Below are 141,169 nucleotides of genomic sequence, written 5' to 3'. Positions count from 1 at the left end.
CTGAGTGAGCTAAAGTTACAGCTCAGCCAAGGAGGACGCCATACATCTTGTGCTGCCACACGCACAAGACATTGCTGTGAAGCATTTTGAGCACCAAATTAATCTAGACCCATAAATCAAACTACTTTTGAATGTATTTTTCTTTTTCTTTTTTAAATATGCACTATGGTTTGACTATGAATGTTTAATGACACATTACTATGAATATTTGTAAAAGAAAAAAAAACAAAAAACTTGAATCATGTTCTTTTTGTATATTGATTTAAATTGTACAGTATAATGTGACCCGAGTGCAGATAGAGGTCAAGGATAATGAATGAATGAATTAATGTATAATGTGTTCTCTGCAATAGTTTGTATGTTGTAAATGTGTGTCAATAATGATTAATCGCACAACAGCTAGAAGGGAAAATGTTCCTTTTTCACTCACCACCACATGGAAGGGGCTCTTAGGGATGTTCTGTCCCCCAAAGCGGATGGTAATAACATATTTCCCAGGTTCAGGGGCTGTGTAGTAAATGTCAAAGGTCCCATCACGATTTTCCACCACATCCATGTCCAGCTCCATCCCTTGTGGGGTCTGCACCTTGCAGGTCACCTTGCCTTTCCCAGCAGCCTTGGCATCCACTGTGATAACTGTATCCTCTGAGGTCTGCAGCTTCTGGAGGCTTGCTGTTAAGGACAGGGAGGGAATAAGAATTAAAGGTGAGAAGAGCTGCATAAATGCATGAAGATTTCCAAGCAATGTGTGGCAAATATAAAAACAAAGCCTCTGCTACTCACACACGCCATGTCCTCCAATAGACACTGGAAAGAAAAAAATGCAGATTTTGAATATAAATATATATGCAACAACTGTAATATATTGTTTTTATTCATTAGAATGTTATGAATCCATCTACAACTGTTTGCGAACCTGTGACGCGACATTTGCTGGCATCCCCTGTGGGCAGGGACTGGATTCGGTATGGGGAATAAGGGATCTCATCTCCTCCATATTTAATAGTGATGGTGTAGGGGCCTGTAGAGTCAGGGACATAGGAGACAGTGTAGGTGCCGTCCCTGTTGTCCTGGATGGTTGCATTCTTTGGCTTGCCCTCTGGGTCCTGTCAATAGACAATATTAAGTTATTTGAAACGGTGACTTATGGTTAAAAAGACACTGTGCGAAAGGTAGCTGAACCCACCAGAATCTGCACAGTCAGCAGTCCCTCTCCAGCATCACGAGCATCGATGGTGAACTCAACTGGCAGGCTTGCAGACACACCTTTTGTGTCTAGACCAGGGCCACTGGCGCGTACCTTGCTGGCGTCATGCCCAGGCTGAGACATTACCTTGAATGGACTGTGGAGGAAAGAGAGAATATCAAGTGTAATTACTGAGCCCAGTGCTACAAAAGAAAGAAATGGGAACAGAAAATTTGCTGAATTACACTTTTCTTTTTTAAATCCAGCCAGCCAGAGCGGAACTTTAATTAAGACATATCTGCACATACTGCCTGGCTTGGTGGAGTTTTTTTCTTAATACTGTACCTGTGTGGGACTTCCTGCTCTGCATATTTAACAGCTACAGTGTAAGGGCCATCCTGGGCAGGGGTGTAGTGAACTGTGTGAGTACCATCGCCATTGTTCTTCACACCAACCGGCTCCACAGTACCTAGAAATAAGACATTTTGGAATCATATGCCGCCAACTTGCTGGTATTTGTCAGCTTTGAGCTTTCAAGTCAAACAGCATGTCCTCACCTGTTGGACCATAGAGTTTGACATCCAGAGGGGCCTGTCCAGCCTGGGTGCAGTCTGCTGTGAAAGTCTGAGGAACATGGGCTCTCACTCCACTGCCCAGACCTGGACCGGAGCACTTCACCTTGCTGGGGTCCACAGGGTCCTTCACTGGTACGCGGAAGGGACTGCCGGGGATGGGCTGACCGCCGTAGTTGATGTTGACGTCATAGTCTCCAGGAGTGAAGGGGATGTACTCCACACTGCAGCTGCCATCTTTATTGTCCTTGCAGGATATTTTTGCCTCTGAGGCTCCCTCAATGGTCAGGCCCAGGCCTCCTGTACCAGCACCCCTGAGAGAGAAGCCAACACTTTATTTTATTAACTTTGTCAAGGAGGTTTTGTTTGTAGTGCGGTGTGTCAGCAGGATTATGGAAAAAGTACTGGCTCAAGTATCATGAAACTTGGTGGAGGGGTGTAGCATGGGCCAAGGAAGAACTTGTTTAATTTGGGAGCAGATCTGAATCAGGGGCAGATACTTTGAGAGGGCATTTGTGCTCCATTCATGTGCGGAATAACTGGGAAAATTAGTTCCCAATCATATTTCATAGCTCTCCTGACCTGTTTCCTTAGTGGAAACAGCTTTTAGTGTGTTGTTTAAACACAATAGGGCATTTTTCTTGTTGCATTGGAATAATCTGAAAAATTAGTTTTCCAATCATATTTCATGTTTCACAAGATCTGTTTCCTTTTCTGGCTATCAATGTATTGTGTGAGGAATACAATACAAATACAGTGAAATAAAAATAACATATGACCTCCCAATTCAGGAAATGGGACAGCCAAGGATCATGTGAAATCACCATTGGCCTTGGCAGAGGTCTGCTCTCTCTGAGTGCCACTGTAGTTGCATGTTTCAGTCATATTCCCACTAATGCCCCCTTTAAATGTCGGCCAACAGTACCTGGTCTCAACAGTGAAGCAGTTGGGCTTGTTGGTAATCCCTCCCTCCAGACCTGGACCAAAGGCACGGACTCGGGTTGGATCACATCCCTCCACCACAGACACTCTGAAGGGACTCTTGGGCACTGGCGCTTCATCATACTGCACCTCAATCAGATGCATTCCTGCAAACAAACAGATACATCAGTTCAGTGGCTGATGCCATACCTCTCTGCCTGAATGTTCTCAAAGCAAGCAAATATTTTCGGTTATTGCCGCTTGCTTTTAATTATGAGCCAGACAAATTCCCTTTTAGGGAGATAAACATCTGTTTATTTATAAAAGACACCATCTAGAGCGCAGACGCGCTGGTGAACGTACAAGGCATTACATCTGTTCCCTATTCATTATTCTGTTACAACATTTTTCTGACAGAGCCCTCTCAGTAGGCCTATATGCCAGATTCCCAGCAGCACTGCTATGATATTAGAGCATGTCTGGTGGTGGAGAAGTGCTCTGTGATCTCTTTGCTTTGTGTTATAGGTCTCTATTAATATCCCCTGTCATTCCTCTGCCGTATAGCTGTGTGCAGGCAGCCTTCAGCACACATACCTGCCTGGTTAAGAGCTTCTGTTCCCGAGCACACTATTTATAAAACAGAGCCTGTCTGCCTCTCTGCCTCCCTGCTCTCTGCCCCTCACATCATTGCTTCACTGAATCATTCTGTATTTATACCCCTCTCTTTCTCGTTCTTTCTTTTCCCACTCTCCTGCTTTATTCCCAAATGGCGCCCCACACAAGCACCTGTTAGTGATTTCTCCGTCTGTCTGTGTGCTCTCTTTGAGTCAGCCTGCCTCTGTTAAATCCTCTATCTATCTGCAGCAGGTTGGGTTTGTTAATGGTACAAATTTGACATAGATATTGCTTCAATCACTGTCGTTCTGTGCCTCTTCACTGCATGATCCCTTAAATACACAAATGAGCACTGTAAAATTAAATAAGGTTTTATTTTTCTCTCCTACCATCCTCGAATGCTGTGTACTCCACTCTGTAGGTGCCATCTCCCTTGTCAGTGATGTAGGTTTCTGTAGAGGTGCCGGAGGGGCTGATAATGTGAACCTTCACATGATTTCCTCCAACCTTGTTGAGGGCGCGAGCATCAACAATGAAGTGGGTTGTCACCTCTCTGAGGACCCCTAGAAACAGAGAAAGCCCTTCAGGTGATTTGTTGAAGATGAGAAACAAAACCCAGTTAACTCAGTCATTTTAAGACTTGACATTATAAATCCTTATACTTTTTCTGTTTTTGAACTAAGCAAAATAGTACTTTCTCAGGCTGCAACTAACAAAACAATAGAGCCCAGGTTGACGTCTCTGTTTTAAAGTATGTAAAAATACTCTGATAAGATTCATATTTGGTTTGAACATAAAAAGTAAAACAAAAAACTCTGAGAAGGCGCTGGGGCTCCCTCTTTGTGAAATTCTGGGTCGGGACTCACAGCCCACAGCCGCTGCTGGTGCTAAGTTGACCGGTGAAAGAGTAGTGCAAGCCGGCTGTAGCTCGCGATCTGCAGATGGCAGATTCAATATTTTAAACTCAAATTGAGCTTGCCTGGTATTGTTTTGAATCTCATATTATAGGGAAGTACACAGAGATCTCCCCCTTTAGAGAATTGTGATAACACCTCTCTAGTGACAAACTCAGTATAGTCACAGTCAGATGTTTGAGGGGTTATAAACATAAGAAAAACACATTTTTGAGTGGAGGGGGACTTTAAGCTCAGTTTCTTGGTCTCCTTACCTCTGGGCTCCACTCCAGGCCCATACACATGCACCCCGCTGGTGTCCACAGAGGGCTCCACCTGCAGGACCTTGGGAAACTGGGGAATCATCTGGCCACCATACTTGATCGTGATGGTGTGTGCACCATGGAAGGGTGGGATGTATGTAACAGAGAAGGTCCCCTCTGCAGTTTTCTGGATGTGAACTTCAGCCTTGGCCCCAGTCTCTGACACAATCTCAATGGTGAGCTCAGCATCGCCTGCTCGGGTGCAGTCCACAGTGAAGGTTGCTGGTTCGCCCGCCTTGGCCTTCTCCAGGCCCGGCCCGCTAGCCGTCACCTTGCTGGGGTCCAAGGCTGGGCGCACTGCAGCTTTGAAGGGAGAGCCGGGGATGTGCTTTTCAGCAAACAAGATGTTGATGTCGTACTCCCCATGCTCAGTGGGCAGGTAGAACACTGAGCATGTGCCGTCACCATTGTCCTGACACTCAATCTTCGCCTCGCAGGGACCCTCCACAGTCAGGCCCAGCCCTCCTGCACCAGCTCCCTTTGTGTCAATAGTGAATGGAGCTGGTTTACCCACAATGCCTCCCTTCAGGCCTGGGCCAAAAGCTCGCACCTGTGATGTAAAAGTCAGGCTTGTTTTTGAGATGTGGTATACAAAACATTAAATATTTCTATGTTGTATTTCATGAAATATGAATAAAGTAGAACTACATGCAGTTTTCATGAACTTTTACCTTTGAAGGATCAGCAGGCATCACTGCTTCAACCCCAAAGGGGCTTCCCATCACCGGGTTGCCATCATAGCTGACATCAACCTTGTACTGCCCCTCCTCTGGGGGAATATACTTCACACTGTGAGTGCCTTTGGCTTTGTCTGATTCCAGTTTGCAAGGGATTGGTCGCCCAGAGGGTGAGGTCATCTTCACACCCACATTGCCCTGGCCACCAGCGCCCTTTGTGTTAACAGTGAACTCCTGGTCCTTTCCAACCTCCACTTCTGCAAGGAAGATTAGCATAAAACACTTAAACCTTTGCAATGAAATATTTTTACATGGTAAATGTAAAAGTGTAGTTAAGTAACTTACTGGTATCCAATCCCTCCACTTTCACCTTTCCAATATCCAAAGCTGGTGCGACTGTGATGTGGAAGGGGCTCTTGGGAATGGGATCTCCTCCATGAGTGACTGAAATCGTCATGTTACCCTGAAAGAATGAATATTGATTTATTTAATTGTGAAATATCTCTGTATTATGTTCTTATGTTAATGGGCCAAACTGAGGCCTACTGTACCTGTTGAAGAGCCGTGTACTTGACAGTGTAGGAGTAATCGTGGTTATCGATGATCTCAAAGTCACGAACCGCCTCTCCTGGGCCTGATGCTGTGAAATGCACCTCAGGCTTGGCCTTGCCAGCTCCCTTTGTGTAGATAGTGAAGTGGGTTGGAGTGCCCACCTCCACTCCTGAAACACGCACACAAATCACAACATTACTATGACAATAGTGTATTGAAGTTGGTGTTTTTCAAATGCAAACACTTGGCCTGTCCTCGACCAAAGAAGTTATTAGTCGACTAATGCCTCAAGTTGTTGACTCGGTAGTCAATTAATTGATTTAATCAACAGATCTGTAAATCTGACTCTCTAGAAGAAAAAGAATCAGACCAAAGCACCATGTTTAATCTTGTTTGTACCAGAGATATGCTCATAGGTTTCTTAGATACAAGTCATACAGCATGAAAAAACATTTTAAAAAAGACTATTTGGCGACAAAAATCTTGGTCAGCTAAGACCACAATTACCAATTAGTCGAATAATCGTCTAAAACCCTTTTTCCACCCAGTTAGCACTCGTTCTTGAAATGGTTCAAAAACTATTACATCCATTATTTTCCAACCTGCAGAATATGATATGAAATATGACATCTCCACTTTTGTTTGAACATCAGGTAAAGAAAAACAATTTTTTACTTTTACTTTTCAGGTTCCGAACCAATTTATGTTTTTGGTCTAAATGCGGAACAGTTCAAAATAAGGTGCTTAAACCAGAACTGAACCATTTCTGAAAATACCTATACATTTTTTTGTTGTTTGTTGTTTGGGTTTTGGTGTTAATGGATCTCACCTGTCTTGTTGAGTCCGGGGCCCTCTGCTCTCACTTTACCAGCATCGTGGGAAGGATCCACTTTGACTTTGAATGGACTGACGGGAATTTCCTGTCAAAGCCAATCATAAAATAATGATAAGATTATGGGATATTGAATAAAATTTTAAAAATCAATTTTTTTACATAACTCATTAGTCACTCGTGCACTGGAAACTGTATTCCTACCTGGTCAGCAAACAGCACCATGATGGTATATCGGCCGGCACCCGGGGGAGTGTACTTGACAGTGAAGGTGTCATTGTCATTCTTGATGATGTCAAAGTCGATGTCTGCCTCGGCAGGACCAACCACCCCTGGGGCACACTTGATTCCAATGCTGATGTCCCCTAATGGTGCATAGCAATGAGTGCAGTTCAAGAAGGTCATTCAAAAGTAGATGATCTGAATAAATAGAAGCTGTCGCTCCACTGCCAAGAGCTTCATTTTAAGTACATTTCAAATGACTTTCTTCAATTTTTTCAGCTAAATTGCACAGCTTTACTCATTCTGTTATTCTGTGCTTTGTATTTTTCAACATCCACTTAATGCAGCACTGATTTCATTAAGAGTCAACTAAACTCAGAAGTGTTTTTGTAACCACCCACAACATCTCCTGGTACATGCTCACCTTGACCGGCTTCACTGCAGTCAACTGTGAAGTATGTCGGCTCGTTAGCCTTGAGCCCCGTCTTCTCCACTCCAGGCCCATAGACCTTAACTCTGTCTGGATGACAACCCTCTCCAACCAGCACCTAATACATTCAAAGAGTACTTGAGGTGAAATCAGTTGCTTCAAGTACAACTGCTGCAGTCCTCTCACTTTTTCCATAATTGCTGAAGGACCATTATATTAAATTGAATTTTAAGTGCAGAAAGTGTGTTCACGTGTGTGAAAGTGACCATGTGTCATACCCTGAAAGGGCTGTTCGGCACGTTGACATCCCCCCATGTGATGATGATGGTGTGTTTAATGGACTTGACAGGGGTGTACACACAGAGAAACGTGCCGTCCCCCTTGTCAGTGATCTTGATGTTGATGGTGCAGCCTTCAGCGTCCTTAGTGGGTACAAAAGTATGTCAGCTCTGGTCTGTACATGCAATATAAATGATGTGTTCTTATAAATAAACAACAACGTTTTCACAAACTGCTGCTCTGCATACCTGTGCATAAATCTTGAGTTGACCCTTCCCAGCCATGCGGGCGTCGATGGTGAATTCAGTCGGTTTGTTCACAACGACGCCAGTTGGCTGCAGGCCTGGACCAAATGCTTTCACCTGCAACATTTTGTTGTTTTAATGTATCTTGCTTGAATAAAATTGGGTCATTATAGCAAATTGCTTTATGGTATATAATTCAGTGACTGGGAATTACCTTCTCAGGGAAGACATCATTGGCTGCAGGGAGGATGTGGGCCATGAAGGGGCTGTCCTTGATGTCCTCGTCATCACAAATGACATGGACGGCATAGTCACCGGCTTCAGTGGGCCAATAGCGCACATCACAGGAGCCATCACCCTTATCATCACACTCAATTTTAGCTTGCGATGGGCCTTCGATGGAGAAGCCTAAAAAACAAAAGTATAAAAACATTAACATTCAGAACACATTTTAAGAAATAAACTTTTCTTCTATAAGAGCACATATCACTTGACTCACCCAGAGTTCCAACTTCTGTGCCGATGGCTTCAACCACAAAGTCAGCAGATTTTCCCACCATGCCAGTCTTTAGACCAGGCCCCCAGGCCCTCACCTTCTGAAAACCTGCCTCCTCACCCACCTCCACTTCGAAGGGGCTACGGCACACAGAATTCCACAATTTTAGCAAGTGCAGATGTGAATGTGCATTGTTAATGAGTAGCTAAAGGCAGCAATAGAACCCTACCTGCGTGGGATGGGCTGGCCTCCCCAGGTGATGCTGACTGTGTATTTACCAGGCTTAAGGGGGTAATATTCACATTCATACACACCGTTTCCTGCATCTCGCACTTTCACTTGCTCCTCTGCTCCAGCTGAAAATAAATAATACAGTCAATATGGATTCTTATCAACAGACACTTCATGCATTTTGTTTATTATATCCCTGTGCGAATGCTACTCTTCAGACACCCAAACAAAGTGAATAATTCTAAAAATGTACGAGGAGGAGTGGTGCAGAGAGGAGAGAGCTGTCTGACTCACTTGGTCCTTTGACTGAGACGCTCAGCGATCCACTGCCAGCTCCCTTGGTGAAAACTTTGAAGTCTGCAACCTCCTTTACTCTCACGCCTTTAGGCTGAAGGCCTCTGCCTGTAGCTCTGCAGGCATTTGGGTTCACGGCTGAAAGGAACAACAACAAGTGTGAAAAAGGGAAATATTTAGCAAAGCAGACGGAGCTGAGAGTAGCCAGCAGTTTGACAGCAATGTTAGTAGCAAAGACATTCAAATATCCAATTCAATTGGGATTCCTTAAAGCTTGACAGAACCTGCAAATGAGAATGATGCTTTTTGCAGCACATACAACACAAAGTGCATAATGTTGAATGGAATATTGACACATTTGAGAGCATCGAGGGAGCGTCTGTCAACATTTCAGTCAGTCACACCGAAATGTTGACTGCAGGCTTAAACCGAATGCCGGCTGATGCAAATTTAGATGTGATAAAAACAAACATGTCAACAGCACAAGCAAAGATATTTAACAGAGAAGAACAAAGTAGACAGAAATGCAAAGTGGGACAATCTGTAAACTATTTGTACAACATTGCATCTCATCTCCCTCAGAACATAACAAAACCATCAAGCTACAGGACGAAAGAAAATGGAGCAGGCGACCAAGCACGGCATTGAGCCGCGGCACCCTAAATCTTAGAGAAAGCACAGAGGGGCATCGGCAGGGTGCAGCACAGGAAAGGTTTGGGGGGATCTGGCTGAGCAATGGGCACAGGCTCCTCCCAGCCAACCATACTAACTTGGGCGGCCAGCTTTTGGGGGGGTAGCCCCCTTCCCACCCTTCACTCCAGGAGGGGTGCGCACTGACTGAGGGACTATCTGCAGTGGAGCTCCTATGGGAGGAGCAACTGGTGGAGCTAGAAATGACAGATAGGCAGGGTTATGGTCTATATTGGGTGGCTGTTCCCAGGGAAAATAGAATGACTGTTGATTGTGATGGATAGACCACCCTGACACTAACAGCATAATAAGAAATTTGATTTGTCTGACAGTAATTTACAACCCAGACAGATGGCTCACCCTCTGCGATGTTGACAGTGTGCGGGCTCTTGGGGATCTCCTGGCCTGCAAACAGTATGTGGATGGTGTGAGGCCCTTCCATCATAGGACGATAGGTGCAACGGAAAACATTGTCTCCCTTATTCTCCAGGATGAGCTCCACTGTGTCCTTTTTGCCCTGAGGATCGACGATTACCACACTGACGTCGCCATTACCAGCACCTGAGTGTGACAGGAAAATGACCAATTATTGCAGGTCAGAGTAGATGCTGTAGTTTCAGTCTCTCTGAGAAAATCCTCATGAGTCTTTTGACTTTGGTTAAAAACAAACTTTAAAAGCCTTTCATCAGATCACATTCCTGTTGTCTGTGTGTGTACATGGCACTGTGTAATGTGAATTTCCCACACTCACCAGCTGTGTAGATGTCAAAGTAGGTGGGTTTGTTTGCCACATTGCCTGTAGCATCCAGGCCAGGTCCTCTGGCATGGACTTTGCTGGGGTCACCCATATCCTTTGCTACATTCACCGTGTAGGGGCTTTTGTCAATGTCTTGACCGGCAAACAGCACTTTCACCTGAAAAGAAAAAAGCAAAACAAAGTTTAAAGACACCTTTGAGTAAGGTAGTTTTCTGTGTTGTGTGGAGTGATGTGTGGACTTGGTCTTACCTTGTGAACGCCCTCGACTTTAGGGAGATAGGTGACAGTGTAGGTTCTGTTTTTGTCCTTGTTAGGTTTAACCTTAGCCTGGAAAATAACATGAAAATGTAAGAGAGGGTTAGACTATCCGGTTATAATCTCATTTGGCTTGCAGGCTGTTTGCTAAGATCTGGATATAACTTGCCTCCTCTTTGTGTCCCTCAGGATCCTCCACATAAACCAGGACCTCACCGCTGCCAGCCTCCAGAGTCTCCACAGTGAACACAGCTGGTTGCAGCACCTTGTTGCCATGAGGCTCAATACCTGTAATATAAATACAGAAACAAAGGGTGTGGTGATTCTTCTACTCTTCACATAAACTGGTGTGAACTTTTACAGTCGTCCATGGCTACTTATTGGCTACCCACCAGGCCCGTAGGCTTTGGCCTTGTTTGGGAAAAGCTGTTTGGGCTTGAGAGGGGCTCCGGGCTTCAGCTTTGCCTTGGGGAACTGAGACAGGTAGGTCATCACTGAGTGCTCATCTACATCTGGGTCCACGATCTCCTCAGGGGCAATAACCTAAAGCACGGGAAGACAACAAGCAAAAGAGAGGTTAAAAATGTGTTTGAATAACTGGGTGGGTTTTAATTGAAAATTATAGCCACAAAACGGATAAAGTTCAGTTTTAAGAAGGGTATGGTTGAGTCTTTATACGGCCTTCTCTTTATTAAGCATAGCGCAATGGGATTTATTAAGGATTAAATTTATATTATTTATTTATTCACCCCACCTCTGACTTCTTTCTCCCTCCCAGCACTTGTTTGCCTGTCTATCACACTGTGGCACAAAGCCATTCTCCACGCTGGTTATATTTAACCCCAGGACAGCAGGGTTAAGGATTGTTGCCCTCAATAAGCCAGCCAGGGGGGATTTATCCTGAGCCAGACCTTTCCCACATCTCCTTAACAACGCCAGCACACTGTACTCCAGCCCCCGAGCCTGCAGAACCATGACATACACCCCCTGGCTATCTCACCAATGCTAAGCCTCATGGAGAACAGCTAACCCCGTGCCTTGGACAAACATGTAAACAACCTGCATAGTGCACATTACAATACGGAGACTCAGAGTCTTACAAACGGGACTGGAAATATTGCACTCTGGCTCTGTTCACATTGTTATTCTGATGAGCGCAGGCATATTTACACCTCTGTTTCAGTGGCTGGCTCAGAAGGTGTTCAGAAATCTCCCACCTCCACAAAATCACAAATCTACTAAATAAAACTCCTACAAACGCACTTACTGAGAGCTACAATAAAGTAAATGGAAATATTAGAAGTGAGGTGGGTAATAAATATTTCATGAGACCCTCCAGCACGATCTCCCTGGAAAAACACTGGGCTCAATATTATATACTGTACTGCCTTTTTCAGTTCAGTCTTTCCTCACAGGTGTACGTACATGCGGTGCGGCATGTTTGTAAAAGCGGCTTGGTGCTTGCCTTTAATTGCTTGGAAATTATGGTGCTCGCTGAATATCTATCCGCTGAGTATAAACTGTGTTGCCAATCAAAAGTAGAGAAGACATCTGCTTCTCTTTTATTGTCCTGTGAGAACAACTCCACCCAGCAGACACCCAGCTGAGCTAAAGCAAACTAAAAAAACACTTTGCGACTTACATCTATCAATAACATTTCTTACCTGAGGCACACCCAACCAGTCGTCAGCCTGTTGCATGGCTTCTCTGGCATTCTGCACAGGCTTGTTTGGGTCCCACTCTGCCCAGTCAGGACACAAACCTAACAGAAAGCAAACAGGATGATTAGACATTTCTGCACAGACAAATGCAGTCACTGCTGTCTCTATAATAAGGCCACTTGGGCTGTCACTACTATCTGTCTAACACCTCCAACTACAACATCGCATGACCTTACCCACACAGCTCTGCTCCTGTGAAAACCACTATGTGTGACAATAAAGGTCCCCTCGACTGTTGAAACGTTCGAGACGCTCTGGTACTTTCACTGTGGCTAAAGCTAGCCTCCTCCCTGCTGCTAATGCCTAAATTGGATTAGTGTTGGTGATGGCTACTCACTCAAAAGGCCCATACAGGCACATCGCAGAATACTATTATCCAATTAATGTAGACACGGACCCACATTATTAACAGGGTTGAGTTTATATGCATCTGCAAGGGAGCAGAGCGCAGAAAAATACTTGTCAGTTGGGAGGCAGCAGGGTGGGCCTTCCATAATGTTACGGTGGGAAATCAGTGCTCTTCAAAGTGAGTCAGCTCTGGAGTAAACCCATAGCCATATATTTGATAATGCAACATCACAGCAATACCAAAGGAGGAGGTTGTATGCTCTAGTTGTATAAGAAAATACTGGATATATTAGCAGAAATTGGCACTTAGGTATAATTTCTTCCTTGTCGGGCCAGTTAACTTTTATTTGTCCATTGATACCTGAATTAAAAGCAGCAAAAACAGAGCGAGTTTCGTCAGTTACCCTGCTGTTTGGTATTAGCTGATGAAACAACAGAACCTTGTATGGTCAGTGCTGCAGCACAGTGTTTGAAAGATGCATCTCCGCAGATCAATGGCTCATATAAACACAGTTAAACACACTGCTCTGCACTCCTCTTCCACCTTTTTCTCTGTGAAGCACAGCGAGAAAGAGGACTCTCTAATGTTCGGTGCTGGAAGTAGAAGCCTGAACTGGCAGTGACTCAAACTGTGGCCTCGTGGTCCTTGGATCTGTGGCTTAGGCACCTCCCTGTGACAGATAACTCTGCATTTTGATGCGGAGCCAAGCATCCCCCTTGACAGAAGAGGAGGAATGGTGCCCAAATTTGGGGGTGTTGTGTAGCAGCAAGGCTATAAACACTAAAGCCTGAGCTTGGGCCTTGGGGCTCGAAACAGTAAGAGTGAAAGCTTCAGTCATTGTGGGACAGCTGGCAGGGACGTCCCGCAGCCATCAGCAACCCCTCTTCAACCCACTGACACTACCTGCTCTCCAGAGACAGATTACACTGTCTGACATCTGATTCTCGTGTGTGTGTTGCACAATGTGCGAGAACGTACACAGCCCCCATTTCTAAATGAGGAGCAAAGGAGACAGAATCTTCTGAGAAGGTGATACTGTTACACGTACACTGACTGACACATGCCTGACCTCAACCTCCATAGCAACCAAGGAAAACCTCGACATACAACAAGCCTTTTAGCAGGCACAGCACGTCTTCTGACTCAGCACTTACTCCGCCCCGGCCTAGAGACTCAGCTAAAGCCAGTGCACATGTCTTACCAGGCGCACAGTTGTCGACCAGAGCTCCCAGGGCTTTGCCGTCCTGCCAGTCACGGTTGAAGTTGCGGATGGGCAGCTGGGGCACCTTGTTCTGTATCCAGCCCAACAGGCGCTGTTTGGGGGTCATCTTCTTTGTCTCCTCGTCATCCTCGTCGTCCCACATGGGCATGGAGATAGAGTAGTGGAGGATGAGAGTCCAGATAAGACCCAGGATCAGCTTTAGATTCCCATCAACAATGGCTTTGCTATCTGCATTTGGACAGAAGAGACAAAAGTTTTCATGAGGATTTATAACTTCCAAAAAAGTTCACATACACTATTTGTTGGTACACTTGTATTTTCGTTGGTAATTGTTTATGGGCTCTTCTGGGATGATTTGTGCACTCTACTAGTAAATTAGTTTATATTCTCTATATTGCAATCACTGATTAAGGCACCCCAAAGCTAAACCATATGACCTAAGATCTATACATAAGTGTATTATATCAAAACAGTATTCCTTGCTGTTCTGCAGAGTTGACCAGAAATATAAACAATGATGATTGACTGCTGAGGAGACAAGAATCTAATGCTCCTCGCTGCTTCCCCCCGAGCCCCTTTCTCTCAGACAGCTGTCTGGCTGAGGACCCCTGACAATCTGTCATCCAGTCACAATGGCACTCTGAAGACAGTGACAGCTGAGGATATGTGGAAGTGGATCCCTCTCTGCATAAACACCACTTGGATTTCAATTACGTCCAAAACTTGTATCGCTGGAGTGTGATAAATCAAAACGGTGGCGAGATTAGATTCATTGACAGCAGCCACGCAGCTCATTTCCAGAAGTTCTCTGAGGAAAAGTTTGTCAAATAAGCCATTTCAAATCCTCCTTAATTTAGAAATCTAGCCATTTAAGTCAAAGAACCTCTGAGGAGCGCTTGATTTGAATGTTTTATCGACTAATCTTGTTTGATACACTCCACTTAATTCAGTTAGGCTTTAATAACGAAGGGAATTTGATGCCAGTTGTTTATCACAGGACTGTTTTATTGAGACTATTTATCTTTTCACAGATGAGTGCCTCCTATCAGAGGGTAATGTTTGATGTGTCACCGTTTGACTGGTGCAGGCAGGTGGCCCGGCGTGGCACAGTGTAGTTTTGATCCTGCCGTGTCCGGATTTAAGGGCAACTGTGTGCTCAAAGAGACATCCATCAAATGGTGTCTAGTTACACACTGTGACACATGTGCAACTAAGCCTGTGGGGATTTTTTTAGTGTCTCTGGGTCACTGTAATGAGACTGAGACATTATCTTAAGCGGGCTGCATCGACCCACTAAAGCTGCATGGAGGAAGACGGTGCCAGGAAGTAAAATACCAGGACTTCTATTATCACGCCCTGTTTCTGTCAAAACAGTCTGACCTGCTGTGTGTCTTCCCAGCTGGGACTCAGTGCCAGATACACACCAACAATTTAAGTCCAAAACACACTATCCTGGACACACAAACTCTGCAGGTTTTGAGGTTATATCTGTTATAGCGACCTTTGCCCCCCTGTGATCACCAGGTCCTCTGAGATTTGAGCACACACACACTCAGGGGCACACACTGGCCTTCACTGTCCGCCGGCCAAAGCCTCAGCCATGCCGGGAATTTCACTCAACTGTGTGGCAGGATCATTAGTCACCAAAACAGAAAAATACTCTGTCAAAGTTTTAATAACTTTCCTCCTGTATGAATTGTGGCTTTGCCTACAGGTGTATAATTAAACCATAACTCATCATCTTACAACACCTGTGCTTTTTTCATACTGGGCCACTAGTTTCTCCTCAGTTGTTAAATATTTCTAAGAGGTGGCATTCTGGTGAAGTAAAAGTCCTCTTCTGTGGATGTGACACATATCCACAACAATTTCTTGTAACTTCAGCGATCTGTACCACTGTCTGATCTCTAAATCCCTCCTGAGTTAATCCTCACCTCACAGGAGTTGCTGATGGCTCGGGGCTGTCAGCGAGGAGCCCCAGTGAGTCGTTCTGACCCCTGACCTGACGGAGATGAGTGTGTGTTTGTGTATAGAAGGGTGTGTGTGACTGCTGTCCACATGTATAAATCCTGTCATTCTCATTAGCACAGGCCTAGTGAATTTCCAGCCCATATTGTGCCACATTGCTGCAGCTTAAGCATACTATTAAGCCACGAGTGCTTGGCCCTGACACAAGTTAATGACCTCAGTGGCACCTCTGAAGTAACTTTCCAATAAGCTGCTGACCCCAGTGCATCTTTCCAGAGGCCTGTGAAAGGCATGTCACACTGCTGGCTAGCACCTGGGCTTCTGAGCTACAGAATATGTACGTGTCTGTGAAGATATGATGGATTTAAAAATATCAGAAGATGTGAAATGGTTCTTCTTTTACATATCAAAGCTGCATCTTATTAGGCTCATACTGTCACACTCATCTCCTAAAGTTTCCCTCTTTATGACTTGTTCCTATCTAATAATAGCCCGGTTACTTTTTTATATATGTGCATTTTACATTGTTTCCATTGACTCACCGATTGAGACCAGTTTAATATGCTCCCTGTCCAGGAACTCTAGTGCCACAGACACATTCTCCAGTTTCATCTGACGGAAGTTGGGTCTGGTGTGGTGCTTTCTGTACATTTTCTTCTGGCTCAAAACTTCCAGCAGCGAAATCAGCTTCAGCCCGTCAGTAAAATCCCTCTGCAGGTCGGTGACGGTCTTGTTGACGCACTTGAGGTGCTCGTTGCACCACCTGGTGAAGGTGTTCTGCTGGATCTTCTTCCATGGCGCGTCCTCGGCCAGGTCCTTCTCCGTGGCTGGCATCTCGTCGTCCTCCTCTTCCCCAAAGTCGGTGGCCTGGTAGTACTGTGGAGGCAGCTGGTCCTCGCCGTAGTTATTGCTCATCATGGTGGCTTTTTCCGTGTCCACTTTTATACCTCGGTGACACTTATGTGTTGAATTGTGCGCTCGGCAGCGCAGAAAACTTTAGCAGGTCGTTGGCAAGCGCGCTCTCGCGGAGGAAAGTTCAAACTTGAGGGAGTTTGAAAAGCAGCCTGGAGATTTTTCGGATGCACTTGCGAAGAAACCACTTATGTCAGGACAGTGATGGATTAAAATATCCGATTTACAATGTGCAAGCAGCTGGTCGTCCGCTTTTTTTTAATTGGCACCCTCTTGACAAGTCGTTCCTCTTTACTATGGCCCCGAGAAGAATGTCCCTTTTTGAAAAATGGAGATTCGTTGCAGGTGAGCTGGAGCAGCACTGTTAGAGTTGTCTCTGTTAAACTTGACTGTTGCGAGAGGAAAGAGTTGGGTATATAAAGGACCCCGGGCCACGTCACTCAGCCTCTGTGATCATAGTCTATTTGCTAATCCATAAGGATAACAGGAGTCGGGGTCGCTCTACGAGGAGGATGGGCCAGTGATTGGTCAGACCCCAGGAAGCGCAACAGTTGCGGCATGCTCCTTATTTTTAGTCGCTCCTATTTGGGCGGCTGGGGGCTGGGGCTTCATGATTGTTGCGAATGTGTGTCATGCTCAGGATCCAAGTGGCTGAACAATTGTGCTAAAAAAAGAAAGTGAGAGGTGAAGTGAGACCCCCTGTCCCAGTAAGTTGTCTTTAACTGTCAAAAAAGGTTGATTTTTCACAGTAAATTCTATCACAGAGGCCTTGGAGATAAGCATTTTAAATCATGAGGTCACCCTGGTGAAGATGAAGCAAGTGCATTACGTGTGTTTCACTGCCATCTGTCACCCCTGGGTGAAATGCATGTCTGTGTAGGCAAACAAAGGTCAACACAAGCTCAGGGAAGGTCATGGAAAGATGCTTGATATGAGAGAAAATCAGTTTATTCGTAATTTTAATAAACAAAATCGTCATAATTTAATTTATTCTAGAAAATGCATTCAGTTGTGTCATCTACAACAACTGAGTTATTGCCTTTCAACTCACTAAATTCAGAATTTATAGCCCAATTAAATGTCTATCCAAACCACATAAGAGTCTTTTTTTTCACTGAACAAGAGACAAAGTGACTTCTGAAATTGACTGAAAGCAAATTAGTGTCATCTCCAACTTTGTCAACATGACAGCATTCATTGATTGGAGCTGAGGCTTTGAACAGAAATACACTGAGACAGCTGACACATGCACATAGTGAAATTGATCGTTTATATATACAAAACGAGTCATTTCCAATAAACAGTGTGTTTGCTGCAGGTTCAGGAGGCTGTCGTGGTGTTGTGACTCAGCAGTCAGTGACATGGCGGTGACACCAGATGCCAGCACGATCCCTGATGAAGTAGTGGGAGGTAGGAATAACTGTGACACATGCAGGAGGCATTCACAGGATACTCAGTCTGGACACAGCCAGGGGTCCCCGTGTTGATCTCCCACCGTGTAATGAGATACTCTAGAAATAAGGAATTAAACCTTGATACCAGTATTTATAAATCATGTTGGGGTTTTTTATGGAGTTGTAAGACAGAACTGACAGTAATTCAATAATACAATTTATTATCTCTCTATAAAATGTATTGTTCAAACATTGTCATATTGACAGATCATGGATCATCGTTTGTAACAGTGGTGGAAGAAATAGCCACAATTTTACTAAAGTAAAGCAGCAATATGGCAAGGAAAAAATATTTCAGTACAAGTCATGTATTAGAAAATGTACTTAAGTACAAGTACACAGGCACTATCAGTGTTTATTTTGAAATATTGGATTATTATTACAGATGTATTATTATGTTTGAAGCATTTTTATGTTGTAGAAAGGCAAGTAAAGCTATTTTTACCACTCTTATCATTAATATTTATATTTATTTATTTGTTAAAATTGTGTATCTAAAACCATGATTTTCGGTAGTTGTTTATTACAGCAGTGAAATATGTGTTTAAAAAAGTACAACTGAACTGCAGCTGGGAAATTTATAAAGTAAAATAATATGAAGTTAGTAAAAGTCAAAAATCTACTCGAATATATATATAGTAGTATATATTATTTTAGTAATTACCTCTGTCATTTTTTATTATTATGAAAACATACTATATATTAATTTAATAATAATTAAGTATTCATTGGGCCTGTTTTGGGTAAAAGCTAAAACACTATGTAAGGGCAGGTGTTGTGCTGTGTGCAAATACTCACATGTCTAATTACTGCAGAAATGCCTGTAAGAAGAAGAACTTCAGAAGTAGTGAAATCAATGTTCTGTTAAATAAACTTGAGAAGAAAATAAACAAGATTTTCCAAAGTGTCTACAAATTATGTACTCTAAAACACATACTAATCTAAATTTGATTATATATTGTTGTTGATGTTCCTCAGATTTAAAACTTGTGTTTCCTTGAGTTGCACAAAGAATGTGTGGACTGTGAAAACAAAATGTTTTTCCTTATCTTGGTTTAAATTGCTCCTGGCCACTTGTAAAATGTTCTTTCACTTACGACAAGAGCAAACAAAAAACACTTGTGAATCCCAGAGATCAATAGGTAATAACAAAATAAAAACACATCAGGGATATGAACAAAAATAAGCAGAAATGTCGCTACCAGCATGAAGCCCGCCATTAATAGCAAGTATAAAGTTTATATGAACTAAACCAAAACCCAAATCACAGCTTCAGTGTTGACCTGGACACTGTCCACTTGACATGATACCTCCAGAGACTGCCCATGGCTGCTCTCACATTCAGCTTTCCACCTTTATTTAATCAGCTTTTTCCTAGTTAGTCTGTCAGGTGAATATATTAAATATTTAAGAAGGGATTTGGGGCGAATTTGCCTGACAGATTAGCCAAAGGCCATGCCCCGGCTGATGAGGTTTCACTGCTGATCTGGATCTGACATTCTGACCGTTAAGACACTTTTCATTTCTTTATTCATAAATCTGACACAGAATCAGACAGAAACTTGACTCTGAATCAGTTGGGAATATTTGGAAACTAATTAAGTTGAACCTCAAGTGGCAGAAGGTTGCTCAGTGAGGGTTAACTAACTGTAACTCATGACTTGGTCTGCACGCTACTTTTAGATAATTAGACACACTTGAACCCAGTCAACCACGAGTCGTGGCTATGGAGTAATGAGTGTGGTTTACGGGCCTCATCAACAACGTCGTCACACCGCTTCCTGCCATCTGTAAGGAATCCGTGTGTGTGAGCTCATGTCACGTCTCTGGAGTGAAGGTTATTAATATCCATACAACCCGTGTCATGTAATCCCAGCAGAGACGCTTCTCACTCAGGTTGTGACTTCATGAATGGGACTCCATGATACCTTAAACGCTGCAGACGGTGAGGCCACTTTCCAAGAAAAGAAAAGCTCTCAGACATCATGTGGGGCGGGTATATTTATTTTCTCAAGTCATTTACAGTACAAAATAGACCTCCAGGTAACAAAATAGCCACGACTATATTGAAAACAACAATGATGTCAATATTTAAAGCAACAAGCAGAGAAACACGGCGCAATATCAAAGCTTGTGATGATAATATTCATGAAATAATCTGAAATAATGCTCTGGATCAGACAACATTCATATGTACCATTGCAGTCAATGGAAATTTCTATTGCAAACTTTTTTTAAAGACAGTGACAACATCTGCAGTCCAGTGGCACATCGTGTCCTTAGTGTTTTCATATGCAGAAATAACATTGGTCAGGCATTGCTCGTAAAGGTTCTGTTTAATGACAAATGTTTCAGAAAAGTTTATATATTTCTGAATTTTACAAGTCATATTGCTCTTTTTAGCAACTAAGGTCAAATGCAATCTAAATGCATGCAATGACTACGCCACCTTTGAACAAAGAGGTACTGAAAATGATCCGCAAGTCTGAATAACGGCACCATAAATAAACATTTACACAGCTTATAATTCGGCTATCAAATATACGATGCTCTTTCAAAATAGAATAAACTTTCTACAAAGCTAGTACAAATGGATTTAAGAAAGATCTCCCCCATAGTACTGTATGTCCTAAATATTTACATGAATTACAAAGTAACTGGATCAACAAAAATTATATATTGTGCTTCTATATGTTTTCTAGCATGCTTTTTTTCAGTTCTAAAATATTTTTCACAAAAAAACGTTTCACAAATGTAAACAATCATCAGAGTCCTTTCACATATACATATATTTGTTTTATATAATGAACTCTAACAAACTTTTTTCTGGCTCCTTCCTATTTATATACATATTTTAGAACAAAATCAATTTCTAAAATGTCCTCACAACAAACCAACGCCTCGTTTCCAAACAGCTCTGTGACATTCATTCCTATGAGGACCTACAGGAGACTCCACAATGTGTTTGTAAAAATCCTCCTTTTTTATCTATTTATTTTTGGTCTGGAATTTAAATTTTGCTGCAGATTTCTAATAGACTGTATTCATTTTATTCTAACTTCCTATTGAATTAGCCAATCAGCTAACAGACTATTTTATTCAATTCAGTTGCATGACTTTGTTTATAGTCAAATGGCATAATTATATAATAAAACTAGTTTAATAAGTTTAACACATTGAGAATTTGCGTATTTTTTTTTTTTTTTTGCTAAAATATACTGTTAGCATAGGCTACACCACATAAGTCAAAGTTATCCCTTGTATAATCTTAACATTCTGCACAATTGCCTTGTCCTAAGGGCCTTTTTTTCATCATTGACCCCAACCACAAGGTGTATAAACAACAGTAAGTGAGACAAAAACTTTTCAACCAATTTTTATCTTGAAAAAAGATAGAGATTTTTTTCCTGCTGTTCAACATAGTGGCGGGTGAATTTTGACCCTTAAGACAACGCAAGGGTTAAACAATTCAAAAGTCCATAATCATGGTGGAGTTTATATCCATTCATAAAGATATCTTATTTCTTTGTGTTGATCACACAATACGCAATTACTGACACAAAACAAAGCTATTTGGAAACGAGGCATGCTCTTTCACTTCAATAGTTGAATCTAAAGTTTGACAGGTTTGTCATCTAAGACATTTATAAGATCTGTAGTTTGTTACATAAAGAGTGTAAACAGGAAACAAGTAAACAAGGAAAGCTGGTAGTCAACATTCTCCCACCGAGTACCTGGAACAACCCGCGATCACCATAAATCTAAATAACAATACTCTAACATTTAAATCCTGCAGGAGGGGAACAAAAGTTTATTTTCCCACATCAAAATGTTGGAAAACATCATAATATAGCTCCTACAATTTGCTCCAAAAGTTGCAGAAATATATTTACGAACACAAAATAAAACTTACAGCAAACCGTCTAGTAACAATGCAGCTGTGGGTGTTAAGATCTGAGGGTTTTTTTTAAAGTGAGGTGTGGGCAGGTGGAGACTTCCTGGTGTCCTGATAATTAAAGAGGAAGGTGGGAGTTGATTTCAGAGTCAGAGACACAAGACAATGGAGAGGCAGGCGGAAGTGACAGAGCCCCGAGCTGAAGCACAGAAACTGAATACTGAAGAAGAGCTGCTTCCTCCCACGAAGGGTTAAACATCAGACTTTAACTGAGAGCTTAGAGCAACAGGTATTAGTGTTAGATTCCCACTGGAATAGCATATTATTGGTATTTAAAATGGACAAAAAACTATGTGACATAGGAAAGTTGTGTGGGGCAGAGATAATGTAAGGAAAGGATGATAATTAATGGAGATTTTGTGACATTTAATCTAGTGGTATAGTATGCAGAATTTATTGCATTCAGTATTTGAGGAGAAGCAACAATTAATTAATACTCAACTCATTCAAAAACAATGCAAACTGCTCTTTTTGTTAATATATTAAGAGCTTATGTACATTTCAGGGATTTCAGTGCATTAAATGTCCAGACTCCGTGTTATGATCAGATAGTACTATGAACAATATTTAAACAAATAAATAAATAATGGTTAAATAAACTGAATTTGGTGCACATTAATAATCAAAACCTTCATTTTTTTTAAAAACACATTGTTAGCTAAAGGAGAGAAAATAATATTCACAGACACAGAGGAGCAGTGACACAACACTAGCATACATTTAGTGGAGTGAGATCAGTCCTCATGTGGGCTCAACTCATCACCATCTCTCATCTCCAGTGAGACTGAGCGCTTCGTTCTCAGTGCACGTAGTACCTTCTCATTAGCGACAACAATCTACGACACAGTTGTCAGCTCTATCACATCTAGAGGATTCCAGTTCAGTCTATAGACATGGCAGGAGAGAACGAGGGCTGGTCTGAAGCAGACGTCTGTCCCTGTGCAGTTGTTGCCCATCCAGTCAACATCGGACGAGAGCTCTCAACAAGCTAGTCATCATTAGAAGCACTGCTGTGGCTGCAGTGAGAGTCAAAATGGAGTTCCAACCTACCTCACTCCCCTGAAGGAAGACAGGAAGAGAGTGGAGTTAAGAGTCAGAAGAGGCGATCTGTCAGCCACAGACAGAAACTGTGTTGGGCTTTTAGAGGCATAGCTTATTTTAGGAAATATGCTGAAGAATTGGTGAAGAGAGTGACATTAGAAGATATTCACACTTTGTATGTCTGTATATTAAATATGGAACTGGAGCTCAGAAGCAATTAGCTCAGCTGCCCAAATTTAAAAATATATGTACACAGATTATTATTGTGTACATACTAAAAATATCAATTTGTGGTTTTAGGGCAGTAACCAAGCAGGGGGTGAAAAATGAAGCCAAAGTGGCCGAAGTACCAAAAGATGCAGTTCTGCGAACGGCCACTCGAGGCTGGCTCCAAAAGTGAGTAAATCCCCAAAGACCCCAATATTAAAATGACCACATTTACCGCAAAAATAAACAAATTTACAGCCTAGTACAAAAAAGCTTTTGGTCTGTAGAGCTAATTTCCACATACGTGACAATTTTATGGGGGTATTTTTACACAATTTTCCACAGTGTATTCAGAAAGTTTTTAGACACCTTATGCTAAAATCGTTTTAATAATTTATCCTCCTTATCAATCTACACTCAATACACCATAATGACAAAGCGGAAAAAGAATTTTAGACATTTTTGCTTATTTATTAAAAAGGAAAAACTTAAATATTACAGTATAAAGACATGTTGCTATGACAAAGGGTCTGAAAATGTATGTCAATGTGATATTTCTATTGTTTTTCCTTTTTAATACATTTGCAAAAATATCACAAATTCTGCTTCTGCTTTGTAAAATGTAAATAATTGCAACGATTTTAGCATAAGGCTGCAACATAATAAAAAAATGAAAGTGAAAGTATTACTCACCCTTTTAAATTATATTAAGACTTAATATATTACTAAGTGCATAGCCACTTTGAATGACAGGTAGTTGCCATCACACGGTGGCCCACCTCAGCTCAGCCACACTCCACATCTTTACCCGTTTTTGCATTACTTGGGAATTACTTGGAGTCAGGCACTGCAAAAATGGCAACAGCCAGAGCCACCAAACTGTTGCTTGATGTCAAGTAAACTATGTCAATGTTCTATACAGTCTACAGTTGTAATGCTGTTACTTTTATTGAGGAACAACAGTGTATCTGTCTCCCCAGTTCCTAAATGCTGCTTCTGCTAGTTGTGGTGATGACAAAGACTCTGAGAAGTTGGCCAACAATAACGCCTAGCTAATTACACATCTCAACTCCCCCAAAGACCACAAATTGTTGTTTTTACATTTGAGTTCTGTGTACAGATAAAACCAACACTACAATATGTTAATTGCTGAGCTCTGGGAGAATTATTTTTGCATTCAGGACATAGCAACACATCTCCTGGCTGAAGCTTCATATTTAGAGAGACAGACATTACAGTGGTATCCATCTTCTTGTCTCGCTGTTTGCAAGAAAACATATTCACTAAAATGTTTTAACTATTCCTGTAAACGACATATTCAGTGCAATTTCAGTAAATATTCTGTTTTTTGCCAAACTGCCCACCCGTCCCATGTCCACCTTCAATAAAAGTTTACTATCAAGATCTACCTTCATTCTGTTCTTCAGTTTAGACCCTCCCATAACACTCTTAATATACATGATTGCTTAAGATTCATTTAAAGGGTCAGTTCACCCAAATAACACAAAACATATTTTCTCTCTTACCTCTTGCAGTATTGAGCCATACAGATGTGCAGGTTTTGAAATATTTCTGCCGTAACCCCAACACAAGGCAGCTGAATTGAATCACAAACTGTGTCATAATTATCCCAGAGCAAGATAATTCATCGTATGCACTGTCTACAGTTTCCATTGAACTACTCTCTTCTGAAGACATAGTCCCAATGAAAACCTTTACAGTGTGCATTAAGAAAATGATTCTCACAGATATCAGGGTAAGAAAATAAAACCAAATCTGCACAACTAAATACATTATGGTAGAAACTATGTTTTTATATTATTTGGGTGAACTGACTATTTAATGTGTAAGAACCATACGTAGTATCAGACAGAGATAAGCTCCTCCCATACCTTGCCCTCTGGGACGCCAGCTCCGACAACCAGCACCAGACCACAGCCAAAATTACAATCATTCCTATGAAGGGGATGGAGAGAACAGGGTGCTCAGACGGATGGATGAATCTCTGAGGAGGGAATAAAAACAAACACAAGGACCATGGGAATGAAGGGGATGAATGAATGGATGGATTGAATTATCCAAATAATAAAAACACAGATAAAAAAGGGTGTGACAACGACATGAATGGACCACCACCACAAATCACTAAATTAAAAGTATGACATGGTCTATGGCTGTGACATCAAGGGGGAAGGGTTGTGATGGCGTGATTTACATTTCCTGTTAAATAAACAATGCATAACTTTAAGGTGGCATACACATCAACTCAATGCGAGTATGTGTGAGCAGTGCTGTGCGGCATTTATCAGCTGCGTGTGATGTTATGGTGACAGAGAAAAGAAGACATACAGCATGAATGTGGTGGTATTTTTGTCTCTCTATCCTCATTTTATAGTTTAAATGTTTTTTTATGTTTTGCTAAATTTGTCATCGTACAGGCTGAGAGGTCATGGACATTCAGAGAACAAGGACAGCATCAGAGACAGGCACGGGTAGACAGTTTGACACAACGCAGAGACATCTCATCACGGCTGTTGTCGACAAAACACAAGTTTTAGTCTGTTTGTTGCTAACTTCATAAAACATAAAGGACCACATTACAGTACTTTACATTGCTTCCAACCAAATTACAGAGCAAAATTATGCTTTTTGTTGTTGTTTTTTTTTACTGTAAAATGCATATTCACTTTGCTTTCAGGGAGACATTGGTATCGATTCCTTTTAAAACTGTATGAAAATCAACTTGCAGAATACTCAGTCTGTACAGATTGTTCTAAAGTTGGTTCACTCAAGCGTCACACTGTGCTGCATTTACAAACTTGTCAAAAAGTCAAACCGAATGACAAACAATACTAAATAAAATAAAAACATCTTGACAAAGATATTGAATTTGGTACTTTGTGGTTCTTCCGTGAAGAAGGCTCAATGAATGGGTTTTGAGCACTTGTTAAAGAATTTTAAAACATGACATGTAACGCATTGACATGGAGGAAAAATTGTTTTCATTCATTATTTAAGAAAAATATATGAGAGATAATCATTAATTCAGAAAAAAATAGCAGATTTTTTTCCCATTAAAACTTCTCAGAATTATAAGATAATTAATTGAAATTAATTCATATGATTTATATTTTCTCAAGTGAATGAATTAAGCATCTGTACATGAAAACCATCCATGCTTTCAAACACTTATTGTGCAATAACCGTGTAATTGTTACTAAAGTAACACAGGGAATGCTGATAATTGTTTCAATCACCTATAGACACGCTTCATTTCACTGCAAGTTGACTTTCACAAACCACCTTTTTAAACTGAATAGAAACCAGTCTTAAGGTCGGAAAAAACGTGCCAAAAAAATAAAGGTCCTTCCATTACTTTCCAGTGATAAAACAGGCATTCTTAGGTCGATGCCTGAATGCCTTTTATGCAGATTTTGTGTTTTTGTCCAACAACAGTATAAAAGCATTTCTGTCACAGAGGTTAGAACACAGACACAGTGGGGGGTGAAAAAAGGTTCCCGGCCCAAAGCACACAATAAGTACTGATATGTGCTGACAGGCCAGGTCAGTTCATATCAAAACATACATTGCTACAATATGAGACACATAAAAAGTGAGCTCAACAGACACAGGGTACAGTTGGTGTGATGTGAGGCGTGTTGTAAGTTAGTTGACAGCGTGGGTGCAAAGAAAAATAATTATTTAATCGTGGAGTAATCATGCTTGGAAATTCTCAAAACTTTTTGTTGCAAAAGTTCACATTCATTTAATATAAATAATTAGGGAGACAACACAACCTGCTCTGGAGATGCTTTAGGACTGCAAAACTAACCAACAACTTGAATTAATCACTTTGCTGTACATCATTTAAATTAGTTCCCTACTTCTGATACCAACTGTATATTTTTGCATTATTCATGTCTGTCCCTCACCTGAGCCCCCCCTGACAGCTTCTCCAGCTCTGCCTTGCAGCGCTGCAGCTCCTCCTCCAGCTCTGCTCTCTCCCTCTGACTGCTGTCATACAGTACCTGCAGCCCCTGCAGCTCCATCTTCAGACCGTCACACTGGAGGACACAGAGGTCAAACTGTCAGTCTTTTCATTTCAGCAGTGGATTGCATTTACAGAAAGTGTCAGTGTATTTCATTTTAATCGTTGCACCAAAACTCAAAAAACAGAATCTGCTAATAATAGAAATGCACAATATGGAGTAATAATGACCTGCTTCTGATGGCCAATACCAGTATGAAAATTGAATTGTGTGTTTTAAAAATAAGTTAATTGCTGTTTATGCACACCTGATGGAAATAAAGGCTTTGAAATCTAACTGATTACTATCACTACTACTATCACTATTGTTGGAGCATTTTGCACAAAAGTTCAAATAAAATTATTTGAGGTAATCTGTCAATCAGACACATCAGTCAATGTCACGCAAAAACCTTTGGGTCAGATAAGTGACGTCAATGCAGAAGTGCCTCTAAAAGTCAGAAACTCAAGTCTGTTCTGATGTAAGTCAGTAGGAATATGACCCTACTTCTCATCTGATTTATTACCTCAGTAAAAATTCACATAATGACTTTCTCAATCACTTGTTTCAGGTCTTATTCAGGACATCATGATGTTCATTTTGTAAATGATGGTCCCATTTTGAGTAAAATAGAAGATAAAGCAGGGTGTGCTGTACCGCTGGGCCGCCTTATGACTGACAGTCTGATACCGCTGGTCTGTTCTGGTGTTAGGACTTCGACTCTTTCACAGTGTGTTTTCAACATTTTTCTTTGCTAAAAATGTCTTGTTCAGGGATGGGAGTTGTTCATTTTAAATAATGATTGTCCCCTGCTAACCTAGCTAGCTGGCTCACACCTCTATACGCAGATGACACAACCTCATCCTTTCTGCATATGCGCTGGTTGCAAAAAAACAAGACGGCAAGGGCCAAAAGGTCACTCGAGTCCTCAAACCAATATGTGTTGTCACAGTGACCACGTCCACTATCGTAATACAGTTTGTGATAAATGCATTAAATACATTAAACCGCAGACAAATGTTATCAGGGGATAATTTATCAGGTATAAATGTATTATTGGAATAGTAAATATCCAATTACTGGCTGATGCTTTATCGGTACCAATATATATATATCATGCATCCCTAGGTTATAATGATTGACCCAAATCTGACCATGTTTTATTCAGTTTTGATCAACTCCCAGGGCATTTCTTGGACACTAAGGCATTGTACCTCTCTCTGAACCTGTGAGGCCTTCTCCTCTGCCTGCTTGAGCTGCTCCCTCAAGGAGAAGATCTCCCCGATGCCGCCGTTCCAGCCGCTTGGTGTGACGGATTTCCCATCAAATGAAATATTCTTCTGGATTGAGGCGTCCACCAGGCGACAGTTCCCTGACTGCGCCATGGTCATGTAACTCTCTGTCATGACCTCATCCGAGCCGGTCTCCATCTCCTTCCCCTCTGTGCCCTCGACATCTTCCTCTTTCAGTGACAGGTACACACTGGAGCTGGACGAAAAGGAGTGACAATGTAAAATATAGTTTAAGTTAAGTAGCTGAGAGCTTAAAAATGGGCTCAAAAGGGCTGATAACCTCCATGATCACAGGCTTAGCATAAAATTGTTTTCTTTGCTGTTTTATGAGATAACCACACAGCTTGTTGAGCATTAGTGTTTCATATAATATGCAGAAATCATGTCAAACACAAAGTCTGATTACTGATGGAGACACTGGTTTTTCATTATTGCCGCCATATGTAACTAGCCAGCCTTGTAATAGGACACAGCTAAAGATTATTTTCATTCCAACTAATCAAATGATTAGGTTTTTATCATTATCAGTTAATTGTTTAGCCCATAAAATGTCAGAAAATAATGAAAAAGACGCATCACAATATAATTGCTTGTATTGTCTGACCAATAGTCCAAAACCAAAACTTAATATTTTTAAACTAAATTTAAAAAGATGCAAAAAGAGAAAGGCTGAGCTGGAACCGGAGAATGTTTGGCATATTTGCTTGATAAATTCAATTTGATAAATCATCACTTGAAATTATCGCACCATAAGCTCCATTTAGTAGCAGAGTCTCAGATAATCAAAACCTTTTCCTGATTTTAATCTGTTACTTTGTTGTTTTTTTCTCCTTGTTGTATTATCTTTTCTGTCTCTTTTATCTCCCTTTATCCCTGTTCTTCCTCCTGTAAAGCTTTGTGTTTTTTCTGTTTTGAATAGTGCTGTAAATGAAAAGTCATCTTTTGCTTTTCTGTGCATCACATCTTCCTGAGCAGATGGAATATACCCAGTACCCCATCTGCTGAGAAATATCATGTGGTGTGTTCAGAACAGCTACTAAATAAATCTTGTGGGAGATTGTTTTTAAAGGGATAGTTTAGTTTTTTTTAAGTGGGGTTGTATGAGGTAATTATCCTGAGTCAGTGTATTACCTACAGTAGAACTATGGATAAGTACCTCTAACAACCCCACTATCCCTTTAAGTTCAGCAATTAACTTTGTTGTTGATTAATTTTCTGTTAATGTACTGATCAGTTAATAAACTAATGGTTTCGACCCTTAAGTGTAATCCCTCGTCTGAGGTTACAGTTTTACTGCCGTAATTAAACAGGTGGCCAGTCTTTAACTAAATGAGACATGACGTGAATGGCTGTGACGAGGGGTAGTATTCCAGAGGGTACCCCCTCCAGCTGATCCAGTAAGCACAGCTGATGAGTGAGCAGCCATTGACCTCTCACCATGTCCTCTGTCTCTGCAGCAGCTGCAGCCTCTCAGAGAGACGTCTGTTGTCCTCCTTCAGGGTCTGACACTCCTCCCTCAGCATACGGCACTCCTCCTTCAGCAGGTCCACGTCACCTGATGCAACAAGGAAGATCAGACATGAAGATATTCAAGAGGAAGCAGGTCAGTTGAGCTCATCTTTAAGGGGGCAGTGTGAGCACCACAAGCTAAGTGCCTTATTATATTTGAGAGAAGGCAGACACCTCTACGGCTGATGCCTCCAACACTCGCACCAAAACAAATTACATTAATGAATAGCACTACAGGTAAGATTTAAAACATTAAAAGAGAAGTGTATTTTTGATTTGAGGATGAACTGTCCCTTTAATGTTTCTATTTGAGTCTTTATTATTGCAACATGTATAGAATAATATACAGTATTTAAGGAATAGTTTGGATGCACGTTTTCTTGTTAGATGAGAAGTTTGATATCACTCTTATGTATAAAAATAAAGCTACGACTAGCATCTTGTTTGCGTAACTTAGCTTAGCATAAAGACGAGAAACAGAGGGAAACAGGTAGCCTGAATCTGTCCAAAATCCCCCTAATAGCACCTCCAAAGTTCACTTACTATGTCACTATGTCTTGTTTGTTTAATTTGTACAATCTGCTGGCTTATACAAGGTTATGTGCTGCACTGTTTCTTGGTTGGATCTCCAGAAATACTCCCATGACACACTTGTCAAACCACACTGAGCAAGAGCCAGCAAGAAAGCCCAAGTGTGTCTCCTACAATGAGAAACTAGTCCTTTAAAATTAATTCCTGCTGTGAGTTAGAATGCGCTTGCATATGAAATACATTTTGGATGATGTTTTTTATAAAACAACCCAACAATGAAATAATATGAACTCCCTCAGTCCCACCCGAGGCTCAGCTGCAGAGCCCAGCGATGATATCATGTGTCCCTCCCCCTCATGACTTCATGTCCCTGGTATCCTAAAAGCACACACACATCTGCACACACACATCTGCACACACACACAAACACCACTCCCTTTGCAACACTCTAGCAATCACATTTGTAATATGTAATATTTATTAAACCCCACAAATGATTTATGTGCTTGACTTCGGGACGCCAACATGATGTGAGCATGGAATAAGAACATCCATAACATCATGCTTTGTTTTCATATCGGTCACAAAGACTGATCATGGGCTATTTGTGCAAGTAGTCCTCTGGATAAATTCCACAGTGCACGCAGAGACGGTTGTCTCACTGATGGCTGTTTACACAAGGTGTAAAAATGAGGTGTGAAATCAAGACTTATTGCATTTTAACTTTGATGTACTATAAGTAAAACAATGTTGTAAGGGGGGAGAAGGTATGTGTGCAAGCTACCAAAACAAGTTCTGTCTTTGATCCGTGCTCTCTGGCATCCATTTACACTCGTCATCTTTGTGTTTTCTGTCTACACTTAATCTCTCCTGTCCCTGCTCCTCCTGCCTCACCCTCTCTCCTCTCCGCCTCCCTGCGCTGGCTCTTCATGCTGATCTCGGCTCTCAGCGTGGTGATCTCCAGCTCGTACTCCTGGGTCTCATCGCTGAGACGCTGCAGCTCGGCCCGTCGGCGACACAGTTCCTCCTGCAGCGAGGCGATGTCGTTCTCCCTCTCTGCTGCCGCCTCCTCTGCTGCCTGTTGCAGCAGGAGCACCTCCTCCTGAGCAACACGCAGCTCCTCCTGGGCCTCGGCCAGCTCGCTCTCCTTCTCCTCCTCCAGGCTGTCCATCTCCTCCTGCACAGAACGCAGCTGGGCTACGGGGAGAGGAGGAGGAGAATGATTTTTTTATTATGGGGGATGTGTGGGTGAAACTGCAGCATCATTATAGGTCTGTGTGTGTGTGTGTGTGTGTGTGTGTGTGTGTGTGTGTGTCTTACCTGAGGTTTTGCAACAGTGAGCCTGCATGTGTTTGTGTGTGTGGGAGGCGTGCTCCTGCATGTAACTGTGTGTGTGCGTGCATTTGTGTGTGTGTGTGTGTGTGTGTGTGTGTGTGTGGGAACTGTTCGAAAGAGGAGCTGATGTAACTGACGGTAACAGACCTTCTTTCTCAGGGTCAGATTCAGTTTGATCATTAGTTCAGTGTTTTCAGGAATGGGAAAGCTTCTCCACCTCTCACAAAAACATCAATAAGAGCAATGATAACCATTAAAACCAGCAGTAACTCAATTAAAAGTCAAGATATCATTTTGTTTGCGTCATAAAATAGTTTGGCATTCCCTCAACTGACTGAAAATAACTTGCAGCTTTAGAAACCTGCTCCTCTTGCTGTCTCTGTCTCTTTTTGTGTCATAATTGCATTTGAGTTTCCTTTCTTTCTCTTTTTCTTCATTTAATTTTGCTCCTTCCTGTACTCCGAGCTATTTCATCCTAGTTTTTTTGTACTCCGTTGGTTCTGAGAAATGAGCAAAAATCTAATCTTTCTGAAGAATAATTGTGTCTCTGTATGAATGATTTCTTTATGTGAATTATAATTTTAAAAAGAAAAAAGACAATGCCTACAGATCAATAAACCAAATGATTGGAGGCATTAAAAGTATTCCAGTCAATCACATCCCAACATACTTATGTAGCACTTTCTGTCTAAGACTATTCATTAGAGAGCTATTGGGACAATAGAAATCCATATAGGGGCATACAACACGGAGGTGATATTGACTGATGCTAACAAACTGTTCTTCTTCTCCACATTGACTTTAACTATCGACAAACCTGAGAAATGTAAATATGCCACATCTGATTTGTATTTTCGCTTTCTTTCATAGTTGTTGTTTGGGTTTACGGAGTGTTTTTTTGTTTTGTTGTTATGTTCCTACCTTGTAGATTCTGGATCTGTCGTGTGAAGGCTTCAGCCTGATGGGCAGTGGCCAGACGCTCATCCTCCAGCAGACCTGGTTGAGAGGTGAAGTGAGGAGAGGAGTGGAGAGGAGTGGGGAGTAGGTAGAGAGATAAGAGGGAAATGTCAGTTCAGCAGGCCAATAGAAAGATGACAGCTTGATAAGCTGCTCAACCTTGAGGCATGACTGAACGACACAAGCAGTTCTGTGTGTCAGTCTGTGTGCTAAATACAAAGTCAGCCGGACCTTCACTTGTAGTATGAGATTTGCCTCGATATCAACTATATAAAAATCCATTTTATTAAACAGTCTTCTCTCCCTGGATCATTTTTAAGTAAAGCAGTACAAAACAAAGCTGATTATTTTGGTTGGTGTTTTCACAGCCTTCACTTTGCTGCTATTTTTGTCTCTCTGTTTCTTTTTGGTCCCTATTAGTTTATCGCGCCAAGTCATTTCTCGAGCATACGTCAGCCAGATTCACAACGGCTGTGAGTTAAATGAATCCAGATCACAAAAAAATAAGTATATGTTCCTATTTACCCATACTGGCATCCAGCATATATCTATGTATTTACATATATTTATGTCTTTTGTCTTATGTCTTTTTTACAATTTGGCATGGCTCTAAGGATGGAAATGTTAGTCAATCCAAGACTTTGATTCAAACTGCAATATACAGTACCAGCCAAAAGTTTGGACAAACATTCTCATTCGCCGTTTTTTAAAAATTATTATTTATATCATCAAAGCGATGTTGGAACACAAATGGAAATATGTAGTTAACAAAAAAAGTGTTAAACAAACCAGAATATGTGTTAGATTTTAGATTCTTCAGAGTAGCCATTTTTTGATGTCTCAAACACATAAAGAAGGCAAGACATTCCACTAATTAACTCTTAATGAGACACACCTGTTTACTGACACCTCATGAGGCTAACTGAGAGAATGCTAGAAGTGTGCGAAGCCGTCATCAAAGCAAAAACATATTGTTTTTTTATAACACATTTTTTAAAATACATAATTCCACATGTGTTCCTTCATAGTTTTGATGTCTCAATTATTAATCTACCTTGTTGAAAATAATAAAAATGAATCCCGATTGTTCAGGATGAAGTCTACTGACTTTGATAATTGTCAGATTTTCCCTCCAGTGCCATCATCAGGTTACACTCCAGTTTATGGCCAAATACCTGCAAAACTAATAACATTTACATAAGCCTCAGCTGTACTTGTACTTGTATTTAGCACTAATTAGCAAATATGCTGATATAACCATTATAACTGCCTAAAGGCCCTTTCAGTCACAATGCGACAATGGCACCACTGTTCTCTGAAACCTATTATGTCCTATGGCTTGTGCAGTGCACAATGCCTTTCGCTGCGTCGAGAGGATGAGAAAATAGAGAAAAAATTATATTGTGTGTGTCGGATTACCCTGAACGGTACAACACAAGTTGGCTCGTATTGAGACCTTGGGAGGAAATCCCTTTCTTGGAAACATGTTTTCAACCAAGTAGGCATATCACGTGTGTTTAAACGGGTAACTTAGGGAGGCAAAAAGTTTTGCCTATAAGCTGATAAACATAGCTTTCATATGTTACAAAGTGTTCCCCCTCAACAGCTCTACAGACCCATAAAAAAGGTAGGTAAAAGGGTAGAATTTTCATACAGAATATTTTATGTATTTTCATTGCTGGCGACAACAAAATTATGTAGTCCAGCTAGAAGGTTTGCAAACTCCCCCTTTTTTCTGTCCACTGCGACTTCCCAGAACATGTCGTCAGAAGTGTGGTAAACCCAGCGACGATCGCAGCTGAAAGGGCTTTAACATCAACACGTTAGCATTGTCATTGTGATCATGCTGTCATGCTGACTTTAGCATTTAGCCTCAGTACGGCCTCACAGAGTTGCTACCAAGGCCGAGACTCTTCGGCTTGTTTTGGGATCCTTTAATCAGCAAGATCCTGCTTTAGATTTTTCCACTGCTGGCATTAAATGTACCCCCGTTTTAATGATACATAACTTGGCAGCGTGTATTAATAATCACCTATAGACCCCCTGATCTTTACCTTCATCTCATCTTACGTCATTCTCTGAGCCTGTACACTCAGGACCCCCACCGCTCCAACCCCCCCAAACAGCTGCCAGCAGCCCGAGCAGCTGACAGTTGACCAATAGTGATTTCTCGTTGTGGTCTGGGACACCCAGTCTGGAAGCTTCCCTCAGCATGCACACAGTTGTCTAAGGAATGCCTCTACTGCTGCCAAACAAACAACTGAGCCCACCACGCCATGTCTTTTAGTGTGACACGCAGTCACATATACACACACTCATAAATGCACACACACACACACTGAGCTCACTGCAGCCTCATACCCAAGGTCTTACTCACTGCTCGTGTCCCTGAACGTTAAGCTCATCATTTCTAAGGTATGATGTGATGCTCCATTTAGCGCCTATGAAGAACTGACCGTGTCAGTGACCGCATATAAACATTTACGCTTCTACATGTTCAACTAGATTGTGATGAACAGGAAGTGTCTCGGGTGGAAAGTTAAGCTGTTCGGGTAGAGGACTGGCTTTTTTCTTTTTTTTTTACAGTGGTGGTGTGTGAAGAATTGAGTAAATTCAAACCATCACTGAGATGCAAAGTTCAAGGTTTGTTTTTCATTTTACAGCAATAAATGAATTCATAACCATGACATCTTACTTTAAAATGAAGAGAGGGAGGAATCCAGATGGAAGACAGGCCATAAATGTTAGTATTTATGTATCTTTTTTATACTTGTTTTTCTCATTGATAACTCGTTTAAGATTAAGGGAAATTTAAATCTGGATCTTAATCCCACACGGTCACTTCACAGTAGAGTTGGGCCCAACTGGCCAGCCTGGACCCTCCTTTTTGGAGTATGTATGTTCTTCCCATGTCAGCATGTTTTCTCGGGCTCTAAGGCTTCCTTCCATAGTCAAAGGCATACAGGTTAGGTTAATTGTTGACATTGTGTCTCTGTCTTGGTGTGTGAGCCTGGTGATAGTCTGGCATCCTGTCCAGGGTGTACCCTGGCTCTCACCCAATGTCAGCTCGGATCAGCTCAAGCCCCCCGCAACCCTGGAAAGGATTACCGGTGATGGATCATGACTGAATGGATGGGTGACCCCTGTATCCACCCTTTGGTCAGCTTGCCACTGACTTTCCTGGCATATTTATGCACACCCCAGTTTGTGTTTAATTCAGCCTGTGCTGTGCTACCCACAAAATTGCATTGAATTCTCACTCTACAATTAGGTTAAGGTTAAGGTTAAGAGAGCTTCCAGTTGTGTCTAATTTCAATAAACCTGCCATGCTGTTCACTGCAAGATCTACAGGGATATCCATGTATTTGAAATTATTAATTTTTACGTTTTTAGAAAAGCTTTAGTGTATTTAGCTTCTTCCCCAATAACTGTGATTTTTAGAAACTGTCCACCCCCAAAAACCTTCAGTTATTTGTACAAGCAGCTTATTACGACCTATATTTAAGTTTATTGTTGGGTGGTGACCTCTAGTGGCCGTAGTATTAATGACAGAGGCAAAGCAGGATGTTTGGAGGCGTAGTATAAAGAGCAGCAAAAGTCCGTTAAAGGCGGGACAAAAACAGGACTGTGACCCAGGAGGCCGCTGTTAGTGTCCTGTTTGAAACTAAATGTCAATGTTAAATTATTTTTTACTTAACATAACAAATATAATGACCTCACGTGCGTATTTACTTACTTGTGTATGGAAGTGAAGTAACGTAACAAATGTTCTGATTTTAACCCAAACCATGATCTTCCCCTAAACCTAACCAAGTAGTTATACATTAAACACATGTTCAAAATTGCAACTGTTATTCTTATATGGACATCTTGATCTCCTGCCACAGGTAGGAGCGCTTAATGATCGCCCTTCTGGGTCATATTAAAGGATAGGTACAATCAACCTATGTGGTCGTATGTGCTGGAGGACTTGTTGGATTTTTATCAAAGTTTGCATTTCACAAATGTTGAGTAAAGTGTTATGATTAAAGTAATAGTCATGACGGTAAAAAAATCCAGAGAATAAGACCCAGGATGACAATTTGCAGAATTTCCCTCTAAAAGCCAGAAAGCAATTGGTTTCATACATCTTGCTTTCAGGTCAGTTGGCTGTTAGTAAAATATGAATAAAAGATTGTGATAGAGGTAGATGAATGATTAAAGGCATTTAATAATGAATAAATAGTATAAAAACACAGTCTTATCCGAGGCTGGAGGTCTCACCTTGCAGCTCATGGAAGCTCTCCTGGTGTTTGTTGGATGTCTCTCTGGCATCGTCCAGCTCCAGCAGCAGCTGCAGCACCTGGGCCCTCAGCTCCTCCAGCTCCTGCTCCTCTGTCAGTGGCTCCTGCTCCTTCTTCCTCTTCTCCTCCCCTTCTCCTTCCTCCTCCTTCAGCTTCTTCTCTTCCCCCTCCTCCTCCTGATCTCTCTCCTGGTCCATCTCCTCCTTCTCGTTGTTCTCCTCCAGCACGCCTCTCTCCTTTGCTGTTATCTCGTTGTTCATGGTGGGGCTGCTCTCTGCTTTCAGATCGCACGGGTCATCTGATGGAAAGATGACAGCGATATTAGAAAGGGATGCCTGATGGGGGAAAGAGAGGGAGACAGGAGGAAAGATTTACAGGTGACAAAGCTCTCTGTCATCATCCTAATTTAAGTCATTCTTCACACGCAGCACAGATTGCATCTCTTGAATCAACAGCACCATCTTGTGATTACAGTGGCTTTGAGTCCTTTGTACACCAAACCCTTTTATGATTCCACTCATGTACCTTAATTTAGCACACTAATTTGAATACACAAAATTACTGACAAAGCTCTTATGTCATTAGAGCTGATATTCTGAAAGAAAGGAAACAAGAAATCCATTTATATCAAGAAGATTGCTTTAGATTATTTGCCTGAACATATCAAACTGTATTGTATGTAAAAGTTTTGATAATTTGTAGTTGTGAAATGAGACATTGTTAATATATAACACATGTTGATGGCAACTGATTATTGATTTAAGACACATGTGTTTTACATTCCCCTATCTGCACACTGAATTTAAATTTCTGGCCAGTAGGTGGAGTGAGTTAGCCGACACAATGCAGAGAGAGAAAAGGGGAGGTGGGCCTGTTTGCTGAAGCAATCACTATGACTCACCACTCAGCAATGCACCTCCAAGTCCATAATAACACAAGCTACCACTCATAGTAACAGAGATGTGACAAACACACATCCCTCTCTTGTATTACAACGTGTCACATTACATGGTTGTCTGCCGTTTTGCTTTTTTTGTGTTGGTTTTTCTCATCCGTGTAGACAGCTTGGACGGAGCTGTTGTTAATGTGGGCCTGTAAAGCCCAATGAGACATTGTATATAGTAATAAACTTGATTTGACATCATCGCAGCTGTTGCTTGCTAGAGCTGCAAAGATGAATGCAAAGCAGGTCAGAAATCTAGAAGGGAGTGCATCATTTACAGCAAAACAACATGACGGTAAATTCCCATTTGACTCTTTTCCCATTAGTCAGATGAGATTTGCCGCCGGGCAGGAAAGGCCGAGAGCTAAATGGAGATTATATTCGCACTTTTAGTTTGTTCTCAGGTGCGGTTTAAGGTTAAAATGATCACTTGTGCCTCAGTGACTGTCTCATCCCTGGAAATTGTGATTACATCACACACTGGCCTGCAATCAGTTCTCTCTCATTTCTCAACAGCTTGCCCGCTGGGGTCAAGTCCAATCTCAAAAATAAATTGATGTGTAGCATCACACATTCATGTTGGAGTGGTCTCCGAGTGCCTCAAAATTGCTGTTTGTACTCAGTGTGAGGATAGGAGAGGAGCATGGTGTTTGCAGAGAGACGAGAATAGAGAGATGTGACGACAAAAAGGTGCAGCAGGGGACACAGTAAAGCATTAACTACAGATCTACCTAATTAAGAGTGATGCTCACTGGTGTAATCTTGGCTCAGGGGAAGCTTCCATCTCTTGTGGTAATTATTTCTCTGCCTTGTTGTTCCCCGCACAACATGGAACTATTTCCATCAGAACCAAGCACTTGCAAGTATTTTTTTAATCATATCTGTATGACATTAGCAGCAGGCAGTATCCTTCCTGTCTCATAATAATGTTAATTTAAACAATGCAGCCCCTGAGAGGCATGTGAGAGGTTTCATGAGCACTGGGCTATTTTGTCATTAAACTTTGATGCTGCCGTAATGAGTTAGTCATAAAGAAGAGAGCTGGAGCCGTGTGGCAGGGAGAGAGCTGGAGCTACTTGTATAGCCAGAGGCAGCAAAGGCCATCAGGAGACAAAAGGCTCCCAAATGAATATCATTCACATCCAAATCCTTCAGGATGTTAAGCTCAGGGTGAGATCCATCAGAAAGCTCTAGCTAAAGTAACGTTGTATTTTAGTTCTCTGGTTTTGTAGACAGCCTTCAAACTGTCCTCCAATGGGCACAAACTACTTCTGATCACAAACAGTAATGTGACACTGTAATCAGAGAACATGGCAAGAGTTAAGTATTGTACACATTAACCACAGTTTCTGTTCTGTTGCTGGGCTTTGACAAATTATTGGACAACTGTTGGAGGTACCATGTGCAGTTTACAGGTATTAACCTCTTTGTATCACCAATGTGTGATCAGACTGTAATCTGACTTAAAATCTGATTAAATCTGATTATTATCCAACTTTCTAAATTGCCTATAACAGCCTGTGGACTGATTTCTATCGGGATTACTGGAAAAATCCAAAGAATGTGACACTTTTGCACACTCCTGAGTGAACTGCTTCTTTTCAGCTCTGCTACAGCGCCAACAGTCAGCTACACTAGCTATCATTAGCTTAGAAATGGAGTCCACTTTAGTCAACAAACAACCAGCACACAACAGTGTCTAATATCAGCAGCTAGTCACCAACTCATGATATGAAGCAACCCACATTAGACATCAAGCAGCATAAGATACAGCTAGCTAGCTTGCTCGCTAAAATACTGTATCATCATATCATATCACCCAGTAGGCTATAACTATTCACTGCTTTTTACTAGCCAAAAGAAATGCAAGACAGAACAGCCAATTGCTATCTGCAACCAAAGCTAAGGTTAGCGAGCTAGCTGTAAGCGAGCCTTGCAGAATGGTTTTGGCATTAGTTGCTTCATAATGATAACTGATAAAGTAATTTGCAAATGGCAAACTAGTACAAAAGGAGCCAGTTGTCCAAATAAAATGAGGGACAGATTAAGGCCGTCAGAATATCAGAGTTTCACTACAACTAAAATTTTTTGGCACTAAAAATACAAGCGTATGAAGGTGAAGAGAGAGTCTGTAAACACAACAATTATATTTAATGGACAGTGAAGAGCTTACCATATATTAAGTGCAAGCAATCGCAAACAAATGTAAGCAACATTGACCACAGTTATTAATGGCCACTATTCATTTTTAATTTTCTGGAAATTCCACATAGTGCCTTTAATACTTGACAGACATAATGGTCAAGTCCTCTTTCTTTAACTCTTTTATTATGGTACCTCTCAACATATTATTCTGAACCTATCAACTCTATAAAACCTCCATACAGAGCCATCCCGATTATCTGTCCAGTGTTCCCATTAGTCTGCCTTCTTAGCTATTCCCAACAGTTTGTTAATCATTTCAGTCCTTAAGGAAGCTTTATCACCTCACCTTGTGAGTGAATGTCAAACACATTGTGCGGCAGAATCAGCTGCAGTGACACCTGTGATCACTCCACCGCATACTTGGCACAGTGCTGGTCTTTAGTCACGCAGGGATTGCATTAGACATGGACGCTGCTTGCATACAAGAGCAGGGACGGGCAGGAGAGTCATCTCAGGAGCAGTGTTACAGCTCCGGGGAGAGGATGGCTTTATCTAGCCACAGCACATTCCTTCATAATCACATTGCAGCAAAACACATTTGAGTATGTCACTGCAAACATTGTGCCACTTTAGAAAGCAGACAACAAGCAAGGCTGAGTGTTTTTTTGTCAGCATCTCGGAATAGCTGTCTGAGATTAAATTTAAGCATTAATGTGGCAACACTAGCCCTTTGTTTTGCTTCTGATTTGGTGCTCAGTGATGGAGTGAGGTGTGTAATGAAATTTGCACTTTACAAAATTGAGGAGGAGAGTGAGGATTTTAGCAAACAGAGGGGTGCTAGCAGAGGCGTGGAAGTGGGACAGAGCTGCTTTTACCTGGCGCCACAGGCAAGCTTTTCTCCATAAAACACTCTGCAGTTAGATTTATAGTTCAGGGTATTAAATATGCAGCAAAAACCGAAACTCAATTACAGCATGATAGAGTGGATAGCAATGTACTGAACAAGATAAGTCTACAAAAGGAGTTGTCAATTTACCTCAACGCGTTTTTGTAGTCTTCATTTTTCATACAGCTTTATATAATCAGGTGACTGTGTCTTCATTCTCTCCCCCTGACTGCTGGTTAAATATCTAATTTCATTGTATTGAGAGGAACATCTGGACTCAAATCAGCTGTGAAAAGAAATGACGGCTCACTGAAACAGGAGCTGGGGGGCTGTCTACAGGTGGAGTGTGATGGGTGCCATGTGCTGAACCAAGCTTGAAAATGGGATTGAGGAGACAGGTGGTGCTGGCGGGGTTTTTGTCCGTGTGTTTGAATTTTGTGACTCTCTGTATAAAGTGCATAAATGTATGCACAAGTATGCTCTACTGTGTGGACATAAAGGTTTGTGAATCATATGCTGTATGATCTCATAGGCCCACTTCTGATGAGCCTATATACACATACATGATCACTCAAAGCTATGTTTAAGCTGCATGTGCTCGGAATGTGTATGTATGTCATAGATCTCTGCAGCTGTGTAGGAAGCCATGCATAATGCACACCACCCCCTCCTACCCCAGCTTTGAAGCCAGCCCAGCACTGATGTTGTAGCTTTTCCCTTTGCACTGGCACACTTCCTCAGCAACACATAATTCGGGACAGGGAGGGGGGAGCCGAAAAAGACGGAGAGAGACCATGCACGAGCAAAAGAGGGAAGGAGGAGAAGACAATAAGAGAGATGCAAGGAAGGAGTTGTGATCTGGCCTGAGGGCACTGGAGCTGCTTACTTCCTCATGAAACTAGAAGGAGTCAGGTGAAGCTATTAACTAGTTCATCTCTATGGTGACCTCTGCACAGCACAACAACCCAGGGCTTCACCATATGGAAAGTCACTGTGGTAATCGAGCTGTTTTGTCAACACTTTTGCTTAACATGCAAATCTTTCTCTTTGCAATTTTTTTTTCCCCACAGAGAAGTGACTTTATCAGGTGTCCCTTCATAACACCCACATACTGAGGCCAGCATCACATGAGACTTTCTGTCTCCAAACTGCATGCGACTCAACAGCTACAGGGGTGGAAATCTCATGAGGTTAATGTGAGCTTATCTCGTTCTCTCTCCCCCTCTCTCTCTGTACTTTGAGCCGGAAAACTCCAGGGAGAGTGAGGAACAACAGCAGCAGGAGAAGACAAGAAAAGAAACAGGAACCACAAGCACCAAAGAGTTGGCCTGACTTAATGAGCCGCTCTGTTATTTAAATGGAATATCCATGTTTGCCCTTTCAAAGGGAAATATAAGAAAGTGGGTCAACAGAATAGAGATGCATTGTGGAATGAGCTTTAATTTGGCCTCATTAGATGAGCGTGCACAAAAACTATGTCATTGCATACATACTGTAGGCGAATGATTCAGGAAAGATGCTTTTTTAATGGTACTATGTATGGTGCTGGAGTGATTGTTGTGTTGCCATTTCATTAGGGGATATGAATAGTGACAGAACAAACCATGAAAACAAACGATGCAGTAACAATACATTTGATCACAAATCAGTGCCTCCCACCTGGAAGCAATCTCTGTGGAAGGTTTAACATCTCTTAAAGCACAGAGAGGAAAGAGGGAGTACTACAGTTCATCATTTAGCTGCCAAGTCCAAAAAGGATAAAGACCCAAAGGGAGAGAGAGAGCGTGCTAATGATAGGTTGCATTTCTGCGAGGGAGAAGAAAAGTTTTTTCTTTAAATCCATAGAATAAGCTGCAGGAAGGAGCCGCACAAGAGTTCACAAACCTTTTCTATTCACCCGAAAGTTTTATGCATTTTCCATTATGCAGCCAAGAGAGAATGAAAAAACATGTGGCACATTATTTTGTCAGGGACCTTGAAAGCCTTTCTCAAAACTAAAGTCGGATGGGGGGAAATGGGGATAGGGAAGAAGCTGGGATGCCTGAGGGTGGAAAAGCACGCAGGATTTGTTTTCTTTTGACTAGCCTTATTAAACACTGATGTGAGAATTTCACATTGTTGTTTTTCTCACAGGTCTCTCCAACTCCCAGATCAACAAAGTTTGTCTACGGCAGCAACTTTGCTGTTTATTAGTTCCGGGGAGCTGAGAGAAATCCTGTTTGTGCACCCTTTGGGAGTATCGGTGCTGAATTTCACAACGTGAGGGTACAACATTGGAGAGGAGCGGAGGGAAATGCAGGAGAGGACGGGAGAGAAATGCTGTGTGGGCTGAGGCGCTGGCAGGTGCAAAGGTTTGTGTGTCTATGCAGGCGCGTGCACGTGTGTGTGTTGGAGGATGCGTGGGCGCTGAAGAGAGCAGAGGATTGCGATTGAAAGAGGGGGAAGAGAGATTGAGTGGGAAAGCAGAGAGAAGGATGGAGAGCGATACGGTCGGCGACTCGTGCAAGTGGGTGGGAGGAACAATATGGTGGCTGATGGTTGGAAGATACACAGACAGCTTGCAAATGTCAAGTCGGCCTCTGATGGTGTTTTATTGATCAGTGGTAGAGTGTGTTTGCGTGAAAGCTTCTGTATCCCCTGTTGGTAGATGTGGCAGGTGATTTTAAAAGCATCTCCTCTAGTGCAGTGTGGAATTATTTCCCAGCAGGATTGAAAAAGCTTTCAAAATAAAAGCCTCGGAGCTACTACTTATATTAATACTTACAAATCATCTTTTTCTAGGACTGATGTCTGGCCAGCATTTACCTCAGCCAGGACAGAATAAAAGCACTTTAATCCACTTAGACCCTGAGTGTATGTAATTCAAAAAGACACAAGTTAATACTAACCATCGCTCAATCCACTTTTCTCTTGCTATATGTCTATTCTTATTATGATCAGGATTCACGCTACATTAAACAAGACACTTGCCATCACAAGATGTTGAATTTTCCGTCTTTCAAAGCATGCCTTGGGCTGATGAAAGGAAAAAGGTCTCCAGAGTTAAGATAACAGGAACGAGCTTGTTAGGGAGGAAGACTTTTCTCCTGAGACAGCATCCAATGTTATGATGGTCAATAAGCGGGCATCAGCATGACAAAAAGTAATAAAGGAAATTACTCACTGAGCACTTCGAACAAAGTGGTTTAATAAGTCTACAGCTGACTGAAGAGCAGGGAGGCTTTGGGAGATAATCCGCCAAATACATCATGTTATGAAAGTTTAATTTTAGGGCAGTACTACACAGGAAAAGGAAGCCACATTCTGACAACCTGGCCGCTGGTCAAAGGGCTGTTGACCTGTGGTTCTCTCTGAGCCCCTCTCCACCAATAAACATCCTCCTAGCGGTGTCCCACACAGAGTGGCTCTGTCTGCACGCCCATTCAAAACATGAAGAAAACACACTCTTCTTCCTTGTTGGAACACACAAGAAAACATTCCACGCATTCTTCCCTGGACACAGTTATCTGAAGATGCATTGTGCCAAATGTCATACAGCAACATGAAGTTAGCAAACAAGTTTCACAGCAGCTGTTTATTAGTACTATGCTATAATACTATTAAATACAAAGCAAGTCTACCACAACAATAAATGTGTGAGCTGAAAACAACCTGAGCATAAAGTGTAAATAAGAAGCTGAACTATAATAACACCAAGCTCTGCATGACTCCACATTGCATCAATTCTCAATCAGAATAACATATGCAGCACATCTAACACAGCCTCGACTAATGACTACATTATTTCCTGCTTCTGGTTCCCAGCCGTCTATTATTACCTGGCAGCATGTCGCCTCCATCAAATGTCCACAGATGCCATAGCTGACAGTAATGCCCACTCGTCAGTCAGTCTGTCAGCTCGAGCACGGCTCCTAATAAATACAAGCTCCCACAATAATCTCCCCACCTCCTCCCACCTGACCACCTCTCTCGAGCTCCTCCGCCTCCTCAGTTCACCACCCCATCCCTCACTTTAGGAGTAAACACTCTTTCTCAGCAGAGACAAACATCGACCCCTCTGTCTTTTCCTGCTTATCATATCTGATCTGTAGTGCAGGGGCTAAAAATAGCCACAGGGTCGTAGATAAACATACACAGCGACAAAACAGCTACACAGACCTGTAGAGTCCAAAGCCTCCTCGATGAGTGGAGGTAAACGCAGTCCATCCATAGCCCCCTGAAGCTGCAGCAAAGAGGGAGAGACAGAGAAAGAGAGTGGGCGAGAGAGGGTCAGAGGCTCCACACGCCCACCTCAGCTGCAGGGAGAGACAGCGACACAGAGAGAGAGAGAGAGAGAGAGAGAGAGAGAGAGAGAGAAACACACGGAAAGTACTGAGCACAGCGTCAAGTACTCGCACACTCACGCAGGCTTCAATGCAATAATCACACACACACACACACACAAACAGGCTGTACCTCGGGAGAATTTGGGAGGATCCGGGGAGCTGAAGGCTGAGCTCTGGAGCGTGGGAGAGATGCCGAGAGGGAAGAGGGGAGGAGCAGAGTGGAGGGAAAGATGCTGTTTTCCAGACGGCAAGCTCTCCGTCTCCCTGCGCAGACCTCACACACACACACACACACACACACACAGTCACTCTCTCTCTCTCTCCTTGCCTGGTTTACACTCTATTTTTGCACTCTTCTTCAACTCCTTCCCTCTTTGCAGACCCCATTTCCCCTTTTTCTCCAACTAGAACTAATGCACAGTCATTGATTCTAATCTAAAGCAACGTGCAGGGTTGTGAGGAGCTACAGTTGAGTGGACTTCACTTCCACATCATATTTCTGAAACACAAACTAAAGCAAGTTTTTTTTTTAAAACAAGAAAAAACAAACTTCACAACTGCTCACATCAGATCTTACACGCATCACAAAGTACTTCCCTGTGCTCTGCTCTGAGAACAATAGCAGAGTAAAAAGGACCTCAACTGGGGGGAATGTGTCGTCCCCTCTAGATGCACAAAATTTGCTCAGTCAGCTTTTTCCATTAAAGCAACAAGAAATGGAAACCCCTTCCACTCCATGCAGAAAAATAAACTCAGTTAAAGGACAATTAAGAATGCAAACATCAATTTTAACTTAAGAACCATAATTAATTCATCAAAAAAACATAAATGTTTCTACTAAATACCACATGCATCTTCTGTTTACATAGTGAACAGTACTTCATAATTGCTTATTATGTATTGTTTGTATTGTTGTTCATCTACCTGGGAACTGGAGATTAGGGCTGGACGATATGGACCAAAAGTCATATGCCGATATATTTATGCTGAATATCGATATACAATATATATCCCGATATTTTTATCGCATAGTGTGAGCAAATGTTCAGTCAAAGTCAAAGCCAAATATGACATGTCACAAGTAGTTTTATTGAAACCGTTTATTTAAGTGAACATAAATATTGTATAACAACAGGAGAACCTTTTTTAAAAACCAAAGCTCCATAAAGTGCAAATTTGAATAAAAATATCTTAAATAAAAATAGCCTATGGAATAGAATAGGCCAATCTTTTTCTGAAATATATATATTTATATGACAAAAGAATAATGAACATTACAAAATAACTAAATATGACAAACTAAGGGCAGCATTTATATAGAAAGCAGCTTGCCTGGAGCAAGGATCACAGCGCAAACTATATCGCTATATGCAATATGTTCTCCATATCACATTTAAAAATATATTTATATATTTTTATATCGATATATCGCCCAGCCCTACTGGAGATCAAAATTAGCTCTTACAATAGCTATATCTTGAATCAGATTTCCAGTTTTGAAATGTATGTTTATTATTTATGATCCGTGTCAAGTAAACTTAATTTCTTTAATGACCTAATGTAACCTGAGAATAATGCATATTGTGTACTAAATCTTTATACAAGTACTGTTGCAAGAGCTCATCACTCAGCAAATGTGTTAATATATGAATATTAATGCATGTAATTTGGGTACGGTACAACCTTTCATCTTGTGTCCTGTTTCTTTTTGCATGAGTAAATGTGTTCTTGTCATTGTGTTATGTTTATGTGTGGAGGCCAGCAATAGCAGATGATGTATCTCCATCAGCTAATGGAGAGGTTAATAAATACAAACATAAATGCATAACCATCATTACACCTACACAGCCTGACTAAGAGACACCATAGATGTGTACATACAAAAACAACCCGCTATTAGGTTTCTAAATAGTTTTCAAAAATCTAAATTCATATGGGAATCTTGGAGCTTCCTTTTGATATCATGGTAGACGTGATCAAGTGTTAAATAATTTGAGAGCTCAATCCACCAGTGTGAAAGAACTGGCAAAGTAGCAAATCTCCACTGAATGGCAATGCATTTAGCTGCCAAATGCAAAATCTATATATATTTTTTCATGCAGATTCCAATTGGCTTGTCTAGTTTCTTATAAACAAAGTCTGGGATTAAAAATACACGACAACAAACATCAAACAGGTTTCCAAAAGGAGCTCTGAGGATCACAGCAGCAAAACATATGCAAACTTGCTCTTGCAGCGTTCACCATTCATGCATGTTTTCCTGCACACACACACACACACACACACACACACTTTTACGCACACATGAACATGCTTCCTCAAACACTCGGCCACAGCCCCTGAGCCAAATGAATTTACCTATAATGAGGTCCAGACAGGCTGTTGCAGTGGAGGCTGACAGTTGCAGATTACTGATCATTTCCCCTCCATTGTTCGTTTCCTCGCTTCGCTGAGTCTCTTTCTCTCTTTGTTAACTGCTAATGAACAGTAAACTACACTATATTATGAACAGCATCTGAAACACACACACACACACTACATTTTTATCACAACCCTCCATACACACACACACACACACTTCCTCTTTCTATCTCTGTCTGTCTCTCACCGCTTGCTTGCTCTCTTTCTTCAGCTGCTGTCACATCTGGCAACTTCTGTGAAGTACATAAGCAGCCAGAAATGTGAGGTGTGCCGTGAAACAGTCTGAAAATATATCAGGATAAAGAGAGAGAGAGAGAGAGAGGAAAGGAGGGCCAGGCCTAACCGTCCGCTGGCCCAGTAGGAGGATATTCCTATCAGAGCACTGTCAGAGAGCAGGAAGTGCACACAGATGTACACACACACACACACACACACACACACCCTCATATGAAACCTGAAAGAGGAAATGTCAAAAAAGAAGAGAAAAACAGAAGTTAGTGGTACGGAAATAGGAAGGACCAGAGAGTCTGGGTGTCTACATGTGGTTGTTTGTACCTGTGATAAACTGCAAGTGATGTCTCAGGGACAGACAACAAGTAACAAGGGATAAAAGGTACCAGATGGAAAAGATTGATGTCCACTTAAATGCACTTCCTTCACCTCCATGTGGCTCTGTGCAGCTTTCCTCAGGCAGCTATAATCCCCAGACAAGGAGAGAATGGAGGCATCGTTCAACTTGAAGTCATCCCACAGTGTCCTTAACACACACAATAACAGCTGCACACACACACACACACACACACACACACACACAGGCAGGGAGAGCTGTGAAGAGAGTTGGCTGACAAGGTGTTGATAATGAGCTGACAATGTCTGGCTTCAATCCACCCGTGTCACTCTAGTGTGGCAGCATCCTGGTTGCTGAGCAAAGCTGGCACAGAAGGAATGCAGATACCAGATTAAACCCTCGTCAAACACTAAAATAATTCTCACTTTTTGTTTCAAACTGCATGCTGAACCAGATGGACGGGATGGAGAGCTTTTTGCCAAAGTACACTTAGATGATTGTTAAATGCTGGGCTGTTGAAAGATACATTTTCAGCTCAATCAGTCCACTAATTTTGTGGCAGTCCCCGCCCTTACTATAGCTTTGTTTTTGCAAAAATATCTGCAAATACCAAATAGACCAATGTCTGATCATCTACAGTGGGAGTGTGTTAGAGATGAGCTGTTTGTTGAGCTGTCCCACAGTGTGAGGTCATACACAGAGAATCCTTTCAGTCATACTGTGGTCTTTGTTTTCTCCAGAGCAGAAATGTCATATGTGGCGCACACTGCTACAGTATACTCAGGAATGTAAGCCTGTAATTGATGTTACACAAATGGACACAGACAGACGCAAACATACAAAGGGCCAACAGTTTCCTAAAGAATCTGCATGGTTGTGGTTTTACATTCAACATTCTCCATTCATGTAATCTTGAGTGGAATGATGGTTACAAGTGTTTGTAGTGTTTGAAGAAGGATTTGCACAAAAATGTGAAATTGATTACTTCTGGAGTTAAATGTGTCTGAGCCAGGGCATGATGAGGTCAGCCCGCTGGTGGGTACTCACTTAGGATTAAATTGAATTACTTCATCAACTATTAGCATGATTATTGCTCAATTTTGTACAGACATTCCTATTTCTTAGGAAAAAAATCCTCCTCAGTGATTCTCTGATAGTTTGTCACAAACAAGTTGACCTTTTTCTGTTTTCTAAGTGAAACGTCTCTATAACGATTGAATTGGTTGCCATAAAATCAGTGGTAGAATGTAACCAAGTACATTTACTCAAATATATTAGCATTTGGTTGAATTGTGTGCATGTGTGGTTGTGGGAGTGGGTGCACATGTGTGAGTAAGTAAGTGTATATGTGGTGAATATAGCATAGCTTGTCTACCTGCACTCTTCAATTAATTTGTAATCGATTTGTTTGATTTTTTTGCGTTTTTTGTTGTTGTTGTTGTTTTTAACTGTAATTATGTGTATTGTGAAGCACATTGAGTCTGCCTTGTGCATGAAATGCGCTCTATAAATAAAGTTGAATTGAATTGAATTGAATTATATATATATATATATATATATATATATATATATATATATATATATATATATATACCTGTTCTTTACTAACATGTTTATTAATATTCTACTTCCTAGCTTTCGATATTAGTTACTTCGAAGATTATTACTTACACACCATCAGGATGAGAGTCAACACCCCCCTAGTCTGAGGTCAGGGTTCTCACGGAGCATGAGATGGACAGGCGGTTTGGTGTCAGCAGTGATGCAGGCGCCGTACTGGACTGTTGTGGTGAAGAGGGAGCTGAGCCAGAAGGCAAAGCTCTCGATTTAACAGTCCATCTCCGATCATCACCTGTGGTCATGAGCTTTGGGTAGTGACCAGAAGAATAAGCTTTCTTTGTAGGGAAGCTGGGCTCAGCCTCAGAGGATGAGGAGGGCTGTCGGGGTAGAGCTGCTTGTCCTTCGTGTGAAAAGGAGCCAGTTGAGGGGGTTCAGGCCTCTGATCAGCATGCCTCCTGGGCGCCTCCCGTTAGAGGTGCTCGGGGTAGCAAATTAGTCTGCTGCCCCCGCAACCGAACCCTAGAAAAGCAAATTGAAATGGATGGATGGATTTTTACTCACCTTTCCTGTTCAGTGAAGCCATGTCTCTCCACATTTGGTGATTGTGGATTTAAGTACCCTACATATGGGTGATGATACTTGCAGATTTTTTTCTTGCAATGGAGTGTTTTCACAGTACATCATTAGTACAAATTAGTCCAGTACTTTTATTATAAGCAAAGCTCTGCAAAACTAATAGCATTGCCATTAGCCTTAGCTGTTTCTTTGGGCTAAGTGCTAAATACCAGACGTTAACATAATAGCATAGCATTTAGCTTAAAACATTGCTCCACCGAAGTTACTAGTTGTACAAAAAATGGTGTCGAAAATTAGCATTTCGCTACATACACTTATCACCGTGCATCCAGTCTTTGTGTAGCTAGAAGCAAGTTGTAAGCTACATTTTTTAAAGAGTAGCTAGACTGCCTGCAGACCTATGCTGCAGACTCATTTGTCCATAAATAAATCAATAAAAATACTATCTTTAATCTGCAATCACTTAGAAAACAGTTTGAGAAGGTGAGCATGCCCAGTAGTTAACCGGAGGATTGAAGAAAACTTGATTGACACGCCCACTGACACGTAAAGCATCTCATTGGCTGCTGTCGTTACCCATCACCTGCATTAAGTCATCAAGTTTGCCTGCGTAACAATACACGTCAAGCTTCACTCTCCACAATTGAAAGCAAAAGTTGTAATAAAGCACACTCCGGTTTGTGCAGGTGGCCTACCGCAGTCTGCAGGATGAGGGTTAAAGAAAAGAGACCTGAGCCTAAAAACAGAAACAGACTAATATCTGACTTCATATACTGCAAGCAGAATTTAAACAACATAATTCATATTAATGGACAAAGCAAAAAGAAAACATTGTTCCTCCAATAGCCAAATGCTCAGCGCTCAAAGCAAAAGCACCATATGTCGTTAAATCTCTGTTCAATCAGTTTTAATGATTATAATGTTTAACTGCATGTCTAGTGGTCAAATGGCATCAAGATCCACTACAGCCATTCAGCTAACATAATTTGCTTGTGGATGCACCAGAGGGACCAACAGGCTGTATAATTACTCTCCGGTGACAGTGTATCATTGTCACTGTCAGCTGGCCTTGTAATGGAGCCTCAGAGCTGTAAAAGACAGTGATTCACCCCACAATCCTTTTTACGCCACCGGGCTGCCAGCCTTTAACTCCGAGCATCGCTGTGGCGCTCTGTGGTTGCCTAGCAACTAAAGGAAACTGGAGGTGCCTTTGAATTAGGGCATTTTAAGAGGTGATTTATATGAAGACCTTGATGATAAATGTTGCCATAAATCTCCGCCAGGCCGTTTCTATGTATTCGTCATTGCAGGTTCTAATTCTGGTCACAGACGCCGCAGCGTCACAGCTGCAGAGCCTGCTCCTGTTGAGGTATGAGGCTGCGGCTCTGTGCTCAGATGCAGGGTACATTTTTTATGTTATAGTGCAAAAGCAGAGGAAGGGAACATGGCCTGTTTCCATGACACCATAAACAGGAAATGGGAAGGGCCCAGTGCTGCCAGAAGAGTCTAAATCAGCATGGAAGTTGCCAGAGAGGTCAGAACTTTCCCATGATATGAGTTCATGCACTGAGGGCTCAAAACACTCACATAGGCTATGCATTTACACTCACCGGCCACTTTATTAGGTGAAGTGTGTACCTCTTAAAGTGGCGATGCTTCAAGGTTGGACGTGTTGTGCATTCAGAGATGGTCTTCTGCATACCCTGGCTGTAACTTTCTATCATCTCAAACCATTCTCGCCATTTTCCTCTGACCTCTGGCATCAACAAGGCATTTTGGCATTTCTCTTTTTCGGACCATTCCTTGTAAACCCTGGAGGTAGTTGTGTGTGAAATCCCAGAAGATCAGCAGTTTCTGAAATACTCAGACTACCATCTGGTAGAAACGGTGGTAAAAGTATTCAGATCCTTTACTGAAGTAAAAGTACTAATACCACATTGCATTCCAAACTTACTTAAGTAAAAGTACAGAAGTATCAGCATCAAAATGTACTTAAAGTATCGAAAGCAAAAGTAACCATTATGCAGAATGGACCCACTCTGATTATTATTTATATTCCAAATATATTATTAGATTATTTATATTGATGCATTTATGTTAGCATCGTTGTATTTTTGTAAAGATAGAGCTCATTTTAACTACTTAGATATTTATATCCTTTAAAAAAATCTAATCTAATCTTATTAAACTGATCATGATTTAAATGTTAAATCTGAAAAGTAAGTAAAGCTAAATGTAGTGAAGTAAAAAGTACAATATTTGCCTCAAAATGTAGTGGAGTAGAAGTATAAGGTTACATTAAATGGAAACACTTGTGTAAAATACCAGTACCTCACAATTGTACTTATGTACAGTACTTGAGTAAATGTACAACCACGTTGTTTCCCATTATGATGCTCTGTTTGAACTTCAGCAGGTAGCTTCACCATGTCTACATGCATAAATACGTAGTGTTGCTGCCATGTGATTGGCAGATTAGATATCTGCATTAACAAGCAGTTGAACAGGTGTACCTAATGAAGTGGCTGGTGAGTGTATTTATAAACACACACACACACAAAATGCACAAAATTTAAATCAGCCACGCTAATTCTATCCACACACTTCCCACTCTCTCTTTTGTCTTTCGGGTAGTGAAAAAAAAGTGTCCCTCTCACTCCCCCTCAGTGGAAGAGATGCAGGAGTGAAGCTGCGGCTCCTTTTGGTGGCCTCCTCTGTGCAGGTCCCATCCCCTACGGTCACCATGCCAACCTGTGTGAGGAGGAGGCTTATAGCCGCGGAGCCCAAAGAGACTTGATGAGGTCCTGGGATAATTAGCAGCTCATTATGGAGCCCAGTGAATAGACCAGCGAGCTCCAGGAGCCATAAGAGAGAGCACAGTGGAAAACACACAGGATCCTAGCACACATCAAAAGGAAGCGCACACTTTTCACATCACAAAATACAGAGAGAGAGAGAGAGAGACTGGGAAATGAAATATTGCTCTCTCCATTCACACCTACAAATATAGCCCATAATCCCCATTTTAAGCCTCTATGTGTGTGTGTGTGTGTGTGTGTGTGTGTGTGTGTAAGTGCGTGGGTGGCTGTGTGCATGTGTGTATGTTAGTCAGAATCTCTGCGTCACACCAATCTGAGTATTTCTTCTCCCCCAGAGGCCCTTATTGCTCCACAAATGCGCGAAACACAGCCCATCCTCCTACTCACACGCGCGCGCGCGCGCACGCACACGCACACACACACACACACACATAGATGTGTGTATGTGCACACACCTCACACAATTTCACTCTTAAACTTAAGCTCTCATAAAGTACAGGAACACAGTGTGAGTGCCAGAGATCCCCAGTTAAGCTATCTGTCTATCATCCCCATTCCTGCTCCTGTATCTCACCGTGTGTCTGTGCCTCTATTTGGCATGCAGGCAGGCACTAGTCACGCAGACTAAACCACACACACAGCTGCGCCAGGTGACCCATATTGCAGTGGGGCTGAGTTTAACCATGCATGGGCTTCATTTTGTCAGAATGTGTGTCTGTGTGTGTGTCCTTTACTCTGATATGCAGCAATATTGAGATGCTGAATAAGTCTGGTATCCTTAATTTGAAGGTGATATCTCACATGGTGTGTCATTATTTATTAGAGTGGCTGCATGATATTATTTGAGCTGTGCTGTTGCATGTTGTGCCAGCTTGGCTGAGAGATCATTAAAGTGACTGTAATTGAATTTATTCCATCTCTCTGCAATCATCAGCATCCTGGGTACCAAAATCCTCCCTGGTGGGAGCCATGCCAGTCACAGTTACAGTCTACAGAAAGCACTTCCGTTCACAGCATGGAAAACAACACGACTTTGATACAATGTTAATAAAAAATACACAGAAAAATGCTCCAATACAGCTGTGCACTTTTGTAGAAATGTGTTGAAAAACTGCAGTTTCAGTGCTGATTTGTGGCAGCAGCAGAGGGCACTGCTCTTCCACGTTGCTTGTGAAACAGCTGCCAAAGTAAAGTGTTTTTTTTTTTTGTTTTCTATGATTTTGTAATCTTAATGTTGATTTGAAGTTGAATCATTGATTTTGACAGAAAAAAGGCTAATTATTTAGATATAAAACATGCATAAAATCGGTTTGGTATCATGAAGGCTGTGTAAGGTGCTGCAGCCTTCCAATATGTTTTCTTGGTCTCTGTTGTGTCAGCAGTGCAACACCTACACCCTCTAGTGGTGGTGAAGGATAGGGTATCTAGTACCAGTAGAACAGCAAATATGTGTGCTATTAATATTAATAGAGTGGAACTTATTCAAAGCTGTATGCATATTAAGTTTTTCTAAGGTTTTATTCTTCTAGTGCAAATGCCTAAAGGAGAATTAAAAAAAAAAATCTGCAGTTTTATCAAAGAACAATGTGCTCAGTGTGTTTTCTGAATATAAATAGGTTACTTTAAGGAAGTTTCAAAGATATAAGAAACTTCCTTTTGCCTTTCACTTAATTTTGGATTTTTGGCTGTTGTCAACACCAATGGTTCTTTTTTCAGCCCAGAATGCTAATACTGGGGACTCTCACATGCAGGTTCCTTGGAATAGTTAGATGTTTTTTTACACATCTAATTTGAGATGAATTTCAAAACATACACTTTTAAAAATATCAAGAGGAAGTGTTTCTCTCTGAATAATATACAATTACCATAAAAAGAACAAAAAGAATAATAAGCATAGCCTGGGACTATGAATAACATTAATAGTCGAAATAATCAAAATAGTTTGTGGAAAGTCATAAAGACTCATAAAATAAATGCAAGCTATACCAAACTTTACTATCGGTTATAATTATTCATACATTTCATCTGAAAACTTGCCACAGATCCCACTTTGGTCACAGTAGTGATTTCTCAATACTTGAAATGTGAGAAGCAAGTATGAATTTTCAATAGTTGGGACCTTTCATGCATGCATACACACACACACACGCACACACTTTCAGCCTCCTAGGATGAACACTGTGCCTGCCAAAGGGTGGGGAAATGTTGTGGAAGGACCGACCGAATGAGCTACAGCTGTTGATCACAGCTAAAAAAATAATCACATGACCAAAAACATTAACAAATTCCCAAACTAAAAATCAGTCACAAGTTGATTAAAAAGTCTTGTTTAATTTAACAGAAAGTGTCAGACAAAGGCACGTAATGCATGAAAATACAACTGATTGATCACGTAGTGCACCGGAGATGAATGAGAATGTAAACCAGATCTGTAGTTCTGTCGGTAAACTTCCTCAAATATGTCAAAACAGGAACACAGAATTATGATACAGTCAGTAGAACGACAGAGATGACAACAAACATCAACACAAACATGTTATTATGGCAGACAAACAATTAAAAAGTGGTCCATAGTTTCATGTGAGATCATCATAGGCAATGTTCATAAGACAAACATAAAATAACACATTATTCAATCCAAAAAAGTGGCTCGTGGATCATAACTGAGAGCCTGTAACATGCTCCTCAGTCACCATTAGAGTACTGAAGGCGGTTTGATGCTTCTTTTTAAAAAAAAAATTGGAATTGCATTTTTCCTCAAAAAAGGCCTTTAATCACAGTTTAATCCATCGCCTCTCAATCACATTATTAATACAAGACAAACATCAGACCAGTAAGACACAAAGACAGCCAAATGGCAGACTCTGTGTTTGTGTTGTTCGGGTGTGTGTGCATGTGCGCCTGCACCGGGGAGCCAGTGTGTGTTGATATTACCGAGCTACCAGCACTGTAATGCAGTGGGATTGATTTTTGGCCCTTAAGAGAGGAGACAGCTGGTCTTATCAGAGCCCAGCAGTGGCTTCAGTGGTTATGGATCTCTCATGCCAACATTAATGACACTTCCTTACCCAACCCCCACAGCACCAGCACCCTGTCACTGTAAAACATCGACATAAAACGTTCACTCCTAAAAGAATCATGTTAAAAACAGTGCTTGTAGAAATCAAGTATATTGCACTTTAAACATCAGGAACAGTAAACAGAAAACCTTTAAGAGATGACTGACCACACAGAGCAGACAAGGCAATAAGGAATAAAGATAATGAACACATAAAAAAAGACATGATGTCCATTGCCTCTGTGCTTCAGTCTGTAGATTCTTCATGTAAAGGAATAGTTTAACTCGAGGAATTTGAGGAAATGTGCTTATTGAGTTTATCTATAAAAAGTTAGATCAGAGGATTGATATCATTCTCATGTCCAAATATGAAGCTACAATCAGTAGCCAGTTAGCTTAGCTTGGAATAAAGACTAAAAACCGAGGGAATAGCTCGTCTGTCTCTGTGAAAAAGTCACAAAAATCCACCTCTGAACCTCTAAAAACAAGGCAAAAATCAAGCTACCTAAAGATGACATAAGCGTAATATCGATACACTTCCTTATCACAATATTACATTTTGTGATACTGTATCGATTCCCAAAAACACTGTATCGATCTTCAATTAATAGTTTACATGCAAGATCTGTAGCAGACAGAGTGCATGCACAAAAATAAGTGCTATGATGTTGGATGTTACAGGGACTGTGATAAATGCAAATGAGTTCACTGCACAGAATGCATAAAAACCTTTTTCTAAATTAGATTTCATGCATATGGTGGTGCAGAAGTATTAAGGATTTTATGCAAACCGCAATATATTGCCTTGCTTATAGCAATATATTGAATAGTAACCCAACTTTCATCATATGTATCATATCTACAGATTCTTGCCGATACACAGCCCCATTGATAAACAAACACCCTTCTGGAGTCAGGCCTTGCCAGGAAACAGCCTGACCCTAACTTCCCCTGTGAAACCACGTCTCTAAACGAGATTGTTAGATTACATGTTAACTGGTAAGAAAAACCTGTTCATGCTAAGCTAAGCCACGCAGCCCCTGGCAGTAGCTTCATATTAACAGATATGAATGTAATTGATCTTCTCAAGAAAGAGAATAAGCACATTTCCCAAAATCTCCAACTATTTCTATAAAAGACATTAGCATTTCATAACTGTGCTAACAAGATACCAAGCTTGAGGTTTTGTTTGTGTGTACATGTTTTCAACAGTTTGATAGATATTAAAGTTGAGCTGAAGCAAAAAGGAGAAAGAATAATCATTGGCCAAATTTGACCTCATCTATTGATTATTTCCCCAAAACCGTGGGGAGGAGTATCTCATGTGCACGTCTCTCCACCCTTCTTAATCTTTGAATTGACTATTTATGTCTTGAGATGATTTCATAGCAATCCTTGGAGAAGTAACAAAAATGACTGTTATATAAATATTATTTAAAAGGTTAAATGAAATTGTTAGCAACACACATTCAAGTTCTAGACAAGAAAAAAAGACCAAATTTCATTCCAGTTTGACTTTTTTTTTAAATGACCTTTGTGAATGCATGGCGATCGTGTCTTCTGACGATTGTACAACCAATCCTCTTCGACAGTCCTATCCTGACAGACAGTGTCCATGCCTCTGCAGTGTTATTTTCAGTGTGCACGCTTCACTCTCAGGCAGGCACCAGCAACCTGTCTATGGCATACTGTAAACGGTCCCAGTTCTTCCAGAATATGGTCAAAAAACAAACTCCCAGGAAGGTAGCGACAACATGGTGCCGGCTCCTCATCAGTGGAGCGGCAAACTTGGCAGCAGTGGAGACACAAACCAGGATGACGGTGATGATGGCAAGCATGATGTTGATGCTTTTTCCCAGCAGGACTCGGGCGTCACGGCTCTCGAGCTGGACCGTCTGCTGCTGCTGCTGCTGGAGCTCCAGCTTGGACACTCGCGTCTGACACGACTCCAGAGCTTCCTGAGGAAGATGGAGAGAGACTTTGAGGGGCTGATTGTTTCCCAAATGGCTAAAGGGCATTTTGCTGACCTTTTAATCCTCAATTACTCAGATTCCTCTTGAAGATTAATTATGTATCAGCATGGAGAGACACAGGGGCAGGGAAGATAAATGTCAAACGACAAAACAGACTGAATCTTGTGTTATCTGATGAAGGGTGCCATTACACCCTAATACATTCACCTCTACAGCTGTATATGGTAATGTCCTCATCCTTTAATAACGATAACTTTATTACCAATTTGATTAGACTTTCAAATTTGGGTTCATAATTCAATTTAAAGATTTTTTTATACCACTGCTACACAATCATCTCAATCATTGATGCACTATCAACCCTTCTGGTGATGGGGTTGGTACAAATGCACAATATGAATTTAATCAGTAAAATATTTATTTATAGCTGACAGCTTGACCCTGCCAGTAATCATTTTCTGACATAAATTATGCCAGAGAAATACAGCAGAGAGTGCAACATATGCCAACTGACCTTAGTCTCCGCTACAAAACTGGCAGGGTAGGCAAAAACATTGCAGGAAGACTAGAGTTCTATTACCATTATAGCTGTTTCTCCATTATCTTCAACTCCAGCAGTGCTCATGTTGACTGGAAAAGTGCAGCTGCAGGCTATCATTGCACCGGTAAGGTGGGGGTTAGAACGGAAATCGTGAAACACCTATTAAACTTCAGCGATGTGTGAGATTTCACTTTAATACAAATCCATTTATTTTACTCACTCCTATCAGAGCTGTTTGCTGATATACCAGCCTCATGACACACAGGTGAGTCACATGGTCTGCAGTTTCCAGCTCAAGCACCACTACATATTGGAATCACTATTACGCACCTGTATGTCCCTGGCCCTTTCATGAGCCTGGTAGGCCACTCTCTCCTCGATGCTCGCCAGCTCCTGCTTCAGATTAGTCATCTCATGTTGGTGAAGCTCTGTCAGGTCGTTCAGTTGGTCCTCTAAACGCTCGTACCTGGTAGATGATGCAGAAATATTTGTTATAAATGAACATCTTCTTGGAATTTGAACATACTGTATATTAAGTGCTTCTGCAACCAACAAACTGTGTGGGATAATGTAATGAATTACATCTACCATTTAGTAAAGTGGCATCTCCAAATTCTATGGTTGTTTATATTTTGCAGATGAACAAATATGAGAATAACATTAGTTATTAGGCGTGGCCTAGTAAAGAACAATTAAATATTTAAGGGAAGATATTTCCCATGTCTCCTTTTCAGGTTCATACATGTTTACATACTTAAATGTTATTTTTTATAAAATCTTCATAGACTGTCTGTCAGAATATACTTGCATTCACCCTCTGTCTGAAACACTTTAGCACCTGTCTCTTTAAGGCCTCCTTCTTAAAAAAAAAAGCCCAGTCTGTTCAGATATTCTTGAGAGAAAAAATATGGTGCAATAGTAGCCAATGGTATTCCAATGAGCCTGCATGTGACATATGAAGAGGAGCCAAATCGTAATTGCTTGAATCCCATGTTTTCTGATCCAGGCTGGACACAAACTGTTTTATTTCACAGTTTGTGAGTTAGTTGGCTCTCCAGTAAGTTTTTATATTGTGTCCTCTTTACATTATTTACACATACCTGTATCTCTCCTCCTGCAGTGTTTGGCTGATGATGCCATACTCTCTCTTGAATTGAGCCTTTATCTCCTCCATATCCTCCTCCAGCTGGCTCTGGGCATCTCGGATCTCCCTCACCTCCTCCAGGCTCAGGGCCAGCCGGCTCTGGCTGTCTCCCCCGGCCTGCTGCGCCTGCCCTGCTGGCAGGCCTCCTCCCCCCGCTGGGTTCCCATTACTGTCTGCTGAAATGGAGGCGCTCCCTGAGGAGCACTCATCATCACTGGGATACTTGGGCTTGCCCACCATAGAGGTGCTGCTACTCAGCCCCTTCACTGCGCTGTCAGTGGGCAGCGGCGAGGAAGCATCCAGAGTGGTTTTGAGGTGGGCGATGTTGTCAGCGCTGCCAAACTTGTTCCGGATGAGGTTGGCGAACTCTCGAGGCTTGCTGAAGAAGAAAGGAGGGGAGAGGGAAACACCAGGGCCGATGGTCTTGATCTTGTCCATGGTCGGGTGTCGGCCGCTGCCAGTCATGTCCCTCAGCAGCTGTCTGGGAGACTCCCTGGGTATGGTGCTGTGTTTCACACCAGATGGGTGAGGGGACGGGCTGTGGAGGATTTCACTGTCCTTCATCTTTCTGTGATACTGCTCCAACTTCTTCTGCATCTGGGCGATGTTTTGCGCCGACTTCTGGTTCTTCTTCTCGAACACCTGCTTGATGCGCCCGACCTGCAGCTTGTCCGCACTGTTCACCAGCTTCAGGTATTCGGCCACGTTCTCGTCCCGGGCCGTCTGCTCGATCTTCAGCTGCTCCGTGACTTTCAGTATCTTCTGCTGGAGGTTGTCCAAGCAAGAGCGACTACGATGGACCTCGAAGCCCAGAGCGGAACCAGGACTTCCATCACTCAGATCCAGGTCCAGATTGTTCTCTGAAGAACCCCGACGCATCGACCCAGAGAGGCTCAGGAAACTGCCCTCAGAACTCCGGTCCTGCAAGGAGAAGAAACAGATTCAGATACTGTATTAGATATGGAGCGTTTGCAGGGAGATCATCCCTTTTGTCTAATGAGCAAAACAGGTCGTCTGGAAAAGTTAAACAACTCCATTTCCAGTTTATTGCATTACAAATTGGAGCCTTAAGCAAAGTTTCCCTCAGATTTTTTAAAAGATATGATAAGATATGTTAGTATTTTATCTTATCTCACAGAATCAGCAGATTCTTTATACAGACAGGTTTGATTATTTAAATAACCTATTTAAAAGGTAAATAAAGGTGAACATATTTAACTGTCCATTACTGTTTAATAATAATCATAATCATAATAAAAATAATAATAATAATATAAACAACATTTGAAACTAAATTAAATTGTCCCTCATTCATCAATGAATAGTTTTGATGATTGGGTTAAACTGAGGGTTGTTTTAAAAAACCTGATCTGCTGGTGTTGCTTTGCTCTGTGGACTCAACCACAGCTGTGTCTAGTCGCTGCTTTCTCATGTTTCGAGAAAGCAGCTGGTGATTTAAATGTTAGGAATGATGACAAAAAAAATTTAACTAAGACCCGGGTAATAAAATATTTCTTTCAATGTTTCTTTTTCTGAATTTGCTTTAAATATATAATAATTCTACATAGCAACTCCTTGCCTTTCCTGCTACAGCCACAATGAGACCATCTGTGCGAATATGTAAGGCTCTTATTTGGCACATCTGTTACGTTTTAGGAGCCAGAATGTAATCCTGTTTGTTTACAGTATAGCACACAGATGACAAAATTCAGATAACAGCTATTACTGTGTGTGAAAGAAGTGGAGCGTCCACATCTAATGTAGGTCAGTGATAATGTCACATAAGGCTACAACGCTCAGGAAATCCCTTTGCCAGACATTGTCCCCTATTTTTACAGTAAATCTCCATTTTTCTGATAGAGGCTCAACAATACAGACAGCGACTGCCTGGCATGTCAATAGTTCACTGTCGAGCACAGAGGTCTGCTGCAGACGTGAGGAAGTGAAACAGTACAAATTTGGCTCAAGTAAGCAAGTTTAACTATGGCAGGAAGGCTAAACACTATACAAAAAGAGGAAACTGGCGGAAGCTGTGAATACATCATTTAATCATGTTTCTGCAGCATTTTTAAAACAGAAGTTTCCCTTCAAGTGCAATGAAACTGCAATTCAACAGTGACCGAACAAGCCACAGACTCTTGCAAGATGATCGACCACAGTGGAATGACAGGAGGTGTAAGCTGCTCAGGCCTAATACAAAGTGTTGTACAACAACCACTATGGGCTCTACAAAGCTGCACTAATCCTTAACAAATGTAACACAGCTAGTTTCAAGCAAATAAACAGATCACAGCTAACTCATGCAGACTTAGGACTGAATCCTGCTTAGCATTCCCACATCACCACGTAATGGTTACATATTGCAAGCTAAGTACCTTTACAATTGACCAATGCATGCAGAGTTCACCACAGACTGACGCTCCTCCTCACATGACTGTCAGGTGGAACTCAAGACGAGCTTTACCAATAACAGGGTGATTAAGTATGACTAGTCAGATAATACAACAAAAACCCATTCAGCAGGACTGTTCCCGTCTCCAAACTGGAAGTCATCCAGTTACACATTCCCATTTATTTGCTGTTGTTATCGTGACTGAACAATTAACTTGTCAAACTTGTTTGTGAAGGTGATACAGTCATCTCTGACATATCTACTTATTACTCGAATGTGGTTTCGCCTTAAAGTTAGACACAGAAACTGCTTTATAGCTGGATTTAGTCAGGCTATGAAGGGCAATGTCTTTCTGTCTGTGTACCACTGCAATCCAGACTGCAAATCTCAACAACTATGCAGTCTTTCCCAGCATTTTCTTTTAAGGGACCTCCCTTCTATAATTCAGAAGACTGACAACTCCTGACTTATTGTTATGCATTGAATATAATATAAAATATGTCACTAAGTACAGATAAATGGTATTTAATATGTATAATGAACACAATAACTGCGGGAAGTCTATGTGAAACAAGAGATTCTGATAATGAGTAGATTATTTCCTGTGATTTCCTGTTTTTCCTGATCTTTTGATATTGCAATTTGTACAATCCTTATGTTTAATACATGCAAATCTAAAGTCATTCACATCAGCCTCAGCTGTCCCTTGGGGGCAATTAGCAAATGTTCGTAGGCAAACAATAAACCTGTTAAACATCAGCATGTTACTATGCCAGCTCTAGTATTTGCCTCAAAGCAACACTGCTTTTCAGCACAGCCTCAACCAACTGCTAGCATGTCTGTAAACTCTAGTCCTGTTTGTACATGTAAATAAACCCTGTAGTTTCAATATTATAGTGTCTATAATTATACTGTATACATACATATTACATATTACTTATTTGCTGTATGTAAAGTGTGTAACAAGAGAATGCCACGCTTCTTTCTAGAGCATGCCTGGGGTATTTCAGCCTCTGTCGTCCTCCCACTCTCCCCCTCTCTGGCATCTGTCCTTCTTCAACACAAGACTCTTTGTCTGCAGAGAAAAAGCACACTTTGTCATGTCCTACCTCTGCTCTGTCCAGGACTCTGATGAGCGAGCCACTGCATATGGATTCGCTCGCCTGACGTATAGCCCGAGGAGCCCTGCGCCCAATCACAATGCTTCTCCTTACAGAGTGTAAGCAATATCTCTTGTCAAAACAGTCAAGTTCACACATAAGCCGCCCTTTTGTCAAACCTGTTTGTCATACAAAAGAAAGGAGCCTAATATCCTCCTCCTTGTAGAGGAAGTGTAGTGCAGGCTTGTTTGTAGGTTGCTCATATAACCCAGTCTTTTTCATTTTCAAACAGCAAACACAAAGAGCTGCCTGTTTGACCAGACAGCTTTGACTGCATGCTATTTATGCAGCACTGGAAGTGAGCTAGCTCCTCAGGCACTCCCACCACTAGCCTTAACTTTGAAATGTTCTGTTCTGTAGCACTAGAGGCCAAACACAGAACATAGGGTTGTGTGCTTATTGCTTCAAGGTGCGATATCATGGATACAAGATGAGCGTAAAATAGATGAAATTGTGACCTGGCAGCCACTGATGGATCCCTGCTGAGGCCCACAGCACGTTTTGGAAAGCAATATGATGCAACTTCTATATTCACACTCACGCACCTGGAGTAGTGAATATCAAGCCAAAAATGTATTACACAGCTAGAATGAGGGGAGTAAGCCTTTACTTATAAAAACAAGATGGCCTTTGACAGGAAGAGGAGGGATTCGTGAGAGCAGCTCGGATAACACGAATAACACGACCCAGATGTTTTACGCACACTCAAACCCCCAAAAAAGACTACGACATCTAAGTATTCTTTGATAAGATATTTAATAAACCCATTTCCACTGCCGACTCAAGATTTACACCCACGCTGACTAACTGCTGGAAAAAAATTCTGAGGGTCTCTCTGGATGAGTGGCTCTGCTAAATGAATTAGACTCATGCTGATGAAAATGTCCTCCCAAATCTGCTAAGGAGCTGCCCTACTTTTCACTCGGCTACTCCCAAACACTTCTGCAGGCGATCTCCAGGGGTTGCTGAGGTAGGAGGGTGAAACAGGGCCAGGACTGAAGGTCTTTGGGGATGGCTACAGATGATGGGAGGGGTGAAAGCCCAGTTACAGGGGGAAAGGATGGCAGATGGCAGCAGTGAAGTCTGACAGTTAAGTGGACAGTGCTTAACTGAGAGGTCAGAGGTTCATCACAGTGTAGCGTTTGATGAGATAGAGTGGAGGCGACCTGTACGTCTGTCCTTGAACTTGTATGTGCGATTACTGACTGACTCTTTGGGTTTTAAAAGCTGGACTGTGTGAGCCCAATCTGTCTGATCATATGCTTAAAATGTGGTTTACCACCATCAATATGTGAGAAAATGTTGTGAAATTAAGAAGCCAGGCATACGCCCACTGCTGTTTGACTCACCCATTTTTATTAGTGTGTCAGTGGAGCAGGAGAAGAGAGACAGACAGAAAGTGGGAGACAAAATAAATAAATACAGAAACAGATAAGAGGACAGGAATAGAACAAAGGGAGGACTCTCCCAAACAGCACAGCGGCACACATCATCTCCGCCAACAGGAGGCTCCGTGTGCCCCCAGGGAGCCTCCCTTACACCTCAGCCCTGCTCGAGCCCCTTGTCCCCCCACGCTGTCCTACATAGCACACAGCGTCTGTCCAACACCATGACCCATTTAATATGCTCTGACCTCCCTAGACAGCAGAACATAAAGATCCAACTGCATTAGCCTCAGTCTTAACCCAACGAGGGAGAGCTGTGTGTTGTTCTGCTTGAGAAATCTGTCCAAATCTTTGCTACATTTTGGGGCATAGTTTGGGGGAGTCACTAGAAACTGCAGATGCTGCTTATCTTGCACTGCAGTGTGCTCTCTCGGATCAATGATCTAGTTAGTGATTCAATTTTTCAAGCAAAAACAGACCTCACTGCAGCACCAGAGGAAACAGGCAAAGCAGCAATTCAGCATTAAAGTCCTGAACCGGAGTGAGCTGAAAACACAAATTATTCAGAGGTGCAGTGGCAGAGAAATACAGTAAATATTGGTTCAGATTAGCAGGATGAACAGAAACTGAGGGTGTTTTCTTGCTAAACTCGCTGTCCCTCCCTGTTGTGGTGGTGGTGGGGGGGGTTAATAAAGCCACAGACATTTTGTAATGCAAACAGGAAAGCATTGTCTCCATAACGAGGAAGCAATGTTTGAAAGTACTCACAATTGCAGCTGTAATCTGGTGAAACCATCAGTTTACAGTGCAGGGTCAGGTCATGCAGTCACACATGCACAAGCACAGGTGTTTGCAGTGATCTGGGGAAATTAGATCAAAATGATGAGGCTGTTAGTGGTGTATCGCTTATTCTCCGTCGTTGCCTCTGTGTACCCCAAATAAACACACACACACACACACACACACACACACACACACACACACACACACACACACACACACAGAGCAACAGAGCTGGCACACTCATTGAGATGGAACAAAACCGTCCCTTCAGCAGAGAACAGAGCCACAGAGGGGAAGAACCCTGCGGTGCTTATTGGTATTCCCTCCAGCTGATCCTCATGGATACAGACACTCTCCCACTCAGGGCTCACACAGGGAAACGGGAAGAATACCAGCGAGGGAGAGAGTGAGAGCGACAGGGAGCACATCTTTGATTGTAGTCAGAAAGCTGACCCAACATCTCCTCCTCCTCCTCCTCCTCCCCCTCCTCCTCTCATCTGCATCCCACAGCTGCCTACACGGCCACACTTTGATTGCAAAACCTTTCTTTAGAGGCCAAACACTATGCATCATCAAAAGTAACAGAGGAAACAAAACCAGGGACAGAGTTTGAAGTCTCGAGTTTCCTGAATGAGTAATCCCTGGGAGGTCGGCCGAGTGAATTGCTTAAGACGTATTTGCTATTATCTCATAGACAAGCTGGTCCAGGATGGACTAAATCAATAGCCTATTAACACTCCCAGCGTCTGCTTGCCCCCATAGACTGGGGATATATTGAATGGGTTTAATTACGATAAATATGCAGCTATGTTCAATGCGACAATGCAAAGCGAGAGAGTGAATGGAGCCAATGACGTATCAGAGTGCTTGAAGAGTCGAGCAGCTCATTAGTCATGAAAACATAATAAAAAGAGAGAATAAAAAGGGGGACAATAGCTGCCGGTTAATGATTCATATCACAGCATTTTAAAAGACTGCTAATTATACTGATATGATGGCTACTGTGTTTGCCTTTCGTCAGGTGACAATAATGCTACAGAGCCACTACAGGTGAAAAACAAGGTTCATGCGAGGACAGACACGTCACTGAGAAATGGCACGCAAATCTCCACGAGCCGCCATGATGCAAGGGTTAAAGACCCAGACTGAGGTGTTGCATCATCTTTGGCCTCTAACCCACTATATCTGCTGCACAATGGCTTTTTTGAGGAACAAAACTGGAATGTAATTTGCTGCCAACAAAAGGAGGAAAAGCATAATTACACAGTCCAGTGGTAATAAACTAGCCAAATTGTCAGATATGTTGTTATTATATTGTGTTGGTGGTTATACCGCTACTGCCTAATTGTGTACTTGAGTAGCTGGCTCTAATTATTTGTGTGTTAATCATTCAAGTGCTACTCCAAAGGGGGAATGTTATTGATTTCATTCATTTATAATGGTTAGAGTTGCATTGTTATCTGAAGTATCTGGAATTGTTCACATGACAGCAGGGCAGTTTTTATAAAAAGCTATACAGGCCGAGGAGAAGCTGCCAGAGCTCACTTTGGGATGCATGATCTCATTGAAGACTATTGGTGACAAGAGCAGCAGGCCTGACAGCTCATACATATACTAGGGAGAGAAACAACCTGCCGCACGACACCTGAGTGACTTTCTGGTTGCACAAGACTCACACTTGATAGAGCATTCCTCTCCTCGGTGCCACTGTGACTGAGAGCCCCTGGCTTTAAATGCATTCTCAGGTTGATCCGTCACGGCACATTTGGGGATTTTTCTGAGCATGGTACATTAACATGATGATGGTTGGATGGTTTTCCCCAACACCTGTTAGTTCAGTTCTGAAGGTGTTTGGGGGTTGGCTTGTTTTCTTATCCGAGTCATGGGTTTAAGAATAGATAGAATCAAATATTGGAGAGATTTTAGTGCACTTTCAGGAAACTTTGATTTGGGATACATTAATAAAATTGACTGTCCTGAAAACATTGCTGTGTAAAGACATAAAATAAGATAAGCTCTGACAGTAATCCATCTCTGTGAGACTATGAATAATGAAAATACAACTATTTACAAAACTTACATTTATTATAGTGCGCTATCATATCGTAAGAATAAAGATTATGTGCTCACAATGATAAAATCAATTATATTTTCTGAAAAAAGTTATATTCTCAGTTTTGTTTCTGATAAAATATTTCTACATCTGTATATCCTTAATGTCAGGATGTAACAAAATACTGATATTAGGGTTGGGTAACATTTTCTATCATACATATTTGTTGTTTTAATTGTAATGTCAAAAAAGAGCTACCCATCAATTGAATGAGACATTTTGTTCTGATCCTTGTACGTGGAAATAGGCTTTCTCATGTTGTAAATTCATTTATACTATTTATTTATTTATTGAATTAGCAGAAAACATGCCATATTGTGATATATATCCTTACAGAGATATGGAATGACCGACAGAAGATTTTGGCCATATAGCTTAGCCCTCATTAACATGAGTCACTCCTTCATGTGAAATAAGGTGAGGTGAGGTTTTCATTTCTACTTTTAAAAATCTGGGTCAGGCACTGAGTCACTGAGTGTCCACAAAACAGAAAGAACACAAAAATAACTACAATTAATACCTTACTAACAGCTTTCAGTTTCTATTGTATTGGGCTGTGTGAAATGCTTTTTACGTCTTATTTGGTGGAAGGATACTAGAAACACCTGCAATGCAATACTACATCACCACAAACAGCAAAAAGAGCATAAAGGTATAACATCCACCTGATTCACTTGTTCAAATGAAAACACAAGTAACTACAACAGGATGACTCCATGGGACTACAGTAGTCAAACAATACCGGCAAATTTAAATTAGAGCTGAAACATTACGTTTTTTAATCCAACAGTCAATTACCAGAAAGTTATATTGTGATAATTATTCATTTTAATCATTTTTAAACCTAAATTCCCCCCCAAAAAAACCTGAATCAAATTTCACCCATGACAACATTTTGCATATTTCTTGAATTTAAAATCTTTTGGACTTTTGGTTGAACAAACAAGTAATTAAAATACATCAGTTTAGACTCTAGTAACTTGAAATGGGTGTTTTTCACAATTTTATGACATGTTATAGCCCAAAATATGAATACAATAACCCATAAAATGATCGACAATCGATATGTGAAAAAAATCGTTAGTTTCAGCCCTATGTCGGTGTGAAGCAGCACAGACAGATCCCTGTCCCGTTTAGATGGCGTCAAATATGTGGACAAACCCATAACGTCCCGACTCAGAGTTTACAGTGACAGACACTTCAAGACATCCTTGTACTAGTACAACTTCTCCAAAAGGACATCTGCTCTTTTATTACGGTATTTGCCCAGATGTATCCCGGGGTTAGAGGCTCTTTGTTGGGGGAAACGTGTAGCTCTGAACATCGCAGCTGTTGTTTTCACATGACGCGTAGATCAACAGACAACAATGTATCGCTGGTACAGTAAGGGACCTGTCGTTTATGACACAACAATGCTACAAAATACACTCACATGATACTCACCATCCGGCTGCCGAGGTATTTCTCCACTTCGGATAAACTTCGCACGGACACGTTGGCGCTGGGCATAATAATCCCGTGTTTGTGGTCAGTTTGGAGCCGCTGGTTCTTCAATTCAACACCGGGGCGAGTTCACAATTCACGCCTAGTCTCGTATCCATGTTGAGCCCCTGTTTCTCTCCCTCCCTCTCCCTCTCTCTCTCACACACACTCTGACTGCCCTCTTCAACATACAAAAACTATGTGTGAACCCAAACTCCGCCTATTTCTGTCTGCAGGGTGGCTGCGCGAGGAGGGGTTAACTCTTTCAACGCACGTGCCTCTCACTGATAGATAAAAAATAGCCACGTTATCAGCTCTTTGAGGCATGTTTGTGATCAAGATGAGTTTCATAAATAATGACATCCCATCAGTATCTCCTTCGTGGTTTTACGTGTGTTTTTACTCTGTGGTGTCTTATCACTGGTGGACTCAGGAACGGATTAGCCCCCATTGGTGCCCCAACGTTGGAAAGAAACATGCAAAAGTGCCCTCTTGGAGCCCCTATGGCCAATAAAACATGATGAAGAGCCCTCTGGGGCACTGGTTCCCAACCTGGGGGCACAAGATGGACTTTCTGAGACTTTGTAGATGTTTTGAAAGGGTCCATTTTAACCCGAACTATGATATTTTTCTCAACCTAAAGAGTAGTTATGTTTCCATGTTTTATGTTTCCTGACCATGTTTTTTATTTCTGAATCTTATCAGTCAGAGACCGAAAATTATTTTCTTAATCATAACAGAAAATAATAAGTCAACTAAGTCTCAAAAAGTTTTTTTTAAAGTAAAAGTTTATCACAGGACACACACGCCCTGGTTTTCTTAGTGAAAGCCCTGTGCTTGACACATATACAATACTACTACTGTTAAATATTTCTGTCAGAAAGCCTTAAAGGCTAATATGACAAATATGACTTAAAAAGAATGCGCTTATCAATCAAACAGTAAGTAACAGTAGAAGTGAGAAAGTAAAAATGTGTTACAAGCTCTGCAAGTAAAACATATTTTAAAGATTTATTGAGCAAATATCAAAATGCATGAAGAATGCTGTTGTAACATGCAATGTTATACATTGTATGTTGTGCTATTGGTATAGTATTCTATAGTGGTGTTTTCTGGAGATAATTGTTTGTTTTGCAGTTTTGGGGGTGATTATTTACAGTTTATTTACTTCATTGTATGTATGATAATCACCTATAATAACACTTCACACAGCTGACATCTCCTTTGCTGATATAGAGGCTAACACAAGAGACAGCTTGTTTTGCAGCATTTTCACTCAAGCACTGAAACCCAAAGCCCCAAGAGGCCATGGGAAAAGTCCAACTGGCTGTTTCACTCACATTCATTCAGCTCGGTCATTCCAAGCTTTTAGTGTGTGTTAATCCACCTAGCCGTGAACACAAAAGCTCATGTTGCATCACAAATCGCTTAACCTTTTACAGTTACACACAATAAGTTTTTGTTTTTGCAGTTGCAAAATGTTTGGGCTGTCCTCTTTTGTTTGCACAGACCATATAGTGAGTGCACCATACAGTGACATGCATTATTCTCTGTGGTTCAAAGAGGGCGAATGAAGTGATGCAGTAGGCTGTGCATATTTAAAAAAAAAAAGACATTTTTTAAAAAGCTACACTGGACAATGGACTTCTAAAAACAGCAGCAGACAATATAATTCATCTGATCATCAAGTTTTAATGGTCCTACAGTGGCTTGCAAAAGTATTCATACCCCTTGGATGTTTCACCCTTTTGTTGCTTTTACACATGAATTCATGGTCGATATAATTTGGCCTTTTTAAAAAGAATTTGCAAAAAAACCCTCTTTAATATCAAAGTGAAAACAGATTTTTACAAAATAGTATAAATTAATTAAAAATAAATATGATAAAATAAATGATTGCATAAGTATTCATACCCTTTAAAATAACTGAACTAATTCAACAAAGTTCCAGCTAGTTGATGCCAGCAGTGTCACAGTTAGTGAAATGGAGATCACCTGAGTGCAGCTGATGTGTGTCAAGTGATCGTAGTATAAAAAAACATGTGTCTGGGAGGTCCAGTCTCTGATACATCCCTATTCCTGCTACAATTGTACCATGAAGATAAAAGAACACTTCTAGTAACTCAGAGAAAAGATCATTGAAAAGTAGGAGTCAGGAGATGACTACAAAAAATATCCAGCTCACTGGACATCCCACAGAGTTCTGTTAAACCATCATTAAGAAATGGAAGCAGTATGGCAGTATGGTTTAAATCTGCCTAGAGATGGCCGTCCTCACAATCTGAGTGACCTAACAAGAAGAAGACTGGAGAGGGAAGTCACCAAGTCACCAAGACACCTAGGACCACTCTGCGGGAGTTATAAGCTTTGGTGTCTCAGATAGGAGAGACTGTACATATAACAACTGTTGCCCTGGTTCTTCACCAGCCGGAGCTGTGCGGGAGAGAAAAAAAGCTCATCAAATCTCGCCTGGAATTCGCCCAAATGCATGTGGGAGACTCCAGGGTCAATTGGAAGAAGGTTCTACTGTCTGATGAGACAAAAACTGACCTTTTTGGCTATCAGACTAGATGCTATGTTTGGCGAACACCAAACACTGCACATCACCACAAACGCACCATCTCCAGCGTGAAGCATGGTGGTGGCAGCATCATGCTCTTGGGACACTTCTTAGCAGCAGGCCTTGGAAGCGTTCGGGTTAGGGTCTTCTTTTTGTCAGGTCACTCAGATTGTGAGGACGGCCAGCTCTAGGCAGATTTAAACAAGTGCCATACTGCTTCCATTTCTTAATGATGGTTTAACTGAACTCTTTGTGATGTCCAGTGAGTTTAATTTTTTTTTTTGTAGTCATCTCCTGGCTTATACTGTTCAATGATCTTTTCTCTGAGTTACTAGAAGTGTTCTTTTGTCTTCATGGTACAATTGTAGCAGGAATAGGGATGTATCAGAGACTGGACCTCCCAGACACATGTTTTTTTATACTAAATCACTTGATACACATCAACTGTACTCAGGTGATCTCCATTTCACTAACTGTGACACTGCTGGCATCAACTAGCTGGAACTTTGTTGAATTAGGTCAGTTACTTTAAAGGGTATGAATACTTATACAATCATTTATTTTAACTTATAGATTTTTAATTCATTTATACTATTTTGTAAAAATCTGTTTTCACTTTGATATTAAAGGGTTTTTTTTCAAATTCTTTTTAAAAAGGCCAAATTATATCGACCATGATTTCATGTGTAAAAGCAACAAAAGGGTGAAACATCCAAGGGGTATGAATACTTTTGCAAGGCACTGTATCAGTGCCTTTATCAGCTGGACACATTGACTGGGTAACTACAGCACAGGAATGCTTACAGGTGCTGTCCCCTGTTCACCCATATCCACAGAGCACTAATGAAAAATTGATAAGCCAATAACACACTGAAAGTATGCCCCCTCTGCACAGCAGCCTGCAGCGTCTTCCACCTTCACGTTGACACGAAACGGTACAATATGTCAGCAGGTTAGGATACAGATTTTACATTGTTAATTCAGGAGGAACATGTAAACAATCTGCTGTGTTCATAGAAAGGGGCAAGTTCCAGAAAGCATGGTTACTAGTTTTTCATTTATTTGAACTCAAGTCTGGAACAAAGAGCTGTGACAGGTTTTACTCTGCAAAGTTGTCCAGTTAATCTGTGAACATGGATCTACACAGTGGGCTGATAAACACAAGCAAGCAACAGTCTAACTGTGGAATATTGTTCATTTAACTGATACCATGTTATTTCAAATGTTGTCTACCAATAACACAATGATCTACTCTTTTTAAGAAAGGGTCTTTGATTGGCAAAGGTCGAAGGTTGATTAGCTTGGAATACTAGTCAACTAAAGAATGTTTAAGGCTTTTCATACTCCGTTGAGGTCTTTGAACTCTTAACAATGATGGCAAAAACTATGCAAGTGTATTTTATGGATATCATGCATGATACACTACTGCCTTTTTAAATAAGAGAGAAAAACTCTGGTTTTACCAAAATGCACGTATAATAAACATACAAGAGGAATTTTTCTTCTGAAAAGATACCACCAAGAGGCAAATCGTGTTTGAACTCACAAATATCTGACATCGAACAGAAGATATGCTTTGTGCCTTCAAACTCTGTATTTTGAAGATTAGACTTGTATTTAGAGATTAGTTTAAATTAATTTTCTACCTTTCATATACATTGGTCTCAAGATTTACTGACTTGGATTACATTTTTTTTTAACTTTTGGCAACATTGAACCTGAAATGCCAATACATTGTTTATAGAATTGATTACATTCTGTTCAATTTTGGATATCATTACATCAATACTTTCAGCTTGCCATTTGTCTTTTTTGATAAGTGAGGCAAAAAAGGAATCTCTTCATCCAAGCTGTTGAACTCCCAGTTTATAGAGATGACTGGGCACAGGTCCAACACATCATACTTTTGGCAATTTGGGGGTCAGCTTGTCCAAAATACTGACATACAAACAAAATTCAGAGTATGAGAAGCTACACTTCATTCTTGTACAACAGTACATATCATATATCAACATTGCATATCATGAAGAATTTAGAGAGACAAATATTAGGAGAAGGTGTTTTTATTTTCAAATGTCTTGACCATTTCCATCCAGATCATTTTGTCCAAAAGATGGAATTCATTTATTACCAAGTGCTGCCCATTTTAGCCTTCTTGGAGCATTCTATATACAAATCTATATACACAACAACAACTTCATGATGTCAATTATTTGACAAGTGATGTTGCCTGATCCTTTGGATTGGCAAACAAATATGAAATAAAAAGGTTATAACCTTTTGAGATAACAACACCTCACAAATCAATTCACATTATGACAATTTTTTTCCTCGTAATCATTAGAAAATAAAAAAATGCATGACCATGTCAGAAAGCAGTGGAAAACAAACCTGATTCCTTCAAAGTAGAAACAAGATCGGCAGAAAAAGGAAAGGCTTGGAGGCGATGAAGCATAAAATACTATGTACAATAAAAAGCGCAATCTACTATGCAGGTTTCAAGGGTTCGTTCCTGAATGGGCAGATATTGGCAGGCTCACTCGCCACTGGAGTTCATTTTATTCATTCCTCTTTGTGCTCTACTGACTGAGGAGTAGTAGAAGTAGGAGCAAGGTAAGAATTCCCATAGGACGCTGTGTCATAAATACAGTATGTTGTGACCACTTGGTGATCGGTCTGTGGAGCACTCAGATTGGCCGGCTGTCCAGTTTTCCAAGTCCAATGCTGCAATTACAAATGACACAGCGTGTCAGACCCCAGAGACCGCCTGGCTATTATAATCGGTGGACTCCATCTTGAGGATGTAAGGGATGATGCTGTCGATCTGCACATTTCCGATGAGCCCGGCGAAGAACAGCTCCTCAGTGACAGCTGCACTGATCAGCCGGAGGGCAGGGAGACGCAGCAACAGCTTGGATAACCTGAGAGCAATGAGGGGGAAATGAGACATCAAATTTGAACATGTGCACTGTAGCAAGTACATCTATGATACCATCACAAATCTGACTCACTAAATATGGAGCAATTCTCTATTACTACTTCTCTAATCATCCCCTTCCTGTCAGTGAGCGGTCACTATTTAATACACAGGTAAAGCCTACTGACCGGTAAGAGTCTTCAGGGTAGGTCCGGGTTACATAGTCCTGCAGCTCCATGTAGGCCTTCTCCTGAAACCGCTCGATCTGTGGGGTATTATCTATGCCTGGGTGATCTGATACAAAAACAGCACATGCACAGAGTCATACAAGGGTCCATGCACATTTGGCCATATGTGCAACTTTTGATTCTGCTCTAACAAGAACTTAAAAATGTAATTTTCATTTTGCACACCGGCCAGTTGTCTACGCACCAGGACTAAAGAGAACGATGGCTTTGAGGTAGGCGTATTCATAAGAGTCAGGGGTCAGTTTGGTCATGCTGTTACAGAACTCTTGCATCCTCCAAATGTGCTCCATTACTAGTTTCACTCGATCTGGTGACAGCTTATCTGTAGGAGATAAAAGAAAAGAAAAAGGTATAGTTTATTTGGATATGCAAGACAAACTGTGCCCCCCAAAAATAAACATTACAGATCTCAAAGTCGGCATGGGATTAACCCATGTTCCCCATATTAGCATCACACTGCACAACATAAACATTGTTTTGGCTTCTGAACATTTCAGGGAATAAACTGCAGAGCCCTCATACCTTCCTGTAAGCTGGTCTGCAGATGGTTGATAATGGCACTTAGGATTGTACCAACATTCATAACATTGGAACACTGTGCCAGACCCAGGGCGAACAGCTCGTTCCAGCAGGCTTTCATTAAGTTAATGTCATTGTCTTGACCACTGCAAAATAAATAGAATAAGATTAATTTCATTTTACTACAGAGAACTCTTGGCCACATAAGGAAAAACACACTTAATTGTTATTTCATAATTTAAATGTAATGGCACAGTCCAATGCTGATATTTAAAAAAGGTGTTATGAAACAATTAAAAATCTTATGACAAAAGCTTACCCAAGGGTTTGAAAGGCAGGGATGGAGCGTGCCCAGTGCATAGAGAGAAAAAGTAGCCGTGAAGCTGACTCACAGATGTAGTTGACATTGAGGTACTCTGGCACAGGCAAAGGCATCATAAGCTGTAGGAGCCCATTATAGAGTGAAGAGGGGAAAAATGACAGTGTTTAAACAAATGTGCAACTCAGTAAAATCTCAATTGGATAACTTCTTGAAGGGGAAAGGTCAGTTGCTGGACTTTTACCTTGAAAGGGATATGGCTGTCAGAGAGAATAGGCCCCTCCAGCTCCACCACAGGACCTGACTGATCTCCTGACATCAGCTGCATTGTGGCCTCCAAGGAATCTCCTGCTGAGCCATCACCAGGGTGAAGGACTTTGGCCAGGGTGTCAAAAGCTCTAATCATAAGAAACATACACACAGATCAAATTAACATTAAAAGATCCACATTTTGAGTTTATCTAATACAAGGCTGTCAAATATGAGAGTCCAATACGGCCCACAGGAATTTACTTTTGCGAAATAAAAGTGTCAAAAGTTAATAATCAATTAGTAATTAATTAAACCTGCATTCTCAACACCATTCACATTAGGTGGCGTGGTGATGGCAGCATTACTATGCTGGAGTAGCCTGGCTAACACCAGACCAAATCTCATTGGAGATTAGGTCTGGACACCTGCAATGCATTTCTCCGTAGAGGAGGTGTGGTTTACGATCCTCCGGAGCCGTTTATTGGACGCTTAGAATGTCTATCAAAGCGTCTGTAGGTAGCTCTTAGCCAATCAGATCAGTTATACCAGATGACGTAGTAGAGCAACAGAGATGGATGTTTGTTGTGTGTGTGTCTGTGAGAGTGTTGTTTGCTGCTTTGCTTCTCCAGTTCTCGCTTTCTGCAAGATTATTTATTTTCACGCTTTATTCCCCCTCATGTCATTCAGCCACACACATCCACTGATTTTATGGGCAATAAACAAGCTGCTGCGGGTCTCTGGGGGCTCCGCTGTCCCCCGGCTCGGAGCGAGATCACCGGCGGTGACCGGCGGTCTCACCGGCTCGGCGCAACGAGCCGCAGAAACCGCCCGTGCGGCGCTAATAGCCCCGCTACCGGTGATCTCGCTACGAGCCGGGGGACAGCGGAGCTGCCGAGAGACCTTTCGCCTTTCAACTTTCGCTCTAAACTATTTAAAACACCATCTACAGCTAAAGAGAGCTTCGCGTCCGCAGCAGCCATGTTGGATCCGGAAAGCTTCCAAGTGCCGAGTAGTACGCGTCATCGTCTCACCGTCCCTCCCCGCTCTGTGATTGGATCCCTAAAACAGGGCTAAGATAATCGCCTCGTTTCCAGACTGGCTGGAGGTTCGAAATCAAATTCGAGCGCGCAAGGCAGTCTGGGTATACCCAGGCTAATGCTGGAGCGGAAATATATGAAAAATAAAAACGATGTCTAGATCTCTACAACTTGTTCAAATCATAAAGAAGTGCAACTTCATTACAATAGAGGGGGGGAGGGGGGGTACTGGATGTGCTGTTATTGTAAGGTTAATATGCAATGTTTTACTGGTGTGGCCCACTTGAGATCAAATTGGGCTACATGTGTCATGAATTAAAATGAGTCAACACTCCTGATCTAATACATTGCTAACTAGCTTACACAGAAAGAGAAAAATATAGGATAAAACTCAAAGCAGCACTGTACTGCACCCTTGACATATGGTTCATTTTGATTGACTATGGGTGAATCTAATTAAGCCCTTAAGAGCTTAGTCAGAAACCACATGGCCCTGCAGGAAATTATATTAAAGCTTTGTGACAAACAGAAAATAACAGCCCCTGGGTCTCCTTGTCCTGTCTATCTCCTGTATACGTATCAACGTATCTAGAAACAACTGTTGGTTAGTATCAAAGCCTCTTGATTCTTTACGGCATCTCTCTCACCGAGTGATATCACTTGCAGTTTGCTCGTCTCCTTGGATGTCTGTCATCGAGCTGTCCCCGTTGCTAAGGGTTTCAACTCCCATCAGGTCACTGCCGCCGTCACTTGCCTCCCTGGCCTTGTTGAGGTGGGCAAGGGACGTCACTACATTTGCCAGCGTGCCGAGGTCACCTTGCGATGGGTCATCCTGTGGAATGGGTAGCTGTCATTATCAACTATGTTTCATAAACACACACCTTTAAATTTGTTAGCAGTGCTCCAGTCAACAAAACATTTGTGCTCATCACTGAACTACTTCAAGAAAGAAAATTTAAAACAGAATTGGTCCACATTACACAGATATTTAGACACATGCATATTTAATAACAAAGCAATTATTACTTTCCTAATTACAAGTTATCAATCTGATGTATTTAAAACCCATATGTTGTTAGAGGCCATTATATTTCACAATAGCTAGACATGACATGTCATACTTCAGTTCAGTGTGCTGTCACTTGACTGTGTCAGCGTTACCTTGTCAGGGGATGTTGGAATCAAGATGGTGTTTTCCAGCTTGGAGAAGGGTTGTTGGATGTTCAGCAACATGCTTGACTCCAGCAAACTGGTAGACCTGAAGGTAGAGGAAAAACGTCTCTCATTGCATTATGTAATTCTGAACCATGTGGTATAATTAAGACATTACTCAAACTCAGTTTATTAGTTACATGTGTACAATCTAATTTAATCAAATCTACTCCAATGCAACAAATCCCATCTTTCTTAATCTTATATTGTTCATTTAAGGACAATATGTCCAAGAGACATGTTACGCTAAGGTAATTTTTGAGGCTGCAGTAAGGGCTGGTGTTGTAGTGGAATGCATTATGTTGAGAGGTGTTTCTAGTTTTCTTTCTCTGTCATATATGTAAATGGTGAGGACAAAACAATTGAAATAACTTCCAATATGGAGTCCAATAGGAGCCCACAGAGCAGAGGTTTTCAATATGGGAGGCAGGACTATTCAGGGGAGCTCCCAGCTGTTTCAGGGGAGTCTCAGTGAATGGAAGTGAAAAAATATCACACTAGTTATTACATTTGTTAAGGAACTCATATGAAAAAGCCTAAAACATGTATGACTTGGTTTAAGGAGTAGTTTCAGGGAAATTTGACTGTTGTTCCCACATTCCCAGAGTCAGAAACTAAGAAATGCCTTAGGAAAGACTGTTATACACTGTTGTACTGCATTTGGTATAATCTGAAGTTATGTCAAACAGCATTATAAGGCTATCTTGGCTCAACTGTTAAGTAACTATGGGATTAAATAACATAATCATGATTCCATAGGCATGCACAAACAGAGTTACTAAGGTGAGGGCACGCCTTTCTCCATGCTTTGTCTGAGGGGAGGCCCACAGTCTCAGACTGCCATTGAGTTATAATAAATGAACAATGTTTTTATACAAATATTCTATTTTGTAAAGTGGCTGTACCTGGCAGTTTCCTTGTCCGTCACAAAAGTGGGTGTGGCAGCTAGAGGGCTACACAGGTTTTTGCGGATGTAAATTTTCTCAGTGGAGGCTGCACAGTTGACAGATTTCTCTCTGGTTGTCACTTCAACAGGCTTCCTCTCACACTGTACCGCTAAAGACAAAAAAAAGACATCAGACCTTATCTACTCGACTCCTAAATGACATGGCCACAACTGTACAAGTGGAATATTACACTCTCTTACAATCTTGTTTCATGCCCAGAGCTATGCAGCGCTGCAGTCGACAGTACTGGCAGCGATTTCGGTGGAGCTTGTTGATGGCACACTCTCCAGAGCCTCTGCATGTGTACACTAGGTTCTTTCTAATGCTGCGTTTGAAGAAGCCCTTGCAGCCCTCACAGCTGACAGCTCCGTAATGACGCCCTAAGAGAAGAAACAGAAAACAGGGTCAGGTTGGCAAATGCTTTCTCAAGTGTGTCACTAAAAAAGAATAATGTTAAGGCAAATTAAACTCAATTCCTACCTGAGGCCTTGTCCCCACAGACAACGCAATACTCCACAACTGGCTTCCCAATGGACTGGTCCGACCCGTCAGTCACAAACTGAAAAACAACCCGAGATAATGGGATAATTTAATACAGCAAACACTGCAATAAGTTTAGACGGACAAAACATGTTAATGTTTCAGTCACAGGACCTATCAGTAACTTGTTTATCGCAACAAGCTGAAGAACACACTAATGTCCTCTGGCAATACCTGAATCTGCTGCCCAGCCAGATCAGGAGAGGCAAACAACAGCTGGTTAACCCCAGAGCCGTCTGGAGAGGTGAGGATGACCTTGTTGGGTGAGCCTTCCTGCTTGGCTAGGATCACCTTCCCACCAGGAGAGTAGTCAGCATTTGCAAGGATATACTGCTGCTTTCCAGGGGAAGATGGCTCAAGTGCTGTGACGATCTGGATCTTCTGGCCAGTCTGTTGATCAGTTACAATCTATCACAAAACAAAAAAAGAACACATGAGTGAGTGCTGACTGTATATGAAGAAAGACTGTGGGACAAGTTAAGCTAATGATAAAAGAATAAAATTACAAAATATAAATTGTGGAAATATGATACAGTATTGGGTTAAACCATCATCTACTTTTTAAACTTGGATGTGATTTTGCCAAAAATGTGCAAATACGGTTTATTTGCATACATTTAAAAAAGAAGAGCATTTTCTTGGGGTGGAAGTATAAGTAGTTAGTTATAAGTATCTAGGTGTATACCTGGATAATAAGTTGGAATGGTCCCTAAACACAGACGCTCTTTACAAAAAGGGGCAGAGCCGCCTCTTTTTCTTAAGGAAGCTCAGATCTCTAGACATCTGAAGTAAGATTCTGCAGATGTTTTATCAGTCTGTTGTGGCAAGTGTGTTGTTTTATGCTGCAGTCTGCTGGGGAGGCAGCATCAGACACAGAGATGCAAGGCGGTTGGACAGACTGGTCAAAAAAGCTGGTTCTGTGGTTGGAGCCAGGTTGGACACACTGGAGGAGGTGGTGGAGAGATGACCTGTCAAGATGTTCGAGGCCATCCTGAAATATCCTGAAATCATCCGCTACACAAAACCTTTATGGACCAAAAAAACAACAGTAGATGGCTCCTCTCTCTCCGTTGCAGGACGGAGAGATTCAAAAGATCCTTCACTCCTACAGCCATCGGGCTGTCTCATTCTTCAAGAGCTAACAACAATTTTGAATTTGAATTGAATTTTGAATTTGAAGGGATGTCACATCACCTGAATTCTGTGTCCTAATGCCATGTTGCTGTCTGCTGACACAAGTTGAATCCTTTGAGTCTGTCCATCCATTCTGATACTGCATGCACCTTTTTCCACTGTTCTTCACATCAGTGCCCCATGAGGCATGCACACCTGTAGAGAGAGCATATGTTTTACTTTATATCTTATTAAAGCAAACATTTGGTCAGGAGAATACCTATGAGTATAAGGCTAACTTTATTCTTTAGTCATTTTCTTATGATAGACACTTCTTTATACATTCCAAATTATCCTGTTACTTGAAAACAGGTCATAAAAATATCACATTTTTCAGAATCTGGGTACTTAAGTAAAGTAAGTACTAAGTAAAACAGCTGGGCGCAATAGGTTTTAGCAAAAATTAAACAGGAGTAAATAGTGCTTTTGCTGTGGACCTTTTTTTAGCAGATCTGTAGAGGTACAGGTGGGATTGGGGTAAAAAACAAAAACAAAAAAAACTACAGTGCATACATGTGAGGTACTGCAGGAACATGTCACCCAGTGATAAAAGTAGGGCTCAATTATGTTTTGAGGGTTCTGGGAAACAGTGGAGGTCTATGATACAGACGATTAATCTCGTCCAGACAACATTGACAGTACACATTAATAGAATCAATAATGCCACCATCATGCTTTAATAGATAGTTGAACCCTGCATGTAATTAAGACTTGATAAATAATTTCATAAAACTTTTACCGTTACCACATGTGTAAATAGCACGTACTATAAATTTAAGTGTGTCGAGGCACCCAGAGCTCGGAGTCAAATATTTTTAAATTGGATAGACTGTTTCTTAGTTCAGAGCTGTTAATAATCATGCAGTCTATGTTAATAATATGACCACTAAGAGCCAATTCGTCTTAAAAACACTTAACTAACGTTACAACTACTCCTTTCCCTTCTGTTTAGTAGCTAGTGTAAAATCACCTCTCCCTTTAGCTGCAAGATTTTTCTGGCCGAAACGTGAGTTATATTTCTGCACGATGTCAAATTTAGCTTGAGCTGTCTGTAATGAATCAACAGGTAAAATACAGACATCTGATTTATTGCATTGCTTGTCAGCTTTGGCCTATGCTAACTACTGTAGCCGGCGCTAGCTCGAAACTGTACTATTGGTGGCCTTGTTATAAAATGCGGCTTAATATCACTGTAATGTGACAACGAATGGCCGGTAAACCCGCAGTAGTAACCCAAACAAGCTCTTGACAGCCAGCTATTTAAAATCGATACGGAAGATAAAGGTATTTCTTTTCCTGTGGGTGAAAGGTCAACATTGAAGGGTTAAAGCACGCTAGGGTTCAAGGCCCATGATGCCGAGCCGCAGAGTCCACCGCGGGACTTCGGTTCTCACAAACCGGGCAAACATCGCATTAATTCTCGCATTGGACCTCCACACCAATAATCAATTGAACACGACAACTCGTGTCTTAACGCTACAGCGTGCCGCTGTCACACTCAGACTCCGATTAATTAAATGGCTGCTTAGTTTGCGGAGGCTAGTTAGCAGCGCTAGCACACAAGCTAACATCAGCTAACAGTAAAACGGCTAGCTGACGCGGCTAAGCTTGTTGGCTAACTAGCATGTCCGTTAACAATATTATAGCTATACGTTAACCTGTAACGTTGGTTACGGAAGCAACTATACAGTCGAATACATACAACAACATTACTGCCTACCTGCCGACTTTAGTATTTAAGCGCGGGGTTCCGTACGTCAGTGCTAGCGAGCTAGGCTAGCTGTAGGCTAGCTGTGGGCTAGCTGGTAATGGTTGCTCCGCTGCTGCAGACCGACTGAACACTCCCTCCTTCCTGTGCTAGTGGCCGGTCCTGTCTCTTTCTTCAACACCTTTATGCGTCCACATTAGGAAACATTCTTACCTGCCGAGAGCCGTTGGGTCAGGCAATGTATAGTTTTCAATAAATTAATATTTTAACTGTTTGTTCCAGATAGTGGGAGGGTCAGAGTTCGTGACCTTTTTTCATCAATAAAACGATCCACGCACATGCGCAGTTCAGTGTCTGGGATCCATCGCTTGCTCTGGTGTGTGTCTGTCAACCTGTCAAAATGTAGTTTTAAGGTTACTTAGCTTCAGTTTTTGTAACATGGGTAATGGCGTATCTATCACCCAGTGTATAATAAGTAATTGTATTAATAGTTCTGCATGTCACATTTGTCAGAGCAAATTTAAAATAATAGAAAAGTAATGCACACCACGGGTTGTAACGAGGATCTGGAAGTAGGCTTGAAAGTAGGGGAAACTGCCTTTTTTGAGCATCAATCACATGATTGTGTGGGCATGAAATGTCATCTGACAAAAGGCATGCATAGAGGGCCAAAGTGTGCAAAACTTTTCTTTTCCCTATTTTAGTCGGAGCAAACACTTAAATGCTTAAAAATGTTATGCTTAAATTGAGGTACTGGTACCACACTTACTTGGGAGTAATTCACAGGGAGCATTACATCAAATAATCATTGGGTGTTATATTATGAATTCAGGGTTAAATGTTTTTAATTTTGAATGATAATAAAAACTGAGAATATAGTAGGTGAACAACACCAACCTACTGCTCTTCACTGACTATTCAACACTCTACAGTTGTACAGTGCTGATATGTCTGCAATTTAAACCATTTTTTACACAAAGGATGTGATGTACTGAAAACATTTTTTTGGTTTCAGTACACTGAGTATTTAAGTAATGTATTGCCCTGTTTGCTGACTATTACTTTTCCACCATATTAATGTGCAGCCTAGTTATTTGCTCCCCCTACAGTTGACATGACAAAAAACACAGTAAAACAAAAATTTATTCGTGACATTTTAAATAATAAAAGTGAGATTCATGGAAATTTGATTACATTTCATTTACAATTGTCTTTATTTACAGAGGATATGTGTGGGAGGGATATGGCCTATGTACAGCTGTGATATGTACATTATATATAACAGTGAACAGTGAATCACCCTGATACAACATTTAAAGTCAAAGTTAGACTCGGTTAGAAAGGCTTAATAATGTAAGGTGAAAGTTAACACAAGTATGAAGAGTGTACATTGTGTGTTCTACAGCCAGCTGTATGGATCTCAAATTAAGTAATTATTCCAAACAAGAAAGATCTCTATTATCTGTTTACATCTAAACAATACTATATAAATATGGATCAACATTATTGACAGTAATTATTACAAATCTATTGACAATAGGCTTTTTCCCCCATATGCTTCAGAGATCCAAGCAAATTACTAAAAATTATTTAGATGTAGCAAGGAAAAAATAAAAGAGCTACATAATGATTGTGGCATTATATTCTAAAATTGCAGACAAAACAGCATAAATCCTTGTGGAAAAGATCGTTGTTAACACACAAAACTAGGATGGCTAATTCCTAACAATGTAAAAGGTTAACTACAGTATGCGTGATAAAAGCAATAAGATAATGCATTTGGATTGTATTTCAGTGCAACTAATATGGTGTCTCCAGATGCTTTGTGCAGAATTCAGAGAGCACTGAGGTAAAACTTGTAAAAACAGGTTTGTTGAACAGCTACACCCACATTAAAGCACCGTGGCTTCTTTGAAGGAGTCGATCCATCTGATAAAAAAAAGAAGAAAAGATTATTAGTATTAGTATATCTGTCACCATGTGCAACAATAAGAGGCATCCTTATATTGTACCTTTGTGCTGTTTGGACATCCTCTGCTTTAAAAATGTAGTAAAGAGTGTTTTTGTGGTAAAGCTTAAACTGCAACTTCTGCGATGAATCGACTTTCAGCATAAACCCTAACAGGGGCTGACTCTCTAAGGCTGCAACGTCCTGCATGAAGACACAATAAAAACAGTTGTTAGATGGACATTAAATCAACTCCCTATGTTTTAACTGAAACTGAACGACTGAAATGACTCTGTTTTCAATGATACAAGTAGGAGATCTTACCTCACTTGCAGCGTACGTGTACAGAACCTTGTCTTTGATAACAAACCACAGCCTTTTCCCCTGCTTCTTGTTGCCCTTTGACCTCTGCAGATACCCACTCATGGAGTAGTTGTCTGTGCTTGCTGTCACCTGAAACAAACAAAAACCCACCTGATGAGATCATTATCATCAACAATGCATCTTGATCATCACGCAGCATTACTCACCAATTTGAGGGCTGCAGGTATCTTCTTCTGCCTCCTGGAGAAAGCAAAAGTAGCTCTATTTCCAGGAGATACGGCAGAGAGGGCTCGTTCGCCTGCAGAACACAGAACATGCAGCTGTTTAATGCATAGAACATACTCACAATACGTGGATTACCTCTGTTTAATCCACCCTGATGTTTACGCCGATGGCAGCATAAAAATATGGGGATTTGTTTGAAACGTTTTGCAAAAAATGTTAGAAGGAAGCAAGACTTACTTTTCTGCTGCTGAAGAACAGGGAAACACTGGTCACAAACTCTTGCTAACTGGTTCTTTAGGTATTCAAGGGGGTATTTGTTGGAGGAGCAAGACTGACACACCACCTGATGGGAAGATGAAACATAAAATGTGTTAATTTTTTACCAACAGCATTTTACTTCCATTAAGGAGGTCATGTTTTGGACTTGGATTATGGAAAAAATAGCCTGATTTCCATCATACTTGGTGGTAGAATGTAGCATGGGCCGAGGAAGAACCCATTACATTATTATTATTTATACTTTTATTAAATAGTGTATCCAAATCACAGGGTGGATATTGAGATTATTTTTCACTGACGTTAACATTGCAAGAAAGGGCAATTTTTGCTGCACTCATGTGGTGGTAGAACTGAGTTCCTGGTTGGGAAAATTCACGCAAATGTGCCCTTTGGTCTGAACAATGACAATGAAATTGTTCACATTTCATGGCTCGTGAGCAGATCTGTTTCCACTGCTCTTCATTGTCATGCAAATACTGGAAAAGCTCTGAGCAATAAAATTCATTGTCAAGTGTTTTAACTTCTTCTTTGTAGTGTCCGTGGCAATGTGGCCACATTGTGACTTAAAGGTAATGAACACACCAAGTCAGAAGAATGACCTTCTGAAACGTGAAATTACATCATTCCAGGAGCATGTGATTGCAAAATTGGCCTTGAGGAGGACTCTGCTCTCCTAGTGACGTCGTGTAATAGTTTTTAATCAGCTACTCTGTTTTCAGGTACAATTTAAAAGTCATTTTATTTTGGAGATCTCCTTTTGCTGATTAATATTTCAGAAGCTGATTTAACTTTTGAATGGGAGACTTTGTGTCACCTTACCTTTCCACATGCGCGGCAGTGATGTCTCCTCCATGTCAGGGTGAACTCACAGGTGCAGATCATACACATGGTGGTCCGTGGGTCAGGGATCCATATCGGGGCTTTGGAACCCAGAGGAACTCCATCATCAGAATCCCTCAGCTCTACCTGAGCATTAAAAAACACAAGGAGTTAACTCTCGTCACTCATACATACACTATAAAATAGAAACTCGAACAAAAGAAACTAAGAAATAATATTCAGAAGCAGACAAAATTAAATTGCTGGAAATACTATAAAATAGACTTTTTAATCATGACTTTAACAGAGGCTGATTCACTGCAAACAGGAAATGTATAATGTTCACTTTAAGTTCTTTCTTACCTCTTCTAGAGGCTTGCCAGATATAAAACTGATCTTCTTCCTGGTGTAGTCACTGATTGCTGTGGAAATAGCCTCAAGCCATTCATCTCGCTCTGTGGCAGAGCTGTGGAGAGAAAACACAGCTTGACTACACACCTACACAGTATTCACAGACTTTTATACTTCAAGGAAATATCTTTTGTTTCTGATCATTACCTCGCTGAGAGAATGAAGGAGCGCTCCACGCTCTCGATCTTCAGTTCGTTCTGAAAGGCTTCTTGGCTTGGTTTGCTAACCTGTAATTATTTTCATTGTGAGCTGTGGTGGCAGCATGTAAGATGTCCTGGGGTAATAATATATATGTGAAAAGATGAAGAGTGCAAAGAAATAAAGGAGAGAAGTTCTCACCTTCATCCCAGCCAGCGACAACATGTTGTTGACTTTGTACTGGCCCGACTGAACCGGCGTGGTGTACAGCAAAGTATCATTAAACTAAAGGAGAAATTACAAAAAATATAATTGCATTTTCGTCCATTTCTTATACACTACAAAAAAGCTTGGATGTTTGGTGGAAACAATCTGCATGGGACCTGCTTCTGGTCACAATCTAAGCTTCACAAAACAGCCATTGCTGTATTATGATTATGTTGTACAAGGATGAAATAAGAGAAGGAAGAGCAAGGTGTTTTACCAGGAAGAACATTCTGGGCTGCATGACCTTCCTGGATAGCTTTTTCAGGATGCCCTCTTTCAGGAAGATCTGGAGGAAACAAAAATAATCACATCACAGCCAGTCATGTTTGTTATTTCTTATATCTTTAAGCATGATAGGTTTTGTCTGGTTCTTGAACTAAAATAAAGAAGTATATCATAAACAAGGGTTTAAAAAAACATTAGGATGATGAAAAAAATAAAGTGGTAGTTCTGCTAATGTGATTATTACTGGATTTCAAAACAACAGCAAGAAGCTTAAACTGTATATAATATAATAGAATAACTGATAATATAGTATCAGTCAGCATTCAATACAAAATTGTGAATTCATTCATATGTTTGTTTTTTTTAATTGGTGTAAACAATGTACAACAATGATGTGAGTTCATTTTGAAACATAAAATCAAGACACTGAGGTGATATTGTTTTGCAGCTTCTACCTTGAAGGTCAAGTCTGAATTCTGAAGTTTAAATTTAAGCCAACATGCACTAGAAGCACTTCAAGTAGAAGAAAAATAGAAATTTAAACATGTAGTATCTGAACACAAATAGGGCTGGTTAAAATGACAATATATCTGTCAAGATTAATGAAGCATGGTTCAAAAATCTGAAATCGAATTTGAAAATCTGCTGTTGTAATTTACAAAGACTTTACATTTATTGGAGCTATATGCAATAAAAAACAACTCTAAGATTTCAAATTTTTCGGCCTTACCCGCCCAGGTTGGACTATCTCATGGTGGCCGTTCAGGCTGCACTGCACTTGGATCAGCTTCTGGAAGTTGTCCTGAGAGGAAAAAGGAGATTAAAAGGGACATTTGTAACCCATACGGTGCATTTATCACACATTAATAGAAAATGCCAAATGGTTCTTACCCCTTGTTTCATGATATCGTTGGCATGATTGGCCACCTCTTTCACTATCACAAGAGCAGCTGAGAAGATAGAAATGTGAAAAGATGTACATCACATACATGCCAGACAATATTTCCTTTCCACTGATACAATCAGTTGAGTTTGCAGTATACAGATGTAAAAAGGGCCTCAGTTTACCTTGTGTGTCCTTATAATCATCTGAGACTTCAGACAGGTTTTTTAGATAGTCTGAAACACAATGAGAAACATGTATGAGTCAGAGCCAACACTGAATACTACTTTGTAACACTGGGTTACAAGTGGTCAGTGTTGTACAGTACATTCCTGGAACGTAATGTGAAATTAAAATCCTGGATAAAAAGGTCTGCAGGTGCTTACATAATACAATTACACAAGAGTGACGTGACAAACATTCTTCACATTTTGGTCCCCAGGGGACCGACCCTGATCCATTAGACTCATGTCGCACTAAGCTCAGTCATGTTAAAGCTTGTGTTATGTCACCAAATCTGATTTGGACTGCACTTCAAAAATCTTATTATACGGGGATTGAAGGAGCGAGACAGAAATTCCAAACTATATCTGTTTTTCTGGACACCAGAGGGCAGCATGGTGCCAGTGATGAGACACCACAGCTTGGTCCAACATGTAATTATTAAATTTAACTGACTTGACTTTGACCTAACGATACTCTGACTGAACGTGATGAGTGACTAATGTAATAAACAGATGTACCCGTGAGCAGCAGCTGATACTGCGGAATCCTCTGAACAGGCTTCAGGAGGTAATGCTTCAGAGCCAAGTTGGCACAGCGTGGACTGGCCTTGAAGAAAAGAATGAAACATTTCACAAATTACACAATTTTCTCGGACAAACCCACTTCCTCTATACATGCAGAAACAATGAAACCTCAGTGGCCAAATGGACACTCCCCCCTCAGACAGAGAAAACAGGTTAAGCAAGCCTCGTTACCTCAAATTCCCGTACCACTGCACCGAACGCCGGGTTCTTCTTCGTCTGCTCTTCCAGTAGAGCCACATTCTTGTCGAACTCGCGGATGTATGTAGAATACATCTTCAGATAGGGCCCTTTCTTTAGGAAAATGTCTGCGAGCTGGGCATTCTCGTCCCTGCACACAGAATAAAGTGTAATGAGATATACTAGACACTGTTATTACACACATATACTTACAGTACTGTGCAAAAGTCTTAGGGAGCTGTGGGAAAAAAATCTTTAAAGTAAGTATGCTTTCAAGAATAGAAATGTTAATAGGTCATTTTTATCAATTAACAAAATATAAAGTGAGTGAGTGGAAGAAAAATCTAAATCAAATCAATATTTGGTGTGACCACCCTTTGCCTTCAAACCAGAATCAATTCTTCTAGACATTTTTCACACCTGCCTAAGACATTTGCACAGTACTGTACATATATACATATGCAGTAGTGGAGTATAACAAAGTATATTTACTCAAGTCCTGTACTTAAGTACACTTTTGTATTTACATATTATGCAACTTTATACTTCTAAATCACTTTTCAAGCACTTTCAAGGTATCTACCCCCGAACTTTTCAACTCTGATTATGTTTCGATCCTTTCATAAGTTATTGTGTCGATGAAAAAAACAAATTATGTTGAAGATCAAGCCTTTTTTACGGAATATATATTCAAAATTAAGTATATTCCTAACCTTGAAAACATAGTTATTAAAATTTTCCAAACTTCTAAGTCTTTGTAAAAAAAACCCTGCTTTAAGTATATTTTGATGCTAATACTTACTTAATGTACTTTTACTTAAGTAAGATTTTCCATGCAGGACTTTTACTTGTAACAGTGTGTTTTAAGACTTTAGTATGTATTACTACATTTATATTACTAATAACTTACTTTATAACTTATTGTAAGTAAAAGATCCACCACTGTGTATATGTATACACGAACACATCACATTATTATTTTTATTAAATGGAACTATGGCTACGATTTTGCTGTACCATTTGGCCACTCTCTGCTTCAGCTCTCTGAGCAGGTCTTGGTTGAGTTCGTAGAGCTGCGGCAGGTAGTACAGAATCTGGTTGAGAAGACGCTCCTCAATCACAGGCTTCCCACTCTGACGAGACGCCGTAGACGCAGCATCACGGAAGTCCTAGAGGTCAGATAGTCAGACAGAAAAAGAGTCAAATACAGGAACTCAGGCACTCAGGGGAAAACCTAGAATCTAAGTTCCTGCATTTTCAAATGCAGCCCCAAAAGCATGTCAAACTGGTTCCCCTTATATTTTCATAAAAACTGACGTCTGACATCATATGACAGTAAATCAGTCTTATTGAATTTCAATGAAGAACAAAAAAGCCTTTTAAATTGCCTGTTCAGCAAAATACTGCTGACCCCTAACCTACACACACACACACCTGACTTGCATTAAGTATTTGTGAATTTCCACATTACAGTGAATCAGGACTAAAAAAGCAGAGCCTGAGGCTGCTGTTTCTGCTTGTCTTTCTGATGATGTGGAGTTTTTTTTGTGGTTTATGAGGACACATGGCAAATAAACTCGCTAGCAGACTGAGCACCCAGCAGAGAGCCGATGTGGTTAACACGTGTGACCTGATGGTGAAGGAGGTGCGTCATGTGGAAAAGGATTTGTCGGGGAATTAGAAAAAATCTGGATGATTCACGAGATAAGTAAAGATTACAATGCTGGCACGACTGAATCACCATTAAGTGAATATATTTTGATAAAAGTGAAACAGACAACAACAAAGATGTAACACTTCAGTTATAAAAGATGTTCATGTTTTCAATGCAAACAAAAAGGTTACACTATGTTTTTTTTTATTATTCTTTGAACTTTATGAAGCCTGTTGAAAGCAAGAGGGATAGACAAAACAACACATTTTCTTCAAGCCATAAATCAAAGCTTTTCTTATCTTTCTTTGTCTGGAAAGTTAACATTATGGAGACAAAAGGTTTTCACCTGACAGAAACACTATACAGAGCTTTAACAGAAAATATGGCTCCAATGATAACTTGGATAAAAACACACAACAAATGGCATGCTGTGTTATCATCAATCAGTTTGTGAAAAGCTGGCTGGGTGCCTGGTAGAGATGGAGAAAGAACAAATACTAAGTCACCTCTACATTCTTTTGAACTTGGTATGACTGATCCTCATTACTGGACTCATTCCTCTCCAGCCTACAGAGACACAAAAACTTCCTGTCTGTTCTGCGCAGTGAGGAGTCATTGTTTATGACTCACTCCCACTACAATCTTGTTTCGAGACCTTTGTCTCTCCAAACATCTGCTCACACTCATCCTTTGTAAAAAAATAAAATAAAATAAAGAAGCACAAAAATACTAAAAAGGACTTTAACTTTCAAGTTGAGAGCATTAACTTTGAGATAATCCAACATCAGGCTGGGAGAATGAAAGAGTTTTACTTTCAGTTACGATTATGGCTTCTAACAATTATAAAAACAAGATAAGTGGAATTGAAAGTGGAAGAAAATTGTAGCCTTATCTTGTATTATGAATCCAGTACAGCCTTTTCCTTTACACTGGTGCACTTTCACCTGGTTTTGCTGAGTGACTAACTGGAATATATAAAACATAATTTCCCAAAATATTGAATATATGTTTTGTTGTTTTCAGTAAGTTGTGGCAATGAACTACAACGTATTTGATTCAATTTATTTTAATCCAATTTATTTTTATTTTTATTTTATTATTTTGTCACTTGTATTTTATTTATAAGTTTTCAAGTCAATACAGAGAATTGAAAAATACATAAAAAAATAAATAAATAAACAAAAATAATAAAGAGAACAGGAAAACAACATTTTTGCCATAATGTATTTGCGAAATTTTTATTATTATTATTATTATTAATAATAATAATAATAATAATAATAATAATAATAACAATAGTAATAATAATAATACTTTTATAGGTTGAATATGTATTTTAAGTATTATATACATTCCATAAAAAATTAAATAATTCATCTATTCTTTTTTTATTTGTATTTGCTCAGTTGAATTATATTTAAAGTTCAAGAAAATCCCCTTTTAAAAAACAAGTCCTCGCCTCAGTAGCTTCAACAATAGATACTTTTTTACAGTAATGGTTAAAAGTTGGTCAGAGTTCATCTGATCTGACAATAGAAAAAAAACTTCTGTTACCCTACAATCTGTCCTGATGTTGTTTCTCATATATATTTTGAGGGAAGCACATACAGCTCAGAAACCAGATCTTCATATCATTTCGGTGGCTCGGATCTGTTTCAGATTAAATTTCTCAAAACATCACAAGGAGACAACATGTCTCCATTGAAGTCCAGACGTGTCGTGTTACTGTCAGAAAACCGGCGAAAACCGTGAGGAATGTGAGCCGTGCGGTCGAGACTGAGGGGAGTCAGGTCTGCACACACAGTTATCCTGCATGGGGTGTGCCCCAACGGCGAGCATAATCAGACACATATGGAGAATGTGGGCTCACACAAGATACTAGAGCTAGATAAAACATATAGAGAGCCGTAGTAAAACTTTCTCAGCAGTGTGTCATTTGACTCACTTCATATGTTGTGTTCATAAGGATGATAATTAATTGAAAAAACATCTAATATCATTGTGGGTTCAATATTTCAGTTTTTATGTTGTGCTACTCACGTTTCTGAATCCTCTACAATAGTTTTAAGGTTGGCTGGCTTATAAAATATATTTTTTTAAATGATCTCTCCCTATGTTTTTTTCTCACTTATGTGGTTTTAAATGTCTTTTGATGTATAATTTTAGTACGGACAAAATGTTCCTTTGCTCTTTTATCAGCTTGTTTTTATGTGAAGGAAATAATATTAGTTAGTTAAGTGTGATGTTTCAGGGTACTTACAACATGAAGCAGCTTCAGGACATCAACAAACCTAGAAAATTAAAGAATGAGTAAAGTTATAGCAGAAGTAAGGAGTTGCTTCCCCAAAAGCACAAAAATAACCCTGTAAGTTCTCATAAATATTTTGGTGTTTAGCCATGCTGATCATTTTTGCTTATTTGCTATTGAGATTGAGAGAGTGGTGACCTCAGAAAAGTAAAGCTAATGCTGAAGTGTCTTTAAACTGTATTCTTTCTAATGGCCAGCAGGAGGCGACTCCACTGACTGCAAAAAGAAGTCTGATTGTCTTTGAAATCTATGAGAAAATGGCCCTACTTCTCACTTGATTTATTACCTCGGTAAACATATTCCTAATGAGTTTATGGTCTTAATCACTAGTTTCAAGCCTTCTTCAATACAGCTTTGATTTATTTTTGTAAATTATGGTCTTATTTAGAGAAAAATAGACAATGAAGCAGAGTGTACTTTAGGAACCTCACTGTAAGTTTCATTTTATACCAGATAAACCATCCCTACGAAACCTGTTGATAGACACGCATGTTGATTATTAAAATGAAATGTTGCTGACATTTTTTTAAATGTCAAAACCTTGAAAAGTAAAACCAAAACTATCTCCATGGCTAAACACCCCTAGATGTGAGTAGATGTAGATGTGTAAATCTCCACTTGAAGAAAGAAAAGTTAAGACTCTTACACACTCTCAGAGCTCATGATTTCTGTGGCAATGTGGTGAATCTTGCTCTTCTTCTTTTCACTCTGCGCCTAAGAAAATGTGCAAAAACACAGATTTAATAAATAATAATACACACTGTGCATCATTATATATTCAGGTAGCAATAGTATTGGCTCCAGTCTGATATACCTGAGGTCAAACAAAAAGTGTCAAAAAGAAGAAAAGTTCTTCTCAATTTGACCAAAAAAATGTTATCACTGAAACCTTGCGAAGGACAAATCCTGTGAGATGATTCAAGGAAATATAACAGCACTTCCAGAGACTGAAGTCATAAATCTAACAGCGTCCGCTTCTCACCGTTGTCTCCTCTGGCTGCTCATTGTCTCCTTTACTTGAGACGGAGCTGCTATCATCCTCGTCCTCTGTGGTGTTGACCAAGACGTCATCATCCGATGGGCCATCATCCAGGGGCGTCACCTCCTCGTCGACAGAGCTTCTGTCAGAAGGGGCAGCATGTAAGGGTCAGAGGACAATACATAGAGGCAGAGGCCCGAGCATGAACACACCACTGTACAAGTGTTTTGGACAAACAGAAGCAGCTGCAGTCATTCATTAAAAAACATGAAATGCAGCACACATTATTCACATGCCACAAGGTTATTATGTCACGCAGGATGGAGGATGTTATTCATAGAGGGAAAGAGATGAGGTTTGATATAAAAACACCTGGGTCAGCACTTAATCTTAGGGAGAGAGTTTTTCAGCTACTGCAGCATTTGAACATTTCATGCTCTGATCAAGAGCCTGATCGAGTCATAAAACAAAGAGCACACAGGAAAGGGGGCACTTGACACAACCGGAAAAAACATTTAATGATAACCATCAACACAGTCAAATGACTTCAGCCTGGCTGCAGCTGCATGCCTCACACCAGTTCGGCCAAAAGCTGCCATGTCCAACAGAAACAGAGGAACTACATTATCATAACACACAGCTTTAAACATATAAAGGGAACTGCACCAGAGAGAAACTACATATCTAAAATGCCACAATTCCCTGAGGGAGCTCCACATGAGAAACAGCAGCCCCTCCCTGAACAAAACTGCAGAAAAAGAAACAGACCAAGGCTGAGCAGCACACCCAACAAGTCTGAGGGTCTAACACGCTGTTGCATTAAGTCTGACCAGTCTCTGTTTGTGAGCTGTTTGGCGTCTTTTTAACATGTGATTGTCGAACAGTTTGAGCTAATGAGGGGCGACACGATAAGCTGTGCGAAGCTTAATGTACAGTTACACAAACTGTAATCGTGTTTATCCAACTGACTTTTGCTCACTGCTCATTCATAATGCTCCATATGAGTTCTTTGCATAAAGCTACCATTACAAACATTACTACCAATAATATAAACATGCTAAGTTTAACTGAGATAATGAAACATCAAACTGCCGATTCAAGCTTTTAAAGGAGCTGTAGACTCAAAACATACTCTCTCACCATACAGAGAGATATTGGGTTTCCCAACATTTAAAGTTTAACTGGTAAAGGAACAGACGGGCGTCTTTATTCACAAGCCTAAGTGTTTTATAGCTGTAGTTTCTTTGATTTAAAAAAAGGATTTTCAATTAAAACTGTTGACAGTGGACTCTGTAGCTTATGCAAAGTTAAATAGACATGGTTTCTGGGAAGACAGACTGTTTTCAAAAAGTAATTTTTCATTGCTTCACAAAAGCATCACAAATTAAATGGAATTGTATTTGAGTGAAGGCAAACATTTAAATGAAAGAACTCTCAAAAACCTGAGCAAACAGGACAAAAACTGCCAGCATGGCTAGATAACACTGGAGAAGTGCCCTAAGCCTCAAATTAAAAACAAAGTAGAAATACTGCCTCGATGTTGCATGCCTCCATAAACTAACCAAGTTTATATCCATCTCTCTCCAGACTTGTACTGTATCTATCCATGACAGTACACAATGTTTCAAAGATGGATGTGGCTGCAGAAGAAGAAGCTACAAAATAAAATACAAAATGGATGCATCACACACAACTTCAACCTGGCAAAACAGATGATAAATACAATCACTACAGACTCAAAGTGGGCACCCACCATTAGTGTCACCAATTCAGAATCCGAACGAATGACTCCCCTTCTGTTAATGGGTTATGGCGTCAATGATGAACAGAAAAGTGTTTTTGCAGAACATTATGTTGTCACAGTGAAGTTGACCTTTAACCTTTTGGAAATGTCATCACTTTATCATTTTATCCCATTAGACTTTGGCATGACCTTTTGAAAACTAATTCTTGAGTTATGGCCAAAACATGTGATGTGAGGTCACAGTAACCTTGAACTTTGACCTCCAAAATCTAATCAGTTCATTCTTGAGTACAAGTGAACATTTGTGCCAACTTTGCAGAAATTTCCTCCTGGCTTTCCTGAGATATTGCGAATGGAATGGAAGGACAACTCAAAAACATGATGCCTCCCACCATAGATAAAACTAGTGCAGCAGCATGAAAACTGATCATCAACTAAATATACACACAACATGAAGAGTATATTATTAAAAATGCATGTGCAGTGTAAAGAACAGATCATCTTTTAATGGGGATCCCACCACCTGTGATGCCAAATCACACACCCCTACTTCCAGCAACCTTGCTCACACCACACCTGTCTTCAAACTCTGCTTTCATTTTTATCTCAACTCCAAACCTGTAAAGTTTCATGACTGTATCAACTATTATGATGATGATGATGATTAAGTAGTAGTTGCTGCTACAGAACCACATTTTACCATGATGACACACAGACTCACAATGTGAAACAACAGCAGCCACATGCTGTCGCGGCTGGTAGTAATCAGGTCAAGCCACATCACTCAGCACCTGAAAGGCTGAGCACACGTGCCATATACTCGTCCAACTCCCCTGACAGGAATCCGTAACAAAGACTCAAGGTGAAGTGCTTTCCTGTGATCTTCCCTTTTTACAAATAATACACAGTCACTCTGAGGCTAACTAGATCTTTTACAGACGAATGTTTTTAAGCAGCATCAGATGTTTTCCTACAGGGAGAGAAATCCCCAAATATATTCACAGGTCAGGATGAGAGGTATTGAGAGGAACTAGACAAAGAGACAGAGATGAAACCCGTCATAATCTACCTCTCATAGTCTGTTGACGTCTCACGCTGCTGGTGTTCAGTGTTTTTCTCAAAGGACATATACGGCTCCTGCTCTTCATAAATGCCCTCATCATTATACATCGAGCTCTGCCAGGCTGAAGCCTCAGACGTGGAGGCCTGAGGAGACCGTGCTAAATGCACATTCATGTAATCTGGTATCTCCTCATAGTGCGGCATGTTCTCGTAGTACAGCTCCTGTTCTGCTCCAGCAGAAAACTCATCTCCATCTACGCTTTGCTCTACTCCTATCAGTGGGCAGGAGAATTTACGTTGAGCCCTGAGGCACTCGTGAAAGTCTTGACTCCCGTCTTGGTCCACACTTTGTTCATTATCATTCGCAGAGCAGTCTGGGCTCTGGCCTCCTTTCACTATCAGCTTTGGGAGCATCTTTACAGACAGCTTCAAGTCCAGCAGTTTCCGGAAAGAGTTCCTTTTCTGTCCTTCGGAGCGGAGGAGGTCAGCACCGGAAAACGACTTGGCTCTCTGTTTGCTGGACCGAGAAGGCTTGGTGATTCCAGGTGTTAACAGTTTCCTGCTCGTGTTCTCGTTTGGAGGCGAAGGCAGCTCCTTCATCACTCTCTCCTTCATAACACAATCGGCCTGCCTTTTCTCCTCACCTCCTAGTTTCCACTCTTCCTTCTCCTCAGAGGATTCCTTCCTCTGCATCCATGCCATCGGGCTGCTGTGTCTCTTGGGCTTCTTCGGAGCTACTTTCACCCCGTGCTCTGCTTCCACCGGGACCGCAGGAGGCTGGCTGAGCTCCGGTTGACTGCTAGAAGGAGGACTATGCGTGAAGTCGCTGTAGACTGCCTCCTCATCAAGCGCTCCCTCCTTCTCCACCTCCTCATCCTCCTTGTCTACAGATACCTCCATCTCCTGGATGCCTGTGTCCCAGCCCAGGTCCTCCTCCTCCACATCCTTTGGAGGAGCAGAGGTTGGTGCTTTCTCAGGTGCAGAGAGGAGAGGCTTTTTCCTGGGCGGAGGAGCTGGCTGAGTGAAAGCTTTCCTCACAGACAGATTAACTGGCTGCTCGTTACTAACAGGTACACTGACAGACAGTGATGAGCTGTCTTTCCCCTTTGGTGACACCTTCACCTCTTTGACGTCCATTTCCCTCCCTTCTGGACTTAAAATCTCTCCACTCTCCTCCTCCACCTTTTCCTGGCGGGCCAGCACAGCCATCCTGGGTTTCCGTGGCACGGGGACAGGGATGGGCTTCCTCGAGGCTGCTGGGACTGGTTTAGGCAGGGGCACAGAAGATATTTGCTCTGAGCCAAGAGCATCTTCCTCTGGTCCTCGCCCAGGTGCACTCTGAGTGATTATGTTACCATTTACCTCATCGCTCCATGTTCTGTGAGGAAGGGACGACCTTACAGTCACATCAGGACTGGAGATATTGACGTCTGTGTTGAGATTTCTGTCTAACGTAAATGTTTCATGAAGAGGTTTATAGTTTGTGAGGTGGGTATTGCTGGAAGTGCTCATCACTGTTTTCCCTCCGATGTTACTTTGAGACGTAGAGGGAAGCTTTTTGTTTGCTGACGTGTTCCTGATGCACAAGCAGTTTTCCTGGCTGCATAGACAAATAGGAATAATATAGTCCCAATCTGGCTTTTTGTTCTCTTGCTGTATTCCATTTTGGGAGTTAAGAAGACCTTCGATCCGTGGGGTATCTGTTACAGATGTTTGGAGCATGTTCTTTGAAGCAAGTGGTTTGGATTCCACAGCAGTGGCGAGTTTGGAGAGGCAGGGTTTGGGGGCCAGTACTGGTTTAACCCTCCTCGCCGTGCCAGGAGATGGGATCGACAGGTTTCTTCTGGGGGTTGAGGGGGACAGCCCTGACCTCTGGAGCTGGGCCAGATTTGGCTTTGGGGCCACAGGTGGCTTTTGGACGCCTGGGGAGAGAAAACATAAAAAATGCACTTAAGATTTTGTGAAAACGTGATCTTGTCTGAATCAGAGCCTCTAGCACAGGCTGTAAAACAGCTTAAAATCTAAAACACGCCAAAAAGATCTAATCTGACACAATAAAAAAGTACATTCTGGATGTCCAGATGGTATATTTGATGCATTTTTCAGTTGTCTGACAGATGTTGCCTTAATAAGTTCACTCTTTCGCTCCATCGCACTGATCCTAACCTAGTGACAGCTTAGTGTTAAACTGCTGTAAAGTACTGAACCACCTCTCCGGGGGTTCAAATATCACATGGCTTATGCTTGCCACTCCACACAAAAGCACAGTAATCCGGCTAATGGTGCATGTAAACAGGCAGAGGAGGAGGAGGAGGAGGAGGAGCAGATGGGAGGTGGGAGAGAAATGGTGTCTGGGGTTTCAGGGACTGGAAAAAAAGTCATGCAAACTGGTACATCTGGCTGAGCTGGTGTCTGTAAAGTCTCCTGTAGTGGACAAAACAATAACACACTGACAGCAAGGGATGTTGTTTGTTCTCTCAGCACATATTTCCTCATTTAGAAAGGCACAGGTTTAACTCTAAACACATCTATAAGTCTGCAAAAAACATTCTTATGAATTTTGATTGGGACATTCTGGATACAAATAACAACTGACTGAGACGGAAAATGAATGGGGTATGTCCCAAATGCTATATTTAAAATTTTTAAAAAACACATGATTGCCAGTCACTTACTCTTACAATTAATAATAGTGTTGCAGAATAATGTATTGGCAAAAACGGTGGTACTTCATTACTGAAATATTGATATCATGTTAATAATAAACACATGATAATATTGTTTTTTTTATTGAGTACCATTTTTTTTTTTTTTAGATTTCTGTAGAATTTTTGTGCATCATTTCATCTGGTTGCCTTTTTACTATGCATAAAGTGTAATTGTTACACTTTTGTTGTGGTTACAGACTCTCTCTCTCTCCACCTAACAACACTCCTATTTTGAGTGTAATTAATTTGCTAAAAAAAAAAAAAAAGACAAAATGCACACTGATAATTTTATAATTACATTTTCTATAGATATCGCTGTAATATCCTTATCGTGAATTCTTATGACCAAGGCAATAGTGAAAAACTGATCAAGTGACAGCTCCATAGATACACATAGGCCTATAAACGCACAGATTTTTCTAATGGTTTTAACTTAAACCTTTTGATACACTTATTTGTTTAGCTCTTTCAAGCTGTATTTATATACAGTCTATGGTTTCAACCTACACATTAAAAAGCACAGACAGAGGAGGCTGCAGATTAGCTTCAGCTAAAAGTCCTACAGTTTAAAGTCCATCTGTTGCATTGCGTCTCCCTGTGTAAAGATGCTTATCTGTATTGCCTCTGAGAAATAAACTATCGTCAAGATCTCTAATATATCTGTTTAGCGGTGACAATTATCGAGTTTCCTCCCACTTACCTGTGTTCATCATCGTTTCAGTCACTCCGCTTCAGTTTGTTACTTGTTTTTAATCAGTGCAGCGGCAACAAACCATCTCTTGTATCCGGATACATCCCAATCCGTCGATTTCAGGCAAGTTATTTGTCAAAAATCCTCATTTTCTTCGCTTTTGTTCGAGAAACACATGTGATCGTGCTGCTGCTGCTCCTGCTGAACTCTTCATTCTCACCGGAGCCGCACTGACTGTGAAGCAAACAGCTTCCTTTTTGTTTCCATAAACAAACCACTAGGGGTCCTTAGGGGACCAAGACTGCCAGATCAACCAAAACAAAACATTTTAAATTATAATAAAGTGTAACATTCGCTAAGTCAGAAGAGTGTAAGACAAAACTCTGACTACTTAGAAAGATTATTGTTGTGTAAACTACAATCTACTTCCCATCAGATTAACATTTCTGTTGAGACTTTATCATCATTACGCAGGAATTTCCACCCACGCATGTCTTTCCACATCCTCATCATTCCTAATATTACCACCAAAAGTGTGACTAAAAGGCTAGAAATATGAGTGGGAACCAGCTGATGCTTTGTAAGCTATATTAGATGTAACATTGAGGAAGTGAAACTAAAAAAACTCATCACTGACACGGGTGACGTCTTAATCATACCGTAACTTTGTCAGCAGTTTGATTAATCAGTCACCCTTACAGGAATCAGCTCTGGCTTACAGGAAAGATGGGAGATCAAATCAACAACATTAGAAATAACAGGGTAGCTTGGTGTTTTTATTAAATCTCCTCATTGTAAAATGTTACAATAAATACAAATATTTCCCATAGATATTTAAATAATATGAAAATCTCACTGAAACATTGTGTTAAAAGATCTTCAACCCTAATGCCTGAAAGGGTTTTACTTCTTATGACAAGAAGTTTAAAAAAAATAATTGCATTTCAGATACAGATAAAGCAGTGCTGTTAATCTGCATTATAAACAAATGGTGCATTTGGAGTTTGATTGCACACTACAGATATTTATATGTAACTGTTGCATATTCAGTGTGTGATGACAGGAACTCGAGGCAGTGCTGAAGTCTTCTTTGGTTTGATCCAAAAGCTTCTCTGTCGTTTGTTTGATACTTCAGGATCTTGGTTGTTTTTTCTGTTAAGGAAGAAAACATCAAGGTGTTAATTCATATCTAATATTGTGTTAAATGACAACATGAACAGAATCGGAGGCAGTAAAAACAATTACGAGAACATGAGTTACAGTTTCATCATGTTCCATTTCAGAAATCTGCAGGGATGTATAAAGAATATTAATTCCGTCACATACCTCTGATTGGCCTTTTCCTTTTCCACTGAGGCAGTCAGTGTTGTGTCATCTCCTCTTTTTCGTGTTGCATTATGTGAGCTGTGAGCATCTGCGGCTGCTGAGGTAATAACTGCATCACTGCAAGGAAAGGGCAAAGTACATTTACAAGTACAATTTGGAGATCCCTGTACTTTACTTGATTATTTCTATTGAAGGGCTTTTTATATTTAACTTATGAACCATGTAGACTTTAAAATATGATTCATTATTGTTATTCAACTACGCAAAAGTTTATATTTAATTCACTGAAAATATTAAAAAATGTGGGACAAGATATAAGTCCTTCATACCACAAAATAAGGCATTCAACACAAAAAAAACCACGATATGCATGTTTATATACAAAATACACTTTGTTGACATTCATTAATCTAGTCTTTTTTTTTTTTTTGAGTTATCTGATTTGAAGCAGATAAAATTAGCTCTACCTCCAACCATCTACAACATTGAAGTACTGCTTATGTATTTATTCATTATAAGTATAAGTAATGATCTACTAATATAACGCTGACAGGGGCCAATCTGCCCAATAGGTACATTTACTTTTGATACTTCAAGTACATTTTTTAATTCAGTAAAATTTTGAATGCAGGACTGTTTTTGTAGATTTTTCAGATTTTCTATGTTTTAAATCTTATACACACTTGTACTACTTAGTGCATATAATGTGCTCTTTAAAAGCAAGCTATAAAAAATATTATACATTTTATATTCTACTTTCATTGATTGACACCAACATTTAATTTTAAAAAATGCATGTATTATGCTTTAATGTGAGATCAAAAATTGCATTTTGAATGGGTTTTATGCGCTCAACCTTAAGAGTGTAATTTTGGTTGGTACACAGTGTATTTTAATCTTACTGCAGGAGCTGAGCTGGAAATAACAAGATCAAATAAAAATACACAATCTTGCCAAAATTCAAATGCATGAACACAGCCAAAATGATCAAAAAATTAAAAATGAAAAGCAAGTAAAATGCGCTTAACCTGCCCTGAGGGTTAAGTAAAGTGTTTTGATGATGATCACTGTTTTGTTTTAGGTTTAATTCCCTCATATATTCAAACTACATCACTACATTTTTCATAGTAAATCAGATTCGCACTGGGTATGGTGCAGCACTACCTGAACTGGTAGTCTGAAGGCAGGCTCAGGCCTAATCTGTAGTCACCCCTGGTTCTGGAGATTTGCTTTTGAAGGTCCCTGACAGAGCAGCTGTCACCACCGAATATGTAGCCCACAAACAGCAGCTTCCCTCTGATGTACATCTACCACAAAAACAAGGAGAATTTACACTAAATATGGGCAAAAGGAAGAAAAAACTGCACTTTTCAATGTGATTTAAAAAAAAAAACATTTGTCCATTTATCTGTATTTACATTATAGAGAAGTGGTTTGCATCACCGTGTTGATTCTATGTTTTCATAACATAAGAACAGTCAGTCAGTCGAATATTTTGAGATTTCACAACACAGGATCTTACACATTGTACAGTGTGAGAAAATCGTGTGAGAAAATCGTGTGTCTTCTGTTTGATTTATGGACTGAAGGAGGGATTTTCATGTTACAGCAAAAATCAGTGGAGCAGCTCTCATGACTTTGGGCTAAAAACTAGACCACCTTTTTGTAATTAAGAAGCGCCATCCTTCACTGCCTGTCAGCCTACAGTATTTTTTATAATAAATGTCTGGGTGTCTTGGAAAGGACAGCATCTCACCCCCCCCCCCCCACCCCCCACTATACTGTCACCTCTCCTGGTCTGGGCAAGCACTGCTGCTGCCCCCCAGTGGGAACCGTGAAAACCTGCACTGAGCAGAGCCTTCAGCCAAGCCTGCAGTGAGTTTACTGACCAGGACCATCCCAGGAGCAGCGTTGTGCCGCTGCTGCAGCAGGATGTTCTCCGATGCACCGCTGGGCTTCCCTGTTGACATCTCATAGCGCACCAGGCGAAATGAATCCATCTGGCACTAGATTAGAAACAGCACCTGTTACTGAGTTTTCAGAAATACACTGCACTGTATCCTGCTGTATGTCTTTTACTGGCCCTTTGTCTATGCAATCTATGATCAAAAGAAAAGAAAAAAATGCAGCTTTTTGTGTTTTTGTTATTTTGTCTGCCCTTTGTATGTAAGACTGCAATTACACCTGAGAACAAGGCATGGTTCTGTGCTTGTTCCTCCTCCTGTAAAGCTGCTCCAACATGTCCTGACCGCGTGCTGCATGCGTGTTGACGGGTCGGAGCGGCGGAGTCACACACACCACCAGGATCTGTTGACTGTGTGGAGGCTGGCCCATAACGAAGGCATCGTACTCCAGGTCCGTCACCACTGGCATCAGTGCAGCGCTGCAGCAGCACCGCCTGCGCCCCCCCTCCCGCAGCAGGGCAGCTCTCAGCAGAGCGGGGCACACTGTGAGAGGGGTGGAGGGGGTGAATGATGGTGGGGCTGGACAGCGAGTGACAGCGGAGGGCTGCAAATCTGCACTGTTTGGAATAATCACTGACCTGGTGGGGTGGGGGTGATAGTGAAGCTGTCAGTGTAAATATACTCTTGCTCTTATAAATTGCAGTAAATGTCATATTCTGCACAATAACATTTGAATGTGTTTCTGTGACTGTCAGGAATAGAAGCCTTACTCAGGTTGGATGTTGCCATAAATTTGGAGAGGTCCTATCTGTGTGACACAGGGTTCCTCCTTTGTTTGCTTTTTCTGTGTTTTCCTGGCAACATAAAGGTCATAACAGTGAAATATTATAGATTATTTATATATATATATATATATATTACATAATTCAGTATGAGCAAAGTCGAGCAGAGTCAAAGCAGCTAATCAATAAACAGTGTGCTTCTGTTTTCAGTAATGAAATCACTAGCATATAGATAGATAGATAGATAGATAGATAGATAGATAGATAGATAGATAGATAGATAGATAGATAGATAGATAGATAGATAGATAGATAGATAGATAGATGGATGGATGGATGGATGGATAGAAAATCTCTTTTTAGTTGTTTTGATCTATTTGTAGTCTTTTTGTTTCTTTTTGTAGTAGGTTCCTGTTTCTTTGTGGTCATTTTGGGTCTCCCTGGTTAAGTGACATTTTGGCAGTAAAGGTGGAGGGGCTGACACTTTGGGGCCCTGGGCCTGTGCCCGGTAGGCCCGTTCAGTAATCCGTATTGGTGTAAAGTTACCTTGGCAGCTTGATGTTGGAGTCCAGAGGTCTTTCTGCTGCTGCCGACGGATGCCTCTGCAGCTCCTGTAACTCATTCCTGCCCTCCTCAGGCCGGACCGGTTTAGCATCTGCCCGCAGAGAGGGCAGAGCTGCTGACTGTACCTCCCTCCTCAGCCTGGTCCTCAGTGGGGCATCTGGCATCCGCTTTGTGTCAGGACACCTGATACCTGAAGGAGAGGAAGAGGTCACTCAGAAATGCACACAGACACCGAGTGACACAAGTGACCGTGAACAAGATCCTGATGGAACTATTCAATAATGTTGAGTTTGCAGGAAGAGATGATACTGTAACTTTTTGCTTCACTGAACCAAACTCTGAACAACCTTACTGGGTCAAATTGACTCACTTTTATCTGCACTTCATATTTTAATAACTCATAATGTTCAGTACATCCCACCCACCGGTTGCTGTTTGATCCCAGCAGGGAAGCGAGAGCACACATTTCAGAAAAGCTAAAAAAAGGGCTGTGCTCACCAATGGCCACGCGATAATAATCCAGCCAGCCGTTTAGGGTGGTTCGTACCCTCTGCTGGAGCCTCTTCAGCTCCCTGCCAACATGCCCTCCTCTTCTCCACTCTGCTGACGGCTCCTCGAGCCCCTCCACCTCTCTGACCATCTGGAGGACCTCCCGGGAGCTCCCACACACCTGCCATACATCATTTCTCGCATGGTAGATTATATGATATAGAACAACATAAGGCCTTTATTTAGAAAGCTGTTGTATGGAAAGTGACTCGGTGAAGGCATTTTCAAAGGTATTGTTCTATTGTAGGTTTCATGCCTCCGCTGAGGCAATGTCATTAGCTGATACAAGTCTCTTACAGGTGTTAGCGTCAGGTTCCTCTTGCTCTCCAGGACCACAGCAGGGGATTTTATCTTCCTCCCCAGCACGAGGTCGTGAGCAGAATCGGAGGTAAACTTTTCTTCAGTCTGCAGAGTCTGTCAATCCAGAGTCGACGAGATATATTAAAGTTGTTTGTCATGAATGTTATCCTTCTTTCTCTTAATTTTTCTTGTTATTTTAATCTCACCGTTTCCTCTGACTGATTAACACTGGACAGGGCAGAAAGAGGAAGTTGAACACTTTCGTTATTGCACCGGAAGCTGAGCATTGCAGAAGTCCCACTGAACAGCCTCACAGAGATTACACCTGACAACTGTAGGAGACGAGAAAGACATTAACAGGTGTCTATAAAATGAAATGATTGTGAGCACTCATATATTTTGCTGAATTCATCCATGGTTATCTAATGTGTACGCTGCAGGCCTGTTATAAAACCTCTCTTGGACTTGTCAGAGGCGGTTAGTGTTTGTTCGTCAGGAGGTCATGCGTCATGCCTCACATGCCCTGCTCTGCTGACCCTAAATGTGACATTTCCCATATGCACATCTCAGAATTATCTCACATGACAGGTTCACCCCAGATTGTGACTGCCATTGTCACTGAATATATTTCATGTCTGGAGATTACCTCAGGCCTTCTTTCTGTGCAATATGATTCTGTTTGTTTGTTGCACAACAAACATGGATCTAAAACAGTAACTATAGAAAAAGTTATGGTAGTGTCAAAAGTCGCTATTTTAGAACAGTGGCTGCACCTGTATAACAATCTTCTCCGTCAGTGTGCGTGTATGCCAGCTCCACTCCTTAGTTATGTTCCCATGATCATCACACATGAATCCACCATCCTGGTCCCACACTGCTGTGATGGCAGAGCTGGAGGAAGATTTTACACATCATTAGAGATGTCACACATACAGAATTATAGAAAGACAAGTTAAAGCCATTCAGCATTTTGGAGGGTTTTTTTTGCTTTCTTTAAGCGAGTATGATTAGAACATCGACAGCAATCTCATGTTTGTGTGTTAATGGTTGTGGAGTACTGTTCTGAAGCCTTGTGTTTGGCTTGTGGTTTTTGCCATCTTGTGTTTTTGTTTTTTGGAGCCAGAAGTGACCATATTTGGACGAGAGGGTGGACCTGACTGGGAACCCAGGTAAGTATAGCAAACGCTTTGGCACCAGCTAGTGGGAGCAGGTGAATCCATGATTAACAACTGTGATTTTATTTGAGATTTTGGCTTGCAAAAAACTTAAACAAAAATGTACTTACTGTAAAATTTCTTTTAAAAGTCTTTTAGTAAAACCAAACACTGACCAAGACATTTTTAGGTTATCAAAATGGTACATTTAACTTTGATGAAGTGAAGCAAACTATGAAAGGGTAAAAGTTCTAAGATGAAAACAAACAAGGAAGCCACCCCCCAAATGTACATGAGAAAGAATACAGGTCTAAAGCACTTCCGCATTGGCTTTACTTTACACAGAGGCTATGTCCACTACTTTGCTACAGCCTATGCAAAATATACATTTTTTGTTGTTAAATTTAAGTCAAAATCAAATCAGCAGAGGCAGAGATATCAAAACATTATGTCCCCAATATATCTCTATAAATATAGGCCAAACTTTGGAAAGCTCTCTCCAGAGCCACAGGAGACATTATCCTGACTTATTCCCAGTGGAGCGCCCCTTTCACTTATTCACACATTCTCACATATCAGCGCTGAACTCACCTCAGAGGGTGTGTAACAGCCCCGTGCCCAAACGCAGTGATGGTCGCCAGAATAACGGGACACTCGCTGTCACTGAACACATTGGTATAGAAGCCTCCGCAGGGCAGACCGGAGTGGCTCTGGCATACTGCGACACAACCAGACGGATGGCTGAGAGTGCGGGTCAAAGGTCAAAAAGTCAGCTGCAGTGACACATTAGCAAAATGTCGAACACAGCATTTGCTTCTGGGACAAGTACTAGAATTTTATATACTTATGAATAAACATGATGAGAGAAGGATACTATATGAAGGAGGAGCCGTCGTTGATCCTGTAGTGTAGTTTCTGCCGGACCGGATCCTGCTGCTTCACTTCTGGTATCTGGGGCATCCCGTTGACTAGAGCAGCAGGTTGGGCCTTTCTCCTCGCTCGCCTGTCCTTTAGTTTTGCCTTTGCATCACCATAGTGGCGGAGTATGAGGGGTCTGTTCACTCTCTCTTCAGCTGCTTGAAGTTTTCTATGTGAAAATGAGGTCAATTTATATGCCTAAATAACTGATCTCTCATTTAACATTTAACACAATAGTTACATTACAAAATAATACATATCGAAGTTTTGGGAACAGATAAAGAAATGTACACAATTAAATATTTTACTTGTCAGTAAAAAAACATTATTCCCAAAACAGATTAACGTGAGGTTACAATCTCGAAGATCTCTGTTTCGCTGTTTTGGTGGCATCTATAATGATAAACTATCATTACAGGTGTATTTTTGAATCTCACTTTTACTTTCAAGTTAAGTTACACTAAGTTTCATCATCTGTAGTGATCGTTCTTTTCTTTTTTGTTCCACCATAGTATGTGTTTATTCACAATGCTAGCAGAGTGAGTCTACAGTGTAAGTCCCGTCTTCCCTCTCTGTGGACAAACCACTGTTTGGTGACGGAAAACGGCCACTAACTGTTCACTGCTTGTGACTTTTCCAAAGAATGTCGCCATAGACAGTTCATAATACTAATCGTTACCAAAAATCATTAGCTGTTAAGGGAAATGTCGGGAGGTCATCGAAATCGATAAGATTCATTCATTTGTCTGGAAATCATGAATATCTTTTGAAAAATGTGTGCCAGTTCATCTAATATAATAATAATCTAGCGATGTGTCCCCTGATTAGTGAAAACTTAAAACCTGCTGGTGGCACTAAATGAAATGTCAGAGGATCAAAGAAGCCATTAAGATTCATCCTCTGTGACCCTGGTCTCTGCATTAAATCCATCCAATAGTTATTGACTTTCCTCAGTCTGCACCAGTGTGCTGGACCGTCTGATCGAGCAACATTGCAATCTCTAAAAAAATCTGATCACCTGATGAGAAATTTTGGATCGTAACCCCCCAATTTGACACACATTTGCTGTGGGCTAAATGCAGCAGCAAAGGTTAACAACATACTCAGGACTTCTTGCTGCCTGGAGTCGCTCCACCACCCACTGACTCAAACTGATCTGCTGAGGCTCATCACAGGAGGGCTGCTTCGGCTGGATGATCCAACCTGGACATAAATTACATCACGCTGAGGCAGCGAGACAGACAAAAAGAGTCATAAACACATCAGCTACATGTCGTACCTGGATTACTGCAGCTGCTGGAGATGGAGAAACTGATGGAGGAGGAATTAGGAGCTGTGAGGGAGAGAAAATATGGATTTCTATCAATTTATCAGCTGAATTCTTACATTCACCTTTTAATTGAATCTGTCCGGACAATACTGGCCATATATCAGTCACTGACGGTGGCATCGGGGAACTAAATAATGTAATACGATAGCTCTGTAACTGATTAACAGACAGCAGTACATCTGTGGCCAGCGAGCAGCTACCTTGTCCTACCTGGTAAACTAATCCTCTCACTTCCACAAGCTTGCAACCAAAGCTGTCCTCACGTTCAGTCTAAAAAGGTCATGAGAATATACTTAATGGTTTTCAATTTATCACTTTAATTGTGTTATTGTCTAACCTACATTATGTTTTAACTACAGCATGTAGTCTGTGCAGCCTTATTGTCAGTTTTACATATTTGTACCCACTCAACCATTTTCTAATAATGCATATTTTATGAGGGATGAGCGGCTTAATTGATGGCTAATAAATTATTTATTAACACTTTGTAAGCCAGTTTCTGCCAAGAGATGAACAAATTAGATGAGAAGTTTGTTTTCTCATGCAAACCTTCAAATTATGTCTTACAAAATATGACATGATATGATATGTTCTTGTGAAACAGTCGGAGTGACTTGGTTAAGTTGAGAAAAAATATCAGGTTTGGGTTAAGATGAAGGCCTACTTATAATTACGAATGCAAAGTAGAAAGTGACGCTGAAAATAATACTTACGCACAGATTGACTTACAAGTTGAAAAAATAAGTTAATAAATTGACATGAGCAGTAGTTTCCTGGATGAAAGTCCTGCATTTAAAAAAAATACTTTTCCACCCAAACTCCTCTGTAGGCCTACTCGGACTTTGTTTCACCTCACTTCCTCCTTTGCTCCACTAGAGGTCATCACCTGCACCTCCTCTTTAAAAGTCTATTAGACAGATTTAATTTGATAATTAAATGGCCAAAATGTATTTTAGACTATTAATAGTAGCCGAGTAAAGAGTTATACTAGTCTTTTTCCACAAGTTTCCCTCGTGCCATAGGCCTCCTTTTGACGTACCATGAGTATTAAAGGTACTTTAACTTTTCATCCAGTTGTTTTCTTTTCCTGACAGAAGTGGGCTTCCATACAAAAGGAATTTATAAACCTCTATTGAAATTGAGTCTGCATTTCTCATGCGTGGATTTGAGCTAACTGGTGGTTCCGCCCAAACGCCTCTGTACTCGGATGTGTTGCTCTATACTGTATCGCCTCACTTCCTCCTTTGCTCCCAAACGGCCACTAGAGGTCGCCACCTGCACCTTCTGGCTCACATTTATGGGGGTTTTATATGAAATATAGTGCATTACTTTCCATTGGTATACTTACAAACAGTGAATGAAAACAGTCTCTAAAACTATAAACACGTCTAAGTTATAAGATACTAAGTATGTTTTATTTTTATTTAGAAAATGTGTCAAAATTCATTACAGGGTATTTATTATAGCCTAGTAAAGATTTATACTAGTCTTTCTCGCAATTTTGACTCATGTCATAGAGCTACTCTTGAGTACCATGTGTATCAAAGGTATTTTAACTGTTCCTCACGTTGTTGTTTTTCCTGACATAAGTGGGCTTCCATACAAAAGTGACCAAGTGGTTTATTTACCTCTATTGGAATTGTGTCTGCGTTTTTTCACATGTGGATTTGAGCTGACGGGTGCTTTTCTCACAGAGGGAGCATCATTTTCCACAGCACACTCTCCTCCTCTCCCTCCTGCCTCCCTCTTGTCACTGGCGGACACCTGCTGGGAACAAGCTGCATCCAATTTAGCGGAACCTTTGGACTTTGGTCGTTTTTCAGTCTGTTCCGAACTTCTCAAGTGAACCGACCCCGCAGCTGTTAGATCCTTCCAGGAGTAATTCAGAATATTTACAATCCCGTGAGGAAGCCGGCCCTCCTCAGTCCACTTATGTTGTGAAAGTAGTCGAGCCACTTCGGTTAATAACTGCGGGGCTGCTCGCCTGTATGCATCCATCGGATCCTTTATGTTGAGCGCAGGAGAGGTATCAGGTTTAGCATCTCCACATGTTTCACCTGACAGCCTCTGAGAGAGCTCTTCACTTTCTTTGTTGTCATCTCGATTGCTAGAAAAATAAGCATGCTATTAGATACATAGAAAACAAACAAAAAAGCAGCAATAAGTGATTTTTATTACCTGTGTGTTGCATCTTCGCACTTAATTTCTTCAATTGCCGAGTTAAAATGCAAAATGCTGCTTCGTGTCCCTTTAATCCGGCTTCGTTTTGTTGGCTGCGGACAGATGAGGCACAAGGTTAATAATGTCGTGCTGTTTCTTTTAAACCACAGTCAGCAAAATCAATCATTACCCCACCTGGTCAAAGAAATACAAAGGGCCAGTTCTGGGTTCCGCAACAGAAGAAGTCATTATTTCCTTGAAGAAAATCCACTTGAATTACCACTAAGGAGTCGCAACATAAAGGGTAAAACGCACTTTACGCCCTTGCAAACAACATACCAACAAACCCGAAGTGTAGTGCTTTAAAATCCTGCTTTCACTTCTGTAAATGAGCCTCTATCCGCTCAGTGTGCTGGGTTTGTTGCCTGGATACACAGTTCTCCGCCCGTTTCCAAATACTCGCGATACGCACCATTAATAATCGACTTTAAGGATTCCTGTGATAAAACTACCAACAAAAGATTATTCAAGATAGCACATAAGTTGTTTTCCAATGTGAACACACAGGAGAAGTGCCACACACAAGTCTCAGTGAGGAGCTGCAGTCACAGGTGCGCGCAGTAACCTGAAACTCAGCGGCTGGATGTGATGCATGCAGTGCAGCTTTTACAGGCCATTTATCATGAATGATGGCCACACAACTAAGCATTTCAGCCTCCACAGAACACTGTGTTGGTGTCCTATGTGTTTGTCCCCAAAGTATTTCCCCTGGAGAGAGAAAAAAATCTGATGATAAATGAAAGTTTTTGCTCCTCAGGATAGAGGAGGATCGTCTTCCTCCACTCGGGTCAAGTTGTTGCACATGGATTGTCTAATAGCTCATTATTGGCTCAGCTTCCTCCAGCACACTTTTCTGCTTTGACCACTGGAGGCTCTCAGCAGCTTATGCGTCACTTCATCTCTCAGTCGCTGATCATGGCGGAGCTACAGCTACAGCATGAAGTGGAGCCTCAACTTCTCAATGGGGACGACTTGAACGAGGAGAGGGAAGACGCGGACGCCTCGGAATCAGTGAAGAAAAAGAGAAGAAAGAAGAAGAAGAATAAGACCACCGCACCAGGTATGAGGCATCACTTTGAGGTTTAGAGAATCGGGTATAAAAAAAAAATAGCGCAAAATTGTCACCTCTTGTGCCACTCGATAAAGAGCACGAGCATCAAATATGCGGGACAGGAGACTTTTTCAACCTGTCAGGTGGCATTTCTGTCCCGCTGTCCCAACTCTGAGCCGCTGCAGCCGGACCTCAGGGCGCTCATATGGAAACGGGACAATCTCTAAAAAATTATGAATTTACCATCAAAACTGATTGAAAGCTGTTATTTCAAGATATGGGTGGAATGATTTTAAATATTACTCAAGATTAAATATGTTTCATCCTTTAAATCCCTCTGAGCTGCATGAAATTATGTAATAGAAGTATCCACAGTTTTAGGGGAATAAGATGAGAACCACTCTAATGCAAAAAAAGGAGAAAAGAATGATGATAATTGCAAAATTGCAGGATCTTAATGTGGGAAAATAATATTCCAGAAAGGCTGAGTTTTTTAACCTGACCTAAGATAAGTTTGGTCCACACAGCGCTGTGTATGAAGGGCTAAATGTCATAATGCTGCAAGGTACATATGCCCTTGAGGATATTGACTCCCAAGGTATAGAAAGAAATTATGCACAGACCCTGCCAAGTTGAGCCGTAGAGGAAGCACTTTCTTGAAATGACTGAAACACAAATAATTGACTCTATGTGTGTGTGTGTGTGTGTGTGTGTGTGTGTGTGTGTGTGTGTGTGTGTGTGTGTTTGTATGTGTGCATGCCACTGGTGCACACTGGTGTGTGTTCACCTGCACATGCATGCACGACGGTGTGTGACTTTGCAGCAGGGACAAACGAAGCTGAGAGGGATGGAGAAGCCGGAGGTGTTGGTGATGTGACGAAACAGTTGGAGCAGCAAACACTGGAGGACAAAGAGAGGGAGGAGGATGGAGAAGAAGGTAACTCCTCACCACCACTTCATCATCATCATCATCATCATCATCATCTGCAGTGGTGATGGTGTTGAAGTTTAAGCTCCTGAAAGTGCACAGCAAAATTCAGCTTGTCCATATCTGCAATGTGATATCTGATTTTCAGTAGCACACTGGGACCTGTGCCCATGCTGCTGTCGATATTTCTCACTTTACAAACTGTATTGGAACTAATGATGCTTTCAACAGATGTGGATGAAGGAGAGAACTCAGCTGGAAAAAAGAAGAAGAAGAAGAAAAAGAAGAAAGGATGTAAGCCAGGTTTTTATTCCCTTTCTCAGTGCAGTGAATGCATCACCACAGTCAGCAGCTAATCAATCTTTAGCAAAGAGCATTCGCATTTCCTCGATTAAGAATTTGAATTGAAACTGCAAATAACATCACAGTGGCAACATATTTAACGTCACAGATGCACATAAGATTTTCTGTTTGATTTGACTGCATCAGAGTGACTCATTATGTAAATACAACAGGTGCAGGTTGACTTGGTTAATTAGTGTCATGAGAGTTACATAATGCAGGACTGACACGAAGGTGTAGGACAAAATACCACAGGACCTTACATATTGAGTCGACAGGACAAAATTAATGACCTCATACTCAGTAATGCCAGTGTTACAGTGTGGAGTGAACAAAGTCATCCTAAAAAGTGCCCTACATATAAATCATTTGAATCCATTATATGATACAAGTGCTTTTATACTGCAACAGACTTTACCAGCAAGGTGGTTTCTTTTACTCAAGAGCGTCTTACTTAATTAGATCTGCAAGTCAGGAACTGCTCTGTATTCTCTAGCTGGGTTAAAATGTTAATGTCATGGACGTGGGGAGGATAACTTGTGTTTTCTTTCCTCTGCTTCTCCTCCTCACTATCTGGGCCACAGTGAAGGGACAGACTGACCCTCCCTCAATCCCTATTTGTGAGCTCTATCCCAGCGGAGACTTTCCAAAGGGAGAGGAGTGTGAATATCCACCATCGAAAGACGGGTGTGTGACCTCCACATCGTCCCTCACACTCAGCAGTAGTCTACCACTGTGTGACATGCTTAGTTTTTATTTAGCTCTCTCTCTGCTTTGCACTTATTCATATTTGGACAACATAATGAGGTTCGGAGTCGTTTAATTTCCTGCCGTAGGAGCAAATTAATTTTGTCAGAAAAAAGTATCAACATGACTTTCACCTGTGCAGAGTTTCTAAAAGAGTGTGTTGTATGCTCATTACCTGTGTTTGTATAATGAGAAAATAATGAGTTCCTCCTCTCTGTGGTGTGCCTGACTACCCCCCACCAGGCGCAGTGCAGCGTGGCGGACCACCAGTGAAGAGAAGCGTGCACTGGACAGGGCCAACGAGGAGATGTGGAGTGATTTCAGGGAGGCAGCTGAGGCACATCGGCAGGTGCGCTCGTACGTCCAGAGCTGGATTAAACCAGGGATGACCATGATTGACATCTGGTGAGACATACAATGAAATATTGTCCTTGAGCTCCAATTAATTTACTTTAATCTGCTCATACCTGCCGGGGCTCATTACATACTGAAAATATCAGCACTTCTTTGTCCTCGCCTGCAAGAGACCGTTTTAAAATTATCAAAAAAAAGCATGACTGCTTTTGTGGCTTCACTCTCTTACGGAAGCTTTATCTGCCCTGACAACAGTCTCATTGTCCTGTCATCCATTGTCCCTTCGTGCTGCTTTCTGTTTCTGGCAGTGAGAAGCTGGAGGACTGCTCCAGGAGGCTCATCAAAGAAAACGGGCTCAAGGCGGGCCTGGCCTTCCCCACCGGCTGCTCCATCAACCACTGTGCTGCCCACTACACCCCAAACGCAGGAGACCCCACGGTGCTGCGCTACGACGACGTCTGCAAGATTGACTTTGGAACGCATATCAACGGTACCAGCTCGCTAATAAGTTCTTGTGCTTTTTCAGTTCTGCTTTGCCATTTCACACTTGGCATTTATTACAACATGGTGAAGTGATGATTACTTTATAATTCATACTGCATGGAATAAACTGTTCTCGTAAGTTAATTAACTTCCACTTCTTTTTTTTTTTTTAGATTAATTTATTCTGAAAGTTCCTGTAAATAATAACTTCACAGAAAGTGTTGTAAGTAACAAAACTTTTTTTGGTCTTTCAGGTCGAATAATAGACTGTGCCTTCACCGTCACTTTCAATCCAAAGTTTGACCGGCTGCTGGAGGCTGTGAGAGACGCAACAAACACAGGCATTAGGGTAATAAAGCTCTATATACTGCTGCTACAAACAAATCCTGACTACTTAGCAAGGAAGGAGAATTATCATATTCAGAACACATTTACATTAATGTTTAATCTATCTTCCAATTTATTACAACTAAGCCTCTACACTTTATCTTTACTTCACATTATTTACAACTTTATCATTCATGTAAATACATAATGACTTCACATAAAACCCAGCAGAGCTTCAAACAACTCGTACATGAACGTGAACATCTAATCATCAACATACATAACTGTGAACACTTGTGATGGTCTGTGGGGCCTTAAATCTATAACAATCTGTGGCAGAGGAAGTATTCAGATCCTATACTGCAGTAAAAGTACTAATATTACACTACAAGTAAAAATTCTAAATTGGAAATATTTTAGTTAAAGTATATAGTATATTACCAGGAAGATGAAGTTTTAGTATTAAACGTAAAAGTACCCAATGCAGTAAAATCAAAAAGATTCAATTAAATAAAAAAACAACAACACACACAAGAAAACTCAAAATCGAAAAAAAAGAAAAAGTAAATTGCTTTGACACCATATTTTATAAGCTATTCTCATGGTTTTTTTTTACAAAAATCCAAATTGGTGAAGTAACTAGCTGCCAGATATGTAGCGAAGTAAAAAAAGTACAATATTTCCCTCTGAAATGTAGTGGCGTAGAAGTGGAAAGTGGCATGAAAACAAAAAGAAACATACAGCAAACTTTTAGTATTTTTACTTAGTTATGGGTACGCTTATAAACCTATGAGTATGCTTATAACTAAGCTGACAACAATGCTTTATATAAATATTTGTGTCCTGTATTTTTATATATTATTTAAAATCACAGTAACTAGTAGAAGTACTATATTTCCCTCTGAAATGTAGTGGATTAGACGTATAAAGGAGCTTAAATTGGACATCAAATTGTACTGTAGTATTTGACAAATTGTACTTTGTTACTTTCCACCATTGGTTATTATATAGTATTGTATTTAGAGTTATTCAGAAACTGCTTTTTGTTTTATTAGCGGTTTGTTCCATATTTATGTCTTAGTAACGACTCAGGAGTTTGTGTGCTTTACACTGTTTCTGCTTATAAATAACACACGTCACATCACAATTAGGGCTGCCTGTTTGTGAGAAATGTGATGATGTGAGTAAAAAAAAGTCTGCCTCAGTTTGCAGGAATTGATGTGCGCCTGTGCGATGTTGGTGAGACCATTCAGGAGGTCATGGAGTCTTACGAAGTAGAGATAGATGGGAAAACATATCAAGGTAATACAAGGTCTTTTATCATCTGTTCTTTCACACACAGAGCTGCTTTATTCATTAAACCTGTGTGTGTTTTTTTATTCCTAGTGAAGCCAATCAGGAATCTCAATGGCCACTCTATCGGACAGTACAGGATACACTCAGGGAAGACGGTCCCTATCGTTAAAGGCGGAGAAGCCACGAGGATGGAGGTTTGTACAGCAGCGGATTATTACTTCATCCGTGCCAAAATGTGGATGTGACTAGATTCTGGAGCACAAAACAACACTGCAGCATCTTTTTTTTTTACTGGAGTGCCTGAAATTAAACCTTTATTAGCTGCCTGACCTTGCATATAAATAAACCCTTTTTAATTCTTGAGTGTAATTGGAAGAACATGTGGCTGGTTAGGGTTACGACGGGGTGTGGAGAAGTGTTCCAATTCACTGCTCTAACAGCTTCTTAGTCACCCTCGTCAGCACTTTAATTACACCTTTAATGGAATTACCAGCCGCATCGAGTAGCAACACGTGTTGAAACTCCGGCCCCTCATTTCATCTTAAGAGCACTGAAATGTGGGTATCCAGAGTTCATTGACAGAACGCTACTTCACCAAGGAGGAACATGCCTTTGCACTATCATACATTTCTAGAGAGGGATGAACAGCTGCAGTGCACATCTGTATTTGGACAGAACTGAGCATTTTAATTGGCAAGTTGCTGCGTTAAGCATTTACCTGATGGTTCCAGGAGGGTTGGAGGATGGGGTGGGGTTGCTGCTGAGGTGGCAGCTTTGCATGTTGTATTTTTAGCTGAAGTGTGTTGGTGTAACAGGGCCATTACCCTCTCTTTGTGATCAGAGAGTGCACGGCTGGAGTGGCAGCTGGGCGTGCCACAGGGCTGCTAGCACTTTGACTGATTATCGGTGCAGTGTGGAGGGTGTCGCAGTGTTATCAGCTAATACCACAGGGACTCCAACAACAGCCACGCGCTGATAGAGACACAGAAAACGCCAATGAAACTCAGCCAATCAACCCGCACGAGGTGCTGCTCCACAAAGGACACTACTGTCCTTAATAGACTGCACATGAATATGTCAGCCGCTGGCATCTTGAGGTTTTTATTAAACTTACTCCCACTGGAGTGTTTTTGTCCTTTCAGCAACATCATCAGCCCTGCATATAAAGGTGCATAGACACAGACACAGATTGTCATAGTAATTCTGCATTTTACATCAACAACTAAGGATGCACCATATATATCATTACTAATAAATGATGGGCTGGTAATGGGAATATAATATATATATATACATATATATATATATATATATAAATATATAGTTATATTATTATGCGTTTTAGAAGGAAATTATTGGCTAATAATACAAAGCCAAATTCCTTTCACTGACTTCAACATCTAACTCCAGTATAGATGGTGGTGGTGGCTTGTCAGCAGTATTAATAATAAGTATTAATACATTGACATGTCTGATCAGACAAATAATGTCAAAATATTTCATTTGAATTCCTTGGCAAAATGCTCTATAAAAGCCACATTTGTGGAGATTTTTGATGTACTTCACTAGAAAAGAAACGATTTTAATAGTATAATAGTATATAATAATCAGAACTATTCTTTGTTTTGTTGTGTTAAAATATTAATGTCAGGTAGATTTGGTCAGAGACATGGAATACGAAATCATCCATCTTTTCTCACTACATCAAATATACTTAATGTTAACACTGTGTTCGTGTGCACATTGCGTTGTAAGGTAAACCAGATAAATGTTTGATGCCTCCCACAAAAATAAAGTAGGAAAAGGGGCACCAATAGCCACTCATAGTAGCACATGGTGCAGTGACAATTAGAAACCAACTTAAATCTTCCATAAAGAATCTATACAGTGCACCACTGCCCCAAAAACACCCAGTCTGAGGCCCCTTCCAACAACATCATGACAGCTGGATAACATTAGATAGGAGAGTCAGCAGCTACCTGTAACTGTACCTCTAACTGGGCTTCTTTGCCTGGGGCTGCAGAATCTAGGAACACCAGTGCAGATGCCATCTTTATGCCCCTAAGCTGTCAAGAGCACTGAAACAGGCAAGAAATATAGAAACCCCTTAACTCATAATGTCTGCCTCATGGTATATTTCCAGGAAAGTGCTCAGTAAAACATGTTTGTATTGGTTGTGCACGTCGTAATTAACGCAACAAATCCGGAAAATGCACTTGCACTCACCGTTGTCACGATGTGCTTTATTTTACGTGCAGGTTGTGTTTATAAAGTGCCCTTACCATCAGGTGTGCATTAACTACAGTGTATACATTTATTTTTTAAATATTACAATATTGGTTTTCTTATTGGTATGGGCCATGATAGCCTGAGAAGCATGTCCTTCATCCCTATCAATAACTAAATAATAAATTGTATCTTTTTTCTTGCCTTTCAGGAAGGTGAAGCTTACGCCATTGAGACATTTGGCAGCACAGGAAGAGGTGCCGTCCATGATGACATGGAGTGCTCACATTACATGAAAAACTTCAACGTTGGACACGTACCAATCAGGTTCTGCTGTTTTTATTCCATTTCTGTGCTGAAATGCTGATTCAGAAATGTATTTATAGGTTACTTTATTCTTCATATTCAGTCTTTTCTTTTACCTACCTTTACTTCAGTTTTATTTGTGTACACTTGTGCAAATAATATACATTAATATACATAGCCTAAAGAACAGATAATGTGATGAAGATCTTCAGAGTGGCACCCTCCAGTGTGTATTTTAATCCATCAGAAACGGAGAAAAAATACATTGAAAGGATCGGAAAGAGGTGCAAGGAGACATTGATCTCGATGAATATTGATTCAGTGATCATTGATCCAATAGAAAACTTGTGATTTACACCCCTTCATGCTAGTAGACATCCTTATAGAAGTACACAAATAAATACAATTAAAATTAATTAATATTATTCAGCAGATTAAACACATAACCCTTAAGGATAACATTGTGGAGATAAGAACAAACCTTTGACAGCTTTCTTGAATCGTGAGGGTGCCGATTTTAATTTCTCATAACACTGAACCTCTGTTAATTAAACCAAACTGTAACTGAGATGTTTGACAGCTAAGTGGCCTGAGTTTATACATATTTCTCGTAGAATAACTGTGGAATTGATGACTGCAGGTATATTGTTAATGAAAATATGAGGGAATGTTCCTGTTCAAGGAACTGAATATAAATCAATCTGTAGTTGGTTGATTTGATAAACACTGATGATGCCTGACTGGAGAAACAATGGTTGAGATTAACAACATTTATACAGTAGATGAATCTTAAAAGGACAGTTCACCCCAAAATTAAATGAAAAAGATATTTTTTTCCTTTTACCTGTTTATCAATTAAGATATCTGTTTTATGTATTTTTTGAGGACCTAGATAAATAGCAGGACAGGCAAGAGGAAAAATATGGATTTTTTTTTTTTTTTTTGGGGGTGAACTGTCCCTTTAGAGTTTCTGAAGACAAAATCTATAGAGTCGATCTCCACTTTGTCTCACTATTGACTCTGTGTTGTTACTGTGCTGCAGACTTCCAAGGGCTAAACATCTGCTGAATGTGATCAATGAGAACTTTGGCACTTTGGCATTCTGCCGCCGCTGGCTGGACCGCCTGGGCGAGAGCAAGTACCTGATGGCGTTGAAGAATCTGTGTGACCTTGGCATCATAGACCCGTACCCACCTCTCTGCGACATCAAGGGCAGCTACACCGCCCAGTACGAGCACACCATCCTACTCAGGCCCACCTACAAGGAGGTAGTGAGCCGGGGAGACGACTACTGAGCATGCGCCAGAGCTCAAGGCGAAGCAGGAGGAGCATGACAGCTCAAAGACAACAAACCTCTGCAGACTGATCGCAATTATGCAATATTTCTCTGACCCAAATTTCCACTGCTTCAGCACCTTTAGGTAATTATTGTAGCAAGAGCAAAAGACTTGTGTCATGGCAGTAGCTTACTTACTTACTAGTATTTGATTCCGAAGGAGAAGAGCCAATAGACAAAGGGCATATCTTAAAAAAAAAAAAAAATGTAGCGTTGTCATTTTAGTCATATTTTAATCTGCTGCTTTTAGGAAATATGCAAAAGAAATATATGCAAAAGGAACATGCAAAAAAGGTTTTGGCGAACACCTCGCCATGAAAATGCTTTGCTTCATTGCGTTGTTAAGAACTTGTAAGGAAACTGCAATGAAATATTTATATTTCTATATTTATTTGCTCTATTTTAATTTGAGGCAGTTTTATAAGAAATAAATCTTTATAAATCTTGCATCAATTACTGTGTGCATATTTATAAATACTCAAGAGTTTAGCATACACTATCATAAACATCATTAGTGCAGGGAAAAATTGATAATTAGTTATTTTACTTAATAAAAAAATGAAATTATAATTATTAATGTTTACAAATGATTAGTAATGCTATAAATTTGTTATTTTAACAGTTGAATGTGGTACATATAACATTTTACATGCTATATTTAGTATTTTTTAATAATTAAGAAATGCTTTGTAAAACTTCTGTAAACATTACATAGATATGGCTGTCATAAAGTTGCAACTGGTGATTACAACACATTCATAAACGGTTTTTTTAAATAATTTGTAACGCACATATATATATATACTGTTTGGATTGATATTATCTGTGCACTAATAATCACTTCTATAGCTCACCAGTAAAATGTTTAATAGGGCCAAACTAATGCAACTAGATGCTTTATGGATCACTTATTAATAATTCAATTATTATAAATAAATTCCCCCAAAAAATGTTTAAAGATGATAAGTTAACAAATTAATTATTAATTATCAACAAATACTATTATAGTAGAACTACTATAGTATAGTATAGTAAAATGTGATAGTGTTAGCAACAAGAAACTGTTAAATAACATAAATTATAGCTAATAATTAGTAACATGATTATCATTTCATTGTCTGTGGACAGCAAAATAACTTAAACTTAAGTTTAACTGACCATCAATTTAGCAGTTATTAATGATGGTCATTATATCTGATGAAGTTGTATTTCTAACTTTTATCCAAAGGAGGGCGGTACTAAAACACAGTCAGCCACCTGTAGTATAAAAGATTTTACAGGAAGACACATCAGGCTAGGAAGAGTCCCCAGCATAATGTCACCATGTGAAGAAAACAGACCTTTCCCAGAAGCATTAAAAAGAGCACACTGATGTGTTTATGTAGTTTAGATTTAAAATAAAAAGAACATACAGGACACAGAAATAGCATTACAAACATCACATTGATGGCTGAGTACATTCCTTCACCCTAAATCACCACTTTGTCCTTTACAGAAAAAAAAAATCTCCAGCCCAGTTCTCTTATTTTGGTAAAGTCTTTGGGACAAGGACACGCGGGGTGATGTCATGTTTGAGGAATGCATCATGTCTCCTCACAGAGTTTGTTCTTCTCCTTGGAGACAGCGAACCAGAACTATTCTTAACTGGGCCTGGCTCAAAAGTGGCCTGTGGACTCTGGATCTGATTCACTGTGATGTCAATGCAGGCTTTTAATATGTATTTATTTTAGGGCAGCAGGAGTCACAGGCCAAATAGAGGAGCACATGTTAAGAGAGTGTGTTCTCTTTCTCACACACACACAGTGGCTCCCACAGGGTCGGGTTCAGAGAGGCCTTCTCAAGTGAATCCTCTTCATGTGAAAGCAGGTCGATCGAGGACGGCAGAAAATCCTCTCGGATTCAATTCTGACTGAAGCAACCTGACAATGTATCCCCCCTGTTGTAACTGAAGCAGCTCTGAGAGCAAACTCAATCCTGAGTGTTTTAGGTGGCTTCATGTCCTGAGTGGAGTGTGTTTTGCTCTTGTCAGACAGCAGGCGGGCGAGTTTGCCGGAGCAGAGCAGAGCAGAGCAGAGCGGTTCAGATTAAGCCGCCTGATTCCTTTAATGTTTTTTTCATCCTCTCCTCTCATCCAGGAGTTGCTTGTTCTGACCTGCACAGTCCCGGACTCCCTGCCAAGGACATCTAGCAAATACACACAAACTGCGCTCACACATTCTGATGTTGACTTCATTTGTGATTTATCGGCAATATCTGTGAGACGACAAGGATAATTCAGTCCGTGCCTTCCCAGGATTTCAAAGTAAACAGCTCTCAGTGAAATTGATACAGAAGGACGTGACTGGCTCATCGACTCTGACAGCAACTTTGGCCAGGAAATAAAATGTAATTGACTCTTTAACATGCATCGTTTTATAAATAACCTGGAAAATATCGTACAGTAGCACAGGAGTGGAATTCCAACATCAGGACGAATATGTTTATGACTTTCTTTGTTCTCTTTCACCGAAGTATCTACTTACACTACGTGCTTATTTATTCCACAGGGAAACAACCAGAGCACTTTGGCATTGTAGCTGTTTCTTGAGGCTGTGGCTCCACTTTAGAAACAGAAGAAACAGTGAAATCCCTGTAGTAGGCATGGTGCTATCATTTGAGTGTCTGAGCAATGCCAGATTCAAACAGTACCTCTGTTTGTTTCTCACACTCCTGGATCCTCTGTCTTGGAGATGCCCTACCAGCGGCCACAGTCTTTTCTGAGGATGTGGAGGATTTTGCGCCCCAGGTTTGACTTCCACGGTTTAACCAGGCTCTTGGTGTTGATCATGAGTCTACCAGTCTTCCAGTCCTCATGACCGGCCACCACATACTCAGATCCTTGAGAAGAAAGAGCAGATGTAAGCTTTACTGAATTTCAAATTTACCGAGAATGTCCCAAAACTACACAGAAAAATCATATTATGTAAAAAGTGCGTGCGTCATTATATAACTATAATCAACCAGTTAAATACTGTGCTGCTACGGCTGGCTTGGATAAATGTTGCCAGAAATGATTATTGTGAAAGTGTTAGATGTGAAATAGTCTCATAACAGAGAGACGGCTCTAATCTTTAAGCTGTAAATGTCCAATCTAAATGAGTGATGTGAGGACGTTGGCACCCGCTCAAAGCCTCCATGAGCCGCGACAAAGATCCTCTATTCAGCACAAAGCTGGCAAATTGTTTACTCAAGAGTCGACTTGTTAATAAGCTTCTGCACTGTGCAATAAAGCTCCTCAGTGGCATTTTTAAAGTGGCTGCAGCTGACCTGGGTTGAGGATGGGACAGGTACAGCCTTGGGTGGTCCAGGAGTCGGGGTAGAGACTGACGCTTCCCCTCTGGATCTTCATCTGAGGGTTCTGGTACAAGACCTTCTTCACCTTGACCTCCACCTCTGCATGGGAGCCTTTATCGTGAGCTGACATTACCTTCACCACCAGCACTGTCATGGCAGCACAAACATTTAACAAAATATAAGTCAACCAGTTACAAATTACAATTGAGCTCCTTTTTTCTTTTGGTTTAAAAGGTTAAATTGGAATTTTAAACATCCAAATAAGTTAACCAGTCATGAGGAGAATTAATGTACCAAGCCTCTGAAAACATTTGTATAATCTCTAAAAAAAGATGTATCTTATATTTACTATTATAATCAAGTGTGTTCCATTTGCATCCTTTTTTCCATTAATTATGGATTTTTATCCCTGTTTTTATGTTCAATCTGTCTACATATTTACACCATGTCATGTCTTTATTTTAAAGCACTTTCTTGTATGAAAGCTGCAATGCAAATAAAGTGTATTATCATTATTATTGTTAAACAACATTTAGAATGTTATTATAGACAGATCTGGTGGGTTTCAAACATTCACAGACTCTTTTATGTTGTTGAACAGTCTGCCCTGCTTCACTGGATTACCTCACACAATACTGAATCAATTCCCCCTGTCAAATAGCACTTACCATAGTCGTACTCTGCAGCACAGAAGAGTTTCGGGCTGCCAAGGGTTACTTCTACACACTCACATTTCTCTGGAAAAATACAACATAATTACTAAAACTGATATGCATCACCTCATCATGATGTATAGATTTCAAGATCAAAACAGCTGCATTAAATGTGTGTGGGCTGATGAAGTGTGCAGTGCATTGCGTGTGATATGACCTGTGACTCACCAGAGTGGTGCAGTGCAGAGAAAAGCTCCTCTACCCTAAAGAGTGCCGTCTCACTATTATTGCTGCTGTGTCCCATGTGGCCGGTGGCTGTATAGAAGACCTCCACATCTGAGCTGTGCCGCAGAGGTAAAACCAGTCAGAGGGAGGGCTCCGCTCAGTGTTAATCATCCAGAATGCACTCTGCCTCTACACCATACATCACTTAATCCAAGCACAAATACATATGGATGTGGTATTAAGTCTTGGCTCTCACCCAGAAATGCAGTCACCAGTGTAGGGGTCACAGTCCCCTGTGCAGTCACACGGACGGCAGCCGTATTCATGAAGCCCCCAGTATCCCAGCATGCAGCTGTCACAGCGGGGGCCTCCGACACCGGGCTTACAAGTGCACTCCCCACTGCTAGGGTTACAGAGGGTGCTACCACCTGAGAGGACAGAGCCTACAGGGTGGCAGGAGCAGGCTGCAGAGGAGCGGGGTGACAGAACAAGAGGGCTGCATGTTAACATTTCTGTTTGTAGGTCAAACGACATGTCTCTTTTTCTGGCACAGACCTAGAAGCACTCAGTATACATTATGAGCCCGCATGTATGCAAAGGACAAACACACTGGTGGAAGCACAAACAAACACATTTAGAGTTTACACAGTGAACTCCCGTGGCAATATAAAAGTTAACTGTATTTTATCATCCTCCTGTAACAAGCAACAAGCTTGGAGTTTGTACTCAACATGCATTAAGCAGCTGCAGCAAAAACAAACAGTAAATCACTCCCTCTCTACGCTGTCAGACCTGCCGCCTGATGGTCCCTCGTGATGACAGATTGATTTTTGTTACAGACTTGCTTCATCTGTTTCCAAAAACGGCATATTTGTTCTTAAAAATGCTTCAGCATGCCTGGTGGGGTGAAAGGGCAAGAATGGGAAAAATGTGCTCGCATGGTCCATGGGAAATTCCTCCATTGTTTGCAATTACAGTCACATTCCAAAACAATGCGGTCGCCGTCATTCCTGCTAAGGAGCAGACTGGAATCATCTTACTATCTAATCACTGGGAAAGGCAGTGACTCAGAAAGGTGCTTGGGGAAAATGTTCTCATCAAAAGAGATCAATCTGCTTTAATCTGGAGGGTCAAAAGAAAAATCAAATCTCCATTACTGCCCTCAAAATATCAAAGGCTCCCCCTCTTAATTGGAATTCTCTGCTGGCATTCATCCAGAGAGAGTTATGGTTTAAGGAAAAAAAGAGCTACTCTGCAGAAAAAGATTAAAGGGCTTTACCTTTGCAGGAGTCAGAGGCCGTTCTTGGTCTGCTCTGGTCCCTGAAGAAGCCCTTCTTACAGTTCTGGCAGTGGCGGCCCTCTGTGTTGTGGCCGCAGTCGTCACACACGCCACCACTCCGCCGTCCAGTCGCTAGCCACAATCCACGACTGAAGTGACAGCTCTTGGAGTGACCATTACACTTGCACTCTAGGTTAAGATGGACATGTTCAATCAGACGCACTGAGATGTTTTTTCTTTGCTCGGCTGAACTCTCAGAGCCCTGCTGATAGCAGCGATAACTCTGACACATAAAAAAGAGGAACTGCTCCGTTATTCATCATGCGCGAGTGTCTAAAAGGTTACATGTGATTTATGAGACTAAATTCATTTTCGAGATACGTCTACATGCTGTGTGTCCTACTCTGCATTTGACTCTCCTGCCCCATCACTCACTCTGGCACTCATGCGGTGTCCCTATGATGCCGTTGGCTGCCTGCCAGGGTTGGTCATTGTAGAGAGGAGCACAGCGCTCACAGTGGTCACCCGCTGTGTTGTGTCTGCACACACACATGCCATGGACCTGCCAGGTGAACAGACAAAAACTTTGCATCAGCATGCATATTTTAATTGTTCACTGAATAATTTTGCAAGTAAACTAGAAACATTGCTCAGAGAAAAGTGAGTTAGTACAGTTGTACTGCAGCATAATGTACATAGGGCTGGGCAATAATTCAATATGAGAATGTAACAAGATAAAGTTAGTGTAATACACAATTAGGTTGTTTGAGTTGATAATAACCAGCACATAACTCAAATTTCTCAGAAAATCTGATATGTATGAATGTTTATTTTTTCTCTCTAATTCCACTTGAAACTGTTCATTTTGTACCAATGTTGCTCCAATAAGAAATTATTGAGTACAGTACATTATTGAGTACAGATTACACAAAACTATAATTTACCATGTGGTTATTCCATATTGACAATTTATTTATGGAATTACAATTATGGAACTACTGTATTATGGATATATGCTATTCTGTGATATATATCGTGTTATGGAGGTGATCTATGTAGGGATAGAAGATTTTGGCAATACTGCTTAGCACGAATACTAACCCTCTTTTGAATAAAGGTATATTTGAAGAGTCTTCATTGAATTCTGCTAAAACTGTTGTTTTGAAATGTTCATGACCCTGAACAGGATGGATGGTTAACCCTGCCTGTCATCATTACAACTGCGACTATTAGTCAACTAATCGATTGCCAACTATTTTGATAATCAATTAATCGCTAAAATAATTGTTGGTGCAAAAAATTGCAGAAAAATATGAAGAGTTCCTGTTTTTCTGTGTTTGATAAAATGTTAAACTGAATATCTTTGGAGACTGGACTGACATTACAAAACAATTAAGACTTCATCTTGGAATTTGAGGAAGAGGGATGACACTTTTCATTATTTTCTGACATTTTATAGACCAAGTGATTCATCAAGAAAATAATGGGAAGATTAACAGATGATGAAAATAATTGTAAGTTGTAGCCCCAGTCATCGCAGAGCTCATCATCAGCCTATTGATGTTTATATGGGTGTGGCGACTATTTCAAAACATTAGCCTGACGAAGATCTGACTGAGATTGAAGAATTATCCCTTTAAATAAATGTGTGGTCTGTATTCAGTGTGCAGGCGTTACTCTTTTCATTGAGCCTGATTTCCAGCAGTCTTGCACCTACATGTGATGTACGTAATACTTCTTAAGTATTGCCACATACCAACTACTACATGCACAATCACAGTGGTTACACACTGCAGCTTATTACTGCCTGTGTAACATGTCTACACCCCCGGAGACCATGTTGGAATTAAACTGGTGCTTCTATTCTCCATTTACAGTAAAGAGAATAACACGACAGAGACTATGGGTTGTTAAAGCATTAGCCTGAATACTATAATTAAGGTTTCCACATCCTTAAATCCCTGTAATGGTAGGTAAAGCTGTGGTCTAATATCCAGTCTTCACTGCAGCCTTCAGCTTCAGCAGCACATACCAGCGCACAGCTGAGTAACAAAGGGAGTGGTGGGAACAAAACCCCAAACCCTCGACTCCCAGTCTCACCACATAAACAATTAAAAATAAGCCATGGGCAGACTTCAGTATGACACAAATTCTCAGTAAGTTTTCAAAAAAGAAGAAGAAATTTTCCTCTGTGGGGTATCAAACACCTGCAAGCTGTGTGTTCATAAATCCAGCTCAAAGTGTCTCACCATGTTGTTGGTCTTCTGTTGGCTGGGTTGGAAGCCACCGGCTGGCACACAGTGGTCAGCATGTCCATTGCAAAGGCAACTGCCTTTGACAATGAAATCATAGATGGCGTAGTGGTCCGTGGGGAGGAGAGCGGCATCGGGATGTTTGGCCTGGCAGGGACACTGCTGGCGCTGCAGCAGACGGACTCTGAGGTTGGTGATCATGAGCTGGTTCTGAGCAGCCAGTCCATACGGATCCACTGAGTCCCAGGGCGACAATGCTCGGTAGATCACCTGAGATTGAAAAAAAATCAAAATCTGTGTTATTCTACTCATAAATGCCTTGCTAACAAGTGAGAAAGCGACCATACGGACCCTGACAGACCATGACGAAAAGATAAATTATGTCAGTTTCTCTTTTTTTTCTTGGTCTGCTAAATAAAAAACAGACATCAATCTGGTTCGCCTTTCATGCCCCTCGAATAGCTGCTATTCTAAGAATATCAGACTGCGTCCAATGTAAACATGGACAAATGGTTCTAGTTAAGTTTAGTTGAATGTTGATCTTTCAGATCCTCTCTGTTTATATATAAAATGTGCTCAGATATTAAAAAACATAGATCGTAGAATTTTTGTAGAAATAAAATTGAAAGCATGCAGTATGAGTGAATACATTCTAGACCTGAAAATATATAAATCTGGATTAATTTAATGTTAAATACATTTTTTTTTTCAGTTAAAATCTCATACTGTTCTGTGTGTCGGTGTGGTAGGGCTGGACGATATGAAGTAATATATCATTTCCATTCCAACGTCGATTTCATGTTGCATGTAAAAAAAATAGGCTTTTTACGATTTATTTAAAAATAGACTATTTATATATTGAATGCATGCTGTGTTATGACCCATATCATTATCAAGATATGAAACAACTTATATAGGATAGGAGACTTTGGCCATACCGTCCAGCCCTACAGTACAGGTTGAAAAAATGCCCCCTGTTAACCTTTTTTTTTTCTTAAATCGTTTAATGTAATTTAATAAAACTGAATTGAAACGACATGTGGCTTTTAGTGAAATTAAAAAAGTTTCAATGCCATCTAAATTCTCTACAGTCCAAACCTAACACCTCCAGCATCGTCTGTTTTATTGTGCACAAGAGACTTAATGCTGTCATAATGAATGTGTTTAGCACTATGACATCATGTGGTTAGTGATACAGTACAGATGTCAACAACTGTTTTTATACAGTATAATTATACTGCATTGACAAATTAGCTAATTCTGATTTGCAGTAACATGTATACTTTAACTCATTACAGCAAGCAGAGACTTTAAATTAATGACTGTGATGTTATTTTATTACCCAAACGCAACATTTTCACACAACAGTCAATGTATTTGCATGTTGAGCAACAGGGACACTAATTATAAAGGGTGAGGGGTTTACACAAGAGAGCTGACATTCTGTAGCGAGACACATACTTGCTGCAAATACGCTGCAATTATGAGATCAGTCAAAGCCATATATTCTTTCAGACGTTCAGACCCGAACCTCCCAACGTGGTCTCAGGCTCTTTGGAGCAAAACAAATCTTTACTATCCAGTGAGAGTCTCTTTTTTTTACCATCTGTGTGACTAAACGGTCTTCTCATGAATTAACCACCGCTAGCTATCCCGCTCAGCCCTCTCTGTGATGATACAGCAGCTCCGACAAATGCTTTGGGGGGAACATCAGAGGTAAAAGTGAACATTGATATTCTAGCCGTGCATGTCAAAGCAGTTTGCAGCTTAGAAGGCTGGCCTAACAAGAAAGGTCTCCCGCAGCTCATCAGAGGAGGTCAGTTTACAAAGCAACTGTTTGTTCGGTGGGTTGTGTGATATCAGCTTATAGTGCACACTGGTGCCAATAAATGGACAACAAGAGCAGAGCAGATGGTGAGTGTTATCACTGTGAAGTGCTGGGGAAATGTCTGGCAGCGTGTTTTGATGTGGACTCTCAGATCTCAGTAATAAAATCACAATCCAGAACTGCAACAATTTCTCTGAAGGACAGAAACTTCAAAGTTAACTGATCACTGGCCTTTGACCTGCATGTTTTTATTATAGAGTTTAATTCAGAGAAGATTAGGGATGGGTGGTAATTTCATATCACTGTCCACAAACTTTCTTTTTAAACATATTGTGACAATATGATCATATCAGGTTATTGGCTTTGCAAATTATATTGTTTAAATTAAGGATTTTGCACAATTTATGAAAACAATATCATAATGTATATTAGCTGTCAGTGTTCTTGTTAGAAAAAGTGTCTGAAGCCGTTAAACTGGCAATGAATGTCCCTTTGATCATTTTATAAGTTATAGGTGCTTGCATATGTTGCGTGTGTGTATATATATATACTTAGTTACATTCCACCACTGCAGGCGAGGCAAAGGTAACAGCAAGTATATCTCTGGCCTTACAATGCCCAGCCATTGTACTCACCTCTCCTCTGGTACACGGGAAAGCTCCAGAGTACTTGGAGGTGCACGTTGCTCCACTCTCCCCAGCTGCTGACCCCTCTTCCAGGCCAAACACCTCCTCACAGTCCCGGGCAAAATACCTGAGGGCCCTCCATGTGTGCCCGTGGTCCTGGGAGCGCTCCAGCACCATGGCAGCAGGGCGGGGTGAGCGGAACACCATGATGAGATGCGTGAGGAGGAACTCCGTCTCCAGGTCGAGCTGGAGCGTCTCCTCCTTCACCCCCTCTGCGGACTGCCACCAAGTGTCCGGGTAGCGGAACGAGGAGTCGCTCATGGCAGAGGGAGGGTGCGCCTGGCTGGGAACAGCAGAGTTGCACTTGCTGCATTTTGCTGCCGAGCAGGACTCCTTCCAGCTGCGAGGGGAAGCGGTGTCTTTGTAGACACAGTAGAGCTCCGAGGAGTTGGAGCCGCAGACCGACTGGGTGCTCAGTACTCTACCCTGGGCCAGGTTACCCATGCGGGGGTTACAGGCTCGGCCGGAGCAGCGGCTCTCCACGGCTGGAGCTTTAGATTTAGATGTTTCTGCTAAGAAAAGGGTTAATTTTAGTAGATGAAAGTGAGAGAACTGCAGCTATACATCTGATCATTAGGCTGCTACAAAAGTTACGAGTTCGGTTCCCGCTTTCCCAACTCTCTTTATTCAAATGTGTGCTCTAAAAACAGCATGCAAAATGTTTCTTTTTCATTTATTCACATCTTAAAGTGCGTGCGTAAAAGTGTCAGACACACAAGTTCAAACTCACCGGCTGGCAGAGGAGAGGATGCGCACACCGGGAAAATCACAAGTAAAGTCCACAGTCTCATCCTGAGGCAGTTGTTGCACTTCTACATAAAGTCACCTGTTGTATTATCCGCAGAAACAGGAATGCGCTCAGTTTGGTCCAAAGATATCCGGTGATTAATAATCCAACATGTTGCTTTTCGATATAAAATAACTACTTACAAGCTGTTAGCGAAATTAAGAAACTGAACCCACTTGAAAGTGATCTTATTTCTGTCTGTTTGTCATGGTGAACAAATGTCTCTTTAGACTTCTGCAGTCATTATCCTTAAATTATTCCAGCCCACGCACTTCTTCGGCGTTCAACTTGCTCTCGTGGAGAGTTCATTGACATTTGGGAATATGTAGAGGTAAGCACCGCCCTCCTCTTCTTGACTTTTCCCAAGACCCCGCCCACGCTGGTTCTTAAATCAGACTTTTTTAAAAGGAGCAAAATCAAAACCATCTCTGGGAGACATGTTGGCAGCCTGTATTATAAATGTGGGTGCTTTGATTATGATTGATTCTGACACTTTATTCTGAAATATTTTCACCATTAATTACCAATCATCAGGTAATCTGGGACAGTTTTTGGTAGATGAGAGAAAACCACCTACAATCCTCAAGATTACCTTAAATGCTACTTTTACTTGTACTTTTTGTACATTTCTATAGAGAAAATATGTCATTAATCAGTTCAGTCGTTCATTCATTAAATAATTAATGAAACCTCACTAAATGTTTGATATGCACAGCCGCTTGTGTGCGTACTATTCTGGCTGACATGGACTCACTGCATCATCTTTAATCATTTTTAAAAAATGCTAAGAAATCTCTGTAATATGACACACATGTGTGGCACACAATAGCAAAAATAATTAATGTTTTCTCATCTAGCATCCTAGAAACATGCTTGTTTCTGTTTATATAAATGTCCCATTTTAACTGAATGCATTGAACAGTCACTTAAAACCCTTTACCATAAGTGTACTGTGGACATATTTAGATCATAAAACATTGTAAGTCAAACAGTTGATAAAATGAAACATAATACAACCATTTATTTTGGGTGTTATAGCCTTATAGCTTTAGCTGCTGTACTCTCATTACCAAAAAGAGAAAATGAACATCGGACATGGCTCACCAAGTCAGTTCTGGGACCATAGATTTTTATGTTTTTAAATAACTGCTCTACCAGTCGTAGTTATCTCAGACCAAATAAAACAGTTGCTTCATGTAAAGGACATCTGAAGCAACAATGCAACCTGACCTCACCAAACATACCACATAGCACCATTTTTATCAGTCTCAAACTGCCTATTTGACCCTGGAGCTGCATAAAACATTTTCTCTGCATTCCTCAATAAGCACCCATAGTGAAAGAAGTGGTTTGTCATCAGATTTAGAGTAGAAAAGCATTTGTCTAAAACAATAAGTGAGACATTTAGATCGCCTCGACGAGCCACCCAAGCTCTTGAGCGGTGACTGACAAGTATGCCATTGTGTTGCATTCCTGCCACATATCACCACTTATTTCTAACTGCCACTCATTAACCACGCTTTACCTGCCTCGCCAGACAGACAACAGCCCTGGACCTGAGGGGTCGCACAACCCTTGACACCAATAATCACCCAGTTGCATGCCATTTTTTTAAAACTTTAACAGTGACATCATCTCAGTGAGTCAAAAGAGACATAATTTGATACTACAGGTATCGCTGCCGGTGGCTAACATCATGTATTATAATCATTTGATACCATGTAAAAACTTTAACGTGTGAAGTTGACGGGACAGGCTGATGAGTGAAGATGAAAAGGGAACAGTGTCACTGAAAATATGCATCATACCTGTGAATACATGAGGTCACGTCATCATCCTCTCATATGTGTGAATGTTAAAGCAGAAGAAGGGGGGTCTCAGCATTCTCAGTCTCTTCCCTTAAGGCATCCTGGATCAGGACATTCCTTGAATACTGCTACTCCCGTCACAGTGACGGCCTCTTCGCTTTAAAGGGGACAGGGTTCATGGCTGTGTGTTTTTAGATTTGCATGGGTTATTTCAGTTGTCTCCACATGATCTGCCGGGGCAAAGGGGCGATGCACCTCTTTGTACATCACTCGCATGTTTTTCCATCCTCAAATCCCAGGAGTCACCGTGAAAAATGCTGCAGAGGAAGGATGTCTAATCTCAGCCAGTCTGTGGTGTATTCCCCTGGCGGGATGAAAGCAACACACATGACAAACAAATTCCTTTACTCTCTTAAACTCCAGCTGTTTGTTATTTTTCTGTGTTACACAACATGAATTCTACTGAGCCAAATCATTCAAGGAATACTTTTGACATTCTGGGAAATACGCTTATTCACTTTCCTGCAGAGAGTTATATCAGAAGATTGATACCACTCTCATGTCTGTGTGGTAAATGTGAAGCTACAGCCTGCAGTGCATTCTCATGAATAGGCTTGAAAACATATGCAACACTATTTGTAAGATATACCACAAAATCAATGTTTTAAACCATTTGTTTAAGGTTAGGGGGAAAAACAGAGTCATGCTGAAAATAACTACGTACAGACCTACTGGACACAGTAGTTTCCAACTGGACTTAAACATATTAACTCTCCTGGGTCAAAACCCTGGGTTTTTTGTGATGCAAAGTACAAAAGTAAAAAGTCTTCTTTGCCTTGCTTTGTCACGTCTGCAAAAAACTTTAAAATGCTTGTTTTCTGAACAGAGTTTGGCTCAAACAGGGCTATGCTATCCAGCAGAGCCTCAGCGCTTATGACTTTTGTGATGCAGCGTAACATGAATTTCTTGTGAGACCTGAAGAATTAAAAATCTCCAGATTTGCATAATTTGCATCGCCTATATGTATGTATTCACATCTTTGCACTGACTTTACCATTTATGTAATTGCGCTGCTGGACATTTTTTTGGCTAAATGCAATCAACCGAGACTCCAGGACACAACCTAGAAATATTCCTAAAAGAAACCCAATTTATAATTTTTGTATGGATTGATTAGTGAGCTTCAGGGGTGCTGATAGGATGGATGGATTTTGTTAGTTTTGGGTCTCTAGTTTTTTGCCTAGGCTAAGATAAGTGGCTGCTGGCTGTAGCATCACACAAGAGAGTAGTGTCAATCTCCATTTCTAAGTCTCTCAAAAAAAAGAAAAGAAACATATTTCCCAAAACTATTTCTTCAAAAGAAAACCGTGGTCTCTTGCTCCATTAAAAACCTCAAACCAATAATTACCTTAGTTCTCTAGCCCCATTAAACAACTCCAGGCTCATGTATCTATGTGGGAATACTGCAGATACCTGCAGCTATGAATAATGTCAGGCACTACAGTACAGTCAGAGGGGTTAGTTCAATAACACATGAAATACTGGGATGAAATACTCCTCTCATGTTAAATTACCTCACTGCCTGCTACAGTCTGGCTCTGGACCTCCACAGCCAGTGGTGCTCCTGTGGCCCCGTCATCTAATGACCCAATAAGATGACAGACGTGGGGCCGTTCCACTGCCACTGGCCTGCTTTATTTCCAGACTGTAAAAGGATATGGTTCCCTCCCCCCCTTCATCCTACCATGTCACCTAGTACCTTCAGCTCACTGAACCATCTCAACCCTTGCAAGTAATCTGTCTACTCTCCTGTAAAAGCCAGACAAAAAGCCAGACATGCTTCAGGCTACAAGGATAGGTGCCTTGCCCACAGGCTACAGAAGGCTCCAGACACCTTCTGTCTCTTCCATTTTTATGACGTTTATCGCTGCTATCAGTCTGCTTGTTCGTAGCCATAACATCCCCCTCACCCACATTTTATCACATGGGTTGATCTAAAATGACAGAAAAATGAAACAGGGTCTGTGTTATGTAAATATTAGTGCAAGAATGCAACTCTTCCCATGATGTAACCCATTTGGCATTAACACTGTTATTTATTCATATTATACTGTGACAGTAGTAAGACTGTTGATACTACTCAGCCTCCACACACACATTCTGCTCCCTCCCTCTCCATCCAGACACTTCTGGAAGTTTATACTCTACATTTTACACAACCTTTTGAGATGCTGTTATTGCACCGGAAAGACTTGAACAGATGACTGAGCACAAGCCTGGTTATTTAAAGAGTGGACACAGAAACGGAGGGGAACTGTGGGAGTTTCACCTTCATAAAAGCCAAGCAGGCAAGCGGATGTGTCCCAGTTTTATTTTTTAGTGTTATGGGAGTGGAGCGGAAAGACCACAGAGGGCTGAAGTGTACCTGTGTCATGTCACCTGCCACATGGCATGAATAAAAGCACAAAAAACATACAGTATCACCAACAGTGGGAGAGGAAACATTGACTCATTTTACCTTGTGCAGACCACAGGTGTGGGCACTCCTTTTGTGTATCTAACAGGTGAAAGCTGAAAAGGCAGCACAGCAGCCAAACAGGTGGAAATTACTAATATTATGTTTACATCATATTACATGATGTATAAGAGGATGGGACATATGTTGAATGACGTCCTTTACTGTATGCCTGTTGCATATTAAATACTAATTGTAAACATGTTTAAGGTTGTCTGATACAACAACACTGGAGAATAACTAAATGCAAGGTCCACCTTCATTTCATCTATCATGGTTGGAATTTAAACATGAAATTGTAGCTTTTGCTTGTTTCTGTTTTGTATTTAGTAACTTTCAATAGTAGCATTGCTCTTACTATTGGTCGAGATCACCCATATTTATGTTTTACCTATTAGTTAGTTGTATTTGTATGTACATTAACAATTCCTGATTTTTTTATTGCAAGCAGCAGCTCTTTAGGCCTGTCAGTCCATAAAAATTCCCCTATCCTTTGCTTCTACAGTTTTTGCCCTTGAAGGCCGAAATATAGCATGAAGGTCGCATGTTTGTAAGGTTGTGTCTGTGTGCGTAAGATGCTTGTGTGTATGTGGTCGCAGCTGTATTAAATTGTACTTTTTTATGTCAGAAGTCTGTAAAATTAGATAAACAATAAAGACAGCCTTGTATTCTCACAATGAAAGCTTTTCTCAGCCTGTAAAAGTGATGCTCCTAAGAACACAGAGATTAGTTCAGAGAAAACATTTTTACCTATTTGCTAAATTATTAAATATGAAACTGGTTGTAGTGCTCCACAGTAACAGCTCCATTGACATTCATTGGGGGCACTCATGGTTCTGTCAATTTCCTGCCAGCACATAAGTGTACAATAAATAAATCTATTGTACACTAACCTCCAAAACAGCGCACTATAAAAATTACTACTTAGTTTATACTTTATAGTTTTTGGCATGCATAATGGGAATGGGACAGAGTGGTGGTTGGCACAATGTCAGAGTGTTATAAGTGTTTTATCTTCATTGTGCAGGGCTCATTAGGAAATGCCCATGTAGGACAGCCTAAAGGGACTGTTTTCCGTTATATATATGGTGCATCATAAAACACTGAGGGCGTTAGTCTTTCAAAAAAAACCTTATGGGTCACACGGGATGGTCTGTGAGGATGTATCGGACATTGTGACCTTGGAGATTGAAGACGGCTGGCGGTTGTGAATCATAAAGACGCCTTTGGGCTGTTTGGAGCTGAGAGAAAATAGCTCCATTACTTAGAGAAAAGTCCACCTACCGTTCCATTTAGTTGTAGTAATTTCTGCTTTTAAACTCACTTTAATGAACAAGAAAGCCATAAAGCATTTGAAAGTTGGTTCTAGATTGAGGATAACTACAGTGTTTGAGTTGTGAAGCCGTCTATTAGCGGTTATGATTAATGGTAACATGTCTTGAAGATCCACCCTTCAGACTTTGAACTTCAGGCAGGTGAGGTTAAGTAGCTCCCTGTTGGATTCTCAGATGAGCAGCAGACAGGATGATAATCTTGGTAAGGGATGGAGAAGATTCGAGTCTGCCTGTGTTATGAGAGGAATGTCTGCTGCCTCACCAGCGTGACCCTGCTTAGGGCTCCACGTCTGTCCCCATGTTGTTGTAATGTACAATATGTTGAAGCAGCGACGCGTGTAACACATTGACTTTCTGACAGGTAGGGACAAGTTGAATATGTCCTCGTTTTATTTAAGTGGGCAAGTACAGAGAGCGGCCTGACATCAAGTATGCTATTTATCACTGTTAGCCTTTAATAAACCTCACTGAAAGCATTTATTGTTGTCACTTTTCTGCTCAACAGACACATTGATTTTCGGTTTATATCTTAATGAGCAGTGGTGGAAGAAGTACTCGGATCCTTTACAAGGTCAAAGCAGCAATACCAACATACTATAAGTAAAAAACACAAATACACAAGCAATTAAGCAAATATATTAAGTACTAAAAGTAATCATAATATACGATGATAAAATGTCCAATTATTATTATTTTTACTATTTTAATCTAATTATCTAATTAAAAATTAATATAGCATTTTGGAATTTCAACATCAGCTGCTATAATAAGTCTTTGATTAACTATGTAGAGTAAAATATAGACACTTAGATCCTTAAAGGACAAAAAATATCCAGTTAAAACTCAGCATACATTTCTTTTATATCTGAGTTTCAAAATGTAGTTTTTTATATTTTCCACCAGATTGAGCCATTTTCTCATGTTTGTCCAATGGAGTCAATGCAGGCCTTTTCGTGGTTTCCACTAGTTACTGCTGCTGCATTATGGAGCACTGCAATGTTTGATGCAATGCATCAAAATCAGTTTTTTTTTTCTATCCATTAGCATCCCAGACTGTAAAAAATATTTCCCAAGCATTTAGTGTAAGAAGAAAATAATTTACATTTTTTGTTTACTTTTCTTTTATAACAACAGTGGCATCATGAAATCATCATGACACTTAAAGGGTTAAACTTCTGAAAATGAATTAGTATTTGGTAGAATGATTGGAAATTATGTTGATTAAAAATTTTTTTTTTTGTTTTTTCATTTAAACTGACACTGCACAAAACATAAATAATTACATTAAAACTTGGTAGGACTGATATTGGTCAAAAGTTTAATTCTGAAAGTTGAAAAAAATATTAATATATAGTTTAATGGCAGTTTTTTTTTTTTGGGTCGCACAAGAGTTAAGCTCTCATAAAAAAGTGAAAAGTGCAATATATTCCCTCTGAAATAATATACCAGAGTAGAAGAAAATACTACTCACATAAAGTGCTGGCAGAAGAAAGCTGAGTTTTTCCAGCAGTGGTGTTTTTCTGTCACTGATACCTGTCTTCTCAGACTGTACTTTCCCTCTCCTGTGAATGTACAATGAGTTTAGAAAGCGTGGCTGCAGGTGGCATATTCCCACCTTGGTGCTGTCATGGAACAATGTGTGAAAATGCAGTTTGTTTCAGGTTATGATCTCAAAGAAGCATGACCAAACTAACAGCAAACACATTACTAGCAAGCTGTGGAGGCTGATCTGTCAATGTGACCAAAAAATAAGAGGATTTTTATACAACACCTCAAAAATCCTCATTACATGCAATCAGCTGGTAAAGCCCTAAGATCCTGATACTCAAACCCCGGATGAGGTCCAAACAAAAGTATATTTCAAATTGAGTGAACTTCAAAACAGGAAATGATTTGACCTGACTTCAAATTTGAATATTCTCAAGAAAGTAGTTGGCGTAAGTGTTTTTCTATGTTCAGGAGACTTTTTTAATTTCTGAAAAATGGGGTTATATTGCCACCTAGTGGTTAAAATTGGATTTAGTTGAAAAAGGGTGATTTCATTTTGCAAGTGCAGAAAGTACTTATTATTCAGGAATATATTTAGCAGATATGATTAATTTACCTGCATTGCTGATCCGTGTCTTGATATGCATTGTACTCAAATATATACATCACTTCACTTCAATCCACTGTTGGTAACTTTAAAATAAAATACTTTTTTTTACTTCAGCTAACCGTAATATCCACCTTATAGCCGTTATCAGCAATGCAGGGACAAAAAAAGTGTTGGGAGGCTACATGTAACATAAGCTAACGTTATCTTACTTTCTTTTACAGGTAGCTAACTTAGCTAGCTTCAGAGTCGCAAACACTTGCGTTAGCTCAGTCAGTCAGTTTTTCACAATGCGAGACTTATTTTCTCACACAACTGCTTTTATGAAGGTTTTGATTTAATATTAGTCAGTCAGTCGGTCAGTTTATTTCATCCAAGATAGTTTCAGTTAGCACAGTGCTATCTTACCTTTATATCTGACTAGCAAACGTTCACGTTAACTGACGTCATGTATGCTATGTTAGCTAGCCATGTTGACACGCTAGGCTAACGTAATTACCGTTAATAACGTTATCGAATAGTTATTTCATAAATATGACATCTTCCAACTTTATTTTAAGAAATGACGCCATTCACGCCAACGTCCCTTCGATAGCTCAGTTGGTAGAGCGGAGGACTGTAGAGGTTCAGCTGAAATCCTTAGGTCGCTGGTTCGAATCCGGCTCGAAGGAGACACATTTTTTTTCTTTTCAAAATGTTTGTCCGTAAATCTTAGCACTTCCGCCAGCTTATTGGTGCGTCTAACTGAAACCACTTGTATTGTCGGACTCGTGTTGTTTTTTTCTCCTGCATTTAGCGTTAGTTCGTTTTTGCTTCTTGCCCTGCTAGTAATGACGTTACTGTTTTTGTTTTGTTTTGATTTGTTTTGTCTAACGTTTTGGTTTTTGTGCGTAGTGTTATACATCTATGAGGCTGCAAGGCTGCGAAAAATAGTAACGTAGAATGTGGCTTGTATGTGAACATCGAATGTTATAATAATTAGTTTAAGTCATAATTAGAGAGTAGTTTACATCAATATAACGTTCAAGTGTGTCTGAAAACACCTACGACCTCATATAGGATTATAGGTTTGTTTACATTGAGTTAAGTAAGATGGATGAATGGCAGGCTTGGTATGTCAACTAAGGACATTCAGATGTAAGTTATATATTTTAATATAGGGTGCACAAATATTTGCTCCTCCTCTAACATGGGCTTAAACTGTAGGAAATAATATTGCCAATATTTTATTATGGTGTTACCTGTAATAGGGACTCCTGTTTAATTAGGAATTAGAGGACTTTAGCCTATGTTTGTGTATATGTTTGTGGTTTGTATATAAACACATTTTGCCTTCCATT

General features: G+C 40.7%; 8 protein-coding genes and 1 non-coding gene across 18 annotated transcripts in view; 2 read left to right on the top strand and 7 right to left on the bottom strand.

Annotated features, from left to right (window-relative positions):
• Window positions 1–17,066, bottom strand: part of LOC131973223 (filamin-C-like) — a 24,787-nt gene extending 7,721 nt beyond the window's left edge. The window contains exons 1-30 of one of the 3 annotated variants that reach the window (XM_059335157.1): window positions 16,273–17,066; window positions 13,742–13,990; window positions 12,135–12,232; window positions 10,863–11,013; window positions 10,640–10,758; window positions 10,465–10,542; window positions 10,210–10,372; window positions 9,819–10,019; window positions 9,539–9,655; window positions 8,769–8,906; window positions 8,473–8,599; window positions 8,247–8,383; window positions 7,962–8,155; window positions 7,751–7,864; window positions 7,502–7,645; window positions 7,218–7,341; window positions 6,776–6,936; window positions 6,569–6,659; window positions 5,739–5,908; window positions 5,533–5,650; window positions 5,182–5,444; window positions 4,463–5,060; window positions 3,684–3,857; window positions 2,684–2,846; window positions 1,744–2,072; window positions 1,532–1,655; window positions 1,187–1,343; window positions 917–1,106; window positions 784–807; window positions 431–672 (exon numbers count right to left, since the gene is read on the bottom strand). In XM_059335157.1, coding sequence (XP_059191140.1) covers window positions 431–672; window positions 784–807; window positions 917–1,106; window positions 1,187–1,343; window positions 1,532–1,655; window positions 1,744–2,072; window positions 2,684–2,846; window positions 3,684–3,857; window positions 4,463–5,060; window positions 5,182–5,444; window positions 5,533–5,650; window positions 5,739–5,908; window positions 6,569–6,659; window positions 6,776–6,936; window positions 7,218–7,341; window positions 7,502–7,645; window positions 7,751–7,864; window positions 7,962–8,155; window positions 8,247–8,383; window positions 8,473–8,599; window positions 8,769–8,906; window positions 9,539–9,655; window positions 9,819–10,019; window positions 10,210–10,372; window positions 10,465–10,542; window positions 10,640–10,758; window positions 10,863–11,013; window positions 12,135–12,232; window positions 13,742–13,990; window positions 16,273–16,648 — 5,334 coding nt within the window. In that variant the 5' untranslated portion in view covers window positions 16,649–17,066. Of the gene's footprint in view, window positions 1–430; window positions 673–776; window positions 808–916; window positions 1,107–1,186; window positions 1,344–1,531; window positions 1,656–1,743; window positions 2,073–2,683; window positions 2,847–3,683; window positions 3,858–4,462; window positions 5,061–5,181; window positions 5,445–5,532; window positions 5,651–5,738; window positions 5,909–6,568; window positions 6,660–6,775; window positions 6,937–7,217; window positions 7,342–7,501; window positions 7,646–7,750; window positions 7,865–7,961; window positions 8,156–8,246; window positions 8,384–8,472; window positions 8,600–8,768; window positions 8,907–9,538; window positions 9,656–9,818; window positions 10,020–10,209; window positions 10,373–10,464; window positions 10,543–10,639; window positions 10,759–10,862; window positions 11,014–12,134; window positions 12,233–13,741; window positions 13,991–16,272 lie in introns of all 3 variants that reach the window. The other 2 variants (XM_059335159.1, XM_059335158.1) reach the window with 2 other exon arrangements.
• Window positions 17,067–20,088: 3,022 nt separating this feature from the next.
• Window positions 20,089–48,340, bottom strand: LOC131973004 (coiled-coil domain-containing protein 136-like). Of its 2 annotated transcripts, XM_059334840.1 has the most exons (12): window positions 48,142–48,340; window positions 47,892–48,048; window positions 45,664–45,797; window positions 45,367–45,430; window positions 37,215–37,532; window positions 32,916–32,990; window positions 31,554–31,856; window positions 30,057–30,174; window positions 28,542–28,815; window positions 27,232–27,363; window positions 25,192–25,304; window positions 20,089–23,110 (listed from the first exon to the last, which is right to left on the bottom strand). In XM_059334840.1, exons 2-12 carry the CDS (start codon window positions 47,950–47,952, stop codon window positions 23,098–23,100), a joined length of 1,605 nt encoding a protein of 534 aa, XP_059190823.1. In that variant the 5' UTR covers window positions 47,953–48,048; window positions 48,142–48,340; the 3' UTR covers window positions 20,089–23,097. The 2 variants fall into 2 exon arrangements, with proteins under 2 accessions (XP_059190823.1, XP_059190824.1); XM_059334841.1 differs by lacking the exons at window positions 45,367–45,430; window positions 45,664–45,797; window positions 47,892–48,048; window positions 48,142–48,340 and adding an exon at window positions 45,027–45,133.
• Window positions 48,341–55,788: 7,448 nt separating this feature from the next.
• On the bottom strand, window positions 55,789–69,653 carry LOC131973811 (transmembrane and coiled-coil domain protein 3-like). Its single transcript, XM_059335901.1, has 4 exons — window positions 69,470–69,653; window positions 60,150–61,114; window positions 59,380–59,515; window positions 55,789–58,493 (listed from the first exon to the last, which is right to left on the bottom strand). Exons 1-4 carry the CDS (start codon window positions 69,533–69,535, stop codon window positions 58,191–58,193), a joined length of 1,470 nt encoding a protein of 489 aa, XP_059191884.1. The 5' UTR covers window positions 69,536–69,653; the 3' UTR covers window positions 55,789–58,190.
• Window positions 69,654–73,111: 3,458 nt separating this feature from the next.
• nr2c1 (nuclear receptor subfamily 2, group C, member 1) lies at window positions 73,112–83,433 on the bottom strand. Of its 2 annotated transcripts, none has more exons than XM_059335425.1 (14): window positions 83,154–83,433; window positions 81,254–81,388; window positions 80,234–80,467; window positions 80,000–80,078; window positions 79,720–79,899; window positions 79,478–79,628; window positions 78,522–78,618; window positions 78,008–78,192; window positions 76,316–76,469; window positions 76,072–76,193; window positions 75,756–75,898; window positions 75,418–75,555; window positions 75,174–75,279; window positions 73,112–74,989 (listed from the first exon to the last, which is right to left on the bottom strand). In XM_059335425.1, exons 2-14 carry the CDS (start codon window positions 81,323–81,325, stop codon window positions 74,818–74,820), a joined length of 1,833 nt encoding a protein of 610 aa, XP_059191408.1. In that variant the 5' UTR covers window positions 81,326–81,388; window positions 83,154–83,433; the 3' UTR covers window positions 73,112–74,817. The 2 variants fall into 2 exon arrangements, with proteins under 2 accessions (XP_059191408.1, XP_059191406.1); XM_059335423.1 differs by lacking the exon at window positions 83,154–83,433 and adding an exon at window positions 82,953–83,102.
• A 1,110-nt stretch (window positions 83,434–84,543) lies between these two features.
• LOC131973427 (FYVE, RhoGEF and PH domain-containing protein 6-like) lies at window positions 84,544–100,883 on the bottom strand. Its single transcript, XM_059335422.1, has 21 exons — window positions 100,601–100,883; window positions 97,200–99,114; window positions 94,390–94,528; window positions 94,054–94,121; window positions 93,360–93,390; window positions 90,463–90,614; window positions 89,440–89,596; window positions 89,203–89,290; window positions 88,645–88,695; window positions 88,468–88,526; window positions 88,307–88,378; window positions 87,569–87,637; window positions 87,286–87,369; window positions 87,094–87,173; window positions 86,899–87,001; window positions 86,536–86,682; window positions 85,675–85,780; window positions 85,419–85,510; window positions 85,213–85,341; window positions 84,953–85,092; window positions 84,544–84,869 (listed from the first exon to the last, which is right to left on the bottom strand). Exons 1-21 carry the CDS (start codon window positions 100,611–100,613, stop codon window positions 84,833–84,835), a joined length of 3,732 nt encoding a protein of 1,243 aa, XP_059191405.1. The 5' UTR covers window positions 100,614–100,883; the 3' UTR covers window positions 84,544–84,832.
• A 463-nt stretch (window positions 100,884–101,346) lies between these two features.
• LOC131974005 (uncharacterized protein C3orf20-like) lies at window positions 101,347–111,914 on the bottom strand. The gene is made up of 18 exons (XM_059336162.1): window positions 111,774–111,914; window positions 111,597–111,691; window positions 111,047–111,525; window positions 109,368–109,421; window positions 109,192–109,291; window positions 108,045–108,257; window positions 107,762–107,911; window positions 106,790–106,907; window positions 106,223–106,348; window positions 106,014–106,130; window positions 105,666–105,837; window positions 105,150–105,357; window positions 104,592–104,675; window positions 104,102–104,459; window positions 103,807–103,923; window positions 103,082–103,224; window positions 101,918–102,034; window positions 101,347–101,743 (listed from the first exon to the last, which is right to left on the bottom strand). Exons 1-18 carry the CDS (start codon window positions 111,825–111,827, stop codon window positions 101,638–101,640), a joined length of 2,811 nt encoding a protein of 936 aa, XP_059192145.1. The 5' UTR covers window positions 111,828–111,914; the 3' UTR covers window positions 101,347–101,637.
• LOC131974006 (methionine aminopeptidase 2-like) lies at window positions 111,799–122,010 on the top strand. The gene is made up of 12 exons (XM_059336163.1): window positions 111,799–111,882; window positions 112,396–112,698; window positions 113,513–113,626; window positions 113,849–113,911; window positions 114,544–114,646; window positions 114,950–115,111; window positions 115,369–115,550; window positions 115,798–115,892; window positions 117,076–117,172; window positions 117,257–117,360; window positions 119,604–119,719; window positions 120,741–122,010. The coding sequence occupies exons 2-12, from the start codon at window positions 112,524–112,526 to the stop codon at window positions 120,991–120,993; spliced, it is 1,464 nt and encodes a 487-aa protein (XP_059192146.1). The 5' UTR covers window positions 111,799–111,882; window positions 112,396–112,523; the 3' UTR covers window positions 120,994–122,010.
• Window positions 122,011–122,393: 383 nt separating this feature from the next.
• Window positions 122,394–140,486, bottom strand: LOC131973892 (netrin-4-like). 6 transcript variants are annotated; one of them, XM_059336016.1, is made up of 14 exons: window positions 140,238–140,486; window positions 139,206–139,296; window positions 133,886–134,249; window positions 132,021–132,116; window positions 131,240–131,802; window positions 128,774–129,046; window positions 126,960–127,086; window positions 126,525–126,713; window positions 125,502–125,709; window positions 125,249–125,361; window positions 125,036–125,104; window positions 124,341–124,514; window positions 123,723–123,911; window positions 122,394–123,218 (listed from the first exon to the last, which is right to left on the bottom strand). In XM_059336016.1, the coding sequence occupies exons 4-13, from the start codon at window positions 132,079–132,081 to the stop codon at window positions 123,769–123,771; spliced, it is 1,920 nt and encodes a 639-aa protein (XP_059191999.1). In that variant the 5' UTR covers window positions 132,082–132,116; window positions 133,886–134,249; window positions 139,206–139,296; window positions 140,238–140,486; the 3' UTR covers window positions 122,394–123,218; window positions 123,723–123,768. The 6 variants fall into 6 exon arrangements, with proteins under 6 accessions (XP_059191999.1, XP_059191997.1, XP_059191996.1 ...); XM_059336014.1 differs by adding an exon at window positions 136,404–136,456 and having other exon boundaries at window positions 122,394–123,911; window positions 140,238–140,485; XM_059336013.1 differs by having other exon boundaries at window positions 122,394–123,911; window positions 140,238–140,485.
• trnay-gua (transfer RNA tyrosine (anticodon GUA)) lies at window positions 140,415–140,500 on the top strand. Its single transcript is given in 2 exon segments — window positions 140,415–140,451; window positions 140,465–140,500. It is a non-coding gene; the product is annotated as a tRNA-Tyr (tRNA).
• Window positions 140,501–141,169: the final 669 nt, after the last annotated feature.

This window comes from Centropristis striata, chromosome 6 (assembly GCF_030273125.1).
Source record: "Centropristis striata isolate RG_2023a ecotype Rhode Island chromosome 6, C.striata_1.0, whole genome shotgun sequence".
NCBI lineage: Eukaryota > Metazoa > Chordata > Actinopteri > Perciformes > Serranidae > Centropristis > Centropristis striata.
The sequence above is the reverse complement of the archived record's forward strand: the minus strand, read 5'-3'. Positions and strand labels throughout refer to the sequence as shown.

What these genes read in the sequence shown, in the direction of transcription:
- LOC131974006 (XM_059336163.1), top strand. Translation starts at nt 112,524, where the DNA reads ATGCGTCACTTCATCTCTCAGTCGCTGATCATGGCGGAGCTACAGCTA. An exon ending in CTTTGGAACGCATATCAACG is followed by an intron (nt 115,551 to 115,797) that starts GTACCAGCTCGC and finishes TTGGTCTTTCAG; the next exon opens with GTCGAATAATAGACTGTGCC. An exon ending in CAACAAACACAGGCATTAGG is followed by an intron (nt 115,893 to 117,075) that starts GTAATAAAGCTC and finishes AGTCTGCCTCAG; the next exon opens with TTTGCAGGAATTGATGTGCG.
- LOC131973004 (XM_059334840.1), bottom strand. Translation starts at nt 47,952, where the DNA reads ATGATCAGTAATCTGCAACTGTCAGCCTCCACTGCAACAGCCTGTCTG. An exon ending in GGAGGCTTTGGACTCTACAG is followed by an intron (nt 37,533 to 45,366) that starts GTCTGTGTAGCT and finishes TCTTTCCATCAG; the next exon opens with ATGACCCGTGCGATCTGAAA. An exon ending in GAGCTTCCATGAGCTGCAAG is followed by an intron (nt 32,991 to 37,214) that starts GTGAGACCTCCA and finishes CCTCTCAACCAG; the next exon opens with GTCTGCTGGAGGATGAGCGT.
- nr2c1 (XM_059335425.1), bottom strand. Translation starts at nt 81,325, where the DNA reads ATGGATGGACAGACTCAAAGGATTCAACTTGTGTCAGCAGACAGCAAC. An exon ending in ACGGACAAGGAAACTGCCAG is followed by an intron (nt 78,619 to 79,477) that starts GTACAGCCACTT and finishes CTCTACCTTCAG; the next exon opens with GTCTACCAGTTTGCTGGAGT. An exon ending in ACAGCCATATCCCTTTCAAG is followed by an intron (nt 76,194 to 76,315) that starts GTAAAAGTCCAG and finishes GGGCTCCTACAG; the next exon opens with CTTATGATGCCTTTGCCTGT.
- LOC131973427 (XM_059335422.1), bottom strand. An exon ending in TGATTATAAGGACACACAAG is followed by an intron (nt 88,527 to 88,644) that starts GTAAACTGAGGC and finishes CTATCTTCTCAG; the next exon opens with CTGCTCTTGTGATAGTGAAA. An exon ending in ACACGTACGCTGCAAGTGAG is followed by an intron (nt 85,093 to 85,212) that starts GTAAGATCTCCT and finishes GTCTTCATGCAG; the next exon opens with GACGTTGCAGCCTTAGAGAG.
- LOC131974005 (XM_059336162.1), bottom strand. Translation starts at nt 111,827, where the DNA reads ATGACTTCTTCTGTTGCGGAACCCAGAACTGGCCCTTTGTATTTCTTT. An exon ending in CTTTGTATTTCTTTGACCAG is followed by an intron (nt 111,692 to 111,773) that starts GTGGGGTAATGA and finishes ATCTGTCCGCAG; the next exon opens with CCAACAAAACGAAGCCGGAT. An exon ending in TGCGAAGATGCAACACACAG is followed by an intron (nt 111,526 to 111,596) that starts GTAATAAAAATC and finishes TTATTTTTCTAG; the next exon opens with CAATCGAGATGACAACAAAG.
- LOC131973892 (XM_059336016.1), bottom strand. Translation starts at nt 132,081, where the DNA reads ATGAGACTGTGGACTTTACTTGTGATTTTCCCGGTGTGCGCATCCTCT. An exon ending in GGCCTCTGACTCCTGCAAAG is followed by an intron (nt 125,710 to 126,524) that starts GTAAAGCCCTTT and finishes GCTCCTCTGCAG; the next exon opens with CCTGCTCCTGCCACCCTGTA. An exon ending in ACTGGTGACTGCATTTCTGG is followed by an intron (nt 125,362 to 125,501) that starts GTGAGAGCCAAG and finishes TCTGCGGCACAG; the next exon opens with CTCAGATGTGGAGGTCTTCT.
- LOC131973811 (XM_059335901.1), bottom strand. Translation starts at nt 69,535, where the DNA reads ATGCCCAGCGCCAACGTGTCCGTGCGAAGTTTATCCGAAGTGGAGAAA. An exon ending in AATACCTCGGCAGCCGGATG is followed by an intron (nt 61,115 to 69,469) that starts GTGAGTATCATG and finishes TTCTCCTTGCAG; the next exon opens with GACCGGAGTTCTGAGGGCAG. An exon ending in CTGCAGGAGGAGAGATACAG is followed by an intron (nt 59,516 to 60,149) that starts GTATGTGTAAAT and finishes ATCATCTACCAG; the next exon opens with GTACGAGCGTTTAGAGGACC.